Below are 110,321 nucleotides of genomic sequence, written 5' to 3'. Positions count from 1 at the left end.
AAATAGATGTGTGTCTGAGCTCTCTTAATCATTAATGCAGCCCCCTGAGCGGCAATGATGGCTTCCAGGCGGTAGCAGAACGCCTGGTACTCGCTGTAGGGATCTAATCTTGTCTTATGGCGTTCCAGAGGTAGCGGACAGTGGCTTAGAAGGTCTTGGACAGTCACGTGTGAAACCCCTAGATCTCTTGCATGGGCCCTCATGTACTTGAGGAGATTGGTCAGGGCTGTTTTTTTGTTTTTTCCCCTCCTCCGAGTCCATTTTAAACAAACTTCAACAAGATATATTTGATCAATTAACAAAATAATTTGAACAAAAGTATTACTACAAATAGATTTATGTCTAAACTGTCTTAATCATTAACATAGCCGCCCTTAGCGATAATGATGGTTTCCTTGCATATACGGAAGGCGTGGTACCCACTGCGGATATGGTCTTCTGTCATTGGCGTCCCACTGCAGGCTGACATTGGATTTGACCTTCACAAGGCTCTTTCCACCCACTTTTTTTATAGCTCTTTCGACAGTCTGTTGTGGAACCCCAACATCTCTTGCATGGACCCTCATGGACTTGAGGCTAATGGAAATTTGTCAATTACGTTCAAATGTAATTTTGTCGACTTACATATAGGCTAAAGAGCTGAGGTTTGTTTTGTTTTGTAACTAATTGTTTATGCTTAAATTTACCAGAATATCATTTATTTCAATTACTCAACCTTAATTAATTATTGAATTAGTAACTGCTCAGATTTCTCTGGACTACCCGGTATCATGACGTTACATCGCTAGTATAGTGTATTTGGTTGTCAGCAGTCGATGATTCCGTTAGTACTCCAGTAATCGGTTTTTTAGACGTAGACTGGTTGAATTATAATTCGTACTTGTTAAGCTGTGCACCTTTTGAAACAATTATTGATTAATAATTCCATAGTTTGGAAGAATTGTCTAACTACCAACTGATTGTATGCCTTTTTTATTTTTTATTTTCGGAGGAGAGGTTACATGATGGAATAAAGGTAACTGAGTAGTGTAGAGCCTATGTTTTTTCAAACACGCATATCTATATTGAACATAAAGTTAAGATTCATATATCAACAATTATATTTATGTATGCAGCAAAAACACAATTTGGAAACATTTGTTGATTAAACATATTTTGTTAAAGTATGGATTAAATCAACTTTTTTTTTTTTTTTTTTTTGAATGATTTTATCAAATAAGTTCTGTGTAGGATGGATTTATGAGTCAATAGGCCATAAATAAATGGAATAAAACTACATTGATAAGAAAAAAATAATATTTATGAATGCCATTTAAAACTGAATCGAGTCACAAAGGGGCATGCGTGTTGTTCATTTATGAATGTAAATAGAGTGCCACCATCTTGCGGCAAATAATACATTTTAGTTATTTGACAATAAATGTAGCCCGTCAACACAAAATCTATAACGATTCCCTCAAAATTGAGAGTGAATTATTCTTCGTCGAATTATCAATAATTTATAACAAAAAATTATTTTTATTCTTCTTTTGCATTGAAAGTAGCCAAATTTGATCGTCACAACAAAATCGATAGATTTTTTTATGTGTAAGGGACCATATTGGTGGCAATATAAGTTTCATTAATCAAATAAAAGCCTCTAAACTATAGCTGAACACTCTGGTATCTTAACTCACCCAACAAATTTGAAGTCAAAGTCTATAATTATGTAGCGATGTACCTCAATCGACAACGCGCTCAGGATAAATTATTCTCTTGAATTCAATGTGCGTAGGTTCACGCCTGGTCCTTCCTAGAGAAGTAAACATTTAAAGAAGATTCTTTGGTCAGATATAGTAAAATTTAAAATTATAATGTCAACGTACACTAATTCAGTGCAACGCCAACTCAAGGGGCATCCCCAGGCTTATATATAAATATATCTTTTTTTTCTTTCTTTGGGGGAGGGCTGTGTTTAAAATTTAATTTTAATTTTATTGAAAAAAATTCAAAAATCCATAGCCATTCGCAGAAAGTTAAATTTTTTGGAAAAAAATTTCTAAAATTATATTTCAAATATTTATTTTTTTCGAAATTAATATTTCAAGCATTAAATTTCACATATTAAATTTTTTCGAAAGAAAAGAAAATTCATTCTTCAGATTACCAATTCCAAAAAAATAAAGAACGGCCAAAGGAAATATTCGCAGAATTTACATCACTACTCATCAATCATCTAAACATATTAGATTTTTTTCTCAAGCTCTAATTAATTATTCTTTCATTCTTGAGGAGAGAACAATCTATCATCCCTGTACTGAGTAACTACGTGTGAGTGTGCTCATGAAAAATGGAGAGTAGCCCTTTATCTCATGCCTTAAAAATAGGTGAACTGTAAAATTTTCAATTACTTTTTTGCAATGATTTGAGTATAAGAAACATATCCTAATAGTCCGAGAGCCTTCCACGGAAGATTTCACCCCATAAGGTACAGAAGGTTTGACCCCCTGAAATTACTAATGTCACCTAGAAAATTGATTATTTTTTAGCCTGACGCCCCAGCTGAGTGGGGGTCCGATCGAATTTTTTTGTCAGTCTTGGTTTTTTGTGATGTCCTGACATACATTGGTGTAAGTCGTGTCCATGTACCCAAGGTTAATAGAAATACAAAATTAGACAATCATGTAATCGGGCTGGCTTAAATTTCCAACCTGATGTATTGTACCGATTGCTGGACTGGACAGGTATATTTTAACAAAACACGTAACCACTCATTGTTATAACGTCACTATTGCTAAATTTTCAATTTAATGTAATGTACAGACTGCTGGGTAAGAAAAACAGGTTTTGACAACACACGCAAACACTCATCTACTATGACGTCAATATTAAAAGCGTGGGGGTAGTCAAACATCAGTCCTACACGCGTTATGGTATAACATTTTATTTTTATTAACCTCATATGTATCTTATGTCTTATTATGTATTATTTGTTCAGAGGATATATTCAGGGGGGGGGGGTCTGGAGGCCAGGCCCTGCAGGATACTACCACTACTCTTCAATAAGTATAATTCCTTTACACTTTTTTTTTTGAAGTTAAAGTCTTGTGTTATACATTTTGGACAAAAAAATTGTGCACTATTTTTGTACAACGATATATTTTTCACAAAAAATAATCATTTTAAGAGAAAACTATACTTAAACTTTTGAAGGATTATTACTCCCCTAATATAATTATTTGTAATACATTTCTCTTTTTGTCATATATTAACTATTGTTTAAGTAAGGATTCTATTTTTTTATAAGATTGGGAAATTTACAATTTCAAAGGTTGCTTTGCAAGTTTAATGAGGCTCAAACTTAGAAGTATATTTCTTCATTATTTAATAAAAGGGACATTTTTGAATTATTTACCCACCAATCTTTCGGGAAAAAAACACACATTTGAACCCTTAAATGCGTTTTGTTGCACATATGGAAGAGTACAAATGTACTAGACACTCAATTTGAGAAAAAATATTTCTGGCTTTCTTTTGTGTTGACGAATAACATATAACAAATACTATGCATGTTTCTATCAAATTAACTTAAAGTGCAAAATATTATAAAAGACTATTCCCTCAATGAGTTTCTATATTTATCAAGGTTGCCATTCATACCATATCATAAAGATAAGTATAAAAATATGTCTGCAACTGATCTCTATAACGACCTTTGATGGCCTATGTCAACATAAACAAATAAGAAAATCTTATTTTGCTGATCTTTGACTGAAATAAATTGATTTGTGCAAACTCAAGAATTTTTTTTTATCTTGAATGTATCTTCAATGATTGCAAATTCAACCATTTTCATTGTGATAAACATTACCTATGATGTCATGGAATCATTTGTAGACTACTCAAAGTATATAAAACACTATGATATATTAACATTGATTCATGAAATATCTCCTGTAGTGTGTTCAACTAAAAGAGACTGGAAATGAACGTGAACATCCTGACAACTTGAAGCATGTTTGGGAAAAAACAGCTTAGTTGGAATTATGTTTTATTAACTCAGCTGTAAGCAGCCGCAGGAGGAAGGAAACAAACAGAAATCCATCTTCTTATATAGCAAAAACACATGGGTAGGGGGACGGGGCCTTAATTTCACCAAAATATGAAGACAGTTTATTTGAGTCTAAAAATACTAAATACTGTTGTATCAACCCAGGTTAACAGTATTTACTTAAGATATATGTACATGATGGTACTAACCAAAACATGTACGAGTATCTCCTACTCTCATTTTCTCAACCTCGTATGTACGTTTACTTTTTACAAGTATATAATTGTTACCAAATATTAAGTGAGAGGAAAAGAAACTTCGTATTTCCCGGTTTCTATTTTTTGTTTTAACATTGTATATCTTGTTCCTTATTGGTCACATTGGATCATAGTCGTTGTAAAGGTGTGATTATACATCAAGACAATGCAAGGCCACACACATCTTTGATGGCGCGCCAGAAGCTACAGGAGCTTGGAGTGGAAGTTTTTATGCATCCATCCTACAGTCCAGACATGGCACGTAATTGGCTACCACCTGCTGCTGTCTATATCCAACATGATTGGAGTACAAAATTGGCTACAATAGAGGCCTCTATAAAAAATGTTTAAGATTTTTTTTTTCCCAAAAGGGACAAGAGTTTCTACGAAAAAGGCATTATGAAGTTGAATTCTCGTTGGCACTAAATTATCGAACAGAATGGTGGATACTTGGGTTTGGTCAGATGATTGTAACACTTATTATAAAGTATTGAAATAAAACGCAAAATACGAAATTACTTTTTTACCAACATATTATTATACATAAAATAAACCTATTTATAAACCTAAATCATTGCGTTATGTTGTTGTAAATTTTTTTGGGGCTAAGCCTCCCATCCCCCCAAAAATTGATGATCACCCCGTACATCAAATTTATATAAAGTGAGGGAGACATCCCATGAAAACTGTTGTAAAAAGAAACCAAATTTCATAGTTCCATGCTTAAAAAATTCAACTATAATCATGTTTAGGTGAAAAATTAAAAAAATAAATATATTTCTGGTAAACAATAGAATTATAGATTTAAAATAACATTTCAAGATTGAATAAAGTCTTCTAAAGCGATATTAGCATTAGAACTAATGCAACTGAAATACACTTACAAATTTGCTGCATAAGTATTCAGGGGTAGCTTCTTGTAGCTTCTCATAAGACGGAAAATATCACTTGTTTTTGGTAGTGAGGGTGATGTATCTCGAGTATAACGGACTTCAAAATAGAGATGTTCTAGTTTTATACTCCCATTTAGGTCAGCTACGTGATTTTCGACCATTTCATCACCACAAGGGAATAGAGCACACGTTTTTTTTTAATTATTCAAGGCTTTTATTTGTCCTACGAGTCACTATAAGATTGGCAGCTTTCCATAGTTCCTTAAGTTATTAATTATCTTTAATCAATTAAATCTGTTAATCTGGCTTTGACTTGAGGTTGAGGTGATAAAACACAACTCAGTTATGTAAAGTTCATAGTTGAGTAAGCTTACACTGCATTCTGTATGGGCAATTTTTCTACCTTTTGGGGTTTATATGAATGACTTGGTGGTAAGAAAACTCATCATATTCGCACAAGCCAAGAATGACACATTTCTGCTTTTAAAATCATTTGGCAAATTCTGTGAGAGGCATCTGAAGTAGTTTAATAAGCTCAGGTTTAAATGTACTTGTTACATACAGTATAGTGTTGTAAACTTCTTTTTTACAATTTCAGCTGTGGAACCTCTCCTAGAAAACAAAAAGGGTGTTGGTTTCTATGCTTGTAGCTAAAGAAAAGGATATACATTCAATAATTTCTAGTGTAAATATTGGAAGGCTGAAATATTTTTGCTCTAAGTCGCTTTTACTTGATGTATCAAAGAAGGTAAAGGCTCGACCAGATGTAGACCAACGAGGGAACCTGAACAAAATATAACATTCAGAAATTCTAAGTTGATAAGCACCTTACTATACAAGTTAGTTGATTATATGGTACAGAATAATACCACATGTCTGTGTCAAACAATTGAATTGTTAATTCTTGGGACTGACTAATCTATTAATTTTTCGTTAAATGTGGATATAAAATTCAAAAGAATTGTGATCAACGTCATGGTTCATTCACTCTCGTTCACTGGCACTTTATGTTATTAAATTGATAAATAAATAGGAATGTATTTGAGCTCTGCCAAGCGTTCCTTCTACTTCATACCATTCCCATGTGATAACACAATTGAGAATAAGAGTCGGGTAAAAATGGCAGAAAAGTAGGTCATGGTTGTGTTCAGAGTTTAACCAATTGGCTACCAATTCCTCCGCATTGAAGTAGTGAGCTATCTGATTTGTTAAGACAAATTCAACCTTCTGATATAGGTATTTGATTAATCCCTGTAGACCCCCTCCCCACAAAAAAAAAAAAAAATCTGCGGATGTCCCTGGGTTGAGTCAACAGTAATTTAAATAGGATTGGGGAGAGGAAAAACTTAACAGGGAACGTCCAGGGGGTTAATGTTAATCGATAAAAAAAAATTACACTATAAGAACCACAAGATCTCAGTACATTTCTTAAAATCCTCAATTCTAGTCCGAGTCCAACAAGGAATTACACTCATATCTCCCAAGGTAACTCTCATTGTTAATCGCCGTCTTTTATGACCAGACACACTAGTTATTACTTTATACTTATATGTTCTTGCTTCAACAAATTAATAGTAATGATAACATTTTTAGGAAAATAAAACCCCTTTTCAGATTTCCATCTAGAAAAAGTCACTCCCGCTTCCTGGAACTTAATTCATAAGTACCACTTAATTTCATCGACATTCCAAAATATATTTATTTAAATAATGAACTCAAAAGGACTCATTAATCAAAGGTATAAGTGTATAATATTAACAACGCAAATTATCAGAGAATGTGCATCCTTTTTTGAAGATCCTACCTCATGAAGACACATCAAAACGAGGTGTTTTCTGGAAAATATCCCCTAATATTGAGCTCTCTTTTTACGACTTTTTCTATTTCTGTTGGAATTGGAACCTGATGATATTCGGCAAAGTAAATTATTATTTTTTCAATTTTACTGAGAGTCGTGTCTACTTTGAAAGTATTTGGATAATTGGTAGTGGTTCCTATGACCCAGTCAAATTCTGGTATACTGGCTTTAATTGTTTACTCTACTTTTAAACTACAGAGTTGTACCAGGTGGTCCATTAAAATCTTAACACTTTGTATTTTAGATTTCAACTAGATTTATTAAATTAATTATGAATAGAATTACAACTAAACAAATACTATCCATACAAATGTGCCTGAGCTCTCTTAATCATTTATGTAGCCGCCTTTAGCGGTAATTACAGAGTGTCCACAATAAATTGGAACTATCTTAAAATTCAACCTGCTTGATAAAAATGGAATTTGGAGTGTATTTGTTAATATGAAAAAGTTAGACATGATATTAAACAATAAATTTATTCAACATGTCCTTCCTCAGCAGCCACCATCTTCTCCATCCTGCCCCTAAAGGATTTCCATGCCCTGATGACTTCTGCAGAATCGACAGCATTCCACTCCCTCGTAATGGAGCCCTTCAGGGCTGCGATGCTCTTGTGGCTGACCTTGTACACCTCCCTCTCCAACTTCCCCTACCAGTAGTAATCACACGGATTGAGGTCGGGTGAGTTGGAGGGCCAGGTGTTGCGATCCCAGAAAGTGATGTCGTGGGAGTTGAAGAGGTTAGTGGTCCTCATGGCGATGTGTGCGGGCGCTGAGTCTTGTTGGAATATGAAATCCCTCCCAGCGGCCGTATCATTCATCCAGGGGATGACGAACTCCTCCATGACTTAGCAGTACCTTATCGCGTTACCCCTTTCCTTGGGATTGAAAAAGAAAGGAGGCATCACCTCACCGGTGCTGCAGATGACACCTAGGGTCATCACAGAGGCCGGGAACTTTGTGGTGAAGACAGCTGGGACCTCTTCTCTCTCCTTGGCAAGCCACCTGTCATTCTGGACGTTGTACCTTCTGTCGTCAGTCCAGTTCTTCTCGTTGGAGAAGAAGATGATTCTTCTTCCATGGCTCTTTAGGTCATTGAGGAGACGCTTATCGTTGGTGAGCCTGGTGGCTTTCATAGATGCCGTTAGGATGTGTTGTTTGGCCATTTGGTATGACCTGTACACGAGGTCCTCATTCACAGCCTTGGAGACCAGCTGCTTGCTCACTCCACGGTTTTGGCCAACCTGGACAAGGAAGTCCCCAGCGAAGCCTTGATGGACTTCCTGAGGCCTTCAAGGCAGCGGAGAGTGTGGATTCGGTCACTTCTCATATTGTGGGCATTGTGGCCGACCTTCCCCTCAACCTCCCAGGCATTGAAGACCCGGTACACCGTGGTCTTGGGATAGTTAAGAAGCTTGTAGATAGTAGATGGCTTGTGTCCCGCGCGAACCAATTTGAGGATGGCGTCTCTCCTTGCTTGTTCCATGATGACTATTGTTTGTTGTCAAAACAATTGTGGTGGAAGTTATAGTGTATTGTTCACGCAACCTTTGATATAAGTATGATTTAGCCCCGAATATCCACATTATGGATCTGGATGAAGTTTAAAGTAGTTCAAATTTATCGTGGACACCCTGTATGGCTTCCACGTGTCAGTGAAAGGCCTAGCACCCGCTGCAGATGCAGTCCTCTGTCATGGCGACTTAGTACTGGCTGACAGTAGCTTTGAGGTCATCCGTGTTTGGTTAAAGTACACTACGACATGCACCCAAAAGGTGTATTCGGGGGTTGTCATCAGGAATGTAGGAGGACAAAAGTGTCAATAAAGAGTACAAAAGATCTCAAAAGACTCCTTCAAAAGTCAATATTTCTATTAAAATAAATCTTTTATATCAATGTACACTCTTGATAATGGAAACTCAGCTACCTAATATTCATGAGTTCATACTACTATTTTTTAGGTTTTTTTTTTTTTAAATTGAAAACCTTCAAAGAGTAAATAATAATTACATCTAACGAAGTAAAAGTTAATACAGAAATTAAAAAATATAAAAACCACTATATAAAAAATATAATATAACATTAAAAGTTTTTTTTTTAAATGTATTTATATGTGGTATTTAAAGTATTGGCATAATGCTACAGATTATAAAAAGTATTAGGTGAGCCATCCATAGTCACTCCAACTATACCTCCTGAAATAAAATATCGGTGCCCTATACCAAAAATTGTGATTAAGGCACTGGGAAGTGATATTTAAATTTGTAAGGCGTAAGTATTTTTGGTGTGTAAAAAAACACAACTAAAATAAATATGATAACCCTAACAATTTGTAGAATATTTAAGAGTAGAGCAGCATAGCTGCCATGGCATTTCATTAAATTAGCTGCAAGCAGTTGTGGGATGAAGGGAATAAATAGAAAGGCCCACTTTGTATCCAGTAATGATGTAGAGAGGAATTACAACGATCACAATCCTCAATTCTACACCAAGTCCAACACTTATCTCACAGTGCTCCTTTTCATCTTTCACGCACTAGTGATTGTTTTATACTTATTATTCTCTCTTCAAAAATAAAATGTGAATAATGAAAGTTTTGCAATTGACAATTTTGACAATTACAAAAAGAGCACTCTCGTCAATTGTCATATTTTTTTAACCTCTGGGAATGAGTTTGGGCTAGTTCACTTCTCTCAAATAGATCAACATCAAGCAACAATCAAAAGATGCAAATAAACACAAATCTTACTTTGTAAACAGCAAGAAGATAGGCAAAAATCGATCCTCAATTATGCTTTGACTCCAAGAAGGACTTGCACATATTTCTCCTTCAAAAATGGAAGATAAAAATATTGATATACTGTGAGTGTACTTCAAATAGAACCGTATAATAATGATTATTGCTCAAATAGGTGCAGAGTAAAACTGTAGTCGAGTCAATCTCTTTCGAATCAAAGCTGTGACCGAGTCAATCTGGTTTAAAGTCCAAGTACATACTCGACTGATGTAGGTCTGAGTTGATAATATATTATATCTATATTAATCAATCAAAGGTTATCTATATCTGTGTAAGTAATCTGTGAAGTAACTTTTGAGTGTATCTTAGAACTGGGGAGATATTTGATCTAAGAAATATCATTATTATATAGCGTACGGGTCATATTAAAAAAGAAAAGGTTTCTAATCGGTAACATTTTGGGCATACTAAAAATTGCTTTTAAAAATTAGAACAGAGAAAACGGTTATGAGTGTGCTCTTTCTTCTTTTAAGTAATTATTTAATAGACTGTTGTGGTGTTAAGTTCTCCCTCTGAAGTAAACATTATCTCTTACCTATGGTGTAAATTTTTTTCAAGTGAATAATAAAATTAATATTTATTAGTTTAAATACAACCATAATATTTTTGCTACAATAATGCTATTTTAAAGTTGAAGGTCCTCCTTTCCATAAGAGTAATTAATTCTCTTTCACTAAAAACATATAATATGAAGCTGATATTTAGAAGGATCTAAATACAGATACCATATATATTTCACCTACTTTCTCCGTGCAATTTACAAAAATGGACATCCTGGTTGACACAGTATCGAGTCGTGATTGGGTACGGTACGCATGATCCATTTACATGATTTTTTCATTTTTTGGTTCCTGTTTAACTTGGCCAGGGGTCAAAAAGTCAAGAACATTTGCAAGGATGAAGACGTGGATAAGACGTTTGATTACATAATGAACAAATTTGTGGAGTGAGTTACCCTTCAAGGCAGGCTCATCTATGAACCTATTTACTAGCTATATAATAATGTTCATAACCGCTGGCCAGACATTGAAAGCTAATTCGGTACTTTTCAAAACAAAAATGTTGTTAATTGGAATTAACATACAATTACAGGGGCGTCCTCAGAGTTTTGTTTGGGTTGGTGGATATCTAAATTTTCATAAATTTGAATTTTACAGGATAGTTATATTTCGGGGAATGGGAGTCATAAATTTGAGAGATTTACGTCATCGACGGTATAACTTTGTTATGAATAGTGAGCTCCCAAGTACCGGTCCCATATTAGTTTAGTGTAATACCATTTTAAATGTGAAAAGTAACCCTATTCGTACATATGTACACTGGTACATTTAACAACACCAAAAGCCAGCCCATTACTTAATTATCCCAATTTCTTGGAACTATTTTATATTCAATACTAGGGATATGCACCGCCTAACGAGAAATTATATAAGCTTGACAAATGAAATTCTGAACACTAATAAGGTGCAAGATAATACAAATTGATAGCTGACGACAAAATATTTAGATAGGAGTTGTTGATTTTGTGTGAATACCCATATGTGTGAGATAGTATGTTTATATTGCACCTCCTCTTTAACACTTAATAGATATATGGACATAAAGGTATATATTAGTGTTGAAACACTCTTCAAGACCGATTTGGACCAATATTTCGGGCCAGACAGCAATCATGGACTGTACATTGAAATTTAGTCGTTTTCAGATAGTGGACTGATTTTTTTCTCCAATATGCATGGTCGTTCAGGTACATCCTGAATATTTTTTAACTACATCCTGAACTATAAGGCAAATAAGTTATATAGAATTTAAACTAGATGTTGAGCGTGAGCTTTAAGTTAGTTGAGCAATTTTTAATTAAAAACAAGTATTTACGATCAAGAAGATGCTCAGGTATCCAAAGAACACAGGCTACCACGTCTACAACCACCGGAAGGAGGAAGGAGAAAATAAGAAAAAATACTTGAATATTAAAATCCTACGTCTAGACTCCTCATATCTCTGAAACGGTCCGTGAAGGCATCTCCTGGGACTCCAATTAACGCTCTTGCCAAAAAGTACTGAGTAAGCCGTACAACAATCTCCAGGGCCATAAACTCTTACCTGAGGAGGAAGTCATACTACCTCTACAAAAGGCATATACTTAGAGACGAAATGAAAGCGACCGAAGAAAATTGCTGAACGATTTGAAGTGCCATGGTAACCAAATCACATTGTATTGGGATAAGAAACAATGGACTGTTGACAGTTCCCACGATATCCAGAACAATAGGTAGCTGGCCATAGAGAGAAATAATGCCCCCACTTCTTTAAAACAAATTTCCCGGCCAGCATACGACCCTTGGTGTCATTGGAAGCAAAGACAGTGTCTTGCTGCCCATTGTCTCTGAGCCAAAAAAGAGGGTGGGTGCCCTTCAGTAAGTGTGAACTCTTGTCTGACCAAGTGATACCTTGGATGAAAGCTCAGGCCAATGGCGTCGAGTTCCAGTTTGAACAAGACTCGTCCCTCTCTCACAAGGTATCTCTAATTGCGGCTCTTATTGGTCAGAATTCACTTAAAGGTGGTTCAGATTTACCGGAACGACCCTTTGTCGACCAATTTTCTCTCCACTTCCGATTTATGAGGTCTACAAGTTTTGACTTATGCAACACATTTAACTTCATATGAAGTTATTGTAGGTCAATGATGTTCACAAATTTAAACACACAAGACATCATTAAGAATGCATCTATATAATTGGACGAGACCGAATTTTAAATATGACCGATTCAGACCGCATTTTAATGAAACCAATCCAAACCAAAAAAATGAGAGCGATCCATACCTAGCTTTTTGCAATGACCAGTAAAAATCCCCATGGTCCCAGACCGACTTATAATTTTCAGACCGAAACCCACCACTATTACTGTCCATATATCAGTCAACAACCTTTTTAAACGATGGGCCTCAATGCAAAATAGATTGCAAGCCAAATATGCTAAATATTCCCATAAATACATCAGCCAATTGTTTATGGATTATTTTATGCAGAGTGCCAAAAAGATAAATAAGGTGTATACAAATAACACCATAGGGAGTGACACTTTGATCAAAGTCACTAGTGGGCAATCGTGACAAAGGTATAAATGATGATTTCCCTTCCATCTCTATGTATTCATTCAGGCTCATACCAAGTGAAAAAACTTAGTCGAACAACGAATAAAGAGAGGACAAAAAGCTATTTGAATAAAAAACATATTTTAAATCCTAAGTTATAAATGTGATTGAGATGAATGATTTCTGCAATATGTACATCAAAGAAATTGAAAGACTCTTATGAATGAATTTTTTTTTAAAGTAGAAGACGAAGCAGAGGTGACTTTAGAAGAAAAGGACTCAATAACTTTAATGAAGGAGCGGCGGATGGAGGATGATCTCTCCTTAGTTTTTATAAAAGTATACGATGACTCTATAGACAATCTAGAGGGATTTATTAACTCTTTAGCATAGAGGCAATGATTCACTTAAATGATTCACATTAAAGGAGATGAGATCAATCGAGTGAGGAATAAAGAGACACGATCCCTTGAACAGAACATGAAGAGAGGATCAGAAGGAGTTGGGTTGAGTCAACTCCATATTCTTCAAAATATTAGATGGTAACGTATGTGAACATAATATATTCTCCGTTTATTAACTTATACATTCATAGCAGATTCAAGATAGTAAGTATTTAGGTTATAGAACCAAGAAGAAAATGTTATTACGACTTATGTATAACAGGCATAAACATATTTACATTATTCCTAACCTTCAAAATGTATAAAATATGTCCTAGTAAGTGGGAGTGGATTTTTCTAGTTAGTACTCTGAAGAAGATTTCTTATTTTTCAAAGTTGTTGTCATTAGTATACAATTCTGGAAGACAGAACATCTAAATCATAAGTAGAGTTGTCTTTTTGTTAGTGAAAGAAAGAGCACGAGGAAAAGACGAGAGCGACACATATGGTGCACCTGAATTAAGATCCCTGTTAATATGCCTTTGGGCTGATAAAATGAATTAATGTTTTAAAGAAGAGAACCTTCTACATTTAAAATAGTATTAGTATAGGAACAATATCATATATATCATTTTCGTATGCATTTTTAAAGCAATTTATACAAATGAGAGTCAATAATGCTTACTTCAAGGGGAGAGATGAACCACACGACAACCGATTTAATAATAATATTTTTTTTAAAGCACATAAAATAGCCGTCTTCCTCAATAACTACTGCATTTGCTCATGAAAGATATAGAGCATCAAAGAGAGTTTTCTTGGGAGTTATAAGTGCAAGTCATTGTTGGACTATGAGTCAAATTGAGGATCAACACGGGAGTCATTTCTCTCTATATCGTTCTATATACAGAGAAGGATTTGTGTTCATTTCCTTTTCGCATACCGGGACGGCTATTGAAATCTGAACACTAACTACTTCAATAATTAATTAAGGTTGAGTAATTCATATTTCGATTTATTATAGCATAGACAACTAGTTACAAAATAAAACAAACATGAGCTCGCTAGCTTACGTACAAGTCGATACTTGAACGTGATCGACGAATTTACATTCGCACACTCTAAGGAGCTAAGTATCTCTAATACCAACGTCTACGCTGTCAGTAAGTCCGAACTTTTGAAGAAGAAAAAGGACTCTTTCAAAAAAGCTAAACTGGATCCGGAAGAGTTAAATAAAACAGCCCAGGCCAATCCTATGTAAGAGATCCCGGGGTTTCCCACTTGAATGTCCAGAGAGCTATCAAAAAAGTGGATGAAAAGAGCCTTCTCCGTTGCAAGACTAAAGACTTTGAAGTCTTTTTTGACACTTTTTTCGGCCTGAAAATTATAAAAAGCGATGCTGCTCCAAAATAAATTGTCTATACCTACACACTTTACCTGTACATGCATGATGGATGTTTCAACCCGCCGTAAAGACTCTGAATAATACTTAAAAGTTTAAAAGATTGCTTTTCATTTTCCAAGCTGTTGTGACCATTTTTGATTACAAATACGAACAGACAACGACTATTTCAAGACTTTGAGTGCATACACGATGTTACGACTCATTAACAAGGAAGTAACAGCACTTAATTAATAACAATAAACAGAATTAACTCTCAAAATTGGTTCAAAATGAAAAAAATAACAGTCTACGTAGATGCTAAGCGTGGTACTTCAACGTAAAAATAATCTAGAAAAGAAATCAAGAATAGGAAAAAATCCAAATTATTATTTTTCATTTCATAATATGTACATTCAGCAAATATTTCTTTGCTATATTTAAGTCAATTATAGGCTTTATATTCAAAACTGTGGTAGGAATTAAGATACTCAAAACATTAAGCTATTGTTTCTAATCTTTATTTGATTTAAGAGACGATTTTTCTACATCATATTTAAATTATAGTCCATTCTACGATATTTTGTCGAAGAATATCTATATATTACACTCCATGTTGATAATAATAAATCCAGTTTGTTTTTGTCTAGATGGGACATTTATAACTTTTCCTCTTTGCTGGTGATGTGCAAATAACTTATTATAACTACAACGTAATATATATATTATTTTTTTAAATTTATTAACCAAAACAAACCTATGGGTGGTCCGTATAGCTGTTTCTAAAAGTGTTTCGAATCTTAATTTGTATTTTTTAGCCTAACAATTAATTTAATTTAAAGTACAACTATTTGACAGCAATTTAATTGACATTTGCAATGCGTCAACATAAAAACAATTTTAGACTAAAAAGAAGAAAATCCTAATATATATTTTTACTTGACATAAACAGGCTCCTCTAGATAAATTGGGAAAATCTTTAAATGCGTATAACGAACGAACAAGATGGGGGTAGAACTTTTTTTTTTTTTTTAATATTTGAAAGCTACATTTAATGGCATTTAATTATTCATAATGAGATTCGCCTCTCTTGATAACCTCAGCCACATTGAGCCGGAAGCATTGGCAGGCCCGAGTGACCTCGAACAGATCCAGCATTGCCGTTGTACTGGTTCTGCACTTTTAATTTATATTCCATAGATTTAGTAGCCTAAGGAAAAATAAAACTTCCAACAAAATAATGCACAGGCCTAAAAGGCCAAATAAGGGCATTGTTTTTCTTATAAACTAGTCCACAAGGCGTGAGAAACTTTGGCATCCCCAGATAACCTTGTATGGATCCAGCTTTTCTATTGTACGGGTAATGGACTTCTTTAAGGCCTCCACAGACGAATTATACTTGGATAAATTGGTAAAATCTGTAGAAGCTTATCATAAACAAATTAAATGGGGTAAATCATATTTTTTTGATAATTTGAAATAATGAGATCCACCTCTCTTGTTAATCTCGGCCTCATGCTTGACCCTTCCCTAGAGATATAAATTGCATGGGTTCAGGTCTAGGCTGTTTTCAGTTCAAAAATCCAGGCTGCAAAATTTAAGACATTTTGTGGCCAAGACATTCTGCACATTTTTAGCCTTGTGAGGTGGGGCACTGTCTTGTTGGAAGGTGTAATTTATTCTTTTGGTTACTACATACATCATGGGAGTATAAATTAAAAGGGAAAAATTGAAGCAAGTACAATGGTAATACTGGATCCGCACGAGGTGGCCTTGGCCTCAAAAAGATTCCGGAGCCATGTGTAAATTTTCAGTTTCCTTTTTTAACTCACATAGTCATTTTTTTTTACTACTCTGGATATGAAGCTAATCAGTTTTCCTTTCAATGAGTTATGAGACTAATCCGGGAACACGAGTTTTAATTCAATATATCAGTAAGGGTAGGTAAGGCGGGAGGGTTTTATTTGTCATCAAGAAATAACTTTTTTTTATAAGAAATAATCAAGGAATGTCTTTTTTTTATTAAAAAGGGTAAGAAAATCTTCATAAAAAATAGAAATCTATGATAATTTATTTAAATAAACGATGAACGATTTAAATGTGCATTTTTTGAATTCGTTCATCGTTTATTGTAAACTTTTTTGAATTCGTTCATCGTTTATCTTTCATGAACAACTTTTTTGAAGGATGAGCAAATTTGAACCGTTGTCAATAAGGCATTAAATAAATATTATGGCTATTAGGAGCGGTTTTGGGGAAAGCTACTTTTGATTAATAATTGGAAAGCTTATAATTTATTAGAAAACACAAAATGATCAATAAATAATTTTCTTTAAAGGGGAAATCCTTCGACTCCGGGTTTTGAGAAAAATCATTTAAGGCTATTTTTGTGTTGATGGGACACATAATTAATAGAGCCCAATATTTCATATGCATATTTGAGTCATTCATAGGCCTATTATTCAAATTCATTGACTTAATTCAATAAAAATCAAGAGTTTTAGCTATAGTATAAAACCTTTATATGGTTTATGAAACTTTTATTATCCTGGACACGACCCGTTTTTAATAAAAAATATATATTCAAGCTTTTTTTTGTTTTAACAACCCACATTTATAGGGACATAGTTATCCATTAATCTTTGAGCAAGGAATCTTCAAAATGATCAATATATGTACATGGAGACTACTTGTAATTCTTAAACTTAACACTCCTATATTTTTTTTATGAACAGCACAAGATGTATAAATATAATTACAGGGTGAAAACTTGAAATGTATATACTTGTATTGACTTGAGTGGTTATGTGTCAAGAAATTAGGGATCTTTGTAATTGTATAGGTAGTCATGTATCTCAAGTACCTTCTGTCTTTTATTTTTTTATATCGGGAGAGAAATGGCATCGCAGTGAGATTCAAGACGTAGGGGATCAACTCTTTTTCGTAAGAGTCACACTCCAACAGAGGTGGCCAGGCTAACAGGAATGGATCGTAAGACCATCTACAATGTTAACAAGAGGGTAGACCACAACGAGACTATAAGGAAAAAAGAGGGCTCTGGAAAAAGTCCATCATTAATGTGGATGCCCACAAGGACGCTATCACAAAGATCCAACCAAGTCTCTGCGCCTCCATGCCAAGAATCTTAAACGTCAGTAACAAGTCCGCATTCAAAAATGTCGAGATAAGCCATTTTCAACGTTGTAAGGGACTTCTAAAAAACATGAAGAGTACTGAACGAGGCATATTCATCCTTTTCTCAGACAAGAAGACTTTACGTCTACAATCGCCGTAATAACCGTCGTTTCAGGTTCTATGAATTCAATGAGGGCCTTCAAACGGTGACCACCACCAACAACCCAGTATCGGCCATAGTGATAGGTATTGTGGCACCCTAAACTCTTTCCCAGAGGATTTAGAGGCTCACGGCATCCATTTATATGGACGTTTTCAATGCCAACCTGCTCCCGTGGTCAATGCAAATTTCCACGACGATAATGTCGTCTTTCACTAAGATAGAGCCCCACTCATACTGCAACAATTACTCAAAACTTTTTAGCTAACAGCATTGCTTTCTGAAAACAACAGAATATGGCCACTTTACAGTCGAAATGTCAATCCTTCGACTTTTCTTCCCGACCGCACATCCAGAAGAGGGCCTGTAGCATCCATCACACGAACACTGAAGCCATGAAGGCCTCTGTTGACGGAGAGTACGCTGCTATGGACCCAAACTTCATTTGCATTACTTGAAACTCTTTTCGCATGAGGCTTATCTCCATCTATGAGGGCAATGGAGGCCCAGTAAAATAAATAAATTTGGTATTGGCTTTGTTTCAGAAAAAGATTAATAAAGATTTTTGCTAAATATTTCATTTAAGAATGGTAGACAATTTTTTTTTTTCTTTCCATGTATGTAAGTTTCAAGTTTTCACCCAGTATATATAGCTGTAAAAAATATAATAGTATACGTACTTATACTATATCAAGTCAAGCAGTTCAACTCCCACGACATCAGTATGGGTCCAGCGTCAAGGTGACTCCCATAAAGCAAAAACTTAGAATTGTTATCCTCATTTTTATAAGATATATTTGTTTGATAGCACAATATGGTCTATCTTCCTCAAAAAGTATTTTAAATATATAAACCTATAAAAATAGATTACTACATATTAACATGTCTCAAACTAAATTCATCTCATATGAATGTAATAGGATTATGAATATTAGGGTGGTCCTTAAAAATCAATGTTTTACTTTTGCTTGTCTCACTTAATTCCATTTTGTTCCCTTTATAATGGAACATCGATGTGCAAAATCCTGAGCAGATTATGGCCCCAAATCCTATTTGTAGAAGAATTGTATATTTTAATTCGATAGAAAAGCCATATCATAAATAGGTATTGTTTATATGCATATTACACTGTTCAACAGTAAAAACGGTACAAGAACAATATATGCTGATCTTATTAGAATTCGATCCCCGGATTGGAAATATGGCCTTATTTTTTTTCTGTTTGCCCCTGGCCTTCAGAAAAGGACCATATTTTTTTGTCTATTTAAAAAGGTTCAAAACTTTTTTAAGTGTTTGGTATTGATGATAAAGATCAATTTAACATATTTTTCAAGCCTAATGTTGAAAAATTTAAAAACAATTTTTTAAATGCATCTATCATGCTCCTAACTCAAGTTATCTTGGTTTAAAGTTGAAAAAAAGTTATTTGTATTCAGAAAATCAAAGCTTGAAGACGTATACATCCAAAAAGTTTACAAATATATCATTTTATAGCTGGAATTCTGAACTTTATTTTTTTTTAAATATATCCACTCATAAAATGCTCTATATAATTGTCAATTTGAGATAAGGCCACGAGAATATTTCAAGAACAAATATCATTTTAGAAGGATATTATAAGAAAAGTCCATATATTTGGACGCCATAGCTTAAAGAAAGAGAGAGAAAAAGGAGGGGAGAATTTAAAGTGAAAAATGAAATCCTTCTTGAGAGTAGGATCCCGAATTCAGGATCGATGTTCGTCAATGGAGAAGAGTGCCTTTGTGGGAAGGAATCCCCGGCAACGAAATCCCTGCTAAATGGCACCTGGCCACTAGGATTTGATTTTGTGAGGATTTACTCCGAGAACTCGCTTGAAGTTCTGATTTTTGAAATCCCTCACTCACCACGGGTCTGCAACGAGTCATCAGGTTTTCCATGGAGCTTCAAATAAGCACGCATGAAATCAAGTCATAATATATGGACATCTAGATGAGGGAGCCTCATAGTCCAGAATTAAAAGTTAATTATTCGCTGGAATATTCGTTCGATAATTTCATTAAAAGACTTTATTTATCTTGATGCATCACCAGAGTATCAGATATTGATGAGTCAAATAATATATTTTTAACAAATGACAAAAGTGGTAATAGTGGACTATTTCATGCCATTGAGTTATAAATGTGTTTAGTAGTTATATGTTTTAGATTTTTATGAATTATTACTTGTATGTAATTGTTTTAATTTATAGAAATACTGTTCAATTTGTTATAATATTAAGCTTCATCTCTCAACCACCGACGTAAATAATAGATCTGTGGTCTCAACATGTACAAATAAATCCAGATTAAAGCAACTCTTTGGTTCAAGAAAAAATGTTGCTCTTTTCGTAAGCGTGTAGAAAATTTTATTTTTCAGAAACCCGCATCATTATTTAATGTAGTTTTATCTATATCAATTGTTTTAATATATTTTTTAGTCTATTTGATTAACAGTGTGATTGTTGAACCAAATGTATTATATGAATTTTGTTCATGTTAATAAGCAATTTGATCATTATGATTGTGAATGTTCGTATCAACACGGTTCTGTGAGTTAGTATTTGAATTTGGTTGAAAATAAATATAATAACAAATGCACTCAGGACTAATTAGATGAAATAATGATGACACAACCAGTCGGGATGCGAATTATAAAAATACATCTCAGAATTTACGAGCAAATTACATTTATTATTTATACGATGTAAAAATATTCAAACGCCAATGACTTATGAAGTTTACATAATTTACTTTCTAATTAAATTAAAGACAATTAGTATGGGCTGCAAGATGATCTCTTAATCTCATCTTGGGCAACACCCAAAGACTTTGAGAATCATTAAACGGATCCGACTATATCAAAAACTGTACCTCTACTCTCTTGTTCTATTATATATTGTTAAATGTATTAAAAATGTTATTACATCGTTAATTATACATTTCTTTTTCTGTATTGAAGATAAAAATTAAGTATTATAATGGAAAGAAAAAACTATTTTTATTTAATATCCGACTTTTCTAGTCCTTAATTACTCTAAAAATAATAATAATTTTACAAATTTAGACAATTCATAGATACTTTCCGTAAATACTCGAATTTATATTACTTTGATATTATTCAGTGTTTATCATTGGCATAAAGAATAGTATTAAATGAGTTAAGTCTTTTTATATTCATAAAGCCATTTGATTGAGTTGAATCAAGATTTATTGGAAGTTTGTCAGTTTTATGAAGTAAAAATATCATCTTAGACCCCCCAAAATGTCTCCTTCAAATATGTTGCAATTCATGACGTAAGTGAACAGGCTCTATAACAGTTAATATTCGAATTGGATCATCCAACTTTCTAAGCTTTGTAAGTAAGAGCCGTTATCTAGAAATTTTGATATCAAATATCAAGGATTCCTTCTCCCATGATGTTTAGATGCCTCCACATTGACCATGTAAAGAAATGTTACGTTACAATTTCATCAGCACACCTCCATCCATAAACACTCATGGCAATCCAAGATTAATCTCAGAAAAAAAGATTTATCATTGCACATTGACTCCAAAATTCAATAAATTGATTTATACTGCTCATGCATGCTTATTTTAAGCTCCATGGTAAACCTGATGACTCGTACCAGACCCGTAATGAGTGAGGGATTCCAAGAATCAGACATTCAAGCGAGTCCTCGGAGCAAATCCTCAAAAAATCAAGTCCTAGTGGCCAGGGGCAGTTCAGTGGGGATATCATTGCCAGGGATTCCTCCTCACAAATACACTCTTCTCCATTGACAAACACCAATCCCGAATTCGGGATCCTACTCTAAAGAAGGATGTCATATCCCTTTTGTTTCTCTCTTGTTTTTCTATCTTTCTTTAGGCTATGGCGTCTAAATATATGGACTTTTCTTATGAGATCAATTCAAAAATGACTTTTGTCCTTGAAATATTGTCGTAGCTTTATCTCAAATTGACAATGTTATAGAGCGTTTTTTGAGGGCCTCTTTTTACAAATTAAAGTTTATAATTTCAGCTATAAAATGATATTCTTTTAAATTTTTTGAATATAATCGTCTTGAACCTATGAGCGTCTGATTTCAAATCACAAAACAAGGCGTATAAAACCTCTCCCGAGCGTTTTCTTTCCTTTTAAAGGCAAGGACGTGTCTAATTCACAACACAAATTAATTAGTGGACTACTGTAATTCTGATTTTATTAAAGGCAGCCACATGCAACCTTCAACACACACAACGACGAGTAATATATATATACACACTCGCACGTGTACATAATAAGAAAAAACGACAACAATATCAAAAGGAGACATATTAAAAATATAGTACAGGGAAACACCAATATAACAAAACCATTGTTACGACTTCGCTATCCATAAAGATAACTCGAGTTACGAGTAAGATAAAGACATTTTAAAAATAGTTTTTGAATTTTTCAAAATTAGGGTTTGAAATACATTCAAATAATTTATCTTTATCTTCAATACCCAACGCATAAAAAAATTTTGAACCTTAAAAATAGCTAAAAAATGAAATAAAAATTATGCCCATTTTCAGAAGGCCATGAGGCAAATAGAGAAAAAATAAGGCCGGATTTGAAATAAGCGGATCTAATTCTAATAGGTTAAGCAAATGCTGTTCTAGTGCTTTAAAGAAAGTGTGCTTTTGTTGGACAGTGTTATCATTCGACAAGATGGATTATTCATATTGGAAAATGCTCCAAAAAATTTTGAAAATATTTTGAGGAAGGACAAATAATCGAACGGTTATTTCGCCGAAAACCATTTGGCCGAAAAATGATATTTAATATATTGATATATGCGATTGTATATTATCATTAAATTTAAAATGATATTATGATAAATATGCTATATATGTGAGTGTTTTTTGCAGAAAAATATATACACAACATAAACCCTTGCCTGACATTATGTGTTTTCGTTAATCTATGAATATTTTTTGCTATGAATAATTCATCAGGTGGAATGATAACTAATTGACAACAGAGAAAAGATTAACACTGATTCCATTCGAATCGCTGTCGTGTTTGTTTATTATCCTCACATGCTTGGTAGCAGCTTATGTTATAACAGCCAAGCTGCTATCTTTCCAAACAATATTCAAATTTTCAGTATTCATATACATTTATATACATAGTTGGGTCTTGTAAATATGTCTTATTTGTTCACTCAAAAAAATGTTTCAACGGTGTTTTTATCGTGTCTACTAAAAAACGTTCCTTGTCCAATTTGGGATTTATATATATATATAAAATAGAACGATTTAGCTCAATGGACAACGCTCTCGGGAGAAATGATAATCTTCAGCTCAATGTGCGTTGGTTCGCGTCTCGGTCGTGTAAATGGACATGTAAAAAGAAACCAAATCTGGTGAAATTGAAGAATGTTTAATGTTTTTTCACTATAATTGAATATATTTAAGAAAGAAAGTTCACTACTTAGGAATTAAATAATAATGACAACTGCTAAGGAAAAGAAAATTCATTCTTCAGATTATGAATTCCAACAAAAATGGACCAACTAAAACATACACACAATTTACATCACTGATTAGGCATATAGACTTCAAAGAATATTCCTAGGTCTGATGGAGTAAATGTAATACTATTATGTTGAATTATACTTAATCCGTACAACCTCATCTGAACAATTAAAGGAAGATTAAAAAAAAAAAACAAAAAAAAATATTGAGTCCAAATTGTCAAAAAGCCTCCCCCCCCTAAAAAAAAAAAAGAACAAAAAAAAACATGGCCTCAACCCTCCCTCCCCCCTTCCCCAATCCTTCAAGAAGAACCTGATAACGTAACCTTTATGTAATTTGTCCTCCAACACACACAAACTTGCAAATACACACTGGCGCCGGTGAAAACACCCTAATATTTAGGTATTTATATACATATTTTGTATGAGGAACTCTTTAAGATCTAAGATCTATTTCCCAGTCATTACATATACAAATATAGGTTGTATATATTTTCATAAAAAGCCAAAATATGTTTATCTTTGTGTTGAATAAGTAGAAGAACATAGTTTAAAACACGTCATTACATTATTTGAGAGTACAATCATATTAAGTATGTAATATATATGATGGGGAGAACGGGATCAGCTGCAATATATCTATAAAAAAATGGTTCAATTACTCATCGGTAGTAGGGTTGTCAATTGTAAGCATTTTGGGGCGTATGAATAAACCAAAAATTAACATGTAACACCGGGTATTTGAACATTGTTTAAGAGGAGAGCAGATTAGCTGTCACAATAATACATTAGATTACCTACAAGCTGCTATGAGAGTAAGGAAATAATAAAAATCCGCGCTCCCTATCGAGGACGGACATAGGCAGACAATATTCCATTTTCAATCCTGAATTCTACTCGATGGACTTATGAGTAACAGTTTACAGAGTGGGGACCCAAAACTTGCAGTAGTATTTAATTACAATTTCATCGCCGATATTTTTAATTACTAGCTTTCATTATGTAATCAGACGACAGCTGAAACAAAAATAAAGAACATTATTTTCCAAAGCTGCTATCATTATTATTTAATTCTTGAGAAGGGTGCAGAGAAAAAATCTTTTCACTGTCAATCTAGAACTTTATCAAGATGTATTTCAGCAACCAATTGTAATAGGATATGTTAATAAAATAAAATAGCTAATTGGATGTCTTGGCTATCCTAATCGTCAATGTAGCTCCCTTAGCAGCAATGATGACTTCCAGGAGGGCACGGAAGGCCTTTCACCCAGTGCAGATGTCGTCCTCAGACATGGCATACATCTAGTTGTTGATATTTTGGTGACGGGCGATGCAAGCCTAGGACTCAACACACACTCAAAAAGCGAAGTCCAATGGGTCGGCATCTGGTGAGTAGGGGGCTATTTTTTCTTTGGCCAGAAAGGCAATCCTCCAAACACTTCTAGGCCTTTTTGGACGCGTGTGCAGACGCACTATCCTGCTGGAACAACATGTTCATGTCTGAGTAGTTGGTCTGGACTCATAGTAACAACTTCTCCAAAAAGTGAATGGACCGAAAGTCGTTGGTCACGTTCAAATGGCATTTTTTCGGCTTCTAAGGCACTTAGGAAGGTTTTTTTTGTCTTTTTTCAGTATTTGACCGAAGAACTTACTGCATTTACAAAAACCTTGATTTATGTAGCAAAAACGAAGAGTAACGATTTTTTCGCCCCACCCAGTAAAGGTGTGAGCTCATGGATAATGGAGAGTAACAATCCTGATTCGTTATGGAGTTATAAATCTAACTACTTATTGGTCTTGGATTAAAATTGAGGATCAACATGAGATAAACTCCTGCCTATGTATATCCATCCCAGATACGGAACGGGATTTGTGTTTATTTCCTTTCTTCTCGTGATTGATTGCAAAAATCTAATAAATCTCATAGCAGCTTAGCCAAGGTTCAAATTGTAAGGGATACCAAGTTCATCGACAGGTTTTTTTAAACATACTGGCAGCTCATATTTTTTTACAAATAGAACGAAAGTTCCGTCTAAATCTTTTTTGAAATATCACTTAGGACCGAACCAAAAAAACAAAACCGGTCTAGGACCGAGTTTTAACACTAGAGTATATCGTGATTCATAAATATATGAACTATACCCCAAGTTACGATACGTTTCCATGTTACAATGTACATATATAAACGTATACAATACATACGTACATATTACATATTCATGTTTTCAATCTTTATTCTTGAACACCAAAGCTTAATTATCATATTTGATGTGGAACTAAATCCCTGGGGTTTAAAAAAGTTATTTTTATTTATTAAATAAACCTTTTTATAAGATCATTCTTACATAGGACGTGGGTATCCCACGTAAATTCAAAGGAAAACATTTTTTTGTTGTATGACTGAAACACTTTGCACACGCACACAAAAATACAAATGTAATTGAGTTGCAAAAATAATGACACTGACAGCGAGTCAGAGTGTTTTCTCCAAAACTATATGACAAATATATTTTACACTTAATAAAATGTACTGAGTAGGGATTTTAAATCCGGAACAAGCTTCAACCTCAATATATTGGCAATTCTTATATCTATATTTATGAAAGTGTGCTCATCAGATATCAGATTTAGCTGACAAAAGGCACGTGGGGATGGGCTTTGGAAAATTGAAAGTAACACAAATGATGTCTGTGGGAGATATCTTTTATTTAATTAGTATGTAAATACTACATCTGGACAAAATTTTGGGTACCATCTACGTTTCAATGATCCCTAAAATAGTTTACGCTGAATCAGCAGGGGTGTAATAAATTGTCCTGCAACATTTTTCGATGGTTCTTTACTTATTGTGAGCTAAGATTACACATTAATAATACTACATCAACCAAGGTTTTTATGAATGCGGGGACATTGATCCGATCAAATACTAAAAATAAAAAAAAAAAACTAAATCTCCCTAAGTGTCTTAGAAGCTCAGAAAATGTCATCTGAACGTGACCAACGAATTTCAGTACACACACTTTTGGACGCTGGTACGAAACCAACAAAGAAAGGAAAGCAGTTGGGGATCTCCAGGACAACTGGTGATGCTGTTATGAAGTCGGAGATGGTGGACAGAAGCCTTGGGGCAGGTAGGAAAATGAAATTATATCTGAAAGAAGTCAAGGAGACTGCCCAGGCCAACCCTTTGAAGTTGATGCGAGAGCACGCCAAGGACTTTGGTGTTTCGGACCGAACTGTCAGGAGGAACATAATAATAAAGGCTGAGGCCAAGAGCCTTGTGAGAGTACTATAATAAAGGAATAACAGAACTGTGATTATGGCACTGGTCTGGGATAATTTTTGATTTCCTAAGCTTAACCAAAATCCAACCAAGTAAAATTAAATAACCACGATGGTAACTGATTGAAATGTTGAACCTAACCGGGTACAATATTTTTTAATTCAAAAATAACTTTTTGTTATTTAGCATCAAGTTGTATTCAAGGACAGATGTTTCGTCGTATGTCATTTTTACATCTATTTGACAAAGTTTCCTCAAGATTTTTTTGTAAATTTATTCATTTTATTTAGATAATATATTTATTAAATACCTTAAAGGTGGTTTCACTTCCACTTTTATACATTCTATGACGTCACTGAAGACACTCAACACGTGTGCTTCAAATATTACAAAACAAATTTACTGTTTTTGTTTTTTGCATTGTTTCTAAGGAAAATTACAAATCATAGTTTCATGAACAAAGAAGGTAAAAATCTCTTTGTATAAATGTTGAATTAACAAGTGGTGGCTGTGGGATAAGGCGTGGGTAGATTGTCATGTTACGACTAAGTTCTTCATAATTCATCCATTTATTGTCAACTGCCAGAAGAAAATAGCTACCTTAAAATAATTTAAACACGCCTATCTTTATCCTTCCAATCCATTCTAATAGAACTTGACTTTCAAATTGTCTGAAATAATAATGATTATATTAAAGATTTTGATTGTCTTTTTCATGACAATGCATTATACAATCTATTAATTTTTACATAAACTTACCTTTAGCATTAGTTATTAAATTGTTTAGAAATTATTATACACTCCGCCAATAAAGAGACTAAATTATGTGTGGCTGTCAACACAAAAGCAAGCAAGAATGATTACATTGATATTCTTACACAAATTATCGTTGATTTCTAACAAGTATATATATTCCTATTAACCCTTTAGAGGCAGTGAAAATTACATGCGAGCGTTTTTGACGATATTCTTGTTGCCAGACGAATGGCCTCCCAGCTAAAACTTCCTCAATCTAGAGTATAACATGGACCTTCTAGAACCTAGATGACTCATATTCTACTCTTTTTTTAAATTTGCAATAAATACTGACCCCTCTGGCATTCTGACGTGATCTAGTGGTCCGCACACTCTGTTGTTGCTTTATAATCACCTCATGACTGTTCTTAGTTCTTTTCTGACAAAACCTGTCCAGGTTCAAGAACTTTGTATTCTCAAAATTGTCTCGTATGGCGCGGAGCAACAAGGGCATTCTGCCTTTTCCATGATAGTGGAATAAATACTTCGTTGGTCGATGACATTATTCTTTTTGAAAAACAATTTTGAGTCGGAAAAACAATCCTTTGGATGTATATTTGTCTCAGTTCCTTCTTAAACAACGAACTGTAAAAATACGTATTTAATTCATCTTCATATCTTCAGAAATAATATAAGACTTAAAAGATAAATAGCAGTTGGTATGATTGGACTCTGGTCTCAGGATCAGGACTTCGTTTCCAAATTATGACAGCTCCGCGACATCTTCGAACCACATCCACAAGTTTAATCTAAAGAACAAGAAGAGAAAAAGGAATTCGTTAGTAATAATTGAATAAAGAGCATTTATATTGACTTCATTATTGAAGAAGATGCCATTTTAGGGATCAACTTCATCAAATGGATTTATGAATAAAAAAGTACTTAACACTTGGACTAAATACTACTTGATGTCAATGATACGCACTGATATTGGAGTATTATAATCAAAGTAATATTTATTGAAAATCCATATAAAATCAATTAATATGGATTTTCCGTACATATTACTTTAATCATATTCAAATATTAATGTTTGTCATTGGTATAAAGTAGTATTCAATGTGCATATAAGACATTTAATCTAAATGTCTAAATTTGTGCAATTTGTTGATCGATTAGGGACGATAAAAATATGTTTCAATCATTAAATCTACCATTTTGACAGCGTTCTAAGCCGACTTACTTGGCTAACTACCAAATGATTTCGGGCAAGCAAGTCTTTGAGCAGGATACATTTTCTTGGCCTTGCGCACGATACTGGTATTCATAGAGGGGTGGGACTTGACAGAGGCAATTTCAACAATAATCGCTCTTTGTGACGCCTTCATGGTTATTGTTCATATATTCGAGAGAAAATCGTACCGAAATGGTTGCTATGAATTTCAACATCTTATTAATATATTGCAGATATATCGACTACATGGCCTTGTTATTCATCTTGAGGGGGTTCAACTTTGATTGGATTTATCTGTTGGATCTTATATACTTCTCTGTTTTTTGACCATGAGCTTTAACTCTCTTTCTTTTTTCACTCGCCCTTATTAGGTCAATATAAGTGTGATTTTGTAGAGTAAAATATTTATAAAATGAAAGATATAATTGAATTAAAGCATTGGAGTAATGAGTATGTTAAGGAATTACGATCTAGTGTTTTCAGCGATTAATTTATTGTTTGTCATTTGAATAATCAATATATATATATATCAAGTTGTTTTAATACCTAAAAAAATTCATGAAACGATTTTTTTTTATTCAATTCCATCATTCAATTCATTACCTACTGCTCTAATATCAGAAAAAAACATGTATGACGTAACTCAATAGACAACACACATTGGAGAATTTTTTCTCTTAAAATTCTTAATGTACGCATGTTCTATTAACTGCTCACTTTTTTAAATAAACACAGATCTATTGTATTTTCTTTCCAGATGTTTTGATTAATTTTCAAATTAGTTGACTGCATAGAGCTGAAATACATAAAGCAATAGCAAGGAAAAAAATTTTGACGTCACGACAACAGACGATAAAAAAAAAGATAGTTGACCAAAAAATTCGAAACATGGTATTTCCCACTATAAGCTCCAACAGTATTATAGTATTAGTAAAGATGTTGTAAAAAATAAAAGTTTTTTTAAAAAATAATGAGGTAATTCAATCTATTAATGATCCTGTCATTGATTCATTTCCTGCACCAAACCATATATTCACACTAATTAAATATATTTCAAAACGTTATGCAGGCATAAAAATATATCATTTGGGGAAATGAGAAAGTGAGAAGATTCAAGGAACCAAAGTTTGGAGCAGATTCACGAATCTTATTCAATTAAAGAATCAATAATTTTTCATTTTTAAATTGAATCATATTCAGAATAATCTCCCCAATCTAACATTAATATTGAGAGAGACTAAATAAAATTATATTTAAATTCGAAAATTGGACAAAATATTAATATACTTTATAAAATAATATGTTTCAAAATGCATTATTAACCTATTGACATCTCTAAATTGATATAACTATGGTAATAAATTAGCATTATTACAATAAACATTTAAAAAAATAACAATAGTTTAAGCGGCTTGTTGGTTTTTAACATACCTTACAATTACCTTTCTAATGTTCTGCTCAACTATTTCTTCTAAGTATTTGACGGCCTCAATTACTTTTTCACATCATCCCTCTTTGTATTTTATCTCTATGTTTGACTCCTGTTTGATTTAAAACAGCTGAATCTATATATTATGAACTCAAATACGACCTTACATAAGATTTTTATTTTTATATTAACTTATATCAATCAAGGGCCTTTGTTTACAATTCCTGTCATTGACAAGATTATCAATTCAATGTAAAAAAAGCTAAGAGCAATTTTCCTTATAATAATTTGCAGTTGGCAAAAAGGAAAAGAACAGAAGGCTAACTACAATTTGGTTTTTGAAAAATTTTCCTTTCCCTTTGACAGCCGAGGTTGAGAAGGGATAAAAGCTAGTCGAAATATTCCCTCCCTCCTAGAGATAAAAATATACCGTGTGGTCCATTAAAATCTGGACACTTTGAATTTTAGACTTCAACCAGTTATAATCTATTAATTAACAATATTATTTCAACAAAATTAAGGCTAAAAATACATATTGTGTTTGAGCTATCTTAATCATGAATATAGCCGTCCTTAACGCCAATGATGGGTTGCAGTGGAAGGACTGGCACCGCTACAGATCGTGTACGTGTGCAGGTTGACAATGGCTTTGAGGGTGGCGTTGTTTCAATGAAGGCACTGCAGGTGTTCCCCTCAGCATGCACCCAGTAGGTGTAGTCGAGAGCAGAGACGTACCGGAAGGGACGTAAGGGGCCCCACATGACGTCCCTGACGTCGGTCTTAAAATCGTGTCAGTCTTATTTTCAAAAGGGAAAAGAGGGAGTGAAAAGAGAAAGAAAAAAATATATGATAAATCAAGTTTACTACACAACAGAAAAATTGTTGCTAAGCAATCAGAATGAATGGTAAGGAAGATGTCCTTACTGCTACTCACAAGCTTGTCAATTGAATTCCTGAAGACGGCATCAGAAATAATCTTCCTTCGTTACATGACAGCAGCAAATATTATTTCCTCTATACCAGCAACTTCTTGTTTAGCAGAACAATCATTCTCAGCCATTCGTCGTATAAATACATACCTAAGGAACGAATTCAATGAAGATCGTCTCACAGCAGTTACAATTTTGAACATTGAACGTGAAACCACAGCCTTTATTGAGGCTAATAAGATGGATCCACGAATTTGGGGAACAAAATTAGGCTTGAGAGCATTTGCTTTAGGATAGTTTGTTGCAAAATTGAGTTTTGCATGAAAAGCTTGTATTACATAATAATATTTTGTTTTTATCAACAATAAAACTGATTCATATTTAACTGAGTAGTTCTTTTTGTAATTTGAACACATACAATCACACAAATATACCGGCTGATTAAAAACTTTTGAATTTTAATCACCTGGTATATGTATTGCTAGGATTAAAATAGGATGGGGCGTCCTAGTCCCTAATGTCCGAGCTCAGGTACGTTTATGGTCGAGAGGGTAACATCAGGACTCTAAGAGGCCAAAAGTGTCAAAAAAGAACTCAAAAGAGTATTGCAACGGATAAGATGAGGTTCTTTCATTGCTGGTGTCAAAAATTGCATCTCCACTCTCACAAGGCTCTTTCTACCTACTTTTTAATAGCAAACTGGACAGGTTAGTGTGAAATCCGGAGGTCTCTTGCATGGGCTCTCATTGACTTGAAGGGATTTCTCTGAGCTGTTTTCTTTCATTCATCCGGTTCCAGTTTGGCCTTTTTGACAAAGTACTTCCTCCTCTCCAACGTTTCAGACTTGTTGACGGCGTAGACGGTGATCCTTGAGACGCTCAACTTCTCGATCACGTTCAAGTGTCATTTTCTCAACTTGTATGTAAGCTAGAGAGTTCTGATTTGTTTTATTTTGTAACTAATTGCTTATACTTTAATATATCAAAATATGAATTAATTTCAATCACTCAACCTTGATTGATGATCGTATTAGTAAGTGTTCATATTTCAATGGCTCACCCGATATTATGTACTATAATCATCAGTGGTTAAAATATAAATGCAATTTAGAGATCGTGCTCTTTTTGTAATTGCTATCAGAAAAGAAAATTAATTTACCAAAGCTGGAACCATTATTCTTTTATTCTTAAAAAAGGTCAATATGTAAAAATTAATGACTAGTGCATGAAATTCGAAGAGTAACTCTCGGGATTTTTCGTGCTTACAGAGTTGATCCGTTCACCCTTTTTCAATCTTTGTTCATTTTTTGAAAAGTTTCCGTTCGTCGTTCATTCGTTCATTTTTGAAGTGTACATACAAAAAAAAAACACGGGTTAATAAAGTTTTTTGGGAACGAGATAAACTAATGTTTTCATGACATTGGAAAAAATCTTGTCAAGTTAGAGCTTATCAATATAAGTTATCCACTTCCATTGGCAGCAAAGGAATCCAAATCATCAGTTGATCGTCTAACAAAAATTACCATTGCTTTCAACCCCTGCTGGATGGATTTGAGAGTTGTTGCTGTATTCTTGGCAACCTCTCGGAACGCATATCTCACTTATGTTGAGCTCAGCTTGGGCTTCTTACCATGTCGAAAAAGATTTTTTTTAAATGGCTGGTTCTTTTGAATTTGTTGATGATGACTTGAGCAATGGATTTTAGGATGGAAAAATTGATGGAAATATCTTATTAGCTATCACCTAGATTACGGCAATTGATTACAAGCTGACGGATATCCTAACAGTACTCTTTGTTCTTGGTCATGTTGAGTGTTGAATAAGACTAAAGCAAGAAATTGGCTCATTACACTTTTATACACCAAAAGATAGTTCACGGAATTGTATATATTTGCATTCTGTGGGCTCTGAAGGTGAGGGTCCTGTTCCTATTGAGTAAGACTTGATGGTTTAAATTTATATGATATGTTTCCTGAAATGGTACTAATCCATTAATAATATGGCGTTTTTGTAAATACCAATGATTAGAATTGCTAAAGAGGAAACGTTGCTGTAACCTCTACTTTTTAAAAGATTGGACTCCCTTGTTTAAAAAAATCAACCTTTTAATCCGATTGTTAAATAAGATCGGAAGTAAGGGAATCAACAATAGTATACGATATTATTTAAAAATTTCATGACCTTATTTATTACACCCTACTTGGTTCTAACATCACTGCTCTCGTTATACATAATCGGATACCAATCATTTTGAGACACAAAAAAATTCTATTTACAAGCATTCACACAAATGGGTTTGATTTTACACTGAATTTATCATGGTGTGTTAAATAAAATTCAAATACAAAAAAATGAATGGGTATGTAGAAAATTGAACTCTAATCTAACTTAGAACACCTATTTCTAAACACGACAATTACATACATAGTACAGTGATTTGCAAATGGTGTTCTTTGAGACATTTCATAAAAAGTAATCAATTTACATAATAAATGACAATTGTACAAAAAAAAAAATAAGATAAATAAATTTTTAACATACATTTCTTTTATTTTAGACACCCTCAAAGCTAATAATTTTATCCATAATGAAGAAAAAAAAATTATTAATCTTTGAAAAAATTATAACTTTGGTAAATCTAAGGAGGTGAAAAAAATATATGAAATCGTAAAACCAAATTGTTGACTTAAGAATTGAAAAAGGACGTTAGTGTTGCATAAGCAAGCATGAATTGACTTCTATCCTTATTTTATGTGTACGCCCCCTCAATTGAATAGATGAAGCAATATAAGTGTTTCTAGAGTCCCATGTAGACGTTGTGACGTTATGTAATTCCCTAGATATAGTCCGATGCGAATATACATATATTCTAAATTTAAACTTGGAAAATTGGATGGTCACATTTCAGGCTTTCTTGGAGTTGGTGCCCTAGGAAGTAACGCAATAGTTGAAGGGATGGAACTGAATAGAGCAAACTCTATCATATTGATTTTGATTTCAATTATATCGTGGAATGGCTTGAGTCCATTCATGACGAAGATCTTCATTTATCGAGAATACATCAGGAATAGCACCTGGATCCTTCACTTCATTCTTATATCATGTTCTACAGCCAGACACACAACATATTTTAGGCATTATATTACACCAGTAGCAGAACTCAAGAGGAAACGAGACTAGATATTATTTCTGCGAAGAGGTTATAAAAAGAATAGAATTTAAATACTAATTGATACTGAGGAAATAGTTTCTTTCCTATTGTTCCCTCCGATGTACACTTTCCTTTTCTATTTCAACTAGTTTAAGGCCATGTATATATAGTAGTTATTGACTAGTCCCAGCATGCTGGGATTTAATAAAGATCTTCATAATATCCCAGCAGTATGATACAGTAAAATGATTATTGGTATTAAACAAAAGTATATTAAACAAGTTGCAATTTAAACATAATATTACTTTTAACCTCAAGACTGCAAGACAATTTACTCCTGAGGCACAAGGAGGGAAGCGCAAATGAAGGGTCAAAGCGAGGACAGCAAAATCTATGATCGAGCAAACTCCAAAAAATGGCCGAAAATTCTTACCAACGTCTTTGTTTATTTTCTAATCCCCCTCCTCTCATGTCAACGATGATTGTAACTGATCTAATGAAATGTCATGACAGCGAAGCCTCCAAAACATTGTTCAAATTGTCAGGGTTACCATATTAACTTTCGGTTTCTTTTATATAATATGCCAAAAATACAAAGGATTTTCATTATTATTTTTACAACTGTGAACTATAATATAAATTTTGTGGCTGTACGTTTTTTCAATGTACGAGAAAATTGCCCTATTTCAACTCTTCCCAACATTTTTAAGGATATTTTCTAATAAACTACGATTGTGTTCATGGATTCTACCATTTTAATCTTGAAACAATGATGGAGAATTCAAAAAAATAGTCCTAGGTTGTGTGATATGAATAGGATAAAAGTTCCGTTGAATTATGAAATATTTAATAGTGACTAAGTGACATAGACTACTCATTCATTAGATACTTATTAAATAGTTCAGCGCCATGATTTATTATTAGGAAATTATTGGGATTGTTATAATTTCAATTATCATTTTTACACTCAACCTTAAGTTCAAAAATGTTCTTATCCAATTCTAATAAAATATATAAAGAACTGTTGGAATCCACATCCCTGAATTTTAAAATTGCATGCATAGTGTGGGAATAAAAAATAACGACGATATCCTTCACCCTAGACTTTGTTAATATTATAATATTCAAACAAGTGATGGAATAATTGAAATAAACTAATTTGAAAATAGTAAGAGCCCATGAATTCCAAAATAAATAATTGTCATTCTAACTCAATAAAAAAAATATAGGCTAAATCAATAAATTTAAACGGATTTAAAAATACAAAAATAAATTTAAAAGAAACATCTGAATATTATTATTATTATATATATATATATATATTAAATATTCACATTCTATTAAAAAAATAATACTCGTCAAATTGATACAAAGTATGAATGAACGGTATTTTTTTTTTTAGTGCTTTGAAATTTACAATAAATTAGTAAAACATCGATATTTCCTTTGATTGCACAAGGGATCAGAGGGCTCTGACAAAATCTATTATTTAGATTTCTTTCAACTGTATAAAGAGAAGGTCTTGATAGATGTTCGTCTGTTGCCGATGCCTTTATTTAGGAGCTAGAAAGTAATTATTCCTAAATTAAAATTATCTTGACTTTCACGAAAATAAATGTTAATAACTTTCCTCAAAATTCCTAGAATTTACTGTCATGCAAAGAACTCTATTTAAGTTAATAATCCCTTAGTATGTGCCAAGGAGTAATTCATTCATGACTATATTTATATTATTTAAAAAAACTCCTGATCCAAAACGATGTGAGCCCTTCTTTATCTTCGTGAGTCCGTACTCAGTCACAAAAGATACAGATTCTAAGGGCTGAACTTCTTTAGATTACAATCTAAATTAACAGGAGAGTCAGTATAAATTCATCTATGAACTCTTTTCGAAGAAACAGGCTGACTTAGACAAGAAGTTGAATAGGTGATTTTTTCTTGTCAAATGAACGTTTGAATACATTAGATAGATCCCCAAATATCTAATAATGTACACATATTAAGATTTAATTGTATTATGTACCAAACTCCGTCATCATTCTGGAGTCTTCCATAGAAACTTTATTCTCAAAATGAGCCTAAAGCAAAAAATTAGAATATAAAGCCGAGTGATATCCTTTTAAAAAACACATTAATTTAATTTTTACGTCCCTCACATAGTAAAAAATAGTTTATTATATTATTTGAAAAACTCTTGAGTTTTTGGTTGGAGTATATTTAGCACGTTTGATGGCATTGATCCTCAACTTCCTTTTATTTATGCTCTTTGGAAAAGTAAACATTTTCATGAATGAGAAGCCTGGAGACTTTTTGACAATACCATTATCAAAAATCTATTGCAGTTATTGGTCAATTATAAAAAATTATTAAATTAAGCCCGCAAAATAGTAAATAAATCCTGATCTTCTTCTACAATGACAGCGTTACCCAGCTAACCCTCTCCATTTTTTGTGAGAACACTCACACAGAGTTATTCAATACATAGACGATAGATGTTCTCTCCTCAAGAATGAAAGATACTAAAAAAATAGGTTCAGGAAAAAATGGAATTACATTATAACGGATGACTGATGAGCCAGGGAGTACTTTATAGTATCTACAACGCTACTTGACAGAGCCATAGCTACACATACTCGAAGCTAAATACAAAACACTTGCAGTATCTCTATATTTTGAATACATTGTTATTTCTTAAATAAAAAGTGACTGTTTTTCACTTAAACATACAGTTATACAGATAAACATTGCTTTATTAATAAAGCTTACCACTTCCAGATCATACTGAATACTAACTAAGGATATATCGTAGGGTAGGATCAAATGGGTTAATTTTTGCGTTTGGGTACTTTTCCCTAGAAATTGGGAATAAAAGGTTGTGATAGTAGTAAGCGGAGGAAGTAAAGCTTTAATAGGAAGGAGATAGGAAAGATTGAAGGACTTGAAACAATTTCTGAAGTACACTTATCGAAGATAAGAGTTGTGAAGTTTATTTTGAAAAAACTGCCTTTCAAAACCGTAGATGATCTTTTTTTAAGTGTACGCTTACCCTTAAGCATACTTCAAGGGTTTTTTTATGCAATGTATTAATTGTGAGGTGTAGCTCACTAAAGACATTTTGTGAAAGCGCTCATAACTTTGTACTTAACGTTTTATAATCTTCGTACCAAGTTTGATTAAGATCGATCCGTTACTTTTGCCGTAATCCTGGTGACTAACAAACAAACAAACTAACAGCAAACAGAGGCAAAAACATAACCTCAGACGTAATGATAAAACAGTGCTTCTTTTTAATTAAATATTTAAAATCTTAATCCAATGAGTAAATTTTATTTCCACGACAAAGTACAAGGTCAAAGAATTAACATTCCAATGTACCATTGGCATAAGCGTATGAGATGATTATTTTTAGGGTGGCAAATTCAAAGATCAAATTGCCTGAATACTGCCATAGACGTGTCAGAAGGGATGTCAGTGACCTCACGTAACGTCCCTGGCGTCGGTATCATTTACAAAAGGACAAAAAAAAACAGAAAAAGAGAGAGAAAAAAAGATCTGCATAGGCAGAAAAGTAGACAGTTAAAGTAGAGATCACATAATATGGAGTCTCATAAGAAATAACATCACGATGCCAAATTTCAATTGGGCCTTACATGGTTTGCCATCCATTGTTTACTGGCTTTAGTGAACATTGAACGTGAAATCACCAGAGCATTAGTCCACCCAAGAAATGAGCGCGTGCTCAGTTACGTGGATGCGCTTCCAATGAGCACGCTTCCGCTCAATGAAAAATGAGCAACGCTCATTTTTTCGCTCGTATTTGAACATGAGAACTCATTATGTATATATGTTACAAAAAAAAAAATCAATTCAATTTTTCCCTTTTAAACCTGTTTTATCTAATAGATAATGGAGAAAAGACATTTTGATGCCAAAATCATGTCCTCTAGCTTCATTATTAAGGAAGTTATGACCAATTTATCATCAGAATTTCACGCCATTTTTTCGTAGTGTTAAATCTGTTAATGTTATAACCTACACCAAAATATGTGCTATAAGAAAATATGAAATTTCAATAAAACAACACAACTTTCTTAAACATCAAGGGAATTGAATGCAATTTTCAGAAATTACAGAATACAGTACTGTATAAAATATTATAGCGTTTTGTCTTAAGACATAACTTTATCCGTCTTTTCTTGTAATCTTTGAAATGATTCTTTAACTCTCAAATTTTTCGATGTTATCTCATGAGATGTAGAAAACTGAAAATTAATACAAATAAATAAATTAGCAAAAATTCGAGCGATTTTTTCGCTCTTCTAAAATGGCGAGCGCGCTCCCGCTCTCGCTCGTTATTCAAAAAAATGAGCGCGCTCCCGCTCTCGCTCAAGAATTTTGATTGGCACTCGGAGAGGCGTAAACTAATGCTTTGGAAATCACTCACTTTATTGAGGCTAATAATTAGATGGATGAGATAATCTTCGAATTTGCGAAACAGAATAAGGGTGGTGAACATTTGCTTCTATTGGTTACATAACAGTTAAATGGTTACATAAATGGTTTACATTTTTGATTTATCAACAATAAAACTGATTTATACTTAACTGAGTTGTTCTCTTTGTAATTTGAACACAACCACTCACACCCATCTACCAGATGATTAAAAACTTTTTTTTAATCCCCCAGTATATGTATTGTCGGGCTTAAATGGTCGTCGGCCTTAAAATAGGCTCCTCTGACGTCACTAATGTAAGAGTTTCAGTACGTCTATGAATACGGCTAGGTATCTATATTATCAATTGCATTATTGCTTAGGAGGTAATTTCTCCATCGTCACCTCTACTGTCTCCTACATCTATACACATTAGAATGATTTGCATATTATTATATACAAAGTCAACAATAAAGGTCAATCTACCAAAAGACATTTTAATTCTAAGAACTATGCATATCTATTATTATCTTTAAATCAGGGCTGGTAGTTGGTGCCTTTTTTGTTGGAGTTAGAAAATTTGTACCGACCCCGGCTACAAAAATTATTTTCTTAACATTGTCTCTCCTAAGATAATACACCAATACATTCAATCATTTATTTTGAAAGACAAAACTGTTGAGGTTTGAACATTATAATAATATAAAAATCTCTGAGAATAAAACAATCCATTGGTCTGTTACAAAATCATACACGTAACTCCGTGAACATTCATGATATGATAGATATGGCACGGAACTCTAAGTATTCAGGGTTTGGCATAAAAACATGGACTGTTAATTAATTAAATTTTCTCATTAAAAATGGGATATTACACGGGATCCTTGATGCTCAGAGAAGCAGCTGTGCAAGAATTTAATCTGCCATGAGCCGGGGTGTGTTTTAGTATATGAGATTTTTTTAATATCAATTTACCCCAATTTACCTTCTAGTGGAGGTCATGAAGGCCAGGAGGCTCTAGAGGAAAAGTGGCAAATTCATGTGGCCCCTTCTTCGGCAGATTTGAACCAAATGTATTTTGCTGTGTGGGGAACAAACTCCACAACCAAATGATGCACTCATTGAAGTCGCCCATAGAGGCTGCGTGGGGTAACTTGTCTAAGGAGTTTGTTATCAACTCCTACCAGACCTATCAGAAACTTGTAAAGTCTGTAATTGATGCTCAAGGTAGCCATATTGAGTGACCAAGTTTAAGAAAGCCTTGTTTACAAGCTCTGATTATTTGTCGATGCACGATCGGCAAACATTTTTAATTCTTAGGTAGAGATAAACATTAAATAATGCCTATCCTTATAATATCTAAAAAATCAATTGTATTATCTATGCTACTTGTTTCTTTAACTTTGATTTTGTACCTAAACGTCAAAATATAAAAATACTATCAATATATTCGTATATACCTTTATCTAAAAACTATGATCTGCGTTATTTTCCCGCGCATTTTTGTTTAGAAAGCGTGCGCGGGAGATTCAACTCTTCAATCCCCTCTTTTTTCTTATAAATACGAGCCGGTTGTGAAAGAGATCATCCAATTTACTTATATTCATTGAATTAATAACAACCATGCCACCCAAGTCTACAGGAAAAGCCGCCAAGAAGGCAGGAAAAGCCCAAAAGGACATCACCAAGCCTGCTGGAAAGAAAAGGTCCCACAAGAGGAAAGAATCCTATGCCATCTACATTTACAAGGTCTTGAAACAGGTTCACCCCGATACTGGTGTCTCCTCCAAAGCCATGAGCATCATGAACTCGTTCGTCAATGATATCTTTGAGAGAATTGCCGCCGAGTCTTCACGTCTCGCTCACTACAATAAGAGATCCACCATCACTTCCAGAGAAATCCAAACCGCTGTCCGTCTTCTCCTCCCAGGAGAGTTAGCCAAGCACGCTGTCTCTGAAGGAACCAAGGCTGTGACCAAATACACCTCCTCCAAATAAATTCACCATTCTTTGGGATTCATATCTAAAGTAAAAATGAAATACCAGGTCCTTTTTAGGACCACCAATTCCTTGATTTAAGTATACTTTATGGCTCATGAGTTGGTAATTAATAAGGTGTTAAAATAAGTCATTACACCTATTCAAAAATATACTTATTTGAATTTTGATATGCTTCCATATTTTCCCCTATGCTTTAAGATTTGAGAAGCTCAAAAATCATTTTTTTAAGGGAATATATCCTTTACCTGGCCTCAGTTGTTCCAAAATGCCTTTTTTGATGATTTTGAGTAGTTTTTGAAGAAAAAGTGTAGATAAAACACATGATTGAATGCCCAAAAATATATTAAACTAAAATATGATTATTTTTTAATATATTTGGTATATATTTTATTATCTAAGTATCAAGATTGCCTAGTACAATGAAGGTAAAGAGAAACTGCTAGTTTCACGAACGGCAGTACTAAAAATGTATATTCCCATCAATCATTGTTATTTTTTCTTGTATTTCCCCATTTTTTTATATTTATATATTTTCGAGAAATGTCTCAATTTCTTATTTTAGGAAAAAAAATTAAAATACCAATTTGAAAATCCTATTGAGATACCTTTAATATTATTTTATATTTTTTCTGAGACTTCTACAAATAAGGAAATATGTAAAAATTACATAAAAGTAATAATTTATATTATCCATTTATTTACTGATTATTTCTATAACTTTTAAATCGTCACCCATTACATTCTACGTCTTGAAGTTGAGGGATATCTCCTTGGGATCTTTCGTTATTTTTTATTATGTTCATATTGTAAGTCATCATTTTGATTCTTCTCACTGCAATTTCCTTAACGACTCAAAAATTATGTTTATAATTTTTTTCTTTTGTTTAGTCTTCATTTCCTGACCGTGATACAACAGGCTTTTGAAGCTTATCTGGCCCTATATTCAGTATAGCTAAAAAAAGGCTTCTAGACCAATAAGATAATTAAGTTTTTTCATTTATAATCTAAAATATAGATTGGCATCTTTTAAAGCTGTCAGGTTTTTTAGTCGAATATAATTTCAGGACTATATTTCCATTTTGATCATCATCTAAAACATTACTGAATAGAGCGAACGGAGCCACCTTCTGTGTCAAATACTTCATGTGATTATGAAGCTTCTTCAAAACAAACTATGCTAATTCATTATAAATTTTTCTTAACAATCACGTGTCCTTGTAAAATTTCAAGTCATTGTCAGGAGCATCTGCGTCAAATGATGAAGTAATCCACATTGGTCTATCCAACAAAGTAAGAAATGTGTTCATCCTATCCAGTTTTTTCATTCTATATTTGTCATATTTTATTTCCTCATAGAATCATTCGTTTGGGGGTATATTTTCTGGCTATCCATCTCGCTTCATGAATTAATCCTGTTTTTTTTAGTGAATACCTCAAAAATCTTGTCGTGTTTCGACATATGAGTTTTTTCATCGTTTTCTGATAAAAAAATGACGTCTTTCTCCTTTGATGATTACTAATTATTTTCGATCTCCTTAATAGTATCAGAAGCTCCAATCTTGAATAAAGTGTTTAGTTCCAAGATATTTACTCTCTTCTTTCCTTTAGGCCCACTTTCTCTTCCTTTGTTTCTCGCAAGTACTCTATTTTGCAAATAGTTTAATCTCATTATTAATTGTCTTTGCCTTTATGGGATGTTTGTTTTAATGGTTATTTTGGCAAGATCTTTGACAGTGACTTTCCTATGTACACATACAAACTTTGAAGATGAAGAAAGTATTGAAATGCTTGTTTATAAGTGGGAAGTGTCAACCACGAATTATAGAAGCAAAGTATCCAATAAATACATTCTTAATGAAAGATCTAGTAAAGGGTCAGTTTGATGTCTGTTTGTTTGATGAATTTGAAGATCCATTGGTGTCACTTTTAAAACTTTCAAAATCCTTGCTTTTATTCATAATGTATTAAGTATTCTTTTCTTATATAAGTTAACAATGTAGTATTCGCAGAGTAAATCAAGAAGTACTTTTGCCAACTCATTTAATTAATCTTAATTCGTTAGTAATAACAAACAACTAACCAATATAGTTTGATAATAATTTTATCCAATAACTATTTGTCTAAAGTGACTTCCTGCAACCCTGATTTGTAGACAAAATGCTCATAGGTTAAGGAGTAGAAGTCCTATTAACCAGGTAAAATAATCATTTCTTTGCAAATATTTAATTTTTCATTGTTTTGTGTTTTTTAAAATCAGATCGAGGCTCCGATGCACGTCTCAAAATACACGAAGGATGACTAACAGGAATTTTTGCTTGCTACATGTATTATTGGAATTTAAGTGCGGTTTTTTTATACATCTAAAAATGAAAGAATAATTAAAACAAATATACAGTGTCATCTTCATTTTAGATGTTAAAAAGTATTTGCAGATCTTAGCTTTTTATTATTATTTTTTTTAAATGGCTCTTTGAGTTAAAAAAAATTACCAAAACCTCTAGACAAAAGTTTTAAAACAATGTGGCAAACCTGGCTTGTTTGCTTAAGTAGATTCTATTTTATTTTTATTAATATATCTTCATGTCATTTATACAAGATCTGAATCCACTGGTTTACTCCATTTGGTGGCAAAATTTAGAAGAAGGCTTGCAAAGTCTACCACCCAAATGTTGTGCCCTGCAAGAACTGTTCTGTTAAATAGTGGAGGATCATGAAAAAGGACTACGTTGCCAATGTTTTCAAGGGACTCCAGAGGTCGTTAGAGGCTCTCATTGAGGCTAATTGCATAGAGGTGAATAAAAAAACAGAATATTATTTCATTTATTCATAATTAATTATTTGAGTTAAAATCTAGGATTTGTCAGATGGATTAATATATTTGATATAGTTTAGTATTTGTCGACTAATTGAATACATGGATAACGGATATGTTGTGGACTTCTTATTTAACATGCCCCATGGCTCTCAGGTTGTGGAGAGGAAGTACCTGTCCTCAAGAAATCAAAATATACTTTTAAATTTTGATATATTTCCGCATTTTCCACACGCTATAAGTAGTGAGAATCTAGTAAATCATTTTTTTATGGATGTAAGTATGTCTTATACCCTGCTCCGTTGGCCTTAAAGTGTTTCCAAAATGTCTTTTTTGATGATTTTGCGAAGTTTTTAGACAAAAAGTATAGATACAACACACCATTGATTGGCAAAAAAGGCATTAAACTGTAATATAACAATTTTTGGATAATATCTTATATTTATTTTATTATCTAAGTTAAGTATCAAGACTGTCCAGTACAATGAAGTTGAACAGCAACATCTAGATGTGCGGACCACAGTACTAAAATTGTATACTCCCATCGATCAATATTGTTCTCTCTTATATTTAGCCATTTTTAGGGGGAAAATATATTAATATTTTCGAGAGATTATACAAGTACCTCAATTTTTAAAGTAAAAATAGTTTTTTTAATACAAATTTCAAAATAGAATGATATATCTTGTATTTTATTTTACATGTTTTTTATTGACTTTTAACTAAAGTACTGGGTAATCTTGATACTTAGATAATAAAATATATAAAAATTATTATTTAAAAAAGGCGATATTTTAGTTTAATGTATTTATTTTTTTTGCATTCATCAAAAAATGCATTTTGGAATATATTTTTGCAGATTAGGCAGGGTATAGAACATACTTAGATCCCTTAAAAAATAATTTTCAAGTGTATCACATGTTAAAGCATAAGAAAAAATGCGGAAACATATCAAAATTCAAAAAAGTATATATTAGAATAGGCCGACCGCCCTCCCCCTTCCACACACACATACTTATTTGGGCAATTGTTCCTGAGGGAGATAAAATTCTTCCATGGCCATTTTGAGCATCAAATAAACCCTTCTTATATCCAAAATATACCCTGGACCTCAGGTAGTATAGGTAAAGTGCTAAAAAAGGCTATTTCAAGGCCATAGCCTTCAAATAAGCTAATCCCCTCAAGTCCATGAGGAGCCATGCAAGAGATCTATGTTTTTTCACCAAACTTTCCAGAGAGCTTTCAAAAAAGTGGATGGAAAGGGCTTTGTAAGAATATGAAAAAACCCATCTTTCCGTCTCATTTATTCATGCTTTTGGACTCCTTAGCCCTGATGCCAAAACCTCCAGTATCTGCCATCCGAATACAGAGGTTCTCAAAGCCAAGGTCAGCCAGCACTTGGACAATATGGCAGAGAACTACATCCCCATCGGGTGGTAGGCCTTCCACCACCTGGAAGCTATCAAATTAAGCTCGATTTCAGATAATGGAAAAAATGATAGTAGAAAAAAAAAAGATTAAGGCTCTATGTTCCTGTGATATATATTTCATGAAATTTATACACAGAGTTAAAAAAGTTGAAATGAAGAAAAAAAAGTTTAATTTTGTATTTATTCTAATTGGGTATGATATAGCCTGTCCTCACATGAGGACATTCCGTTGAAGTAGGGTCATAATAGATCATAATATATACATACATTATTTCAAGTGATACACCTTAAAACAATTAAAACAAAGTGTAATATTACATTTTCCACAATATATTCAAGGTTTTGCTACACAAGATTCCATACGACACTGCCTTTGTTCTTCTTTTTGTCGGATCTAATGAGATATCTAGTCAAACGAACATCTTGGATGGGAGTTGATGGTTTTACTATAGTTTTTTTGGAGTCTCCTTTCAAATAAGCCAAGGATATATGTCTTTGAAAATCCTTTAATGATAGAAAATCTTTTTCATCATTGACAAGTTTGTGAATAATCCAAGCTTTCTTTACGGCCATATCAATCAGTAGAATCACTAAGAGCCAATACCATTTTTTCACTCGTAGGGAAATTTTTCTGACAACTTATATCCTAAAGGAGCTTTCACACTTTTTTTGTTGTCTTCTTTTCCCCAGTAGAAGTCAAAATTGTAACAATCCAGATAAATCACATAATTTATATTCCAACCTTATTGATTTCCCTTATAAATTGCTTCAAGATTTGACTAATGCTATATGTGTCGTGAAAATTTCAAATTTAGTAAAGTTCTTCTGAAGCATAGATATTAGCGAGAAACCATTTATTTGTGGCAGCGTATTACAAAAATATAAAATAATCAATAAAATCTATCCCAAAATCTTCGAATGAATATTTTCAATTCCTTAGTAATATGTAAGGAAAATGAAGAAGTGTTCTTATCTTGAATCGCATAACGATTGCTTTCAGTGACGATATGATTAAAAATTTCTTAAGTAAAAAGATTATCACACATCTCCTTATGTGTTAAACCCATCATTTTTCCTTTAAGATGATCAAGTTTGAATTTTTCATTACCTAACCTTTGACGGAGCTTTTTATAAACAAGGTCAATTTGACGCCAAAACAATTTGGATTTATACTAATCAAAATATTTTATATAATGTTAGGGCGAGTCTGTAGAAATTCGTTCAAGAGTTCCAGCAAGGTCTGTAACTTGTGGAAGGTCTAGTAGATTGTCGTCAATATCCTCATCATCTGTCAGTTCGTCCACATTTGGGGGAATGATAGTAATGTCCAAAATATTTTCTTCTTCATGAATCAATCATTATTCTCATTCTAACAATGGTTCAATTTCACAGAGAGTCAGTCCTGTATGATGTGAACTCATTTTTTCAAACAGTATAACACAAACCAGCAATTGAAAATCATCAAACTATTTCACAGACCTAAGACACACTGACAAGCGGATGAAACTTTTATTCACTGGAAGCTCAAAAACAAAGAAATTAATGCGTAGATTGTATGCAATCCAATAATTGGTGCATTATATCTTTCGAAAGGAATATTCTTTTTTATGTACGTATCTGACGGATGTCCTCATATGAGGGACATGTATCTTTTGAGGCTTACTGCAAAAAAAAAATAATAATAATAAATAATTATTACTTATTTTACTAAAAAGGTACACAAGGTTACTTTAACACTTTGGGAGTTTTATCAATAAAATAATATTCAAAAAATAAATAAAAAACATGCAAAATATTGCTCGTCCTCAAATGAGGACGTTAGGTGTTATTTTATTCCCAGTGAATTCCTTCCATGTTAAATTCATCCCAGATATTTATTCCCCACTTTGAAGAGGGACATTTACTGACGTTATACAGTTTATAGATATAGAAGAAGAAGCAGAGTGTAATGACGGATTTATTTCTAATTCTCAAAGTATAAAAAGTATCCACGAATTGGGATTCCATTTCTACTCACTATTAAGATTTATCTTGACGTCATTTGTAATCCATAAATACTATAAATCCTTCATATATAGGGGCATCCACAGGATTATATATATATATTTTATTTTTTTTTTGGCAGGGGGCATGATTTTTGGATTTTTTTGACAAAAATCCACAACTAAAAACATTTTGGAAAAATATATGATAAATTATTACTTTTATTTTTCCTAGTTTGATTCCTAGAGGAAGAAATATACTATTTGTATATGGATTTCACCAAAAGATTTCTTTAATCAATAAAAGGAACATTCAATAAAAAAAAAATATTTTTTCAAAAAAAAAATTCCAAAAACACAAAACACAAAAAAAACTCATAAACGATATTTAAATACTAAATTTTTTTTTAAATCCACATCTATTCATAAAAAAAAATTATATATTTTTTGAAAAAAAACCAAAACAATTCAAATATTAAATTTTTGGAAAAAAAAATTCAAATAGTAAAGAGTAAAAATTCCTAAATTTGGGGAGGTCTACAACCCTTCCAGCCCACCCCAGAGGACGCCCACTGATATCCGTCTCCAATCGATCAATAGTCGGTTCCAGTCACGACTGCCCAGGCCTCCCTCTACAGCTCACCACAAAAAACTAATAACTAGTTTAGAAACATACAACTTATGATGTCCCTAAATATTCCTCTTCAATGTGGAAATAAATGTCCGGGGATAAATTTCACACGGAATGAATTTACTTTTACTGGGAATGAAATTTCAAGGAATGAAAAGACAGGGGATGAATTTACTTGGAAAGAAATTTCCAGTCACGATGAAAAGAACAATAACTCTTCCGCTCAAGAATTTTGAGCGGCGCTCACTAATGTTTTACCGAAAACTGGTGGCAACCAATCTGAAAAATTGAATGAGAAATCTAATATCGTTTTAGCGGTCCTTCTCTTGACCTATCTAACGGTGCTGGAACTGATGCCAAAGAAACTTGTGCAATTGAATTTGCCCTCACAGCTAGAGTTGTATAAAATATGACTCATCTTATATAAAAATAAAAGAAACCAACAAATATTATGGTAACCCCGACGATTTGAAGAATATTTTGGAAGAGACTAGTTAAAATGTAATGACGTTTTATTCGATCAGCTGCAATTAACTACGAGAGAAAAGAAATATACACAAATCCCAATACGTATCGATCCGGAACATAGGCAGGAGTTACTCCGATATCCAAGAAGGACTTACACTTCTAAATCCCGAGCAAACCCTCACTGTTATTCTCTGTCTTTCATGAGCAGACACACTAGTGATCACTATATACTTTCAAGAATTCAAGAATAATGATCACGACTGGAGAAAAAAAAACACTCTTAGATACGGTCAACGTGTTACCAACAAGAAAAAAGTCTTGAACTCGTAAAGGTCATATTTTATTCAACTCAACTCACATCCCATTGCATGAATTTGGAAGAATCTTGTATAATATTGGAACGGCCCTGTACCTAGGGATGGTAGCACAATTTAAAAAAATCGAATTAGAGTTGTAAATTAAAAAAATTAGACAAAATAATATTTTTGATAAATAACTGGCTAGAATTCTTAGAATTAAAGTAATACATTTTCAATGTTTTATAGCAGATTAGGATATAATAAGATTTATATTCTAGATTCCTGATAAGTAACGAGTGGTCCATTAAAATCTGAACACTTTGAATTTTAAAATTCAACAAGATATAATTTATTGCTTAACAATAGAATTTCAACAAAGCTTGAAAAGTGCCTGAGCTCTCTTAATCATTAATGTAGCAGCCCTAGCAGTAATAATGGATTACAGGTGGTGGCGGGCGGAAGGCCTGGCACCCCCTGCAGATGTAGTCCTTTGTCATGGTGTCCCAATGTTGGCTGATAGTAGATTTTAGGGCCTTGGTGACAGACACTGCATGCCTTTATATGGCCGATATTTCAGTTGCAGAAGAAACAATCACCGCCACTCCGATTGAAGATTCAGAAACAGTAAATGAAAAAAATGTTCGAGAACGATTCATATTTCTTCGTTTTTGTAGATGATTCGGGATCCAAATCCCAAACCAGGACAACCACAAAATTCTAGTCTTGTAAAAACGGCCTCAATCATTGTTAATATTGCAATACTCGTTAATCACTCCACTGCCCCTCTTATAATACATATCGAAGCCTTAATAGATAGCTCAAGCAATTTACATTCAGCAAATAAGATGGAACTGATTTTAAAATACTACTGAAATATGGAATAAAAAAATGGTATGAATTACGGCATTCATACCTCCAGATTTACAAGACTCACTTTCGTGGCATGATTTAGCGAACTTAATGTTATTTCAAAAGATTTTTTAGAAACAATTATATGTAATTTGTGTAACTTAAACTCTTTGAGAGACCTGCAAAAGTCACGTTCGCTGACAATAATATGAATGTCGAGTCCATTTTTCCAGAGTTTCCTGATGTTTGAAGGAGTCGGAAAAACTCGATCCAATGAAAATCTATGTACAAGAACATACTGTACAGAAAGTTCCTTTTACTCACCGTAAAAAATCAAAGAAAGAATTGGAGTTTATGATAAAACCGGAGATCATCCAAGCAGTAGACATACCAACAGGACTCAATAAGTTCACAGTCAGGCCTGCACATCCCTGCCCATCACAAGAATCTGCAGTAAAACAAAAAGTAAACTATAATTACCATGTCCCAAAAGTATATCCTAAATTATATATTTATATAAATCTGATATCCTTACAAAATGTATAAATTAATAACCATTCTTCTAGAATGAACATAAGTATCACATAATAATTAGTGAAAAAAATTATAATTATAATTTGTAGAAGAGGAAATGAAATGGAAAAAATGAATAAAAATTCAATTTCTAAATATTTTCAGTTGTTTAGAGGAAGTCAAGCTCTTTGGATAACTTTTCTCTTAATTGTGAGTTTGCTTCTGAAGACTTTTTCTTCAGGATTATCACTTTAGAGAGGTCTCTTAATAGACTCAAGTTCAATTTCAATAATTTTATACAGGACCTTCCTCTACTCCACTTTGTGAGTGAAGGAAGTGAGCTCCATATTTTAGTTTTAGTTAATTCAGTTTATTTTCTGAAGTTTTCTTTTTCCTTAGACCTTCTGTTCGGAGATTTTGATCTGGAGAGTGAGTCACTTCTTTAATAGCGACTCAACAACAAATTTTTAAAAGGTACGCCCTTGTGTCTGGGATTCACAACTCAATTGTTTGAGAAATCTATTTATTTGCGTGATTTCATTCTAAAGCGATGAGTCTCAAGAATATAATTCAGCTAAAGAAGTTTTACTTTCGTTTAATATTAAATCTAATAAGAGAAAAAGAAATCTTTATAGTTTCAAACAAAACTTTTCAATTATTATAGAAAATTTAAAATTTGACATCACTCATATCCAAAAATGTTCTTGTAAGTCGTACACCTTTTAATATGCATGTACATAGTACATTTATAAATGGCTTTAAGTGTTGATAACTTCTGTATTTACTTTTGTTTCTAAAGAAGTCTTTAATAATAATTTTATTGACATGAATACAAGATTTAAACTCTCATCTTTAAAATGAGTGATTTTCACATTTCATGATTAATATGTTTATGTCCAAATTCAATTATCATCTTATGAAAATAGAAATATATGTCTTTGAACTTCTTACAATGGTTAAAAACTTCGAAAGATAGAATAAGTTGCATAAAAAAATTAAAAAATACCTTATTTGTTTATAAGAAGATAAAAAAATACCATTGTTGTCACTCCCCTAGTTCTTCTGCAGAATCTCTGTAAAAGAACTAGAGCAGTAATTACATTTGATTATTTTAATTTTCTCGTGAACACTGTCAATATACATCTTCAAGTTTGATTTTTGTGTAAAAGAACTTGAGACTTGACTACATTGTTATTTCTTAGATCAAAATATGTGTATTATATACATCGGGGAGCACTGTATACAGTGACATTTTTCATACAGACAGACAAACTTTGCTTGATTATTATATATAATATTAAATCCCATGCCACTCATCTGAAATGTTTTCCAACAGTTTTTATGAAGACAATTTTTTTAGAGCCATCTCCCTACATTTTCCTAATTCTAGTTTAATTATAACTTTAACAATTATAAATGTAGTTAAGTGTAGTATTATATGTTTTTCCAATAGAACCCTTGTTATAGTTATTTCCTTTGAAAAAGTCGGTTTAATCTTGTCAAACCAGCTACCTCTATTAAGCATGTCACTGCACTAAGCAGCCATTTTCAGTTGTAAAATTTAGAATTGCTACACGATAGAAGTGCCTTTTTATGAGACCACCTATACTAAGCGGCAGCTTTTTCAATTTTCTTTGCATGGCCGCTTACTATAGACTTCTCCTCTAAAAAAGAAAAGGCACATAAATAATATTATTTAAACTTCATCTAAAGGCTTAACAAATGAAACACTTAACTGTCCAAGTATATGCAGTAATGCTTTTAGACAAATTCTAAAATCGTTGGTCAAAATGGTGGTACCCAAAAAGTATGTTCTTTTTGAGAAAGTATTTATTATTTACTTTGGTGTATCACGCAAGCTTTCTTCCGAATAAAAACAAAGAAAAGGCCTAGTTTATAGTTTGCCAATTATTCCCAAGTGTGGTATTGTTGTACAATGACTGTAGGGAATTCTAATAATAAATAACCATTCATTGTTCAGAACACTGATTAGAAGAAAAGAAGTAGAAGCATTAACAGCTGACAACAAAATACCCTGTATTAGTGTTGGATATATCTAAAAAAAAACTAAAAAGACTGTAGTCCTATCAGTCCGGTCCTATTAAAATTTGTCATTCCTAGACCCGGTTCTTGTTGGTCTTTTGTAGAAACTACAGCAGCTAAAGTTACTTAGTTAAGACTAACTTCGTCATTTGAGTCGCTGAAGTTACATCATAATTCATTACTTCTTTCAAAGAGACAAGATAGGAGATGTGTGACTAGTATGTTTTATCATACGTTTTGCTATCATTCATTATTTTCTTAGTTCTTATATTCTTCAATCTTAGATATGAAAAAAATATCGGGCTAATAAAAAAAAGACTGAAAGGGGCGGGAATAAAAGACAGATAAGGCTATCAGTCCTTGGACTATCCAACACTAAGAAACTTAACTGGTTTATTTTTGAAATATTGCAAAATTAATTTAATAAAATATTACAAAAATTGAAAATGCAAAATGTTTTGATCTCAGTAATTTATGCACAAATCACAATCTCAACTCTAAATTTTCAAGCGCATCGCTTTGACGTCTCATTTGGAAATATCATTAATACCTTTAATTTATCTTTTAAGATTGTTATTAAATGTATCGATTGAAATCAAGATCTTTTTATAATATCTTACTAATTTTAAATATTATATGTTTTTTTTTTTTTTAATTTCAACCTCTGATTTTCCAAAAAATAAGATATCTATTTAGGTTATCATTTTGATTGATCTTTCTTTAATAAATTAAGTATGAAAGATTAGATAATGTTATTTATCAAATTCAAGATTATATACTTGTAAAATATTTTACTTTTATATCAGTGAAATTTCTCTTGGTTCTTGCCAAACCATAGATACACCAAAAAGTATATTATTCAATCATACCCAATGGCATTTAAAATAGGCCCAAGTAAGTATAACTCCTCCGACCTATAAATGTGTAACAACCACTGGATGCTTATAACTTGGAGTAATTTGGATTTTATTATTCAACTTATAGAAATTTTTTTTATCAAGGTATTATAATGGAAAAAATCCTTTTCTATATACAAAAATCTCTAAGACCAGTCATTCAGTTGCATTGAAAAAAAATTTCACCTAAACTCAAATCTCATTATTTAAAGTAATCAAAAAATCTTCTATTTTGATGGATTTACAAGAAGAAACATTTTTACTTTTCAATTTTGATTAGGATTATAATATCAAAAAATTAGAAAGTTTGAACCAATTATTAATCGATTAGGTTCTATAGGCATTTACTTAAAAAAAGGAAACTAGGTATAACGCCTTAAGTTATAGGATAATTATTTTATTATGTCACTCTTTTTAATTTTTTATTAAATAGTAAGATATTTAAATACTTAAAAACATTTAATTCGAATTTCAACAGATAAGACGTCAAAATATTAATAGAAGTCATAAAGATGCAAATAAATTATATTTGAAGAAAAAGTTGAATTAACGAAACACGAAACAACAATAATAAATATTCAATAAAATTATCAACCAAAACAGATCTTTAAAAAAAAGAAGATCTTTATTTGTTATAGCCATAGTTGGTAATGGGTCGATCATCGTATACGATATTGTTGATACTGTTACCATTGTAAGAACCATCGTCGTAGTCATTGGGATTTGCCGCAGCAAATGAAATTTGAGCAGCTACAGCATCAGCAATCTCAGGATAGGGAATAGGAACATCCTTAGGAAGATGAGGAGCAGAGGGATGATAGCCAGTCTCATCAGCATACCAATCCACGACATAGGTTTGTCCATCAGGGCCCACATACTCATAAGATCCCTTCATCACCACGACTTCAGTGTCTCCAATGACCTTTGTTTTCCCTACTGCCTGTTGACGAATCCCATTCTCGGACTCAAAAGCATAGTCAAAGTTACTTGAGCCATCTAGAGTCCCTGGTGCGTTGTAACTGCTGCTTAAGATCTTGATGTAGGGTCGATTGCTTTGGAAGGAGTTGGATCCAGCATTGTTGCTTGAGTAGGAGTTGCTGGCAGATCCAATCCCGTATGAACTTAGAGGAATATCCCGCTTCTTGACATCCTCAGCTTCTACAAGGGATGCAACAGCACATCCGAGAAGAATGAGACAGGATAACTGAAAACAAAAAGAGCTGTAAAATATCTTGGAAAATAACACTTTAATATTTACTTCAATTACTTTTGAGTTCATTTTATTTTTATTATAGTGGATTCTACTTCAGCTTTGGGCTTTGAATGTTGAATGATGCTTCTATTGAGGAGAGTAAGAGTTTATATATTCCATTTGTTTTATCCTTCAACTCTTTTTAAAAGTACGCTAATTTGAGGGTGTTTACCTAAATGTTTGTTGGATGTAATTTAATTGTATCCATTTATAATTAAGACGGATGAACATCCTTGTTTAATGTTTTTCTTTCATAAGAAAATCTGTGGAAGTCAAGATCAACTGTGTATGAATCTTCATGTAGAATTACGTAGGTTGATATATGAAACTCGATAACCTTTGTGCTTTGTGACACTTAAAATGTTCTTTCTTGGCATGCCTCCATAGTGAGTCTAAAATTTTACGTAAAAAACATCATTTTGTCCCATTTCTTCTTAAAAATGGAAAATTGACGTTTGATGAAAAATAAGAGGCAAAAAATGCAACAAATTGTATAAAAATGTAAAAAAGTATTTTATTTATGTTACCCTGATAGGATTAAATTTTGTGAAGAAAAAATTCAAAAATCCATAGTTATTCACAGAACATCAAATATTTTGGAAAACGAATTTGAAAAATTAATTTAAATTTCAAATATTAAAATTTTTTGAAAAAAATTTTTTTACCACGTTTACTAAAATCTACCATCACCACTTTCTCTTTCTAACTATTATTCCTTTTTTTCTATCTCTCTTTCTATACCAATAACTTTTTTCCCCTAGAGTCAACTAGATATATAATATATTGTAACATAGAAAATTTTAGATATAGGAAATTAATGAATAAGATACTATAAATTTTTATTTTTCTACTTTTATTTGAATGAGTATGAATCAATGAAGTAGCTAAGAATGAATGATACTAATTTATATGTTTTCAATATAAACCCAAGATATTTTTAACGACCACTTCCACCACCTCTCATATAAATAAAATGACAATTTAAGAAGCAGATTTTTTCTATAATATCCTCAAGTCCACTTCCGATAAACGTCCAATATAATTCAGCTATTGAGATAAAAAAATAGATAATCTTTGTAAAGCAATAATATGATTTATTCTTACCTTTTAATTATCAAGTATTCAGCTCCTTATTTTTTTTTTTTGTCTGATTATCAAAGGTTCAGAGAAGCAATAGTTACTAATCTGTGTTTTCTCTTCAATCACTTTACCCTTACGGACACTTATAGTGGATATAGCTTAATAATATAATCCAAAATGTGATCAAAATCTTTATCCTTTGAGAATTTCTTTCGCCGCATATACTCTGGGAGATAGGTGGGAAAGAGATATCTAAAAGTCTTGAAAACACTTCGCTTACGCATTATGCCTTGACTCGACTCCACAAAGACTCAATAGTCTGAGTATGAGCTCCAGTCAAGGGGTCCACATAATTTCTCTTATGCATCACAGTAAAGTGTTGCATACCTAAGGAATGTACCCGCCTATAGGACGCCCAATTGTCGGACATGACAGTAGTTTCGTGTTCGATGTCCTTTGCGATGAGAGGCAACAGAGTAGCCGCTGTTCAGTTTTCAACCTCAACCATGAAACAATCCACGCTGTACCTATCAATCCCTCCAATAACTCAGTGCTCCACTTTGTGCCTACTTCTATGATACTTTGTCTTTCCCAACTTGGACTCGTCGATATCAACAACGCGCCCAGGCCCACCTGACCTTGGGTTTCAAAATATTTTTACAAATTTCACGCAAAAAATTACACCAATCAAAAACTGTACGTTTAGAAAGGCCGGTTTGGTCTGCAGTAGTAAAAACCGTTGATAATTTCGACCAATGATAAATGATCATAATAGAATGCTTAAAAAAATGTCACTTTTTTGCAAAAAAAGTATTTTTTTTTAAATCGAATATATTTCCTAAAAGATGCCCAAGAATGCCTATACCTGGGGATGCCTGCACGCAATACTTTCTTACAATTCCAGCCGCACGAACAAATCACGAACGAAGGAAGGAGTCCTCGGGCTTGAAGCTACCCAATCACAGCTTCTTCGGATGCAAGAGCATTGAAGATATCTGCACACTTTCTGTGGACACCCCTGATTAAATAGCATTTAAAATTTTAAATGATCATATGTGTAACGTATATGTATAGTTGATAATATTGTAGAGAAAAACGCGTGCAAGGAGGAGGGGGGAAAAGACATATGGTATCATTGTTTAAAATACTGATGTGATTATCATCTGCCTGCTTTATTGTGATTTTTGAGGGTATAAAGAATGTATTTATTAGCAAAATGTTTAATGAAGATATACTACGTATAATTGACTTCGACGTTTTTTATCCGTTACAGTAGATTTGAAAACGTCACACTCCATGAAATTGTAATTCATTATGAACCTTATTCTCAGAATAATAGCTAATGAAACGACAAAGTAGAGTATTTGAAATATATTTGAAGCTCAAAGTTTAAAAAAGAAGGCTTTAATTAAATATAATCTACATACTAAAAAATAAACCATTAAACATTTAAGTTAAATATACAAAATATCATATAACTATTAATAATAATAAATTATAAATACAGAATATTGAAATAATAGATTGATCCAGATAATTTTTTCTTGTTTTAACATCGGAATTCAGTTAAATATGTCATAACTTTAGGTTGCAATACACAAGCGAGACGTGGAGTTTAATCAAAAAGATAATCACCCCTCTTCTTCATGTGGAAGTTGCTATATACAATTGTGCACAAGATAGATATATCTCTACCGATGAGATCTAACTAATTATTAATAATAAAGTAAATGTCAAAATCATAAAATTAGACAATAAATATACTAATAAAAAAATTTTATAAATAAATTCATCGTAAAGATTTAGAGCAAAAGCTAATTATGTAGTAATGTCCGGCGATATTACTCCCTATTAAGAGCATCAAAAAGATTTTCCCCCGTTATTTAGGTATGCTTATATAACAACATACTATTATCATGATGGATATACACAATTGTTAATTATAATGCAACACCCAATGTAACTACCCTCGTTGTTGTGACCATTTAAACAGTTGTTTTTGCCTCTTATGAGTTTTCTGAACACCATTTCTTGGAGCCCATCAACCATAGCTAAGCCTTTAGTGATAAAAAAGTAATATTTATTGACTATGTAATATTGGAAAACCTAATTATCATACCCAAGTCTTAAAGCGAAGTAAGTAGTCTCAGACAAACTAGTTGCAAACCATCCAAAGCTACTACCCCCGTTGTTGTGACCATTTAAGCAGTTGTGTTTGCCCTTTACTGAGTTGTGTATCATAATTCTTGATATGTTTAGCTAAAATAGAATCATATTTTATGGTTAGATTTAAAAAAAAATTGAATACTTACTGTGAGATAGTACAAAATTCAGAGTTCCATTTCGATATTCGTAAATACTTTTTACTGATAACTTGATCATCATTTGGTGTGGATGACTCAAAACATTTTTATATGTATTTCTATATATGACATCAGTACCAACATCCTCCATTAATTTAATGATGGTTCCTCGGGAACCAATATGTTTACCCTTGTATTTCTCCATAAATTTTTTGAACGTAGATGATTAGCAATGGATAAGGTTATATTACATGCAATAAGCATCGTTGTTAGATCAAAGTTAAAGTCTGACTTGACATCGTCAAATTGATTTTATAGATGAATATCCATACTCTTGTTATGAGATGAGGATAATGAGTGGCGTGTAATTCTAGACAGGGTCTAAAGGCACATTTATATCGACAAATCCGACAAACCATCTGTTTCTCATCCGGTAAGTATTTTCCAAATTCCTGGGCCTCCATTTTCATAAATCCAGACAGAAGGCGACGTCATTTTGGGGATTTTATTCAGTTCTCTATCGACTATCACCATCTCATATTATATTAATATTGAATAATAAAGGCGGGAATGATAACGTTCATGATTGATAGAAGAAGATGTATATTATTTAATCAATGATGCCATAAGTAATTCTTCTTTTCTCCTCGCACGCTTTTCTATTCTTACCAAAATTATCACCCTTACGTATATGACCCTATGTTTCTATATTTTTTCGGAAGTTTTAAAATAACATTTAGCAACCTCTCTAATATTAAGTATTAAATTACTATAATTGCAACCCTTTTGGTTTACACAAAAAAAACATAAAAGGTTATTATTAATAAATATTTCATTTTTTAAATTAATGTAAGATTTTTTAAGCTACGGTTCGAGAAATGGATTGGCTCAATTTCTTTGTTCAGAAGGAAAGTTTGTAGTTCCTCGAGAACAAGTTTGCATTCAATTGCGAAGTGTTTACTTTCAAAAATTGAATATATAATTATTCTCTCATGATAAGGATGATAACTTTAAAGAAAATTCCAATATTGGCAAAGAGTTCAGAATATATAAATCACTAAAACTTATAAATGAGATTCCAAATTACACGGGCTTAGAATCCATCAATTATTATAGCTTAAATAAAAATATATATAATTTATTAAACAATCAATATAAAAACGCTTAAAACCAATTTTACATAGATTGATTTTGTGCTTGTATGTTTACAAGGACTCATATCATCTCTATTTGGATCGTGAGGACTGGAGTCGATATTCTTATTAATAAATAAGAAGATAATTAGGATCCCTAGGATATATTGCATAAATCATCATATCCTACGTCTTCTAAAAGGTGAGAGAAGAAGTTCCTTTAATTGATTTTCATTCAAATGATATAAGAATATAGAGAAATAGTCGGAACTTTTCAAAAAAAAAATGTTCATTAAACCTCATAATGATAATATCGGGAAGTCATTGAAGATTAATAGACGATGAAATGTCCTCTATCATTTTAGTATATAATATAATCTAAGTTATGATTGATAGTTATTTATTCAAAGTTGTTCAGGAATAATCCATAACAATCCAGAAATATTATTCCTTCTTCAAGAGTGTTAAAACATACAAGTTTCTTCCTATACATTTGGCTGAATTAGCTCCCCTGCTTGCGTAGGAGAAGAACTCTTTCTAGCTCTGTGCGCACCAACGATGTGACTGGATGTTGTGAAGCAAAGGTGGAATGGGCATGTTAAAAAAGAAACCAAAAATCAATATGGTAACCATAACAATTTGAAAAATGTTTTGGAGAGAAAATGAATAATACACATGACGTTCATTAGATCAGCTAACATCAGCTGTGACAAGAGAGGAAGTAAAATTATATAAAAAAGGACATTTGCTATAATTACTCCGATTTAATCCCCAATTCAACTCTAAGTCTAATAAGGACTTACAATTATATTCTGCAACAAATTCTCAGGGTTATGTTCCGTCTTTTATAAGCACACACGAACGTTTAATCAGGTTTTGAATATAATTAAATATATTTAAAAAAGGATGTTCACCAGTCCGGAATGACATAACAATGACAACTGCTAAGGAAAATAAATTTATATTACCAATTACAAATTAACGGGCCAGCTAAAAAACACACTGCATTTACGTATATGGTTTGAAGTATAGGCATGAAAAGCAAGAAGATATCGGATTTGTGTCTTTGTTTGTCATTATTGATTGTAGTATGCATTAAGTTCTTAATTAAGTTCACAAATAAAACTGATAATAACATGTATTTATCAAGGTATTTATATTTATTAATCTATTTAATTCATATAATTCACAATCCTGTTTGAGGGGTGCTTCCCCTTTATACAGTCTACTCATCTTTACAGAATTCATAGAGATGCAGTGGTTTGTTTGAACCTGGACAGTAACTATAAATGAGAGACTTTTTTACTCACAATGGAAAATTCGAAGAGTGTGTGCCTTAGAGGAGAAAATATTAAACAGATTGATATTTAAGACAAAGTAATAAAATATGGTTTTAATGAATATGAAATTGCAGGTGCTAATCAAAGATTTATCCTGGACAAAGCTTGTTTTTATAATAGATTTCCTATAAACTTTAAGGGTAGAATTAATGACTTGAAAAAACACAAGGTGATAAAAAAAAAAATATAGACGGTTCATTCAAGGAGGTCACTTTTCAAGTAAAAGGAATTGACAAGGTTAATATTAATAAAAAGGGTAAATATGGTTGAAGCAATTTGGTGAAATTATATATCACCATTTCCCCCCCCCCCAAAAAAAACAACAACAATTGATGATAAAGTGGAGGGAAAATAATAGAATTAATCGGAAATTTGGGGAGACAGTAACTACTTTGTGGAAATTGTGTCTGATCCTTTGTCTATATCTCAAATTTTACCAGTTCAAGTTAAGATTAATTAAGCTAAAGTTTTTGGAGTTTAACTGGAATATCAAAAATGCTTTAATTTTGGACAAATAATGGAAAATCCACTTCAAAAATTTGATTATGAAAGGGCTTTCAAAAAGGTAATCACAAATACAAATTGAAGAGAATATGGGGGCCCATTTGATGGAAGACAAAAATGAGGATAAAGCTTCCAGATTTGTTAAACATATTATATCCGAAAAAAAAAATTTGAAGAGGTTAGTGAGACTTAAATTGTAGAAGAAAAAGATCAAGATAAGTATTCTGTATTAAATAATGAACCGGAAAATGATGTGGTAGAACAAGTACAGACCGTTTATTCGGATAAGGGAAACGAATAATCTCTTTTATAAAATGATAAGACAAATGATAGAGAGGATAGAAAGCCAGAAACCAATTCAAAGCTCATTTGGACTCCTTACAATTTTGAACCGTAGTAATTATGCTTCCTCTGGGGGAAAAAAAAGTAAACCAGATACAGATTTTTCCCTTGTAAGAGAAAAGAAACAGTCGAAAAAGCTTTCAATAAAAATTGCAAAATACAAAGGCATTATTCTAATTGTGTGTTTTCATCGTCTTTTGTTACTTTTTAAAAAAATTAATATAATGCGTTTAAAGACAAGTCAAATCAAAGATATTGATTTTTTCCCAAACCAAGGTGTTTGTATTAATAAGCAAGCAGTTGATAAAACCCATTCTAGCTTAGGAATTGTTAGAATATTTTCTTTCAATATTAGAGGAGGAAGGGATATACTATTCTGATATGATCAATGCATACTTTCTTTCAAACCTGATATTATATGCCTACAAGACGTTAAATGAAGGATATCTTCTTTGTGTAATTCTTCATATCACTCTTGTCTGCCTCCTGAGTTTTTATTTATTTTCTCACTCTGGGTATTAATATTTATTTTAATAAAAATTGAGAATCGTGTTTTTCTAAAAGACTACAAAGATTGAAGGGAGTTGCATTAAGTTTTTGTAATGACTTCGAGTTTTGATTTTCCTCTAATTAACGATCATGCTCCCATTCAAAAGTCATTGCAGTTTTTTCAAGCAATTTTCAACGATCAATGAAAAGACTCTACTTTGTTAATTGGACTAGACGACCGGTACACCAATAACAATCCTAAATGAACCATATCGAATTCTTCCACATATTATTCATAAACAAATGGAACAAATATTGAATATGAAAATAGCTGCCCATCAAAAGGGTTTTCTTAAGCATAAAATATATCTGATGTTTCAAGAAATATACAATGTGCAATTGATTCCGTAAATAGGAGGACAAAATTTTTGGATTTTACCAAAGCGAAAGGGATTAACGAGTTAGTCTTTGTATGTATCTTAATTATGGGTGTGAAGGAACATCTTAATAAAATAATTGTATTTATTTGAAGTATTACTTCTGGTGGGGATGACTTTCCATTTTACCTATAAGAAAGCATTTACCAATTAAATTAGCAATGACAATAAATAAATCACAAGGTCAAACATTTGAATAAATTGTTTTATATTTAGCAAAATCAGTATTTCACATCGTATATTAGATGTTGCATTTTCAAGAGTGGCAAAAGGGGATGCAGGGTTGATTATATTCACATCAAATGGATAGAAAACAACAAAGAGAAATTACAATAGAAATTTACCTATCATATAATTATAGTTTATAGTAGATCGCGTGTGTTTATAATTTGGCATTCCCTGTCTTTATGATAATGTGTTCGCGCAAGTTATAATAATATTATTTTTAATATGGAAAAAATTAATTAAGTTGGGTCGTGAGTTTCTTTAAAATACGAGAGACTTGATAGTCTTGCCTCAAAACCTGTAAGTTATTTGTAGTGTATGAATATAATTTGTGTTAAAAAAAACCTATTTATTTTTTAAACCAGATCATTTTATGTCAATTTAAGCTCATTTTATGATGGATATATATTTTTTTACTAAATTCTTAAATAAATAGTTTGAAAGTAAAATAAACAATTGCTTGAATACAATAATATGATTTAACAAATTCGACTAACTTTTTTTTTTTTTAAAGAAAATCGAAAACTTTTATTTGAGATGTGAAAACGGTCGAAATCATCGCGACCGTAAAAAAAAAAAATTATATGTTACTAACTTTGAGAGACGACATATTTGTTGACAGGAATCACTATATAAATAATAGAGCTCCTTGCATGTTGATATGTATGAATTTTCAAAATAGGGACGAATGCACGAGGAGCTTACATCTCCTACCAAAAAGAAAAAAAATAAACAAAACTTATGGTTACTATGTAAAATTTAACCGTGCTAAGGTATATATTGGGCAAGCAAATATGTATTAATGCTCTTTTAAATCCATAAATAGGTAGAGTCAGCTGATTGAAGTGAGAAGAATCAACTGATGGAAACAGATGAGGAAAAAATACTTAGTATATTTGTTTATTTCAAAGAGCATGTCGTGAACATTAGTAGAGAGAGTTCAAGTGACGTCAACATCGGGGCTCTAAACAGGCAAAGTTTTATAACCCTTTTTTCATTATCTTTTAGGCAAAAACTAAACTATCGGATACCAAATCCTGGACAAATAAAATAATTTAAACCTTACTTTCTAGGTATTAGAAATGTATCTCTCGAATGTCTGTTTTTATTATAAGTATAAAATACCCTATTATGTGCTAAGAAATTGTTATTACATTCTTATACAATCTTATTTCCATATTGTAGATAAAATTAACATGAAAAAATTAAGATATTTTTCTTTAATTATCCTACTTTTGTCGTCCCAAATCGATTAAATCCATAAATTTTTAGAGATCTTCAGGTACTGAATATAATTTCAGTGCTTATCATTGATACCAAGTAGTAATTAATTCCCAGCCATTTGATGACATTTCATCAATATTTATTAGAAATATTGGTATAAATTAGGTAGTTAAAATACCAGCTATAAGCCCCAAGATGGCGTCACCTTCAAGCATAATGCAATTTAAGACGTTTATATGAGTACTTATATCTTACAAATTACCAACATATATTATAATCAATGATATGTTTACTCTCGTGATGATTTCGCGACATCTTTAACTATGATATCTTAATTAAGTATAATGGGGAGTTAAAAAATAGGTTCTTAGCTTGAATCATAAATCTCTGCAAAAGGGCGTCCGCTGGGGTTGTAGCCTCCCTCCCACATTAAAGAATTTTTGCTTTTTACAATATTTTTTTTTCGTCATTCGGGCAAATTGTGCAGCAGAGTAAAAATTTGATATTTGAAATGTTTTTCCAAAAAATTTAATATTCGATTTTTTTCTTTGAAAAAAATTAATTTTTGAAATATAATTCTACAAAATTACATTTTTTATGAATAGGAGGAGATTTTTGAATTTTTTTTTTGGAAAATATATAATATTTCAAATTAAATTTTGTAAATTTGTTTTCCAAAAATTTAATTTTTACTGAGAAGAAACGGATTATGGATTTTTTTTGGACCAAAAAAAATTATAATTTAAAAGTTTTATTTTTGAAATTTTTTGGAGCAAAAAAATTTAATATTTGAATTTTTTTTTTCGAAAATTTGAATTTTTGGATTTAAAAAAAAATCCAATAATAACCAAGCCTTCCCCAAAATATAATCCTTCAGACACTCCTGCTGCGGGTATGGTAGAAAGAATTTAATTACTAGGCAATTTTTATTTTAATAGACATTATATAATTAATGGTTTGCTCAATGAACACATATATGGTAGACCATTTATTAAGTACAGATAATCAATTTACCTAAGAAAAGTGGAAAATAGGTTTTAAATGCATGGTTTTGAAAGAACATCATAAAAGAATTAGGATATAAATGCGGTTGGAGCTAAAACAAAAAAAAAACGGATTGGAAATGTCCTTATAAACTTAATTGTGATTTGTGTTTTTTAATTTTGCTTGCATTTGCTGTAGCATAGCATGCATTTTCTTTATTTCAGCATCCTTCTCCATGAGTAATTTTTCTGTTTCTTCCTCCAGCTCCTCACGAGACTTGCAGATGTAGGAATCTCTTTTTAACTTTGATCTTTCGCCGGAGTCTGATGAATGCCTTCCACTCAGAAGACCACCACCCTGCATTTGAGCCAAGTCATTGAGGCATTGAACTCTGAAAATGTGATAGTATATATAAGTGATGGAGTAGTAACTTAAGCATATATGTGGTTGGTCAACATAATTCAAGCTATAATGGTTTTCTCTAAATTGAACACTGAATTAAATTTGTATTCTTATCACGTTGTAGCAAATTTTTGATAAAATTTAATTTTCTGTGAAAGGTTTTGGATTTTATTAATTTTTCTCCTAGAAATTTTAAATTTTTTTTTTTCAAATTATTTTTTTGTGAATAAATGTGGTTTTTTTGATTTTTTTTTAATGAAAAAAAATGAATTTTTTCTGATTAAGACAAAAAAAGCGGAAACATCGACAGCTGATAACGAAATACACGCTATATTTCTGTGTTAGTAAGGTAACAACGTATTAGATAAAGTATTATATTAATTATTTTAACCATCTCTCTTTAAACTTCCTGCCGATGTTCACGATTTGAAAATACAACTGATGACATGTGTATTTTATCTGTAAAATGCGTCAAACCCGAATTTGAATGAGTTTAATTTTTTGGGGACCCTTACTAATACAAACCTATAATTCTCATAATGAACATCGTGAGTTACATCCTTCAAATCCTGCATGTGCGTTTGTATCAAAAATCTCCTTAACAATGAAAAATCCGAGTGTTCCGGATTGTCCACTTCAACTACACCCCAAGGATATTGACGTCCCCTAACTTTTTTCCCTTTCACTTGAAATGTTTGAGTACTTGAAACGATTGCAAAGGGTACACTGGATTTGAGATCTCGATCCTGAGACTTGAATTCATCATCTTCATCTGAGTCACAGTCCGGGAATTGATATATTTCAATGTCATTCTCTTCTATGTCAGCATTGATTGTTGCTTTGAGTTTATGTATCTACAAAATATTTGAAAGAAATTCATATTATTTTAATTACTAAAGGGGTGTTACGCCATCTCTCATGCGTGTACACACAATTTATTTCTAAAAGTTTCCATATTATTGTCTTCAAAAATAAACAACTACCCTATCAAAATAATAAGGTTCAGTGATTTAAATGTATCTTGTTTGGAGGAGAGAAAATGCCACGTTCGTCATTTTCGTGCTTTATTAGAGCATACATACATAGAGATAAAAAACAAGGTTTGATGATGTGAAATATAAATTGACGCCGTCGTTAGTTGATCAAAAAATTCAATTTGTAGTAGTTATAAATAGGAGTTTATTACTAACATAGAAAGTGCTTCATATATTTTTATATTCGATCTTCACTGTATTTTACATTTGAATATAATTTTTCTTTTATAGAACTCTTCAGTTATTATCAAAATATAGGATGATGCCCTACATGATCTGGAGTGATTGATCTATAAATAACTATGTATATTGTCCATTGTTTTTGTCAACTAACTTTCTGCTTTCAAAATTTTTCCTTGCTTTCACTCAGGGTAAGCACTTTACATATTGTATCTCTATGGAACAATAGGGACTGTTTGATGCAAATCAATAGCCACTAGGGCGCATCCGATTAAAACTTCAGTGGATCTCAAATTTATAAAACGAAGAAGGAGTAAAATTTATTTCGAAAAATTAAAATTATTATGTGGGATTATTATCTTGAGATATAAACTTAGCTTTAAAATCCTATGACGTGATAAGAGCGCCAATAATATCACTCCTAAAAGTGCTGTTTGATGTACTAGAATAAAAACTAGGGCCTTTTTTAGCCAATCAAAACCTGACAAGACCTCTAATTTTAAATACTTATTTATGCATAAAAAAATAAATAACTTGGTGGAGTCATTTTCTTGTTATATTAACTATCCCTTGTCCTTAGATTTTTGACAATTTCATAATATTTTCAGTCATAATTATAGTTTAAAATCTTATTGAGTTTTGCCACGATACTTGCACCGTGTATCTGCAGACAAGACGTACCAGACATTGAACAGTCCTTATATGAATTGTACAAGAGATGTACAAGAAAGGCCACTTGGATGTCCTCTATCCAAAAATAACCTAAAAGTATCCCAAATTTTAATCATTAAGAGGAAGTCCAATTTCTGTCAAAAAATCAAATCACTCTACGGCTTTGATATAAAGTTTGCTTGAAGCTTGAATTTTTCTCAATGTTTGCAGAGGTGCGCGCTAAAGGGGCTGTAGCACTCCCATTAAAGATTTTTATTTATTTATTGAACAAGTTTTTTTCGTCATTCGTGCAAATGATGAAAAGTAGCAAAAAATTTAATATTTTAATTTTTTTTTTTTAAGTATAATATTTCAAATTTAGTTTTTGAAATTTTTTTCAAAAATTGAATTTCTTTATTAAATAACTGTGGATTTTTGAAATTTTATTCCTAAAATTGAATTTTTGATAGATAATTTTCTAAATAGTTTTCTGAAAAATTATATATTTTGAGAATAGATGTGGGGTTATGAAATATTTTTCTGAAAAATTTAATTATGAATCTTTTTTGAAAATTTTTTTTTGTGAAATTTAATTTTTTCCGAAAAAATTTAATTTCCTATGAATAGCTATGGTTTTATAAAAAATGCCTATTATGTTAATTATGGCTTTTAGTCAGAATTATTTTAAAATTTTATAAAGTTTCAGATTAATAATATCACAAAGTATCTGCAGACATTTCATGCCGGACGTTAAACAGTCCCTATATCCCTCCTACATACAAGCCACATTTAATATCACAAGTCTTCATCATTTTGATAGGGAGAGTTCTTAATGGGTATAATAGGCAAAGTTTTTAAATATAATTTTTTCTATACCCATATACGCGGACACACATGATAGACGTGAATAATTATCCTTAAAACCTATTTTTAGAACACATACCTCATTTTTAGTCAAAGTATCTGCTTTGGCAATGATGGGAATGAGATTGACTTTGTACTGGAGCCGTTTGAGGAATTCAAGATCAATTTGCCTGAGACCATGGCCATAGGGAGGAATAAAGTAGAGACAGCAATGAACTCGAGTGTCGACAATGTTCTTGCGATTTAGCCCACTTTCACTCTGAAATATGTGTTTTCATGTTTTTTATATTTTTCGTTTGCTCATAACAATTTTAATTTTCATTTAACAAACATGTACAATACATATGTCAAATAATGAAGACATTGCCCTTACAGTGAATTATTATTTTTTTTTTTTTTTGTAAAAAAAAATGTTTTTGAATGTACAACATTCACCACAGGATGGAATAACAAATTTGTTTCGTTAGGTGAAAACATCACAAACATAGAAAAATACGTAGGGCCTCAGCATAAAAACATATTTGAATAAAATCAAGAAAAAGAGAAAATCTATACAGCCTTATATTTCGTCAGGGGCGTCCGCAGGGGTGGAATATAGGTATGTGACCCCCTCAAATTAAGTATTTTATGTATTTTACTAGAAATTTTAACATTTGAAGTTTAATTTAATTTCTCCAATTTTTTTTTTTTTTAATTTTAATTTTATGTTATAAGCTATGAATTTTTGTTCAAAAATTTAATATTTGAAATTCAATTTAATTTCTCTAATTTTTTTCTCCAAAATTTTAAGTTTTTGTTGTAAACTATGAATTTTTGTTCAAAAAAATTAATATTTGAATTATTTTAGAATAGCTGTTAATCATTTTTTGAAAATAACTATTTATTATCGAAACTTTAAAAAAAAAATTATTATTTGAACTTAATAAAAATAAAATTAATATTTTAAATTATTTTCCAAAAATTTGAAATTTTTTTTCACAAAAAATTTACTTTTCTACTAATCTTTAAAATTTAATTTTTGAAATTTTTTTCCAAAAATTTACTTTTTTATAATTTTTTAAAATTATTTTTTGATTTTTTTTTTATTCCGAAAAACAATGCCCCCTCTTCGAAATATAATCCTGCGGACATCCCTTATTTATTTCATAAACATATTTGTGTAATTATCCACTTATTACTCAAATTTGTGGGATAAATTAGGATATCCATAATTTAGAACTTTTATTTGATTTAAGAGACTTAAATAACCCGATATGTTCCTTTTCAAATATTACGCGTCAATTTTTCATTCTTTTATTTGTGATGATACATTTTGGCCTTATTATGTGCATTTTGCAGCACACATGAAGGGTTAATCAGAATAATTTGTTGATAGAAATTGGCGACAATTTGTGGAAAATACAAAAATAATACATATAATTAATAGATTCTTATGGAAGGCCATATCAGGCCCAAATTAAGCCTTTTAAATCAAATAAAGATTCTAAACTTTAGGTAAAGTTCTTGGGTATCTTAACTCTCCCTACAAATTTAAATAAAAAGCTTACCACGCTAATTAGACCTCCATAAAGCCATTATTACATGTAATCGATGATGCTTATTTATCGAAAATTGTTTTAAAATTCATCAGCTTTCATACGTTATATTATTGGTTGTTATACGTCAACAGATAAAAGCAATGGATGCAAAAAGGCAACTGATTGCCAATCTTTTCTGTAAAGGAGAACATAGACATTGTTCTGTGGATCTTTTCCGTATGCCAACTACCTCACATTCGATTATTATTAGAAACAAGACTCAGTACCTATCCATAAGGCTCAAGCTTGATGCAAAGAAAACGTGACCCATTTCAGGCCTTCAAACCTGTGGCCCCTCATCACTGGAATGCTCGTCAGTGGACTATGGGATATGGGGCTTCAAGGAGAGAAAGTCTTGCAGATTCCTCCACCACAATCTTAATTCCCTGAGGGCCCCTACTGAGAAGGAGTGGGCTGATATGTCCAATAAATATGACATCAAGTTGTTTAAGGCATTTAGGCTCGGACTGGAGGCCTTGGTAGACGCAGAAAGAGGATATTTGAGAAAAAATTGTTGATTTTATAAAGTAACAAAAAATTACTCCTGATAATAAATACGTGTTGTTCTAACAATCAAAGTCGGTACAAATTCCTTACATACCCTGTATAATTGACTCGAATATATCTATGAAATATTTGACTGTTTGTATATATGAAGTAAAAATTAAATTGGGATTTTCACCATTTTTTCTTTAGTTATGTTCAAGATGGTTTGCATGCTGACGCACCAAAAAGGTCATCGAGGAAAGATTAAGTATGATATTAAACAGTAAAATAAACAAACTCACTTCAAAATATGATGCAAATTGATCATCAACATATTTAACACAGGCCTTCCAAGAATCATCTCCATCAAGACCATCTCCAAAACCAGGTGTATCAACTACAGTCAATCTAAGCTTGACTCCCTTTTCCTCGATTTCCATCGTGGTTTTATGTAACTCTGTCGTTCTTTTGGCTCTTTCTGTTAAACTAGGGATTTTTCTATCTTTATAGAGATCCGTTAGGAAAAGAGAATTGACTAGAGTTGATTTTCCAAGACCAGTCTCACCAACAACCATTAAAGTAAATTCGAAACCCCGCTTGACACTTTTTCTATGCACCTATGTAAGCAGAAAAAATAATATTAAAAGTATATCTATATCTAGAGCGTTTTAATATGACGTCAGCATTATTTATGTCGTCCATTTTGGGGGCATAAACAATTAAGTTATATACTTTTTTTAAAAACATTGTTTCATTATGGGCTAAGTACAAGTAATAATACAGGCTGGAGGGGTTTTGAAATTGCACATACTAACACAACGTTACCTCACAAACCCAAAATATTGACGTGCTAAAAGCAGGCTGAATTGGGTTTCGTGAAAATCGATTAGCAACCTAAAATAATCCTTTAATTTCTGCTCTTTAAATTATATTGACAATCTTTTTTATTCTTTGGGAAGAATTTGCGGTTATAATTGATTTATTACGTGTAACCAAAATTCAGCAAAACATGTTCAACATAACACGGCGTTAGCTCGTTAATACAAACATACCCTATGTATTCTATTATCAGCAGTTGATTCCGTCGTCTTGTTGAATACGTAATGGCTATTTAATAATTTATTCTTTTTGATAAATAAACAATATTTATTAGCAATTTTACTATTTCTATGAAAAAAAAATTTGCTATTATAAGTACAAATGTATAGCTACGCTTTTGATAAAATATTACCAATCAATACTAAAATTCAAACGATCTACTATAATAATAATCATAGGTAAACTTATATTGTAAAAACCCTCCTTGGATACAACATTTTTGGTTGTATTCTGTCCATTTGATGTGAATATAATCAACCTTGCATCCCCTATTGAACCTCTTAAAAATTCAACATTTAATTGAAGATGTGAAAATACTGTTTTTGCTAAATATAACACAATTTTTTCAAATGTTTGAACTTGTGATTTATTTATTATCATTGCTAATTTAATTGGTAAATGCTTTTTATAGGTGAAAATGGAAAGTCATCCCCACCAGAAGTAAGGGTGATTATTTTAATAAATACAATTGTTATATAAGATGTTTCTTCTTCACCCATAATGAAGATACATACTAAGACTAACTCGCTGATTCTCTTCTTCTTTTTTTAATTCGTATTTAATATCCGTTCTCCCTTTTTCCGTTAGGTCAATAATTTTTTTTTAGGTGCATTTTCGAATGGACAAACCAAACCTTAAAAAAAACTTTAAGACACAGGGAATCGATCTTGTTTTATGAAAAATATCATCTTATTAGCCTCCGTTTTTGAAATAAATGTGTTGTTATCATTGTTTTTCTAAGAAGGATGCACATCAGAGATACACATAAATTATGTTAATACTATATAGGATTATATTTCAGTGTCGAATTAAGAACGATGTAGAATTTTAATATTACGAAATATATATCTATATATAATTCATTTTAAAATGGTGATAAATAATATGAAAGTTATAGTCTGGGAGGAATTAAGATATAAGTAGCAGTTTGTGTGATTGACATATTTGGCTAATTTTTATATTATATCTGCCCTTTTTTCTCTTTCTTTTGGATGAAAGGTTGTGTGAAAGGTAACAACGTGATAGAAATAGATGTACTTTAATGAAAAAAAAATCATCTTCTTAGGCCTTCAATTTCAAATGAGGATCATAATATACAACTCAAAGCCTTATCTATAATAACCCTATACAGACAAATCAGGGACCTCCACAGGGCCAGGGAGAGGCTGTAGCCCCTACACCCAAATTAAGGAATTTCTGTTTTTTAATAGATTTATTTTTAGTCAGGATGAAAAAATTTACGTAAAAATAGGGATATATAGATATTTTTTTAAATATTTATTTTCTTACAAAAAAGGTCATTCGGGCAAAATTATGCATTAAACCAAAAAATTTAATTTTTTTTTTTCCCCCCCAAAAATGTAATATTTTGTGAATAGCAATGGATTTTTGAATTCTTTTTCGAAAAACACTTTAATATTTAAAATGTCCTTTTTTTATTTTTGTGAATAGCGAAGGATTTTTGAATTTTTTTTTGTGAATAAGTATAGATTTTTGAAATTTTTTCATAAAAATGTATTATTTGAAATTTTTTTCTATAAAATATAAATTTCTTAAATCTTTTGTGAATAACTATTGATTTTGATTTTTTTCAAAAAAATTATACAAACCAAGCAATAAAAAAATTAATATTGATATTATTACCCTGTGGACACCACTGCAAATAATATTTCGCTAATATAAGAAACATAATAATAGCCCGTAAAACATCAATTGATCGTTTCCCATTTACTAAAATAGCTAGAAAATATATTTTTTCTCTATTTATTCTTTTTTATCCCAGTCTATTTTAATGTTGACACGTTACATATATTATCAAAATGAAAATTTATCATATATCATAGTATAAGCAATGGAAATTGTACAAAATATAAATGTTGAAACACACGGCGCACCTTCAAAATATGAGTACCTTTTTTTATAGTGAGTATTAAATACCTATAACCAAATATACTGGTATACCAAATGACTATTGCTTTTTCCAGCCCTTTATCATAAAATAGTTGATGGATGATTATTGCATCAATAGGAAGATGAGATTCAAAATTCAATTACGTACATTGTAAATAGATGTGTACATTTTACGACAAAAAAAACAACTTGATACTGGATATTATTTGATAAAAATATGAGATTCATTTTTAAACACTAATTGAATGGATTTAATAGATTTACAGATGGTGTCATATTAGAGATTGAGACAAAATTTATGTGTAGCGATGAGTAAAAATAAACTAGTCTCTTTATTGTTAGGGTCATAAAAATAGGGATTACCATTTTTTCAAATGGTATATAAATCTAAAATTAGCACGGACAATATATAAGAAATGACATGCCGGTTTAGTTAATAATGAAACGTAAAACATATACATAAAATATGTTCACTCATTCACACACACACGATCAAAGATGACTATGGATTGAAAATTAAGTTACGTCCTTTTTAATACCTCAAAAGTAACATCTCCGATTTAAAAAAAATAGATTTTTTATAGCTAAATAAATTGATCACAAAGTCATCGTTTCGTTTAAAAATATTAAAGAAATGAACGAAAATAAATGAATGAATGAACTCCTCAATGGACATTTTCCAAAAAATAAACGGATGAGAAGAAAAAGTGTTGGCGGGTCCAAGACTTGATATAATATGTGGAACAATTATAACTAACTGTTACTTCATCACTCGCTGTTTCTGCTTATCAGTGTTCTGAACGTTGATTGGTTGAATTAGAATTAGCTATTCTTAAGTTTTTAACAATTTCCAAAGAACATGAACAATAAGAACGGATTTATGTACAATGGCGCCCTCTGTATACAATGAAAAACTGACTTGAAATTGAACTATAAAAAGTATGAGGAAGTTACTTAACTATCAAAAAAATCAGACAACTGTTAATTTTTTTATGAATAGCTGTAGATTTTTGAATTTTTTTCCAAAACATTTAATATTTTGAAACTTTTTTTCAAAAATTTAATTTAAATTTTTTCCAAAAAAGTTAATTTTTTGTGAATAGCTGTGGATTTTGATTTTTTTCTGAATAGCGGTGAATTTTTGAATTTGTTGCAAAAAATTTAATGTTCAAAAATCTTTTTCTAAAAAAAATTAATTTTTGGATTTTTTTGATACGCCCCACGCCCTGTATATAATATATATGTATATAATCCGGCCGGCGCCCTTGTAACTGATCTTGGCCCTTTATTTATCTCTTTCTTTTCTGAAGAAAGATTTGTAAAGGTAACAACGTAATATATTAGGACATAAAAATTGATTTTCTACTAGAAAACTATTAAACTTCGGTCTGTTGTCTGAAAAGGCGATGAGGACCGAAATATCGGTCCAAAACAATCTCAACACTAGTTGTTTATAACAAAGTAGGTTAACACTGATTAAAATAAAGAAAAAGTCAGAAAAATCTTTGAGTATGAAACAAACAAATTTCTCTTTGTCTTCCTGTATAATCATATATTTTATCTTGATTGCAGTGTATACATATATAAATGTTATATATGTATTGTATCAGACAATAATATAAAAAATCTACAAAAGATGTGGGATAAATTTCATGTACAATTTGGGATTTTGTAGAAAGTTGGTCGTTTTTTGTGGAATTTTCATCGGGAAAATAATTTTTAATTTGTAAATCCGATTCTTATTTATTACTGGTATTTAACCATTTATTACTTTTCTAAGTTATGAAAAAAAAAATCCCAATCAAAGAAATTTTTTGCTGTTTTAAAAAACAATTACATATTCGATTTTTTTCCCAAAAAATTTATTACTTAAAATTCTGATCCAAAAATTGAAGAAAAAAAATTTGATCAAAAATTTTTTTTTTCATGAAATATAATTTATTTATCTTTTTTTTTTTTTAATTTACATTTCTGTAAATAACAATGCATTTTTGAAATTTTTCAACGAAAAATTGAATATTCGATTTTTTTTAAATTTAATTTTATGAGAATAGCCTTGGATTTTTGAATTTTTTTTGAAATTTTTGTGAAAAAATTGTGGGTTAAAAAAAAAAATATTTAGTAAATTATATACTTTAAATTTTTTATCAGAAAATGTAATATTTGAAATTTTTCATCAAAAAATGTAATATTTGAAATTTTTCATCAATAAAAATTAATATTTGAAATTTTTCATAAATCAAAATTAATATTTGAAATTTTTCATCAATAAAAATTAATATTTGAAATTTTTCATCAATAAAAATTAATATTTGAAATTTTTCATCAAAAAATTTATTATTTTAAATTTTTCAAAAAAAAAAAAAATTTTTTTTTATTAAAACTAAAATATAATCCTGAGGACGCCTCTGATAGCAAAATAGTATTTTTAGCTATTCTTTAAAATATATAAAAAATCTGAATCGGGAATTTTTACTAGAATTGCATCGGAATCAGCATTGGGTTTTTGTTAAGACCGTCCCATCACTATCGTATGAGAAATATGTAAAAATTGAAACTCAAAAATGAGATTATGAACTTTAAATGAAGGAATTACAATGCAATAAGTGAATATTCTTTAGATATTCCCTTTGGTATAACTATTCAATAAAAATTACAAATAGATTGATCATATTCTGTGGTACATTATAAAGTTCAACTGTCAACAATTATACGTCTCGTAAATCTATATTAATAAAGTAAGGTTTGTCTATGGGTATGTATATATGTAATTTGTAAAGTCATGTTTCATCTAAGAAATATCAATGTAAATACCGAGTGGTCCATTAAAATCTGAACACTTGGATTTTAAACTTCAACAAGTTATAATTTACTTATGAATAATATACTTTCAACAAAATTAATACTATAAATAGATTTGTATCTGAACTCTCTTAATCATTAATGTAGCCCCCCTTAGCGATAATGATAGCATCGAGATGGCGACAGATGGCTTGACATCTAATGCAGATGTAGTCCTCTGTCATGGCCTCCCAGTGCTGGTTGACAATGGCTTTGATACGAGCTCCTTAACTGGAGTATTATAAAACACGTGAGTTTTGAGTTTAAAAAATCCAAGTAGCATGTCAAATATCCATTCATTTTATTTTTTTATAAATCCATATGACATGATACTATTAAATGTTTAATTTAATTGATGACAAGCATAGCATTAATAGACATTCTTCTATTTTTTTCGGAACTTTGATATTTGATTATTGATTTCCAAGACAAGTATTAGAGGTTGTATCTTCGAATCAGGAAACAGTTGCAAAGAGACATTTTTCTTGGATATACTAAATAGCTATAGCAAATAATGTATATCTGTTAGGCATGACAGGGACCTCAAGCGGATTGCAAGAGTGGATGTATCCGATATTTAATCGCTAGCTCAACCCCCCTCCCTCCTAAAAAATTTATGTAAAAGCGAACCTAAAAATTAAAAGTTTATCCCAGATTTATCTAAAATAAACCAGATTAAAAGTTTATCCCATATTTATATAGAAAAAACATGGTTGTACCCTTAGCGGTCTTCCGGTTCTTGAACTGCTATAACCGGAACTGGCAAAGTCAAACCGAGACCGTAAGTAAGGCCGCTCATCGGTCTCGGTTCTTGTGTGCTTTTGTTCCTATATAGAATATATAAGGAAAAGAAAATATATATTATAAAAATAAATTAGTTTTAATCAATAAATAATTTTCTGAGTTGTATTTTTGTGAGCAATTGCAGCGTTTTCCAATGATTTTTTTTTACGTAGCCAGGGTGATAGAGTTGTATCTGAGTTTCAAATAGCTAAGGGTTTCTTATGGATCAGAAGAAGTGGTTGTAGGCACCAGGCTGTGTAAATACAAGAGGGAAGGGGTGGGGTAGATTATCGATCCAGACCTCTACTTCGCTATGTCCAGATCCCCCTACACATATACATTTTAAACTGAGGCCCCCTTTATACGAGTTTTCGAGACCCTACGCACTCTGTGTATAAGGTAGCTAAGGCCCTTTTTTTATTTAATATCATTTCCTGGGACCGAATTTTCCAGCGACGCCCCTTGCTTTAAGTACCTGTTACCAAACTGAGACTGTAAAACAAAGAAACGACACCGGAACCGAGACCGATCAAGCTGAACCAACGAAACTGTTGAATTGAAATAACCGGGGCTGATAAAATCGGTGAACCCAAACTGGGGACAACCTTGAAAATAAGCCTATATATAGATATATAAATATCAATATAAGGAAATTGAATGGGGGGGGGCTCTCCCCCCCCACTTAAATGATGAACGCTAGGAACGCCCCAGGTGATCAATGATCTATAATATACTGGTATTAGGGTGGTACAGGATTAATGAAGCATATAAAAATAACTATACAAAATTGGTATTATTTTGCAGGGTATTAGGAACAATGTGGAGGACGCAGGACGCTGACACATCTCCAACATAAATTCAGTAATATTATTTTTTTAAATCATGTTGATTGTTAGAGTTGTATCAAATATGACCTAGAACACGTGTAAGACCATTTGTGGTTTCACCCCGAACAGGATTTTTTTTTATTCTTCTTAAAGTTGTTAATATTACTATTGAGTTATAAAGAATGGAAAATCAAAGTATAAAGTAGTCACTATTGCACATGCTCATGAAAGGTGGGGAGTACGAATGAGGTTTTTATAATAAAACGTTATGAGAGCTTAGCTGCTTTCCTTCAAAACATTCATCAAATTATCAGGATTAACATGATTTTGATAACGACGCTCATGATGATTAATCATAAAAATGGTGTATAATTTTGGCATATTAAAAAAAAGAAACCAAAAATATACATGATTTTGAATACACAATTTGAATAATGTTTTGGAGAAGAGCAGTTTAGCTTTCGTGACGTTTCTTTGGATCGTAAACAAGCAGCTGCTAAAGAGAGAGAAGGAAATAAACAAGGACATTGGTAAAAATTACTCCGATATGGATCCTTAATTCTACTCTGAGTACAACAAGGACTTACAATTCAATCCTCGAAACAAATACTCGAGGTTACTCTCCGTGCATATAAGAATATTTCATCAGGTTTAGAAAATATGTAATTGAATGTAGTAGAAAAGAAAGTTTACTACTCAGGAGTCAAATTATAATCACATCAACTTAGGAAAAGAAAATTCATTCTTTAGATTACCAATTCCAAAAAACGGGCGAGCTAAAAAATACACACAATTTACATTACTAGTGATGCTATAGATCAGCAATTCTCAAAGTGGGTGCTGCGGCACATTGGCACGCCTTCAGTGAATCAATAATCGCCCATCAATAAAAGAATATGGTATTTTATATATGAATATATTTAAAATAATCAATACATTCTTTTGACATATTATGAAGGAATATAAGTTTAAATTGATTTTGTGTAAGAAGATATATAAAATTAACCAAAAGATATGTCTCAAGTACTCATTGCCATGTCAATAGCCCACCGGGGACAGTGTGACTCCAGTTTGCATAAACTTGTTTCATCATTTAATCACGAAAATACTTGTGATTTCTCAAAGAGAAATGACAATCAACGCCATCATGGATGGTTTAATTAAAAGAAAATATGATTGCTTATGAAATGGAGCCTCAGCCTACTTCATGTATTTGATTTGAACTCTCCTGGTATTGTTATTAGATTTTTGCGTTGTTGTATTGCTTAGGTGGTAAAGCAAGTTTGTAAAGCACTTTGTAAATCTATGATTTACAAAGGTCAAAGTTATTATTGATATTATTATCAACATACTCGTTTAAATAAGAAGGACATTTGTATTTAGGCCATTCACCATCAATTTTAGTCATATTGTACACTGGAGTGACTTATGATTTTATGCACTTTTCATAAGTTGAAAAGTTTGAGAGACGGGATCCAGATAATATCTTTCTTTATTCTTCTTTAGAAATGAAGTACTTTCAAAATTGATAAATTTGTAGCTATATACATGGGATTGAATTATAAAATATGAGTGCCGTTTCAACCTGTAAGGATACTTTGTATATATTTTTTTAAACATACTTTTTTCAATCTGGTTGAATTTAAAATAAAAATAGTCAAGAAATTGTAAGACTTATAAATCAACTTTGTATTTATAAAAATATCATTTCCATAGAACAAATTGCCCTGAAATTGTATCTAATTTGGAATACTATTTTTGTAAATTTTGTTATAGCATACTATGCTTTGGATGTTAACTACTACTATAAGTGTAATCAGAGAATATGTGTATAAATTTTGAGACATATAGATCATTTGTTGAAGTATGTAAAATATTTTATTGTCTCAATACTCATAGATTAATGAAAAGTCAATTTAAGACATTAAAAGATACGTATTCGCTTGTGATGTCACAAAAATCGGGCTTATCCAAGCCCAACTCTATATTCTTTAAGCCCAAAGAAACCAAAAGTTTTCATAATTACATAATCACTATTATTTGAATATAGCAAGGGGAACTATTTCTGCTCAAAAATACAGGAAAAGGTTATATGATGGAAACCCATAATGTTTTCGAAGCCACCTAATCCATCTTCTAATGAGTAAGAAGAATACAAGACTAATATAGGACTTGCGAAAAAATGACATCAAATCCACTTTTATTTGAACCCATAATATACAACCAGAGTTGCCACACTTACTTGGAAAAAGTAGTCCGACTGACTACTCCTTCAAAAGTAACTTAGTTACTTTACTAACTACTTGATTTTCAAAGTAACTAAGTTAGACTACAAGTTAATTAATTAGTTATATTCACCAATCAATTAGAACATTGTAGCGTACCGCATTACTAAGTAACGCGTTAGTAGCATCACTGTATACAACTATTAACCTCCCCTTAGTCATATCGGAGCAACTAGCAAGGATAAATAAACAGTATGAAGACGATTATTATTAACCCAAAGTAGAAAAAATTTAGGCCCATTTACAGCTCCAAAAACACCTCCAAAAACGGGAATGTCTGATCACCCTATTATTAAATACTATTACTTGAAATAAGTTTTAAAAATCATCATAAATTTCATTATAATTAAAGGAGATTACATCTTGGGTCTCAAAGTTGATATTTTTATTAAATAAAATGGACAAATTTTCAAAAAGCCTTGACAAAACTCCATCAAAAGGCTTTATGAATAAAAACTCTTAACCCCTGCAATAAATATTATTGAATTCAAATGAAAAATCCCTAAACATGTTTAGATTGGTACAATTTTTGTTTTGGTTTTGATCGATTAGGGAGGAGAAAAGTAGGAAAATAAGAGAAAAATATCGTAGTATTCCCATTTTAAAATAAATAATTTATATTGACAACAAATAAATAAGATTGTATAACGATGTAATAACATATTTTTAATAGATGTTAGGGTCAGATATATATTAAAACAAGACAATGGAACGTTAACATTTTTCTAGACAGTAAGGTTAAAGTCCTTCTATTTAACATCCTATATTTGACTACTTCCCCTAATATTAATGACGAAAGGATTTTCAAAGTTATAAGCCCAGGTTGTTTAGTCCCCAAAATGTACGACATCAAAATTGTGACGTCATATGAGAACTCTCTATATTTGAAAGTTCCAAGCTCAAGCTGTTCAACTTATTTGACAAGCAGACTTCAAGCTTTTGAAAAATTTTAACAAGCCCTTTATTAATCAAACCAAGAATGGGATTGTTCACGTCTCTAGATTTAACTCGAGTTGGGCTTCTGTCTGGAAATCATAAAACTGGTCTAAGACCATTAAATTTTAACTTATTGGACTTGGACTGGTCTAGTATTAACCTTTGATCTTGATCCGGTTCGACAAGGAAGTTACTCTTTCAGAAAATAAACTTCAAAAGAATTGTTTTTGTTTTTTTTTGGAAATGGAAATTTTGGTCAATGTTTTATATTTCGTTTGAAATAAACTTTCGTGTAAGAGTTAAATCTTGGAACCGAGCCTCAATTAGTGTTGTGTCGGACCTTATTTATTCCGTCAAGTCCAGTCTTAGTAACGATTCTATCAGTCATAGGCACAGGTCCTTAAGACCTTTGGTCTGTCTGTACTAGAACTGATTAAACAAAAACAAGTTTAGTGACACAGAGGTGTCCGCAGGGGGCGGTCTGGAGGGACTATCCCCTCTACAAACTAAATAATTTTCGATTTTTGCTATAAAACTTTTTCGTCATAATATTTACAATTTAATTTTGGATTTTATTTTCAAAAAATTTAATTTCTTATGAATAGCTGTATATTATTGAAATGTCTTTCGAAAAGTCTAATATTAAAAATTTAATTTTTGGAATTTTTTTCTAAAAATTTAATTTGTCTAATTTTTTTCAAAATTTAATTTTTTTTAGAGTTGCTATGAATATTTGTAATTTAGAAAAAAAAATGAATGTTTGAATTTTTGAAATTTCTTTCCAAAAAATTAAATATCTCAAATTTTTTTCAAAAATTTATATTTTTGCAAAAACCAAGTCCCCCCTCCCCCAAAAAAATATATATATAATCCTGCAGACGTCTCCATGACGTCATGAAGCCTCAAACTTAGTAAGACCGAACTGGACCGAACCTAGACTTAACTAAACAGGTCAATAGTCTTTAGTCCTAAATAAAGATCGTCACAACACAAACCTCAGCACTAGCATGAACATATTTGGCAAATACTATTCTACTCTATAATTAAGATTATATAATCTTACCTGATCAGCAATATTCGCGAATCCCACGTAGCTTTGCTCCAAAAGATTTTCCGTCATAATAGTTCACTATAATATAAATAAGACAATTAGATGTAACGGCTTTAATCTATCACTTGTGAAAACAAAATGAAGTAAGGAGAGGAAAAAATTATAATTTCTCCTCTACGCAGAAAGGTAAAAAAAATGTGTTGTATACAATTTACATTTTTTTTAAAAACGCACGCGCTACGTACACCAATTTCCCCCTTTAATACATCGTTTTGCACTGACGTCACAAATTACATCATAGTTGAAGGGGAACCATCCTCTTGAAGGCTCATAGTTAATATTTGTACTCCATAAAAGGTACAAATTTCCTATAATTCTTGATGAAACTTCATTGAATGTCTTTCAGAATAAAAACACACAACACCTGTATGAATTACTACTTAATGCCAATGATAAATACTGATATTTGAATGCAATCAAAGTTATGCGTGCGGAAAATACCTACGAAAGTGCTAGATTTGTACAACTAATTGTACTATGGAAATAAAGATGTAATAACATATTTTTAAGACATATTAGGGTCTGTTATATATAATATATACTAAACAGTAGAGATATATATTTTTGATTGACATTAAGTCTCAAGTCCTTTTATTTGTTATTCTCATTTTGACATTCAAATACACAGCTGTAGTTCACTATTTTCTCAAGGTAACTATATAGTGCAGTGAAGGTGTGTCGATAAGAAACCTGCAAGACAGTCTTGTTGACGTTAGCTGACAGTTTTTTGATGACGTCACAATGGAGCCAAGTTCAGTGTTACTGCTAGTGTAAAGTTTTAACTCTTATTATTCCAAAAGAAGTTGGCAACCTACGGCATGCGTGCCACTGCTGGTACACGGAGGCATATTCATTGGCATGCGCAAATTAGAAAATATTTTTGTAATTTGTGTATGTTTTTACCATTATTGTTGATAGTGGCAGACTCATTGATTAGAAATGTTGAAGTTGGTACTCCATATCGAAAAGGTTGCCTACCTCTATTCTAGAGGGTGTATATGTGGAGTAACAACCTGTACAAAGCCACTATTTTTGTATATTTATTTGAAAATTTACGTTCTAACCTATTTTTAATTAAAAACAACTTTTAATTTGTTTATTTTAAATGGTATTATTACAGTTATCGTTAGAGGGGGAAAATGTACACAAATAGTTATTGTCTGATGAGAAAATAAAATACTAAATTATATATTAATACAATTTGTTTAGAAAAAATTTCCTACTAAGTTGACTCCTCATTGACGTCATCAAAATAGCTAATAAAAAAGCAAAGAAATCCCTTATCGACACACCTTATATATAGTCACCTTGGTATTTTCTAATCTTTAGGCCATTTTCATTGGCGTCAAAAATTGTATGATAAATTAAACGTAATATGTATGAAATATCCCATCCCTACAAATTGGCAGATTTCTATAATTAATTTATATTTCCGATTGAATAGTAAAGAGAATATTAGAATAACTATTAGAGAAAGTTCTATATATTCTAATAGTTAATTTACTGTTCTGAACATGGAAATAAGATATACAACGATGTAATAAAATATTTTAAATACACTTTAGTGTTTGTTATATAATAAAACTAGGCAATAAAGGTATTTATTTTTGATGGAGTGTAAGGTCTAAGTCCTTATATTTGTCCATTCCATTTTGACATCGAAATACAGAGTAGTAGCTATGTTTATTTTCATGAATATACATTTAAAAAGGGGTGTTATTCTTATGGAACTTGGTTGTTTAGGCCCCCAGGAGCATTGGCAGGGTGTGAGCTGGAGGCCCTTTCAAATTAAGGAATTCCTTTTTTTTACTAAACAACTTAATATTTGAATTTATTTTTCACAAAATATAATATTTGAAATCTCATCTAATTTATCAATTTTTTTTCCAACTAATTAAATTTTTTCTCATTGTTTTTTCAAAAAAATTTAATTTTCTGTGAATAGCTTTAGATTTCTGATTTTTTTCACCAAAAAATTTGATCTTTGAATTTTTTTTCCAAAAAAAATTAATTTTTGTGAATTCCTGTTGATTTTTGAATTTTTTTCCAAAACATAAATATTTAAAAAATTTCCAAAAATTCAATTTTTTTGCGCATAGCTGTGGATTTTTGAAATTTTATTCCGGAAGATTAAATTTTTCATAAATAGATGTTGATTTTTGAAATTTTTTTTCAAAAAATTTAATAGTTTGTAAACAACTGATAATTTTTGATTCTTTTCATGCATAGTTATGGATTTTTGAAATTTTTTTGCAAAAAATTTAATTTTTCCGATTTTTCATGCATAGCTATGGATTTCTGATATTAATCTCTCACAAATTTTATATTTGAAATATAAATTTTTCAAAATTTAATTTAGTGTGAATAGGTGTAAATTTTTGATTTTTTTGCCCCCCCTCCCAAAAAAATAAATTATATAATACTCCAGACGCACCTGAAGTGAACAACATCACCAATCCTGACTTTTAATGAAAACGCTCTATAATATTTAACGATGTGAAAACGAGAGTAGGTAAAGATTTTATATACTAAGGCACCAACTGACACTCTAACTCATTATATACGTGGAGGAGTAAAATAATAGCAACCTTATATCGGAATTTCCCTATACGGAAATATTTATGAAATATGTACATTAACATTCTAAAAATATTTAAAACACATATCATGAACATTCTCTACTAATAATGAATGATGTAAATATCTGGATGTCCCCCTCTCACTTCTAACTTTTTACAGAGGTAAGTTGTAGAGGTCCACACGCCCAACAAACAGTAACAATAAATATGTACATCTATTGACTATTTAGTTAGAAATTCAAGTGTGACGATGTTTCACTGAAGTATTATACCTCTAAAGCAGGGGTATCCACCAGGGGTGGGTTATGAGGGGCTGTAGCCTCTCCCAAAACAAGGAATTTTGGCTCTTTACTAGAAAATTTAATATTATCGTTATTTTTTTATAAATTTGAAATTTTTACCAAAAAATAGCTGTGGATTTTTCAAATTTTTAACCAAAAATTTAATAGTAGAAATTTTTTTCCAAAAAAATTAATTTTTTCGTAAATTAATTTTTGTAAACAAAAATTTTTCCCCAAAAATTTAATATTTGTTAAATTTTTTTGGTTATTTTTCCCACAAAAAATAATTTTGTAAGTTTTATTCAAAAAAAATTAATTTTTTTGCGTCAAAACAACAATAACCAAGCCCCCTTTACAATATAATCCTGCGGACGGCCTTGTAATTAGTCCTTCATGTACACTCATTCATAACTTTATAACAAAAAAAAAAAGGAAAATAATAAAGAAGTCAATTGGAAGTTTTCACTTGACGTCACAATTAGGATGTCGTCCAGTTTGGGGGGGGCCCAAATAATCTAGTTTTATCACAATGAAACCATTTTTCATTAATATTATGGAATATAGTCAACGATTGGATGTCAAAATGAGAGCAACAAATAGAAAGACTTAAACCTTACATTTTTATTGCTCAATTGCCTTGTTTTGTTAGATGTATATACTATCATGAACACGCTATCTTAAGATAGCCAATGAAAAACTAAAAAGATTTTATTATATTTAGCCTATTTATGTTAAAATTCTAAACTAAAACGACCTACTATAAGCTATAATTATATAATAGGCCAATTTCTATTGTAAAACCTCCTTGGATACAATATTTTTGGTTGTATTCTGTCCATTTGATGTAATTATAATCGAACCTGAACCCCCTTTTGTGTACTGTTGAAAATACAACTTATTATTGACAATGTGAAAATACTGATTTTCGTAAATATAAAGCAATTTTTTCAAATGTTTCACCCTGTAAATTGTTTATTGGCATTGCATTGCTAACTTGCCATGTTCCTACTTCCACCATAAATGTAAGAAAGATTGAAGATACATACTAAGATTAACTTGCTAACTCCTTTTTTAATTTGTATTTACTATACGTTCTCCCTTTTTCTGTTAGTAAAATAATTTGTTTTTGGAATTTCTAATCTATTTGGTGCATTTTCGAATCGACAAGCAATACCTTAAAGAAACTTTGAGATACGGGGAATCGATCTTGTTTTTTGAAAAAATCAACTTATTAGCGAAAATCAAACTTGCCCTCCAGAGCCCAGGAATCTTGTCTGATCAGAACAGCCAATTGATGGAGTTTTTTCAAGGTTTTTGTCCATTTTAAGTAGTCAAAATATTAACTTTGAACCCCCAGTAATTCAATTTCCCCTTCCAAAATCATATAACAGACAGCTGACATTAACAATGGGCTTAATTCAGTAGTAACATATGTCTCGTGTCCGCCTTCTCCTCGCACTCTTTCTCAAATTCATTAAATATAGCTTATGTTGTTCTCTGTCAGCAGATATATCGTCTCTCAATGTTGCCAAATTTTGTCTTAAATTCTCTCAGGCAAAGCTTATAGGCTCACCGCGATTTAGCCAATATTCACGTAAGACTTGTAAAATAAGGTGAATAATTTTAAAAGAAAAATTAAGAGTAGTATTTCTTATAAGGGGTAATGTAATGAGCCCAATGTCACCCTCTTATTTAAAGCTTGTCAAATTTGTGGAATTTTTTAAATTATATATTAGAATTTTGTATATTATTCTGAAAAATTGATAAAAAAGTTATTTTCTTTTATTAAAAAACAATTTGTATAAAAACTATTTTCAACATAAAAAATGTATATGGTCAAATTTGTTTGTACCCAAGAATTTTACCCCAATTTTTTAAGAAAAATGTATTTTCCAAATTTTATCATTTGTCATTTTTGAAAATTCATTTATCAAATTTGGCATTTATAGATTATAAAGTAAATCTGTCACTACAGGCCATAAGCAATATAAATAATATATAATATCCACTAGGTGATCTGACATTTATGTTGTATTTTTTGTACATTTGTAATATTTTTATTTAAAAGTGTATATTCGATGAAGCTTTTTTTTTTACTATATAAATTAGGTTTTAATTTTTATATGTAATTATAATTATTCCTTATTCTATGAATTTTTCCACTATAATATGGTATTTTTTTTATTGTAAAGGATTTCCCGTTATATGGTTAAAACTAAAAAAAAAATGACCTTGAAAAGTTTATGGTCAAAAATTAAGGTTATAGATTACTTTTTATTTTTTCTAACAAAAAATGTATAAAATAATTTTTGTTAAGATAAATGATAGCTTCCAATGATGTTTAAGTTATATGTCTAATAAAATATTCAACAAAAGGTTCATTTCTTCATCTATAAGACCTCATAACTCAAAGTTCGATTGAGTTACAGATCCAAAATTTTACTTATAATCTCATTTAGTGTCAATAATACAACTTACCAAATTTTATTCCAGTTTGTTTTCCTTGCTCAAATTTATCATACCTTACACATGTTATGATTTATAATCTCACCAACCCAATTGGTTCTAATAGTAAAAATATATTCCTCCACCCAAAATTGTAACATTTGAGTAACATTCTGATGTGGCTCTACAACTTTTGACTGAAATTGAAAAAATTTCAACATGGGCTGACGTTTTTATTTTATAACAGAAATGAAACGACGAAGTAATTCAAATTTGTCAACTACTCAGAAGAGAAGAATGCCCAAAGTAATGGTTTGTTTTGTAGAACAAATACTTTTTAATGCAATAAATATTAAAGGATTGAATTTTGAAAATACAAAAACTACAGAACAAACAAAGGTATTGACATAAAATTGATTTATGCTTAGAGGCAACTTGGAAGATATCAAATTTGTTACGGCTTCTTGTGTTAATATACATCCTTGGGCCGCAAAACGTAGACTTTTAATAAATGTTGATTTTTTTATTAATATAGGAAGGCTTAGTTATTATTTTTTGAAATTCTGGTTCAGCCATCTCTTGTGTATGAACAAACTATAATTGATTTTTCGTCATCTAGTCATCATAATTGAGCAAAAAGCCAAAATGCTGCAAATCTCAGATGGCATAGATTCTAAAATTGAGGTGGGGAGGATTAGGGATATTTTGTATTGCTCCTGTTTTTTAAGGTGGTCAAGATGAAGAATGATGTAGATTACCTCACAAGGAAAGCAAGAAGTGGAGGGGACAATTTAAAGGGGGATCCAAAGCTCTTGTCCAGGTTGGAAAAAAATCGATGAATCGGCCCGCCAACACCTTCTAAGTAACTGCTATGACCAAAGACGTACTGGATCATTAGGGACGTCACAGCCTATTTTAAGCCTGACGGCCCTTTAAACCCCTTTTAAACCTGACAATACATATACCGGGTGATTAAAAAAGTATTTTATCACCCGGTATATGTGTCTTTGAGTGTATGTGTTCAAATTACAAAAAGAACAACTCAGTTAACAGGGGCAGCCGCAGGATTATATACATATATATATTTTTGAAAATTTTTTTTGAAAAAAAATTAATTTCAAATATTAATTTTTTCGGAAAGAAATTTCAAAAATCCATAGTTATTAACAAAAATGATATTTTTGGAAAACAAATTACAGTAAAAAGCAAAAATTTGCGGACGGCCCTGGTTAAATATGAATCAGTTTTATTGTAGTTAAAATAAAAATTCTTGTTTCCTTCTTCCCTTTTGAAAATGATATTGACACCATTTTAAGACGGAAGTCAGGGACGTCCTGTGAGATCCCTGACATCCCTCACGGAAGGTCTACGGCTAGGACCATCAGGAGGGTAGTGAAGGGCAATTCAGGATTGTCTTCATATACGAAGAATCTATGGCACTTTCTGACAGAGGTCATGAAAGTGAATAGCTAATGATAATGATGCAAGTAAATTCACATAAACATTTTTATATGGCTACTCTAATGTATACGACTTTTTTACTTCTTCATAAATAAGATATTCCTTAAAAGGAATGGTATTTTGTCAGTGGTAGGTATACATATTTATTTATCATTCAATCAAAAAACCCTTTGAGAATGTGAGGTGTGTAAAATGATTGGAATTTTCAAAGAAACAAAGACTCTGAGTTTAAATAGATTCAATCATACATCTTATAAAAATACATTCACACTTTTCTTTATATGTCAAATAAACGGATGTAGCAGGGGAGTTAATAGTGTTAGGTGCATATGTGGCGTGTCAACATAAATGCACGACTAGGAGAATAAAGAACAAATTGAGAAATCTTTCTTTTTCTAGGAATAAAATTTCATAAAAATGGATAATATGATTTTTATAATTCAGAGCACGGCGGTTCCGTATGAAAAGCGCACCTCCATATGGATATGGAACCTGAATATGACACAGATACAGAAGCATCTAAAAAAGGGTAGCAATATGGGTTACGGACTCAGGGAAATCAGCAGAATTATATATATGTACATAATTGTTGTTTTTTTTGCTCTACAGCATAAATTTTATCAAAACGATAATTTCTCAAATATACCTTTATTTTTTTACAGACCCCCACCCCCCTGCAAACGATGCTAGGACTCAAGATAGATGATATCTCAGATAGTATAATACATTGATATAAGTTTTGTCCATGTACCTTATGGGGTAAAAAATGATAAACCTTTTCGGATTACTTTGTGAAGGGTCTGACCTCAAGTTTCCTTTCGAATTTTTTTGTCAGTTTTGGTTTTTTATGATGTCTTGACATAGAACTATATACTGATACAAGTTTTGTCCATACAATGGTTCAAATAGACTGTCAGGAGGCTATTGTCAGAGGGTCTGGAGGCCAGACCCAGCAGGGGGGTCAGGTTGACAAATAGAAATTCAATTTTCTATATGACAATTGTAATTTCCTATGGGGTGAAACCTTCCGTGTTAGCCTATCGTAATATATTAAATTGTCCCACCTTATATCTCTATTAGTTTAATCTCTCGAAACCTCCAATAATAAAAGTAGTGATGTGTTTAAGTTTTTTTAAACCTTCAGTATATGGTTTTTATTTAGTAAAACTTGTCTTGTAGCTAGACAAGCTGAGTTGCCTTGCAAGGCAACACACCAATGATAAAAAAAAGAGGGGTAATTTAAAACACGTCACTAAAAATAGATAGCTTATAATAACATGATCACTGCAGAGGCCTTACAGAAGAGTTGCAACAATAGCTGGGCATGCCACCTTGAGTTTTGCTAATTTGTCTGCGTGCGTTAATTTTGTACCAAAACATTCACAGCTTATTAAGTTAATTGAAATAAAAACTTACTTATTCAAAATTATCTAAAAGTTTTGGAATATGAATTCTATTCATATGCATTTATGTGTTGTTGGGAGATCTTACAATGGGATCGTCACTTTTTAGCTTCTAGGAAGAGAACATAAAATAAACTTTTTCACAACTATGAAGAAAGGTGACTGATATTAGATACAGCTATCACTTCAAATGGTTGTACAACAGATCAGGGTTAAATGATACGGAAGTGCAGATATACACTATACATAACTAAAAAATGATATGGAGGTCGGATACGGAACCACACAAGCTATTGATACAGAGGTGCAAATCTGTGAAAAAAGTGGTGGCCTTTCCAGCTTTGTTTTTTTTACAGACCATCATACACTCCTATAACAGCATATATTCTTTGTCATATGTCGGTATTAGGTTATTATAGGTAAGGTTTTGAGTTTGTTCATGATATTCCTCATTAAAATTTAGGACCTTAGAAATAGGTTTTTTTTAAAATCAATTCTATGTTGAACATTGTATATTGAATTATATCTGAATAAAGTAGCTAAAAGCTTCAACTTCGACTCAACGAATCAAAAAATGGTTAATATAATTTAAGGAGTAGAACGTAATCGATTATTTTAGCTTACTGATCGATTTTCACGGAAACATTTTTAGCTTGTTCTTTTGTGTCATTTTAGCGGTATACTAATAGAGTGTTTTGAAGTGACGTCAGCATGGTTGATCCTGCGGGCACCCTTAATATAAATTTTTAAGCTAAGTTGGCTTACGTACTATTATGATGCAATATATGACGTCGGTGAAAATTCTCTATAGAAATTTCATTTACAAAATAAAGCCTTTTGTTCATTTATCTAAACAAAAAAATAATAATAATAATGAATCTGTTGTCTTAATTATATGCATGACTTAATTCCATGTAGAATAATTATTTATAACTTTCCTCCCTATAATCAAAAGAAAACTTTCTCCTTCTATTTCATGAATAAATACACTATGTGTGTATATAAGTATGTAGAAATGGCCCCCAGGCCCCAGGATCTACACGAAATTATGCATATCTGGTGTTGTTGTCTACTAAATGCATATTGTGTATAAATAAGCACAATTTTTAATCCATCATATTCTTTGCAACTCTCTCACAACATGGGTTAATTTATTGTACTTGTAATATACAGTGCAGCGTGTCTCAGCGAGTCGTGAATGAAACTTTGGAAAACTTTCATTGAATTACTAAATAATGTACAGATTTTTTTCCGTAATATCAACTGGTAAAGGAAGAAAAAAAAACCAATTTCTTGTGACACACATTTATTCGTTTGATCAAGAACAACTGAGACAAAGACCAAAATAAATCTTGTGTCAGCGCTTCTTAATAAGGCAATGAGTTATAACGAGTTCTTCTGCATCTTCACTTACTCCATGGTTTCTTTTGGAACGAAACTTTTGCATCTTCCAACTAGAAATCAGAAGAACAAGTAAACACTTCCAGAACCTTCCCTTTCTACAATTTTATCTCCCAACTCACAGTCCATTCCTTTATTTGATCCTTCCTAATTCATTCAGAGTCAAGGAGTGGACGTAGAATTTGCTTCAACAAGAAGGATAATTACCATTATTTTTTATTGATCCTTTGTTTTGTGTCTAATTATCATTGTTGTTATTTTTATGTCATAAAAATTACATTTTTCTATTGTTACATGTTATTTCCTTTATCAGCTATGAATACATTTGCCATTATATTCTTGGTACTTATATTATTCTTACAAAAAAATCTAACCATTAAGTGAATAAAACATCGGCAAGTTGTTGGCAAATTTCACTAGTCTAGTTTCACAAAATCGGCTAATTTGGTAATATTGGTTGGAGGAGCAACAACAGTGAGGCGACCAAAACTCAACAGAAACCAAACATGTTGAATACTTGGTCCAAGTATTGAGTGACTTAGGGAACTCTTACATATATTGTCGTAATATAAACTGTATTCATATGTTTTTCAACGTGTTATTCACACTCATCTCGAAATAACTAGAATGGGGACTCGTTAGAGAGTAAAACTGTCTAAGGTATGTTAGTTTTCCTCTGATAGATTTTCCTCCCGTCGTTCCTCGGGGAATTTGGAATCCGAATTCGAATATCTCTTGAGATGGATGATCAAGTTAGATGTATCTACCTTCAATTGCCTCGATCTTCCTTCACGGGGCATGAAGTCATGCAATTGTCATTGAAATCGGGGAAAATGTGATGATAATGTTGAGTATCAGCTTGTAATTCCCCATAAAAAATGGGATTACTTATAAAATACAAAATTGAACAAAAATCTTTGAAGATGCATATATTTTATATTATACATTAAATATTTTCTATAATATAAGATATATATTCTTCATGACTATGTATTATAAATTAGTTATAAGTGTCTTCAGAAAAAGATCATTTTTCAGCCTCAACATGTAAATATTTCGAGTTAGGAACAAGATACAAAATCAATAAAAACACTTTTACATAAGATTTCTAAATACTAACTCTAATTTGGGGATTGTTTTAAGGGTAAAAAATGTCTCTGAAGGATAACAGTCCCGGATAACTATACTCCCAGATATTTCAGAATTTAGATGAGTGGGAGAAAAACTGAGATCAGTTTTGGATTCTGTGCTCAAATATAAATTCCTTTTTTTTTACTTCCCCTAAGTAATCTTTAATGTTTATAAAAATAAACAAATGTGAAGTCATATTATTCTCCTTTGGACAGCTGATATCTTTGCAAAATCATTTGTCCATCTTATTACCTACATGTATTTCTTTCTGATAATTTCCATTATATTAATCAGATCAAGAACAAAAACGTGATTGAAATTAATGATTTGATATCAAACTCTTTCAAGGGAGAAAACGTGATATATTATTAAACGTAATTTAAGTAATGCATACAAATTGTTCTTCTGAAAAAAGTTAATATAAACTAATTAATCATGAACGATATTTGAGTTTTAATATCATTTATTATAAACAGTCTGAAAGTTTATATAAACAATTGTAACTCAACACAAATTAAGGAGTGTTAGTGGTCATTCATATCCAAAGGTGATGAAGCCAAATTTTAATATTTTATAATTATGTTAGACATATTAAGTAGTGATCATAAAAAAAAGACTAAATTTTACTTTTTCAAAAAACTTTTAAATTTGTTTACCAAAAACTGTTATAGAAACCAAAATACGGAGTTTTTCACAACATTGAGATAACTGGACTATCTATTTATGCTGATGCTAGACGGCTTTACCTAGAAAAATTAAAAATAAAATAGGAATAATTTCTTCAAACGAAAAAACTATTTGATTTTTTTTTCTTTTTTTGGTGGACAATCGAGGGTTTTTTTTTGTAGAATCACCATCAGCATCGGGAAAATAATGTTTCATTTGCGATTCCAATTCTTATTAATTACTGGTATTTAACTATTTATTACTTTTTTTAAGTTATGAAAAAAATAGCCCCCCCCCCTCCCAAATTCAGAAACTTTTGCTTTTTACCCGGAAATTAAATATTTGAATTTTTTTCCAAAAAAATTTAACATTTGAAATTTTTTTCAAAAAGATTTAATATTTGAAATTTAATATAATTTTTTTTCACGCAACAATTTAATTTTTTGAGAATAGCCACATGTTTTGAAATTTTTTCCAAAAAATTTAATTTTTTGTGAATAGTTCTAGATTTTAGAAAGAATTAATTTTTATTTAAAATTTTTTTTTTTTTCAAAAAAATATTAAATTTAATATCAAAACCCAGCCCCATCCCAAAATATGAGGGCGCCCGTGTGGGCGCTCCTGATAGCAAAATAGTATTTTTTTTCTATTTTTTAAAGAATCAAATTATCAAAGAATCGATATCAGAAATTTTTACTAGAATCCCACCGTAATGGGCATCAGATAATTTTTTTGGAATTGTCCCATCACTAATATAAATGAATTTGAAAAATATAAACTTTATTAATAAATTATGGGGAGATTTGCACCACAATAGGATCGATACACCAAACATCACTATTTTTTGGGATGATATAGTAATGTTTAGTGATGTGCCGCGAGTTAAACTTTCTGCCATGAGTATTTTGGAGTTTCTAAAAAGAAAAACATTCTAGAAATTACAAACTATACTCGTTACTTGCTTGAATACTCGTTATTCGCGCCTTAATAATCGTCACTCGCTCTAACATTTTTTGTTTGCTAAAAAACTCGTTACTCATAAAAATCATATTTCTTAAAGAATTATTGAAGCAATGGATATTTTTTTAGATCCTTGATCGGAATCATAGCTGCCTTTCTATCAAGCATCAGAGTTGAAAAGTATTATTTTTGATAAAACTATTTAAAGCAATTTCATAGTCATATTTGTTTTGCAAGTGGTGTTTGACTCCAGAAACTTCTATTTTTTTGCTGCATAGAATGTAAATCCCGATAATTTTATCCTTCTTAAAAAGTCAAAAAATTCTTAAAAATAGCATTTTTACCATTTCTGGTTTCTAAGTGGATAGAGTATAGGTAGATGGAGTGGAATCATTTCCATAATTTGAATTAAAACCTCTAATAACTGGTAAAATACATTCAAAGTTGACAATTTCCCAATTTTGTGGTTAAACTAGAGATTCGAAAAGATAAATATGATTGTTAGAGTGACATAAGTCATCAACTTCCCCATTAATTGCCTCATCATTAAAATTCTTAATGGCTAATTTATTATTATTATTTATCGGATACGAATACATCTTAAAATTTCAACCAATCAATTCATTTTATCATGTAACTACAATTTAAACAAAAAGATAATGATTTATACTTTGTTAATACCCTAATACTGAAATGCTTCAAGATGAATGGGTATTATATTTAAGCTTAAATTTCATGGAATGCACTAAAAGAATTTGTAGCTAGAAGAATGAAAATCAGATTTGAACATATGAAATTATGCTTAATAGCATTTTTTTCAAACGAACTGGGATTAAGGACACATATTTAATAAAAGTGAAGATAATTTTGCCTCTGGGAAAGCATAAATTCTAAATTGAAGAGAGAAAATAAGTCAGTCTAGGAAGAATTACATGTTATAATGGGCTGGAAAAAGAAAAAAAATGAGAATCCCAAATTTTGACAAGATCCAAGGATTTGAAGGGTTATGAGTTTTTGAAGAGTTCCGAGCTTTAGACAAGTTCCGAGTACTACTCAGCTTTTTATGCCCATGAGTCGAGTTTTCATGTGTTTTTTTTTTATTTATTTAAAACTCGAGTACCAATTTACAAATTTTGCCCGTGAGACATCACTAATTATTTACAATCAATTCGATTTATTGCTTCATGATTTTTTTAAATATATATTTCTGTAATTATAGTTACTATTTAATTATCATAATAACTTGCCAATATTTGATATAATTATTATTCAATAAAATTGCATCAGTGTAAATGTTAAGTCTGTGCATCAAATCAACTAATTTCATTTCGTAACTGTTTGCAGATATATTTTAATCATACGTCATGCTCTTCCCATGTCATTATTTGTTCCTTTAATTTTATCTGACCGGCAAATTATCAAGGGGGGTTTCTGACAGTTGGGGCTGTAGCCCTTCTCCCCATTTTTTTTTGTTTGTTACTAGAAAATTTAATATTTGAAATTGATCTTTTTTTTTCAAAAAAAAAATTTAATCTTTCAATTTTTTTTCCAAAAAGTTAAATTTTCTAAGATTAACTATGGATTTTTTAAAGAGAAAATTTCTGAAAAATTTATGTTAAGAAATTTAATTTTTGTAAACAACTGTTGATTTTAGAATTGTTTTTCCCAAAAAAATTATTTCTTGTGAAAAACTATTGATTGGATTTTTTTTTCCCAAAAAATTGGATTTTTTGTGGAGAGGTGTGAATTTTTGAAATTTTTTTCCAAAAAATATGATTTTAGAATTTAAAAAAATAAAAATATTTCTTTGTGAGTAGCTGTGGATTTTTGAATTTAAGTTATTTTTTCAAATTTTCTTCAATGAAATTTCAATTTTTTAATTTTTTTGCAACTAATTCCAAAGACGAAGCCCCTCCCAAAATATAAGCCTGGGGACGCCCTTTCTCATATTTTATACATAACTATTAGATTTGTGTTGACCTTCGAGTATTTGAAATCCTCAAAACATAATGCCTCATTTATTAAAAAACTGCAACAAGATTAATTTTTTTGCCATTTTGGTCCATAATGAAGATCGATACTTTATTGGACAGTTTAATTTATGAAAAGAAATAGGACTAGGAACTTGGAAAAATTCAAAACTTTAGGATATAAAAAAATAAACTGTATAGTTATATATATTAATTATAATTCATTTAATACAAATCCAACTCCGGATCTAACAAGAATACGTATAGGAAATAATTACTCAAATGTCGATCCTAAATTATATTCTGAGTCCAACAAGGACTTACAATGATAACTCCCTTTCAAGTCATCAATATTACTATTTATCTTCCAAGACCACATGCACAGGTGTGCACTTTATACTTAAATGTTCCCAAGGTTAATAGAAGTACAAGCATATATCATAACGCTTTTTGACTGATGTTGGACTTTTCCCACGGTTTTTAATAGTGGCGTCATAGAGTATAACTGTTACCACGAGTAGTTATATATTGCTTTTTTTACTGTTTCTGTTAGAGTACTGCTGTTATACTCTGTGACGTCACAATCTGTCTATCTTGCCCAGTAGTCAGTACAGTACATCAAATTGAAAATTATGGAAGATTGATTACATGATGGCATAACCTTGTAGGGGGGTCTACAGGATTTTATTTTTGGGGAGAGCTATATTTTTGGAAAAAAAAATCCAAAATCCAGAATTTCATATACTAAATTTTTTCGAAAAAATTTCATAAATCCACAGCTGGAAAGATACAGCCCCTCCAGCCAACCCCTTAGAGGCACTTCTGCCACGTATTTCTATGAACTTTTCATGCTCCCATCTTGATAATAAATAATAATAACAACAACCATGGAAAAAAAAAATCAAATATACATTTTTGCAGGAAAATTTCAAAATCAATCGCTATTCACAGAAAATTTCATTTTTTGGAAATAACTAAATATTAAATTTTTTGGAAAGTAAATTCAAAAATCTATTGTAATCTACAAATAAAATTATTTTTCGAAAAGAAATTTCAAGTTTAAAGTTTTCAAAATAAAATTTAAAAAATAAAAAATTCAAATATAAAATTTTTTGTAGAAAAATTTCAAAAACCTATCTGTATTCACAGAAAATTAAATTTTTGGAAAAAATCTCAAAAATTCAAAGCTATGCACATAAAATTTATTTATTGGAAAAATATATAAAAAATGAAAATTAAAGTATAAAATTTGCGAAAAAAAATTTTACACGTTAAATTTTTTTTAGAAAAACTTCAAAAATACATAGCTATGCCCAGAAAATGAAACTTTTCGGAAAATAAATTTAAAAAGGAAATTTCAAATATTAAATTTTTTGGAAAAAAAAAATCAAAAATTCAATGTTATTAACATAAAATTTATTTTTTGAAAAAAATTCCCAATATAAAATGTGATGAAAAAAAATTCCCAATATAAAATGTGATGAAAAGTTTCAAAAATTCACAGAAAATAAAATTTTTTGAAAAAAAAAAATTAAAAATTAATTTGAATAGTAAATATTAAATTTTATAGTAAGAATAAAAAAATCCTTAATTTGGGGAGGGGTGAGCTACAGCTCCTCCATCCCTTCCCATGCGGACGCCTATGGTATAACCACGGGTGTGTGTAAAGTAACACTGAGGAATTCTTAGTGTAAGTCCTTGTCTGACTGAAAGTCAAATTGAGGATCGAAAATGGAGTAATTCCTACTTATGTCCTTGCTATATTCGGAGTGGGATGATTGTTTATTTATTTCATATTCTAGCTGTTTGCAAATAATTTAATGAAGCTTTATGACAGCTGCTCTTTTTCCAGAGAACCTTCAAATGAACAAGTTTATGACGTCATTTTTGATTTCTGTTATTTTAGCATGTTGGCAGGTCATATTTTCTACAACTCTATTTTGATTCGTATAATTTGACAGTTCAATTATGAAAAGAAATAAGGTTGTTTCATGTCAAATATTTATAAAAACTCTGATATAGGCTATAAAATAAAATTGAAAAATTCAAATTCTTTGCATCATAAAGATTTACTTTATTTTACAAAATATTATTTATAATCTATGAACTATTTCCTTACCTTAATTAATTTATTGGATGTTGTATGTAAGAGGATTGCAATGAGAGATTTTGCAAGTTAAATACATGTCCTCTCTCTTCTACTCCCAAATTATATCTTTTTCTCTTCTTATATTATTACATACTTTTAAAAACCCACTGAGAATGTGTGCACATTGAAAGAGAAAGTCATCGATTACTCTCTGCTTTTTTTTTTTTTGCGAAAGGCCACAATGAGTGGAAATACTGAGCGACGACCTTCATGTTGTATTCGTTAGATGGCGTAGAAGAAGAGGCAGAGAAAAGGGGAAGAGAAGGGGGAAATGAATTGAATAAATTGTGAATAAGTAAGAAAGGAGATTTGATAAAAAAATAATAATACGAAAAGAGCCTTGAGAAGCTTAAAAATGTTTAAAACTTCTTGTAAATAAAAAGGCTTTCCATTTACTCTTCTCTTCAAGCTTTTACTCACAAGTATATGTGGCAGGTCAATATAAAATCAGCATAGGGAAAAAGGGATGAAAAAAATATTATTTTTATTTTTTGAGCTACTTTACTTCATAAAAAAGATCTTGTATGTGGCCGTCGACACGAAATCAAGTTCCTATGATTTTTATCAAAATTGTTTCTAGATTACCTTTGTATTTTTTGACAAATTATTGTCAATTTCTATTAATAAATTATTCTTACAAAATCTTTGGTTGAGTCACAAATTGCAATTAAAGTAGCCAAAATTGATAGATTTTATTTTATAGGCTTTATCAGGGTTATTATAAGTATCTTAAATGAAACAACGGTTCAAAACTATAGCCAAAATTATAGTGTATCTGGATTCATCACACAAATTTGAATCAAAAACCTTTAACTGATTCAAATATGCGTATGAAATATGTGGTTGTAGTTTGGGGAAAAAGTAATTTCGTATTTTTTTTTCTGTGCTTTGAAAAAAGTGTTGCAATCATCAAGTAGTAAAAAAGTAAAAAATGGCGAATTTCTTCCTTTGAGATCTTCATATCAGCAAAAAAAGAAAAGCAAGTAAAACTACTGTTCTCCCAGCAGGGATTTGAACCCCATATTTTTTGACTAAGACACGGAAAAACTTACACAAATTGGAGGACACTAAGTAATTTGGTTAATAAAAGGGTAACAGGTTTGTGGAAATACAATCTCCAGACAAGAGTCTGCATGGTGCTGCAATAGTTTACCTGGTTTTATATAATGCACATTCTCTACTTCTTTAGCGGAGAAGGCAATTAATGAAAATAAATCCTGGATAATGGCCTTTATTCATCCGAATTACATCCCATTTTCTCAAAAGTCCAAATAAATATATAGGAGGCAGGCGTACTCTACTGCCTTCTATTATCCCCAAGATATGCCAGAAGATTTTTATTGACATAACAAAAAATCCCCTTTAGGAATGGAGATATACTGTGTCGAATACTCCACTATACATATATCTGATGATGGGTACTACTTTATCAAATGAATCCGTCGAGAAATCTCATTTTCATGGGGTGCTGCTCATCATGTTTTATGGTATCGAACACAAACGTATTAGTCAAAATTTACCAATGATATTATTCGTCAAAATGTAGCAAAGAAACCATTCTTCATCAATAAAAAGGGTCGCAGCTGCCTAGGATTAAGTCTGGCTATTCGTAATTCTATTTTTACTGTTCATGAAATCCGAAATACCTTGTTCGGTACATGTGAAGGGTAAATTTCGCCCCAACTTTTTAGGGCAGCTAGGAACCACATTCATCCTTCAGAATGGGATCTGCAAATTGTATATTCGAGGGATTTTAGGAATAATGTTACTGAGTTGTGTGAAAATTTTAGGAATTTTTTTAGATCTCTCGAAATCTTGGTATAAATAAATAAAGAGATCCTTACTATATATTTATGACAACAAAAAAAAATTATTAAACAGTTTCAAATCTCGGCTGGTGTTATTTTTTAATATACTCCATTTAAGGAGCCTGGAAAAACTTTTAGCTCCTCTATACACGCTTTCGTGAATTGTACCTGTCTTCGAATTCTAAAACAAAATATTGTCTTAATTGTAAAGGAACTGGATGCCCCAGAATCAAATTCAACAAAAACACTAGTTTTGTTTGGAATTAAAAAAAAAAAAAGGATCCCCGGGAAAGAACAAAGACGTTGGAATTAGCATTGTATAGATTTAATTTTAATTTTACTGCCAGCAAAATTACGAATGATGAACAATTAGCTGCTGTGGAGTTTAGAGCTGTTATCATGTTAGCTATTGCAAGATATACTTCTTTCTCTTTTATGGTTCCGGGCAGCTCTGAATCTTGATGGAAATATGGGTTGGATGTTATTCAGTATTATCCGCTCCATGTTTGCAAAATATTTGGACTCTTTAATGTGGACTGTAAGGTCTTACAACCCTTTTAAAAAGAAATAATTTTACTATCGAGACTGTTGGTACTTTTAATGGTGAATTGTTTCCTAAATTTTATTCTTATTAATTGCTCTTTTTCGGTTTTTGTTATATACTTGCACGTGTCGTCCAAATTCTGTATGGTGACGGACTTGATTGAGTTTTTTGCCTTGCAATATGTGTATAATGATTAGATAGGTTTTTTAAAGGGAGGGATAATTTAAAACTAAAAATGTTTATTTTATTTTTTTCCGTGATCCTTCTTCCTTCATTTATTTTTTTATGATATTTGTGCATATCAAATGAAAACCTCAATACTAAAAATAATAAAAGTGTTTGTAGTATACACTCATACCTTTTTAATATATAGTAAAAAGAAATTCATTATTTTTAATGGATATAAAAAGAAATTCAGTTAATTTTTATCTCCTTGGCAATCAATAGAGTGGTTACAAAAATGGTCGGACACGACGATTAATATTTTTATCCACATTTTCGACAATTGTCCTTTCAAAGTGCTGAGCATCTTTACCGGAACATAATTGACAAAACCAAAATTGGGTGTGATTCGCTCTTACAGTATCACGACCATTCGCACTACTCACATTTGCAGACGTCTGGCTTGCGTTTTTGCCTTTATTGAAGAAAAACTGTAAAATATGGCAGTTTTTCTCTTTCCTTGTGTCAATCTTTGTTCGTGCTCAAACATCACTGAGTCAAATAATCACAGAACTGACTGTGATTTTTTTTAAAGGGATAAATCTTATCTTTTTAACGTCATATATCGGAAACTGATTGCTCTTATACAGCGTGAGATAAAGATTACTAAAAACATCTTTTGGAAAAATAACGGATTTATATTAACTAAAATGAAGTAAAAAAATAAAAAAAGGATTTTCTCCTGTTTTTGATTTTTGTTCAAGATTGTTTTTATTGTGACACACAACATCTGATTTTTACAAGCCATTATGCAACTACATAATCAAATATTATTTGTTAGTATGGGGTTATTGAAAGTAAGGTTTAAGCTTGTTAATGATGCTCCTCATTTAAACTTTTAAGGCCTTATAAGACGCAGTTTTGACAAAAATAATTTCTGCATGTTGTTATGTTGACACATCCCATATAAAGTTTAAACCTTATAATTTTTAGAAATTAGTGATCTGCTGTCAATTAGTACTCGAATTTTAAGACGTAAATAAAAAAGATCACAAAAACTTGGCTAGTCTTCATAAAATAAGATAATTTTCTCGTAAATCGTCGTAACTTGGGATTCCTCGTTTTTCTGGTTCGAGAACATTATGGAATGTAAATTTTCCTAACCTGACTTTTACTCCCTGTGAAATTTAGAATTTATGTTTTCCCACAGGCACCACTAGGTAGAAATATGTTGATTGTTGAGCAATGTGTACTCTTAGGCCACAAGACAACGTTTTCACGTCCACACGAGGAATAAATTTGCTTATTCCGATCTGGTTAAAAGTGTTGCTGTATCTAATGAGAATCTTTATTATTACTTTTTAGAGAAGGATTTATCCTCTTTAGGAATGAATATTTAAGAAGTAAATGTTACCCATTTAAAAACTATTATTTTTAATATGCATTCATATAAAAAGCATCAATGGCACTAAAAACATATTGGTTATAACCCGATTATAGTCATAACTGAAGTGTTGATTATATAACCTATTTAATTATACTTATGACCACAATTACAATAAGTTAAGCTAATTTTTAAGTTAATCTCTTAACAATAAATTAGGGGAGGGGGAATCTAATGACACGTTTTTAACAAAAAAAAAAATTAAATATGATTTTTTGACTCACGAGTTTTTCAGCGATCAAAAAGTGTCTTAGAGAGTAATGAGTATTCAAGAAAGTAACGATTATTCAGTCGAGTAACTAGTATTAGGAAGAGTAACCAGTATTAGGAAGAGTAACCAGCATAGTTCGTAATTCCTCTAGTTGTTGCAACAGCGAGTTTTATAAAAAAAATATCACAAATCCAAAGCTGTTAAAAAAATATATCCTTTTCAGATTTTTTTTCAAAAAGTTGAATTTTAATGAACAAAATTTCAAAAATCCATAGGTGTTTACAAAAATTAAATAAAAATTTTTGGAAAGAATTTAAAATTTTGGTTCTGCTGCATAATTGAATGCCATTATTTAAAGAACGAAAAAATCCCTATTTTTGCGTAAATTTTTTCATCCTCACCAAAAAAAAATTCTAGAAAAAACCAAAAATTCCTTGATTTGGGGAGGGGGACTATATCCATTCAGTCCACCCTCTGCGGACGCCCCTGGGATCCACCCCACTTGTGTAGCCATGGTGGTTATGACCCCTCACTTTTTGCAATTTTTATACGAGTAGTAACGACAATATTTTTGTAAATACCTAAAAGTAATTCATAGGTAAATTCTTTTTTGGGTTAGACATAGGCCTCAAAAAAAAAAAAATATATATATATATCACACTTCTGAAGACTGCCATGACTCAACACTAATGTAGACAAAAACAGTTTAACTATTGGATCACCAATATTTTAGTCCTGATTTGAACTATAGCATAAATTCATATGATGGTTTACCCAATTGCTGCGATTATGTGACAAGCATTATTAGACGTCTATTTATATAATTTTTTTCTACGATTAGGAACATCCACAAATCTTTAATACCATAAGTTAATATTTAAAATGTAGGAACTTTATCTTGATTTGAAAAAAATAAATCCTTAAGATATTTTAAATATTTTGCAGCCAGCCTTTTAATTCATATTACAGAATTGTAAATATAATTGTTCTTCTGAAACTAATTTAAGGATTCCACCAATAGAGAGCAGATATCTTTGGATTTGAAGATTTTGCTGTGACCGGAAGATTGATCATATCTAACCAAAAAAAAGTTCAGAAATGTATTAAATGATTTATTAAACAAATTAATGAGAGCATCATTAAATACAATTTCAAAGTTCCTTTATGGTGATCGTTGTATCAAGTTGAAGCTGAAAGGAAATTACAACTTTTGTTTGATACTGTTATTTTTCTCTTGAACATGAAAAATGAATATAAATCAACTCAAGTCCTATATTTTATTACATTGTTAATATTGAGCAATTTACTTCCAATGATAATTATGGCTCATTTTAAAAGAACAGTATAGGCCAGGGGTCGGGTACCTATGGCACGTGTGCCACTGCTGATTGACACTCATTGATGTTGAAGTTGGCACTCCATGTCTCAAAGGTTGCCTACCCCTTTGTATAGGCTGAATAAGTCAGAATTCATTGCAATGTACTATGAAATTGGGTTCATGACTGCTATCTATGTATATTGTACAGTGTATTATGACTGAGTGAAGGTGTACATTAAATGTACACCTTCACTCATATGCCAACTGGGAAATAAATTTATAAAATATCCAAAATATACAATACGAATATAAAAAATACTCGTTATAGTATTTTCAGGGAAGTTTGATACCCTTGAGAAATATTGAATTATAATTTTATGTAATATATATTTATTTCTTCTCTTACTTTATAAACAGTTTCCCTGATTATCCTTTGTCCAACCATGTATGTGTACATTTGATTTTGGCACTCCACATAAAAGTAATTTATATTAATGTAGCCACTTGAAATAACATTTAGGATTGAGTTCTGATACTTATTTTATTCGTTTTGGAGGTTAGTACAGTGTTTTTGAATGTTTGAGTATCCGAAATAGTTTGTTGGTCTACACTTTCTTGTCTTCAAAATGAAAAATAAGGATTATATTTTATGTATCACTTGAGAAAATGAAATGTAAGGAAACTTTTGAAATTCAGCAATATATATTTTAAACTGAAACTTCTGAATCCCTTTACAAATAGAGAAGGTTGTTGAAAAAGTCATTTTCAAATAGCTATAGGGACCCTAAAAACCCCCTTTGAACACACAAACATAACTTAAAAATACAAAAGAAGATAGACTTATCAGGTCATCCTAAAAATGGGACAAACTTTAAAATAATAATTTAGAAGAAGTTGACCTTTTTTGTGACTTTTGACCTTTAATATGATCTTAAAACTATACTTTATTAACTTGAAATCTATACAACTTTTACTTTAAGTATAAAATAGCGCCCATGATCACGCCAATGGCGAGTTTCTTATTATTACTTTGAAAGTAGAATTTAAAAATATGCATTAATGGGTGAAAAAGTATTCTTCGGGGTAGGGTGGGGTTTTAGTGGATATTTTGATTTTTTTTCCCCACAAAAACAATAATACTTATATATGTTTGCTTATTTTCATAAATTATAATCCACAGTTCACTGATAAAGTGGATGGTAAGGCTAAAAACGACGTCTATCTTCACTGTGGGGGCGGGAGGGTGGGATCAACTTCAAACCAGATAGATTTGAATCGTATACAATATAGGATACATGACATCATAGGGAACAGAGGACATACATAGGAAAAAATGAAAGAAGAATCGACCTTTTGGTCTATTTAAAAAAAAATTACATTTTCTGAAAAAGTAATCAGATGAATTCTTTCAGAAATGGGACGAAAAAGGAAATTTAATAAAAGTTAATGGATATACCGTAGTTCATGGACAAGACGCTCGGGACAAACTATTCTCTTGAACTCAATGTGCACAAGCTCGCACCCAGGTGATTTCTAGAGAAAGAAATATACTTTATGTATGGTATATGTACATACTTCACACAAGATTCCTATGTTACTTGGAGTTATTGTAATATTTTAATGTTTACTTATACTGAATCAGTGGAACACAATCTAACCAATTAAAGGAACATTAAAAAAAGTGATTTGAAAAAGCAATTTTACATTTGTTTAAAAAAAAAAAAGTCATTACAAATAAAAGTAAAACATTGATTTTTAAGGGGTACCCTAATCAAATCAACAGCAGAAGTGGTGAATTTATAGATTTATTCAAGTATTCACTAGATTCCATAACAATACAAAATCGGTGTGATACAAAAATATGTTGATGACATAATTTTTCACGTAATGATGATGATAAAAATATATCGTCCATTTGCATTTGATGACGTCATAAAGTTAATAACATACATATATGTATGACCACTGATGCTAATCAGTAACATTTTTGGCAACATTAAAAATTAGTTCGGTCCAACAAAACTCCAACTCGGTCTCGACCTGTCTCATATAAAAATTCGGTCTAGATCGGTCCAAGGAAAAATTTGGTCTAGTTCTGTTCTGAAAAAATTGGTCTAGATATGATGTCATGTGTTTTTTCAAGTACAATGACATTATACAAAGTTTAAATAGAGGTAACCCTGGATTAATTTTGATCCCAACGTCTCATATATGTATACAGTATTTGTTTTAGAACTTATCATGTATATTTGAGATTTTTATGAAAAAAATGAATGACAGTTGATTGTTAAAAAGTTTTCCCTCATAATAATTGAGAACCAGGGAAAAATCGGTCCATAAAGTGACCCGAATCAAAATTGGTCTACAAAAAGAAACCGAAAAAATCAGTCCACGGTTTGGGACCACGGTCTGAACCGAAAAATCGGTCTAGAAAAAATCAGGATATAAATAATAATGATAACATTCATTCTTCAGATTACCAATTCCAAAAAAAGAATGGGTGAGCTAATACATAAATCTGTATTTGATCACTAGGAATAACAATTTTAATTTATTTTTGTGATGTCCCAAGCTACAAAATGCCATACCACCTTGCGGAGAGTAATTTTTTTTTAGTTTACCCATCCCTATTGACCCATCAACGAATTTGCTGTAATACAGAGTTGAAAAACTCAATATTTTAGTTTAAAAAATATCTACGAGCAATGTTGAGTACTCCCACAAGTAATATTAATATTATAAATGCAAATTAACTTATGATCAATCTGTTTTATCCTTCTTAATTATGTAGCGATGCTCACTAACAGTTGGTTCAAGGAGAATTCGCCTCAAAGACGTTCGCCTCGCACTCTTTTGCCGCGAGTGCACTCGCCACCAAGATTATTTGGCGTAGTACATGCTAGCCTCCAACATGTCTGCCGAGCTACATACTTGTCGCCCAGAACTTTTGCCATCAAAATTTATGAAATAGATCTTAGACAGTTAATATTGACATGTTATGGGTATTTTTAAGAGGTAAATAAATACTTAATAGTTTTAATTAATGGAATTTATGAAAACAAATCAGAAAATTAGAATTATTTAAAAAAAAAATTCAAATATTAAATTTTTGGAGAAAAAAAATCTAATATTAAACTTTTTGGAAAATAAATTCCAAAATCTACTGCTGTTCACAAAAATTTAAAAAAAATTCCAAAATTAACAGCACTTCAACAAAAATTTAATTTTTTGGAAAAAAATTATATATATTTTTTTTTGGAAGGGGGGTTGAGCTTCCTCGACTATCCCCCAGCGGACGCCCCATATGATTTAAAACTATTCAAACCATTCCATAATTACATTCCGTCAAAAAAAAAGTACCAGGAATTGTTGTTACATAAAACGCAAATTTCACATTTAATCTCAAAAATTTACTTAGTCGCCTTCAAAGTAATCTCCATTGGATGCAATATAAGTATGTTTACGTCTTTTCCAGTCTTTGAAACACTTTTTGGCATGGCATTTAGCTCCTTCCACGAATTTTGGCTTATGCATTCAATAGAGTCAAAATGGGGCCCACGGATTGGCAATTTAAAAAAAGTATCTCGCAGATAAAGCAGGTGAATATATTGGTTGATCAATGGTATTTATTGTGTTTTTGGCTTTGAATCATCTCACATTCGTGGCTCTGTGTGATGGAACGTTAGCATTGTGTAAAATCCACGAGTTTTTCTTCCATAATTCTGGCCGTTGAGATGTTAGGGCAATATGATAACTGTCTTAAGCTAGTTTGACGATTTTCTAACACAATTTCCTTCACTACGTCGATGTTCAGATCGGTGATAGAGGGCGAAAGTCGTCCAGAATGCGGCACATCTTCAACGATCTCACGGCCCTTCTTGAACCACTCATATGAACGGGTTTTGATAAAACTGATTCACCAAAAGCTTTTTCTAACATTTTCAAAGCGTCAGCACATGAGCTTTCGGCTCGCAACACGAAATTTAAGGCAAACTCTTTGTTCAATAATTTTTTTCAGTGTAAAAATTGTGGAGTACTAGTGAAGTAAACTGACATATCCAGCTGTTACAAACAAACTGGTCTAAAGATCGCGCCCACACTTGGCATCATAATGCAAGACAGTGCTGCTAACCGATAAAAAAAAAAGTTTTAAATCCCTTCAGCACGGGAAATTTCAATTAACAATTTCTGGTACTTTTTTGACAGAATGTATATGCATAATTTTATATCAATACGAACTAAGATCAGTTTGTGTAGTAACTCCTTAGTTAGTAATATATTGCTGTAATAATATTAATAAAATTTATTAATCTGATCCGAAGACGGGCAACAAAGCAGTCAAATACGGTCACTTTTTTATTTATAGGGGCTATAAGTTTAACGGTGATATAATGTGAATTATTTTTTAAAACAGAAAGTTTAAAGTTGAAAAATTTAAGAGACTGCAGTTCCATGTTTTATTATTTGTACAATTACTAAATTATAAAGTGGCTATTAACCAGATAATAATAGTTTTGAAATTATTTGTGAATAAATGTTAAGAATGTAAATTTAACGATGCAAAGTTAGAAAATGTTCATTTATTATTGTTAATATGTAAAAAACTATGTATAGTTTTATTTAAAGAATTTCAGAACAAAAATAATAAATCATTTAAAGGAATATTAATACCGAAAATAAAAGTAGGGGGGAGGGGCTAAAGCACCTCCTGCCCATCCCTTGCAGAACGTCCCTGAATATTCACCTAATCCTTATTCGATATAAAAAAAACTTACTGAATTGATTGTAGCATTATTTATTTCTTAAGGGGATATCGAAAAATAAGTAATATAAAGTAAAGTAATTTTATTGTTCTTGATCCTAAGTAATAAGTAGGTCATAAGGCGACATTACTTTTCCATGGAGTAATATAACTTAACATTGATTAACATACAAGAAATATGTTGTAACAAACCGCGCTTTTTGATATGGTTAAATTTATAATATTTGAAATTTGATATTTATATTTTAGGAATTTTTATTTGTTGACTCTTATAAATCAATCGATTAAATACTCTCATAAAATCAAATCAATATATTAATTGAAATGTGTAGTAAAAGGTAGATATGTACATAGTCAGCAGCAGAGCCAAAACAGTGTGCAAAAAGTGTGAATGCTATGAGCCCACGACTTATAGGGGCCATTGTTAAAAATTAATTCGTAAGAAAAATATATAATTTTTTTTTTTTTTGGATGGGGGGGGAGGGGTGTTAAATTTCTATATTTAGGTTACCCCCCCCCCAGTGGCCGCCCCTATACTAGCTAAAACAAACGAATACAAGTAACAATGATTAAATTATACATAATATAACAAATTCCCTTAACGCTACATTTATAATAGTATAAACCACGCAACCTTCTTTTTATTTGACATAAGGGATATTATCGTTATTTTTAATATATTTTAATAATATAATTAATTAAAAATAAAAGCATATTAGTAAATTAGGGGGATCTGCAGGATTATACTTAAGGCGCAGAGTTTTTCTTTTTTTTTGGAAAATTAAAAATTTTCTCTAGGCCCTGAGTTCTATCAAATGACATTTTTTTAAAGAAAAGTTTCAATCTTTTTTCAAGTCTTTCTCAAAAATTACTAGATTTTTTTTTTTTTTGGGGGCGGGGGAGGGTAGGGGTGGTAAGGTAGCTACAGACATGGAAATCTTGATTGACATGCTACAGCCTCCTTCCTCTTCCTGACTCCCTTTTAAGATTAATAATAATTTAACCATTAAATTCATTTTTTGTATACAATAGCCTGGCTGGAAATTACTAGGATTTTTTTTGGTTGGGGGGGGAGGGTCAATTTTAGAAAAATAATAAATGAAATTTTTTGAAATTTTACAGGTAAATATTTTTTGAAACGACAAACTTTGACCGAATAACCCTTTTGTAGGAAAGACAATTTGTTTTTATTAAATTTTGGACCTGCGAATTTTTTTGACCCAATGCAATTTTCTATAAAAAAATATTTTGAGAAACCTTGTCTGAATAATTTGCACAAATCATTTTTGAATACAAACAATTATTAATTTCAAGATTGTGTGTATATGTGTGAGGTTTTTGACAATTTTGACAGAATGATTTACATTTTATAAGTGACTAAAAAAATTTAGAAAAGTAATAAATACAAAATTTGACAAATAACTTTTTAAAGGTACAAATTGAAAAATTGTGACCGTTATATTTATTTTGGTTTTTGCCCCTTTCGACAAAAAAAAATCTGACAAAAAAACACGATTTTCAATACAAAAAAAAAGAAATTATAAAAAAATGTCATCTTTCCCAAAAATTGGACAACTAGTTTTTAGTCAGGACGATAATATTACCCAACATGGTTCAGAATACACGATCAATATTTTTGAAAGGCTGTGGAACGATAATATTAGACAATATGAATCTGAATACACATTCAATATTTTTAAAAGGTTGTGGTTGTCATGACAGATTTTTTTGTCCATTAAGAGTGTTGAATATGACTTCATAACTAAATATTCAGCCTTCATGAAAAATTGACCCCTTCAATAAAATTAACAAGGTACATTATACAGACTGAAGAAAAAGTTACATTCGCCAATAAATAAAGTTACTTCATCTGTGGTATGATAAAATGCCACAGCTGCCGTGAAAGAAAATATCACTACGGGGCATGTATCTCCTTAAGCTAATAAGCACGTTATGCTAAATTGTTTTAAAGCTGTACAAAATAAAGGGGTTCTTCATAAGGGACGCTTCAATTATTTTCCCGTGTAAAAAAAACCCCACCATATTTATTTTCTTCCTTTGACATTTAGAAACTTCATTAGTATACATTTCATCATTGAGCGATATGCACTTGATCAGCAATTGCAAATTATCCAAATTTATTTTCAAAATAACCGTTCTATGCTGATGCAGATTTTCAATGTAAAATCATCTTCTTTGATGAAGCTGAATTGGGATTAATGCCTTTGTTAATAAGCAAAATATGCGTTATTCTTCAGGCAGCAATCCACAAGTGCTTCACTGAGACATCATTACATCCCGAAAAAATGGTGTGGACTTCATGCTGGAGGGATTATTGGGCAATACATTTTTGTTGATGATGATAATCACCCCGTTACTGCAAATGGAAATTGCTATCGCAACATGATAGCTGATTTTTTTTGCCCACAATTGTAAGATACAGACTTAGAAAACATGTGGAATTATTTTTTCAAATTTTCCGATCCCATTTTTATAGACTAATTTTTTTTTTTTTAACGGATCATTGCATTTTTTCCAACTCAAATATCAAATGAACTTGTTTCAAAAAGCTATTTGCATTTTTTTCCAACCATTACATACATTATCAACATTTTTTGAAAAAACATCCTATTTTTCTTATTCAAATAATCCATGGGTGGAGGACCCACCCTGTTTGTATCCCAGATACTCACAGA

The 110,321-nt window shown here is 31.2% G+C and overlaps 3 protein-coding genes and 1 long non-coding RNA gene across 5 annotated transcripts; 1 reads left to right on the top strand and 3 right to left on the bottom strand.

Moving 5' to 3' along the window:
- Window positions 1-40,313: 40,313 nt before the first annotated feature.
- LOC121121712 (histone H2B-like) lies at window positions 40,314-41,299 on the top strand. The gene has a single exon (XM_040716682.2). It carries the CDS (start codon window positions 40,331-40,333, stop codon window positions 40,703-40,705), a length of 375 nt encoding a protein of 124 aa, XP_040572616.1. The 5' UTR covers window positions 40,314-40,330; the 3' UTR covers window positions 40,706-41,299.
- Window positions 41,300-53,042: 11,743 nt separating this feature from the next.
- On the bottom strand, window positions 53,043-55,559 carry LOC121121535 (uncharacterized). 2 transcript variants are annotated; one of them, XM_040716491.2, is made up of 3 exons: window positions 54,056-55,559; window positions 53,899-53,970; window positions 53,043-53,835 (listed from the first exon to the last, which is right to left on the bottom strand). In XM_040716491.2, exons 2-3 carry the CDS (start codon window positions 53,908-53,910, stop codon window positions 53,257-53,259), a joined length of 591 nt encoding a protein of 196 aa, XP_040572425.1. In that variant the 5' UTR covers window positions 53,911-53,970; window positions 54,056-55,559; the 3' UTR covers window positions 53,043-53,256. The 2 variants fall into 2 exon arrangements, with proteins under 2 accessions (XP_040572425.1, XP_071746248.1); XM_071890147.1 differs by having other exon boundaries at window positions 53,890-53,970; window positions 54,056-55,556.
- Window positions 55,560-56,497: 938 nt separating this feature from the next.
- On the bottom strand, window positions 56,498-57,556 carry LOC139905959 (uncharacterized). Its single transcript, XR_011781129.1, has 3 exons — window positions 57,276-57,556; window positions 57,083-57,222; window positions 56,498-57,020 (listed from the first exon to the last, which is right to left on the bottom strand). It is a non-coding gene; the product is annotated as an uncharacterized lncRNA (long non-coding RNA).
- Window positions 57,557-63,867: 6,311 nt separating this feature from the next.
- Window positions 63,868-97,522, bottom strand: Septin4 (septin 4). The gene is made up of 6 exons (XM_040716671.2): window positions 97,347-97,522; window positions 80,883-80,948; window positions 69,441-69,755; window positions 67,155-67,334; window positions 64,872-65,200; window positions 63,868-64,335 (listed from the first exon to the last, which is right to left on the bottom strand). The coding sequence occupies exons 2-6, from the start codon at window positions 80,937-80,939 to the stop codon at window positions 64,098-64,100; spliced, it is 1,119 nt and encodes a 372-aa protein (XP_040572605.1). The 5' UTR covers window positions 80,940-80,948; window positions 97,347-97,522; the 3' UTR covers window positions 63,868-64,097.
- Between the last annotated feature and the right edge of the window lie 12,799 nt (window positions 97,523-110,321).

The sequence above is a fragment of the Lepeophtheirus salmonis genome, chromosome 7 (assembly GCF_016086655.4).
Source record: "Lepeophtheirus salmonis chromosome 7, UVic_Lsal_1.4, whole genome shotgun sequence".
Lineage (NCBI taxonomy): Eukaryota > Metazoa > Arthropoda > Copepoda > Siphonostomatoida > Caligidae > Lepeophtheirus > Lepeophtheirus salmonis.
Note: the sequence above shows the minus strand (reverse complement) of the source record. Positions and strands in the feature narration are given on the sequence as shown.

What these genes read in the sequence shown, in the direction of transcription:
- LOC121121712 (XM_040716682.2), top strand. Translation starts at nt 40,331, where the DNA reads ATGCCACCCAAGTCTACAGGAAAAGCCGCCAAGAAGGCAGGAAAAGCC.
- LOC121121535 (XM_071890147.1), bottom strand. Translation starts at nt 53,910, where the DNA reads ATGAACTCAAAAGTAATTGAA. An exon ending in TGAACTCAAAAGTAATTGAA is followed by an intron (nt 53,836 to 53,889) that starts GTAAATATTAAA and finishes TTTTGTTTTCAG; the next exon opens with TTATCCTGTCTCATTCTTCT.
- Septin4 (XM_040716671.2), bottom strand. Translation starts at nt 80,939, where the DNA reads ATGACGGAAAATCTTTTGGAGCAAAGCTACGTGGGATTCGCGAATATT. An exon ending in TCGCGAATATTGCTGATCAG is followed by an intron (nt 69,756 to 80,882) that starts GTAAGATTATAT and finishes CTGCTTACATAG; the next exon opens with GTGCATAGAAAAAGTGTCAA. An exon ending in GTTCATTATGAGAATTATAG is followed by an intron (nt 64,336 to 64,871) that starts GTTTGTATTAGT and finishes TCACATTTTCAG; the next exon opens with AGTTCAATGCCTCAATGACT.